Raw genomic sequence first — 144179 nt, forward strand, 5'->3', positions numbered from 1 at the left:
TAACTTTCCTTGGAGGGAGGGCGGGGGGTTAGAATTCTTTCCCAAAGATTTTTTTGCGGATTTAAAGTTTCTAGAATCTGCTGGAGGCTCCAGTAATTTTCAAAAAAGTCCCTGAAGGCCCTAAAATACTCGAACCCACCTGAAGTCGTCTTCAGAGGGTGTTGAAATTGGAGTGTAGAGTAAATTTCAGCTTTCCATCTCCATTTGATGAAATTTCGTGAAAATTTAAAGTTTCAAAAATCTGCTGGAAGCTTCAGGATTTTTCAAAAAGTCACTGGAGGCTCCAAAACGACTTGAAATTTACCTGCAGTACTTTGTAGCGTGTTGAAATTAGTTTTTAGAATAAATTGTAGCTTTACAACTCCAATTTGATGGAATTTTGTGAGAATTTCGAGTTTCAAAAATCTGCTGGAGGCTCCAGAACTGCTCAAAACGGGTTGAAAGCGTTTCCAATCGATTTGGCTTGTCGAAAATAGGTTACATTCTAAATTTCAGCTTTCTTGGTCAATTTGGTAAAATTTTGATTTATTCCCTCATTTTTGGCCTAAATTCGATTTTCAAAAATTCACCAAAAATCGAAAAACGCACTTTAGCACTTGAAATTTTGACAGGTGATAAATGTTTGCATGATCTTTCGATCTACCTTTGTAAGGTTTGATAAATTTCGTGAAAGTCCTATGTTGAAACGCAAAATCTGCGATTTCGGCTGATCTGTTAATCAAAATAGCCGCCATTTTGTAAGTAAGGCCAACTTTTTTTTGGGAAAGTTTGCTTTAAAATGTTCCATAGGATGTCCCCTTTAAGAAAAAAGTTGTCCCGGAGGATCGGCGGGGGGATGCAATTACTCCTATTGTCATATGCCGGACTATTTAGGAAATTGAAGGTGCAACAGTGCATGAAGTTTGGAAAAACCAATTTTAAGTTGTGCACACACATTGCGCATAGGCGCCAGAGTACCAGTGTGACTGTAGGTACCTATGTAATTTAAAAAAGTCGCTTTCTCTTAGATGATCACCGCATTGGCGAATAGTTGAAAAACTGACATTTACTTTGTTCATGCATGAGAAATGCGGCTGATTTTATAGAACTACCTGACCGAACCCGACGACGTTTTAGCGGCGAATGTACTATTATTTATACACGCCTATTAAGCGACAGATTTATACAAAAAAAGGCGCATTTCGTCAAATCTATTGTCAAAAGGGGTGCTTTAGTTTATACAAGGCTATAGTGGTTGCGGTACACAATGGTCCGAAGATGACTTTTTTATGGGCAGAGGGTACTTCCGTTCAACGTCGATCTAGATGTTAATTGCTGGTGCAGGTATTACCTAATACATAAAAAGAATCGATTCGGTGGTAGATAAACTGAATGGGAAACCGGCAGCTCGTTCTTTTAACAGGTAGCTGCATGCATAAAAGATACCGCTCCAGCCACTGGTACCGGTACCATACATTTTTATTAACCGATGCATGTAGGTATACTTCTCGATAATTTTTTTTTCAAGAACAACCTTCCCTCCGTCACCCTCTCCCCATCAATGTTGGCCACCAATATACAGACCTGCAAGGTTCAATTACTTTGCTGACGAAACAGACTATTCAGCAATTTTTGACATTAGAGCAGAAAATTTTGAAAACTTCTGACAATAAGAGCAAGATTTTGACAGTTTTTGGCAAAAAAAGCTAGCAATTTTCGAACAAATTGAAACTGTTTGGCTTTATTCCAAAAAAAAAACGACAATTTTTAGTAATTTTTGGCAAAAAAAGAAAAAAAGTAACACCATTTGGCAATTTTGGACATTTTCGTGGACAAAACCGAGATTTTTTCATGGTAAAAATTCAAAATTTTTGTCAAATGTAAAAACTTTTACAGAAATTGCTGGCATAAGTACGATATCTACCTACTAGTTCGGTATTATGACAATAGGAGTAATTGCATCCCCCCGCCGATCCTCCGGAACAACTTTTTTATTAATGGGGACGTCCTAAGGAACATTTTAAAGCAAGCTTTCCCCAAAAAAGTTAGCCTTACTTATGAAATGGCGGCCATTATGATTGACAGGTCAGCAGAAATCGCAGATTTTGCGTTTCAACATAGGACTTGCATGAAATTTTTCATACATTACAAAAGTAGATCGAAAGATCATGCAAACATTTATCACCTGTCAAAATTTCAAGTGCTAAAGTGCGTTTTTCAATTTTTGGTGAATTTTTGAAAATCAAAGGGTATTCCCGGATAAGATAGGTGAAATGCCCCTGTCCTCGGATTTTTGAAATTTTGATGAAACATTGTTGGGTGCCTATAAAAAAAATGTTGGAGCTAAAAAAATTTCCTCCACCCCACCCCCCTTGCCCCCTAGGGCCAAAAAACGCTTTTTTCGGGAAAAAATCATACTTCAACGAGTTTTGAATAAAAAATTTTGAATTCACCCAAAATGTGTACAGGAAACATGGGCCTATCCACATGAATTTTTTCGAAATTTTTCGGCCCCCCGGGGGGAAGATATTGACAAAAGAAAATTTGAAATCGCCGTATCTCCGAACCTAATTCTTGCACACAAAAATTTTTTTTTTCAAAAATATATCTGCATGAGTACTATAATTGGTATTTTTTTCAAATTTTTTCTCCAGGTGGGTCATCTTCAAAAATTCAAAAAACACTCAAAAATGCATTTCTTGTGTCACGGAACCACCAAAAAAAGCGATATTGCCAGTGATATAATTCTGAAATTTTGCATGCGGACCTCCAAAAACAATATAAAACCAACCAACTTCTTGAAAACTTAATCTTGGGGCCATAGGCACCCCCTCCCCCAATTTTGGGGCGAAAGAAGATCGACAATGTGGGTATCATTTTCATATGAATCGAACTTGCTGAACACGAATATGAAGTTAGATTTGCAGTTGGACCCTTTTTTTGAAAATTTCTGAAGCCTCCAGAAGATTTTTGAAACTTCAAACTTTCAAAAAATTTCATCAAATGGAGATGGATAGCTGAAATTTACTCTACACTCCAGTTTTAACACCCTCTGAAGAAGACTTCAGGTGGGTTCAAGTCATCTTAGGGCCTCCAGCGACTTTTTTGAAAATTACTGGAGCCTCCAGTAGATTTTTGAAACTTGAAATTTCCCCAACATTAATTTATCAAATGGAGATGGCAAGCTGAAATTTACTTCGCAGACTACATGGTGGTTTTAAATGGTTTTGAAGCTTCCAGCTACTTTTAGGAAATTTCAATTTTCCAAAAAAACGTCATACAACCTTTCAAAAAGTTGCTGGAGGCTCCAAAACGACTTGAAATTCACCAGAAGTCAACTTCGTAGCTGATTGAAATTCTAGTATGCAGAATGAATTTCGACTCTCCATCTTGGTTTGATAAAATTTCGAGGAAATTTCAAGTTTCAAAAATTTACTGGAGGCTCCAGTAATTTTCAAAAAAAAACGCTGGAGGCTCTAAAATGACTTGAACCCACCTGAAGTCTTCTTCAGAGGGTGTTAAAATTGGAGTGTAGATTAAATTTCAGCTTTCCATCTCCATTTGATAAAATTTTGTGAAAATTTGAAGTTTCAAAAATTTTCTGGAGGCTCCAAAACGACATGAAATTCACCTGCAGTACTTCGTAGCGTATTGAATTTATTTTTTAGAATAAATTTCAGCTTTACAACTCCAATTTGATGGAATTTTGTAGGAATTTCGAGTTTCAAAAATCTGCTGGGGGCTCCAGAACTGCTCAAAATGAGTTTAAACCGTTTCCAATCGATTTGGAATGTCGAAAATAAAGTATATCCCAAATTTCAGCTTTCTTGGTCAATTTGGTAAAATTTTGATTTTTTCCCTCATTTTTGGCCTAAATTGGATTATCAAATATTCACCAAAAATTGAATAACGCACTTTAGCACTTGAAATTTTGACAGGTGATGAATTTTTGCATGATCTTTCGATCTACCTTTGTAAGGTTTGAAAAATTTCGTGCAAGTCCTATGTTGAAACGCAAAATCTGCGATTTCTGCTGACCTGTCAATCATAATGGCCGCCATTTTGTAAGTAAGCCCAACTTTTTTTTGGGCAAGTTTGCTTTAAAATGTTCCTTAGGATGTTCCCTTTAAGAAAAAAGTTGTTCCGGAGGATCGGCGGGGGGATGCAATTACTCCTATTGTCATATGCCGGATTATACCCTTTTGCAATATTTTACGGAAAAGGAGACTTTGGTGCAATAAAACTTGAAAAATCGAAATAAACTATAAACTATAAACATTTAATTCTCAACGGATTAACACATGAGAAGGATTAAGTTCCACTTTTTCGTCGTGGTGATGGGAGGGGGGGGGGGGGTGGGATCAAATCGAAAACATTAAATAATGTTTTTAAAGTGTCATTATTCCGTAGGTAAAGGGCCCATTTGGTCGTTTCTATTTATCGAGATAATTGTGTTTTTAGTGAAACAGTTGAAAAAATCGAAAATCGAGGTTTTGATGGATTTCGATGTAGAACATATCCGACTATCTCGTGTCGAAGTATCAAGGCCGCAGGTGCTCCCCAAGCAGAGAAAAACGGAACTAAAGTTTTTCTATAAAGGGCCCATTTGGTCGTTTTTGCTTTTTAGCAGTAAATTCGCTTCCAAAAAAATACCCTACAAATTATACTGCACCTAGTTGCCAGTGGCAACATGTATACCATTCAAAAACACATTCTACGCTGGTGCAGGTTAGCCGTGTGGCACTGATAACGGATCGCGGAGCAGGAGGTCTGCGTTCGAATCGCGCCCCGGAAGAAATTTTTTGAACATTTTTTTTCATGATTTTTATTTTTACAAGTTGAATTTTGACAGAAAATGTAATTTAATCATTTTTTTTCTGCCTTTGAACAGAGTAATGAATTTTTATGCAAAATTTAAATTTATTAATCATTGTTTTTCAGGCTTAAAATACTCATAAACATGAAAATATTGAGTAAAAAAAATCGCTATTGCGGGTGGGTAGTAATATGTATTTGACATCAGAAACAATAATCTTCAATTTTAGGTATGAAGGTTTTCGGATTACGTGAAATTTCAGCTTTTTTCAGAAAAAAAAACTTTGAAGGCAATTTTCTCAAAAGTTGAGTTTTTCAAATTTTTAGTTCTGGATTTTTTTTGGAGGTTTTTTTTGCACTTTTTGGGCTTCTATCCAGCTCATATGATTGCTCCGGAGGTCTACTTTACCCTCCCACCCCTAACTCAATATCGACCAAATGGGCCCTTTACCTGCGGAATGACACAAATGAAGATGGAAAAAATCCATGGATTAAATGAAAATAAATTAGGTTTCTTCATTTTTTGAGGAAGAGGACAAGTTTTAAGTACTTATTTTTTCATCATGTAGAGGGATCAAAAATATTTGTCAATATTTCTAATGAAGATAGACCGAAAATTTTAGGATTACAAGGCAAAAAACGCGATTAAGATTTCAATTTTTCAGATTCCTCATATGTTTTGAAAACTGGGGGGGAGGGGGAAGGGCTTCCTCGCATGACTCATCTTTACTAACATGGTTAGAAGAAATTTCCCCATGAAACCCGACAACTTTAGGGTGCTGACAATTTCTTTCACAAGTAGTTATGAATAAGAGCTCTTCCCTCTAATCCATAAGTCGTCGGTGGAGGATCGAGATAGGGGGCTAATGTTGGTATATAAGTTGATTTTACCTAAGTATGGACTTGACTGAAGTGTTGGCACTAGAAAGTTTATAACTTTAGAAATTTTATTCGATATCTCAATTTTTTCAAATTTTGTAAAATTGGGGAGGGGCTCACTGGCACAACTCATTTTTCACCCGTGGGACTGAAAATTTCATGGCGTGATTTTTTCACTCGAGGTAACAACTTACGGGGGGGGGGGGACGAAAAAACCGAAAAAAATTTCCACCATGCATAAATGAGGTGGTAGATACTATAGGTACCTATGTATACATTTCAGTAGGTAGGTAAGCAAAAAATTATGCATTGCCTTACGTGTATAGAGATAGACCATTAAATTCTATGCACCTTGAATTTCAACGAATAAACCACACCGACTTTAGATACGAAACAAACTCAAAAATACGAAGTCGAGGGATCGAAAAAGGCCAGCAGCGTCGAAATTACATGAAGCAGGAAAAACCTTAACGACATCGTGGAAATCATTGTGTGTGTTCGATAAAGGGAAAATTATGACTAAATTTTTACGCTAATAAATCACACACTAACGAAAATACTATCGCCGGGCCAGGGTGTAAATAAGATAACGTCGGTCGGTGGCAAAGCCGTCCGAAAAATACTCCGTATAGCGCTATGCTATAGCACTGCAATGAAGAGTAGGTAGCTAGTATGTAGCTACTATAATACCATCGAAATAGATGGCATAGAGTTGAGGATGAAACGAGCTCGCAGGGGTGAAAAGATCGACAGTATAGCACACTGTCCGATAGTATTGTTGGCAGGGCGACGATGATGCGACGACGATGGGGTAGGACAAACAGACATTTTCCACTGATAACAGCCCATAAAGATGGAAAAACCTAAACGAAGAAGAAGACTTAAAACTAGACCCTTGAGGTGATTTCGTAGAATAAAAGAGAAACGTGCCTTACATAACAATGGCGTCGGCCGGAGCGCGTTGTACGTACAGAAAAAAGTATACTACTACGAGTACGAGTACAAGAGTACGCCAAAACGAATCAGACGCGAAGGCGAAGAGGCAGTAGAGTGAGAGAGAGAGGTGGAGGTGGGTACTCTGTTGCTATGCTGTTCGCATCCGACATAGTATGTATACATCTTTAGTACTCGATATATAATATCAGCTTCATTCTGACAATATACCGATACCAGCCACTTTAAACAGCGTTTCCTCGTCTTCATTTATCGGTCTCCGGAGTATAGCCCCCGAAATTGGTTGTTTCCGATTGCGCGTCAAATTTCACTGCGAATTAACGCCAACAAAACGGGATGAGAATAATAAAAATGACGCCCGGTATTTGACGCGATTGCCCTTTCTGTATTCCCCTCCCCCTCCCCCTATCCCACCATTGTCGACGAACGATGCTGTTTTTCAGAGTACCAAGTATGTATTGCTGATGCTGATGATGCTGAAGCTGATGATGATGATGATGATGATGCTTCCACTGCCATACAACGATGAACGAACGCACTTATGCTCTTTGAATTTTACACGTACCATGCTACAATAATACAAAAAGTATTCTCTCTATACTCCTTTTCTGCTTCAATCGCTTCCTCATCTTTTCCTCTACAATTCTTCCTCTTCCTCTTCTTTTCTCGGTCTATCGATGGTGTATTTTTACGTGTCTATCGAATTCGTATAGCGTCACAGTTCGAAGTTAAACGTATATTTGTAGTATTTGTACAACCACGCAGCTCGCGTCATAAGTACAATATCCTATCATCGAATCGTGTCTTGGCACTTTTAAAGCCTTTGTTCTCCGAGGTAATTAAAGAAATTACGAGTTCGGCGTTTTAATTTCCAAGCAGGGTATACGAAATTGTGTTTGTTTGGTGGATTTTTGAAATTAAAATGTCTGAAAATGAGCGAACAAATTCGAATAGTTTCACGTTATTATCATTTTTTTCTGTTTCAGGCCAAGTAACATTTTAGTTGTTCTGAAAAGTGGAACGAATTCAAGTCAATGTTGCTTGTCTGTAACGTGACTGATAAAAAGGGATTTCTTCGCTAATAGATTCGATACCTACAATTTGTTCCAAACACCAACAAATGTTTGACGAAAACTTCCTACAACAGGGTTATTTTTGTCAGAATTTTGAGAGAGGAATTACTTAGATAGGATGATAGAGAGTGGAAGTCTAAAGGGGGGGGGGAGTGAACAACTTTCAAAGTTTATTTTTGGCCTGTTCAAACGGATTTGAAATTTCTGGAAAAAATGGAAAAATCGCTGGAGGCTGTAGAATTACCCAAAGCTATCAGTTGTTCATGTGTGGGAGTTTAATTGTCGGAATTGTTAACATAATGGTTCACTTTATTCTAGGAAATTTGTACTTCTCATGAAAAAATTCAAAAATTACCTTACAAACAGCTTTATTGAATTTTTTCAACGCCCAAAAATTCGCCAATAACTAATCCAAAAATAAATTTCAGAACCTCCAATTTTGGTTTCCGGGGATTGGACTTGTTTGAAATTCTGGGTCTTCCAATGCCATTGCTATCAAAGTCCAAGACTATTTTTGAAGTTCTAGTGAGACGTTAATGACCTACTTGCAAATGCAAATCGCTTATTTTTGGACGACTTTCCCCTTACCTAAATTTGTGTTTTAAAAGTTTTTTCTCGTCAAATAGGTACATAATTTGCATCAATTAAGTATAGGGGAAAGTCTCCCAATAGTGCGCACTTAGTACCAAAATCGCTGTCATTCCGCCGCAAAGTTACCTGGGATCGTGAATTTTTGATATGTTGTAGCTGTATCATTCAGCTACATAATTCCAGAGTTTCAAAATTTTTCATTGATAACTGACTGAGAAATCCTACCTTGAGTAAAAAATGTCAAATGCGCACTATTAGGAGCCATGGGCTCCTTCAAAGTGCGCAGTAGGGTTCCTAATAGTGCGCGATGTGTAAATTAACTTCAAAAAAATTAATTCTTGACAAAAATCGCAATAATACGTTTCATTATCACGAGAACACTGAGAACAGATATAAAAAACATGAGTACTTGACGAAAATTGCGAAAATATGTTTTACTATGAGTAGGGGTTATGTGTGAGCTTATTTCTGCATAGAAAGTCCATTGTTCAAATATTCTTTCACTCTTAGGAATGTTTCTTCACTGAAAACTAACACCCTTTAGCCTTTTACAGGTATTTAACACTCCATTCTATCAAAACAAAAGTCAGGTAGTGAAAAACACAAGCGTGTTTACAGATTTTCTAGGATGCGCACTATTGGGAATCCATGGTTCAAAAATATCCTCTATTTCTTTAAAAATTATTTTCAAGAAAACGAAAGGATAAATTTTCAAACTTTTACAACAATATTAAAGAGAATAAAATTCCCTACAAAATGATATAATATAAGTTATCTCATAAATTTTTGCAATTCAATGAGAGCAATACAAATTGTTAACTTTTCACAAAAAAAAATTACATCAGAAATTGAAAATTCACATTTTTTGACTTTGCACACGTAAAATTTAGCCAAATGGCTCGTATGATACATCAAAATAATCGTCACGACACGCTCTTTCAAATGAGCTACCACACGAATTTTTCAGTGGTGCCAATCGCGAGATATGGCGCTGCGCACTATTAGGAGACTGCGCACTTTTAGGGGACTTTCCCCTACCTACTAAAAACAGCGCATATAATTCTGGAAATTGAAGCAATATTATTTTGTAACATAGTAGTGCCAAATTTTTGGCCATTATGTCAAATTTCAAAAATCTAAAAAAAAATGATGGCAATAGCCTAGGTAAATGAATAATCTGAAAAACCTAAGTAGGTACATTTTGAAACATGGGCCATTTACTTATCCCTAAACAGGTTGTGTCTGGAGCTAGAGAGAAAAACCACGTTTTTTCTGTTGGAAAATTCCTCGTCTTTAGGGACTCATGTCTCACTTCCAGAAGCACCTCTGCAACTAAAAAATTTTCAGACAATGAGTACCTACCTAACTTTCGAGTAAAACTGAAAGTTTCCACTGAATTTGAATAAAATATTCTGACTATTTTTATTAGTGATCCTTTGCATGAGTCTATCAGTCGTTCAAAAATGTGAAATATTCCTGGTCACATACTTAGAAAGTAGATAATTTTTAATAATGGTCATCACTTTATCAGAGAAGCCTAACCTAATCAGTATTCCAATCACTAGATATTGTATAAACATCGGAAATTATTTTTTTTTTAAATTCCCACATTATCTATGTACATTACATTTAGCACGGATTTCCTATTATAAGTATGTAGGTACGTAAATGCTGACTCACGCTCATTTTTTCATTTTCACTGTCATTTTTGCGCAGATAGGTACTTTCATCGTTTATAATAATTCATTCATTGCGACGAATTATTTCGGTTTGAATTGAGACACAATTTTGCACATTTTCGCCAATTGTGTTTTAAGAACGATTCCTATTGGCACTGAAACATCGCAATTTTTTTAAAGATCTTCAGAGCGATTTTTTTCTTACATACAGTCATAATTTTTGCAACTTTTTCGTTCCGAGAAGAAATTAAATGGGAAAACTCGCAATTAATCAGACATCCGGTAAACTCGTACATGGTGACCCGTCATGTATGGAGTTTATTGACCAGTATCAGATGATCATATCCGCTTAGTTTCATTTTATCAAGCATCCACCGACAATACCTATCATGGAATGATGATATTCACATTACACTTGACAGTAAAAATCACAATTTGTTAATTATTAGGTACGAGTAGAAAAGTATTCGCGACGTGGAAAGTTTGTCTTGTGAGTCTGTAATTTGATGGAATCACATTTTCTGTGTACCACATGAAACGCGATGGCGTCATCAAGATTATTTCATTCCAAATGTAAGTAATATATGCATAATTTTATCACATAATAGGCATTATTATTTCACCATCAACTCGCAAGTTCAGAGTTACAAGCTGAAAAAAAAAGTCTCCTTACATATTTTTGGTCGTAAATTAAATATGTTATATTGAATGGAGAATTTAAAATGGACATAGGTATACCTACTCGTAAAGAAATGACAAAAAAATTTGCTAAATTTGAATTCTGCTTTAAAAAGACCTTTATTACCTACTCGCAAGCTTTTCCCTCATTTCTGTTCAGATTTTAAATTCCACATTTAACGTGATGTTAATTCAAGTATCTACATAATTTATTAAAAATATAATCAGCGAATTTTAAATTGCAGGAGTGACGTCACTATGACGTTTCATTGAACACTTCTGTAGAAAATTATCAATGACCTGAAATCTTTTTTAAGTTTCAATGCATACAAGAATATATTTTCCTCAAATGGTGGCGGTAGCCTATTGAAGCTGAGGAGAGGTGATTTTTTTTGTAATTGTGAGATGTGTGACCTCACAAGAGTAGTGAATAATCATTTTTGTTTTGAAAATCTAAAGAGTTTTACCTACGTGCCTATATTTTTTTATTATGTAAGCGGAGAGGGAAAAGGTATAGATACTAAGAACTCGAATGATTAGCCAGAGGAAGTAAAGTGGCGTTTCTTTCCCTTAATCAAGGAAAAAGTATTTTACAACCACATTTGTATCAAATCTATAGTTCTTAAAATATAGATTAAGTACCTACTTACGTTAGGTAGATTACATACTTATTATTTTATCCTTACATAAATTTTCTGCAGGGATCGTATTTGGTTTGAAAATCATTATCATATCTTGCTCATTAGTCATCTGCCAAGATACATTAGGTGAGATTTACAATTTCTGTTCTATACCTACCTACTTTTCAAGAACATAAAACTTATATTTTCAAAAACCAAAAAATAAATTTCAGTGAGCATTGAAGAAGTGACGAAGAATTGCGGAGATTATAATATTGATTTATCATGCAATATCACACGACAAGGAAATAAGTCGTATTGGTATCGTTTATCAGTGGAACAATTGGAAAAAATACCCCATAATTCATTAGATGATTTCTTTAAATACCGAGTAAAGGTAGGTAGGGGTTCTTCATATGTACTTAGTGCCTAAGTATCAAAGTTATATCTGCATTACCTAATGTTTTAAAAAATCTAAAATACTTATTCTACGACTCACAGAACACTTTATATGCGGATCAGAAAAATAAACTTCTACTGTACCGTCTAACAGTGAATGATACCGGAATGTATTCGTGCTTGGATTGGTCAAAAGAAACTGGGATACGAGTGATTCGCCGCATTCGATTACAAGTCAAATGCAAAGGTATTACTCGCCAAAGTTCTCAAACTTACAATAAATTAGATGAAGCGTGTACCTACAGAAGTATCGGAGCACCAAGCACCACTGAAAAAGTTCGATATGAAACAATATTTCAGTTGGTCCTATAAGCGAATAGCAGCTATGTTAATGCACGATGTAATGTATTATTCGATTGGTGCCATCACATTCCATCAACACGTGCATATTGTTACACCGGTCACACGTTCCTAACCTATATTTTCAACAAAAAACTTTCTTGGGCGCTTATTATTCCTGAACCGTGTGAATTACCTACGTGTAAAGTTGAAAGCTTTTGAATTCACCGACAAGGTATCTTCACGAGATTGCAGCAATCGATTTGATTTGATTTTTTTTCAAAAGTAGAAGGACCCTTGGGGCAATCCTCCATAAAATTTATAGCTGTCCGAGAGTGCTTAATCGCAGAACTACAGGTCTCACAACGGTTCCAAAAGTCTCCAAACTTCGATTTTTGGTCAATTATTTGTACATTCATAGAATTTGATAAGAGACATGTGTTCAAAACTGTAAACTGCTTCTTGATTATTAAGCAGTGCATTATAAGAGGAACTACTCTCATTTTTTCGTATATAGTCGTATACCTTGCTTTAAAAAGTCACGGGGCCAAATGGCCAATATGAGGTATTTTATGGATTACAAAATTTTGAAAAATTTACTGCCAAAAAAGTTTGAAAAATGCAATGAAACAGCCAAGTTACAACTTAAAGAATCGTTTATTCGTTTTTACGAGCTCCGATGTTGTAGCAGCCAGATCGCATTTTAAACCCATTTTTGGACAATTTTCCGAATACCTAGATTTAGGACCCAAATTTACTCTAGAGGCCTATGAATTCTTTATGATTAATATATCCTGGCAATTACGTACGTAGGTAGCGCAGGCATTTTTCTAGGATTAAGGGTGCGAGCGGCGGAAAGTTTGATAAAAATCTCAACTATCTATGCTACATAGATAGTAGATAGGTACGTATTATGTACCATATGTGCTTAGATTTTTGTTACCTCCCCACCACTGCCCTTCTACACTACTTACTCGCATATGCATGTATCTCGGATTTCACCGATCACAAATTTACGTTTATGAACTGATCTGACAATGAGTAAAAAAAACTTACCTACTTATTACGTTTATCGGTGCATTTTAGGTGATGAAAACAAAAATGATGTAAAACAGTACGTGGAAAAAATCCAAGATGCCTTGGCACCACCTTATGTATTGTTGAAGCAGGTTCAAATGGTGGCATTTACATACGGTCTATACTTATTGACTTTCACCAGAGGTTAAGTACCTATGCTTACCTACATAAGTACGAAATAAAAAAACAAAAAACAAAGGTTATACTGTTTTATTTGACTGCTACGTTTTTTATGGCTGCTATTAGAATTTACATCAAAATCGTTGTACTTACTTATTCGATCATTATTCATGTTTTTAGAGTGGCTGTGTGTGAAATTTTCCGGGACCTGATAGCTAGTCAGATTCGCGTATCAAACACACTCGACAACCTGAAAATTCACACCGAAAACAATGGTAGGTACCTAATGGGTACACTGATTTCGGCTGCGTAAGGCCAAACGGAAATGAGGCTGTTCTAACGTCGAGACCGGAGGATGCTCTAACTTGCTCCAACGATGCTCTATCCTCTTTGGGAGGTCCTCCTGTTCCTCTGAAAACGGTTGGGCTTGCGAAATCTATATAGGTACCTACCTAAATTAAAATCATTTTTATTACCTTAATCACTTCCTGCTTTCTACAAAACTTGCAAAAGTTTTCAATCAGTTCTCTCTCTCATTTCCCATTGCTAATTTAATGGCGGACGGTTCTTTTGAAATTTCAACTCCGCCACTCTAAAAACACACAATAATGATCAAATACGACAATTTTAGTGTAAATTCCACAGGCAGTGAAAAAAAAGAAAGAAAAAAAACACCGTAGTCAAGTAAGATAGATAACCAAAACGAAAAGTCTGCCAACTAACATTTACATGAATGAAACTTCACCACACAGGATATCCACATCCACATCCACATCCGCAACCAAATGATATTCGATGTATTAAAAATAATGAATATCGGTATTGTCGTCTCGACCCGGATGAAAATTCATACATGTGGGTTTCAGAAACTGATGTAAAAGAGCAATCAAATTATACTTTCAACATATGCAATACGAATGGTTGTATTAATGATACCTTCTACGCCGTACATATGACAAGTGAGCCGAGTTATGATTTACAGAGTACTGAAATTTTGAACATTTAATAATATGTCTGTGGAAGCAATAATGTACTTATCTACTTGTGCATAGAAAATGACACCACTGAGCTGGAAGTAACTCCCCATCAAAATTATACAGAAATTTGCTGTAGTCAATCAAAATCAGTTTGGGATGCACGATGGGTGTTCTGTGAGAATGAAACAGAAATGATCCTTCAAGTAAGACAATTTCTTAACACACAAAATACATAATGAATTAAATGTAGGTATGCTACCTCAAGCGGTAATACGACTCGATGATGAGAGTATAGTGATAGTTTGAGTTGCATAGGTATAGTATGATGTTATATCTCGAGCCCAAATCAGGCATCGTAGTACAGGTGTTTTTGTACCATTTGCGAAATGTCCGAAGAAATTTTTCAATTTGTATTTCTTACACGAAAATCGTACATTTCTCAATAAGTACATAGGTATGTAGGTAGGTACCTAGGTACCTACATACCTACATTAAATGTCGTGTGTACCATAATCCAAACCGTTCGGACCACGCTTTCAATCGTGCATAACCAGGATTGTACAAAGTACGAAACAACAGAAAAGAAGTGCTATACTTAATACTTGGATTAATTTTATTCAAAGTTCTGTTGTCGATTCTTAAAGTAATCAGTTGAATGAATTCTCTTATTCGAATAATATTAAAATAATTTGTGACGATAACACAGATTGAAAGTCTCATTCTCTAGTCATTGTCATTCATAATTTACCACAATATTTAGGAATACCTACCAATTCATTCAAATCACATGGGACGTATAGGATAAAATGGGTTAAGTGGATCGATTTTCACTCTTTTTGCGATTACTCAAGTTTTTTGTATTCGCTAAGATTGGTATTTTTTTCTCATATCAGTCCGAAAATTTACAGTTGCACACCCCCCCCCCTCCTCCCAACAAAACCTATACTTTGGTACCTGTGTATCAAAAATCAAATTTCACAATTTCCGAGAAAATTTCAATGGGTGTAAGTAGTCTATGTAGGTAATACATACGAGGACCTAACTAATGTATGACAAAAGTAGTATGATAGGATACCAGTGGGGCAGTCAGGATTTTCTCAAGGAGGGGACAAAACCAGATTTTTAAGCATGAAAAATCGAAATTAGAGGTAATTTTCTGAAACCATTTCGTGATGGGTGATGATTTTATGAAATGAAGGTAAAATTACCGCTCGCGAGCAAAGCAAAAGCGATTTTTTTTTTGAAAAAATGGGACAAACAAACATTTATTTTCGAATGTTTTATTTACAATTAACGTATCACTCGCAAGGGGGAAAGGGGAAATGGCCAGCTTCGCTCCCTCCTTGCCTACACTACTACAGGTTACACAAATGTAGTTGAGAAATATAGAAGATGCACTCATTTTAGAAAACAGTCCTGAATAATGTTCATAACATGAGAAAAAGTGAAAAGTAACAACTTATTCTTAATTAAGGAAGAACAACGATATTTTTAGCACTCGAATAGTCAGAAAAGGAGTGAAATAGCGTTTTTCTACCAATTTTTTCTCGATCGATTCGTTTGGGTTTTTGAAAGTGGCAACACTAATCTTGACATCATCCGTTGATTGCCCTAGGGTAATCGACGAATGATATCAAATTGTAGTACATTGAGAGCTCTCAATGTACTACAATTTGAAAGAAAGTACAAAATTCAATACCACGTACAACCGGAGCAATTTGCAACTGAAAATTTCCATTTTCGGCCATTTTGGAGTACTTTCCACATCTTCGTCAAAAAAAAAAAAAAAAATCGAAAAAATGTTCAGTTCGCGTCATTCGTCATCGTTTGATGACCTCTACACATGATCTGATTTTGAAAAAAATCAAATACCCCTCATCGTGCAAAAATCCGCCGATTTGGCATGGAATGACCCACCTGAATATTAAAAAAATGAGATAAGTAAGTATTATTATTTTATTGAAATCGCCAGGAATTAAAAAATCACCCATATTCTGTTGCTTGTTGGACTATGTCTGTGGCACGTGCAGGCAGTGGCACATATAAAACAAAAACGCTGGTGGACAAAGAATGGCAGACGATTTGTACATTTCATGTGAAAATCAGCAATGTCACAACGATCATACCATCGACAATCACCCTTAATAATTTTTCAACAAATCAAGCTAAACCCACAACTGAAAATATTCTGGGTACGTTTACTTTCGAAAGGCGACGGTACAATTAATTCCGTTTTCAATTTAGTACCTACTTGGTGATAAAAAGATAGGTATCTATGCGAATTTCAGAAACACGGAATGTGAAGTTTAACTCATCCTCAATCATCAGCAATTCAACTAACCTGGCTACAACCATACCAGAAAATACTCTTAGTGCAATTCCTTTCAATACTGGTAATTGATATTTTCAATATCAGGCGACGCGGTAGCGTTGCCACCCCGCCCTCCCACGGTTTCAAGCGCGTAATGAAACGCGTTCAACCGTAGGCGGCGCAACGCCAGACGGAGTTATATTCTGTAACTATTTCGTAATGCAATTTCCCCGAGTTTCAAACGCAATTTTCTCAAAAACTATGCGTTTATTCAAAAAACGCATAGATAATTTTATTCTTATTTTTCAAATACCTTTCAGAATATATAAGAATAATTTTTGTACGATAAAAATTCGCGAAGTTTCAATTAGCCATTTTTTTGTCATTTTGGCGAAATTCTTGTTCAACACTTATAGTACAGTCATTTTAAATTTTTTATTCGGACTAAATCCTACAAAAGGTTTTTTTGCGGGATACTGTAGTGGAAGGGGTCCTATTTAACATACTAAAAGTCCCACCCCGTACCCCGCGTGCGTCGCGTGCTAGAGCGTGAAAAGTGTCCCGCCGCGGCGTTTTTTGCGATTTTCTCGCGAGGGTTTGATTTTACGTCAAAAATGGCTTTATTTTTGTGTTCTACGTCAAATTTCCGATCTATTGATATATCAACTGCCCTTCTACCCCCAAGGGGGGTGGGGCCAGAACCATTCAAATGAGAGGGGTTTTCTAAAAAAAACAAAAAAGCTATCGGCGCATATGGGGGATGAAATGGTCCCGGAGAGTGTTCGAGTTGATACCAGCATGGAAGGTGGGTACCATCGAGAAACTTCCGCGTGAAAAATTTCAGATCCACGCCCCCTCCCCTTCTTGGGGAGCCCCCCTTTTCTGAAATTTCAATAACACTTTTCTCAGCCCCATTTCAACCGATTTTGAAAATTTTTCAGTATGTTATGTATATCCTTGGTAAGTATCCCCACAAAAATTTTCAACCCCCTCCCCTCATATTTACCCCTCAAAATGGCGTTTTTTAATATTTTTTATGCCTATTAACAATCAATATTGCGAGGTAAAATTTTGGAAACACGTTTTTTGGATGTATTTTCGGCCCCCAAACATCATATACTGTTTTAGAAATTTTTGCTTTGGTGCGCCGTGGTGAAAAATTGGATGAATGTGTTTTAGGGGGGTAGGGGGTGAAATGGGAATTTTGAAAAAAATAACTATTAACGAGTAAGGTGTCGTTTTCATATGATTCGATACCGCTGAGAACGAATATGACTTCAGATTTTCTGCTACACTCACCTAGCCCCCTCCAGAGCCCCTCAGCCCCCCTCAATTTTCACTATTTTGGAAATAAAGTTATTTTGGTGTCGTTTTCATATGATTCGATGTATCTGAGCACGAATATGGCTTCACATTTTTTGCTGCACTCACCTAGCTCTCTCCACAGCCCTCAGCTCGACCTCAATTTTCACTATCTTTAAAATAGTTACATCAGAGTGAAGTTTTTCAAGGTCACACTCACTAGAAGGATGTTACAATTAAATGAAACCTGTAGAATAAGTGTGTATAATAATGAAATCAAAAAAATTCCAAGTTACATTAATCTCAATATTTAAAATTTTAGGCATCGGCGACGAGTTTTAGTTTTCTGAACACCACCTGCACTCCGTTATACAAGTTAGAACGTGATGTTTATCCCCTCCATTGAGTGTGACCTTGAAAAACGTCATCCAGACATGGAAATGACGAAATAAAAACGCAAATATGCATCATGTTGAGTGCAGCTATGTACCATGGAATAAGAAAATGAATGTGCACCGCGATAGAAACTGTCATATAAAAATTACGATTTTAGGGAGATTAAATTGCGTTTTTTTCAAAAACATGATAAGAACCATTCTTATAGGAAATTATATGAGAACATTTTTTGTATAACAACTTTGTCGAAAAACGCGATATTTCGCGAGATAATCAAAATATGAAAATGACTTTATTTCCAAAATAATGAAAATTGAGGGGGGCTGAGGGGCTCTGGAGGGGGCTAGGTGAGTGTAGCAAAAAATCTGAAGTCATATTCGTTCTCAGCGGTATCGAATCATATGAAAACGACACCCTACTCGTTAATAGTTATTTTTTTCAAAATTCCCATTTCACCCCCTACCCCCCTAAAACACATTCATCCAATTTTTCACCACGACGCACCAAAGCAAAAATTTCTAAAACAGTATATGATGTTTGGGGGCCGAAAATACATCCAAAAAACGTGTTTCCAAAATTTTACCTCGCAATATTGATTGTTAATAGGCATAAAAAATATTAAAAAACGCCATTTTGAGGGGTAAATATGAGGGGAGGGGGTTGAAAATTTTTGTGGGGATACTTACCAAGGATATACATAACATACTGAAAAATTTTCAAAATCGGTTGAAATGGGGCTGAGAAAAGTGTTATTGAAATTTCAGAAAAGGGGGGCTCCCCAAGAAGGGGAGGGGGCGTGGATCTGAAATTTTTCACGCGGAAGTTTCTCGATGGTACCCACCTTCCATGCTGGTATCAACTCGAACACTCTCCGGGACCATTTCATCCCCCATATGCGCCGATAGCTTTTTTGTTTTTTTTAGAAAACCCCTCTCATTTGAATGGTTCTGGCCCCACCCCCCTTGGGGGTAGAAGGGCAGTTGATATATCAATAGATCGGAAATTTGACGTAGAACACAAAAATAAAGCCATTTTCGACGTAAAATCAAACCCTCGCGAGAAAATCGCAAAAAACGCCTCGGCGGGACACTTTTCACGCTCTAGCACGCGACGCACGCGGGGTACGGGGTGGGACTTTTAGTATGTTAAATAGGACGCCTTCCACTACAGTATCCCGCAAAAAAACCTTTTGTAGGAATTAGTCCGAATAAATCCTCTCATTTCATCTAAAATGACTGTACTATTACTCAAAGTTTGAAGGATTGGCCGAACCAATTTTGATGAAATTTGGAATGTAGCTTTGATTTGTCAACCATTACTGACTAAGGTAAAAAAATTGTAAATTTTTTCAAAATTGACCCTGCACCCCCCCTTTTTGGGCCCCAAAAATTCTCAAAATTAACCCAAAATATCAAAAGGCACTTCTCCACCACAAACTTGATGTTCATGCAAAAATTGAGCTTTGTAGCCCAATTACATCAAGCTTGAGTGGAGTCTAAAGATGCTGAAAAATGACAAATTTTGAAAAAACGAGCAGTATATTTATCCAAAGTACAATCAAACCAAAGCTGGGATAGATGTACGTACATCAAAAGGCACATCTACCATGTTCAAAGTACATTTGAACAAAATTTCAGCGTGATTTGTGCTCTATTCGAGGCTGTAGCTTTGTCTAAAGAAACAGTTAATTTGTAATACTAATTTTCGCCATTATTGATTCTTTAGACAAAGCTACAGCTTCGAATACGGCACGAATTACGTTGAAATTTTGTTCAAATATACTTTGAACATCGTAGAAGTGCCTTTTAATATTTTCAAATTAATGTGAGCTTTAATTTATGTGCAATAATTATTATTATTGCACATACACGTTCAATATCAAAATGTCCGTTAAATTTAAAGCACAACACGTGTTGGCGGCGTTGTATGCAGTTGAAATGCGCTATAACGTTGAGCAGCCTAGTGGCTGAATGATTTAAGCTTCCGCTCGCCACGCAGTAGACTCCGGTTCGAACCCCATCAGAATCAAAAATTTTTTTTTAATTTTTAATTTTGTAAGCTGATTTTTTCAATATGATTTTTATTTAACATGTTCAATTTTTAAAAATACATTGTAAAAAAACGTTTTTCACTTCCTAAAGTACAAATTTTCTTTTGCCCTTGTTTTTTTTAAAAAAGTAAACATGGAAAAAATTTCATTATGCAAATTTATTTAAAACAAACAAGATACAATTTTTCACCTGAAAAAACATGTTTTTCTTTACTTCTTGAAATGACGTTTTGCTTTACTTTGTTCAGGTTTGTTTGGTTCTCATTTTCAAAATTTAAATTTTTAAAAAGTTGACATTTAAATTCCAAAATTTTGAAGCCAAAAAAATGGAACCTGAAAAACACATTGTTTTTCACCTCTTGAATTTTTGAACGTTTTTTCACTCGCATCACTCAGTTATTTTTTCTATCCTTTTCCTAAACTAAAAAATTCCATTTTGAAACTTCAAAAAATTCAAAAAGGAAAATAATAATTTTTTAATACCGTAAGCGGGTGATATTTGGCAGTCCGGGGGTAATTTGGCAGTCTCTCATATGGAGCAATATTATTGCATACTGTGGGACTGATTAACACCCAGCAGAGTGCTATCACACAGTCTAGGCTTCCCAAGTCCACAAATAATAATTTAGAACGAATACCGCTTTTCGAGATGCATTTTAAGGAAATTGAGAGTAAAATTACGAAATGATGTTAATTGTTATTCAAAAAGTCACCTTGGAAAGTTACCTCTACCAACCGAGCTGGTAAAAAGTTACATTGGCGAGCGTTACATTTTCATACGTAGAATTTTATCCTCTTTCCAATGGTATACATGAAGTTGGAGTTATATTGGTACCAACACTCGCTGTAGTTGGTTTTTTAGTTGAAAACGTGTGATTTTCGTGTTGAAAATGCCAAATTACCCACTGTGACTCACCAGATTATCATGTAGTGCCAAATATCCCCATCACCGGCTAATTTGGCAGTTTTTGCGCGAGGTCTCTGCACGCTAATACCGTCAACTCTGGGGGTAAGTTGGCATCCCCATTCTACTCTACTAACATAGACGATCATTTTAAGCATATATTTGCCTATGTTAGCTTCAATTATAGAACCTACACAGCGCGTCGAAGTTGAAAACCCCCAGAAAAACCTGCCAAATATCACCCGCTTACGGTAGGTATTTTTATCAATTATTGGTAAACTTGTCATTTCATCTCTCATTTCATTTTAGAAATTTATATTCGCTATTTGTCATTTTATTTGACAAAATTGAAAGTCTTTTTTTACTGATCGGCGAATTTTTGGTCAACCCCTTCCCCCATCACCCTTGAAAACCCACTGTTCTTATTCCAGTCAGTTTAATGACAAATGTCCAGTAATCTGTCCACTCTCTGCATGCTCCTGCCACCAATGCTATTTTCATTTATTAGATTGAACACTTCATCACAATAATATAGAAAAAAAAGTACTGATATCCTCCAAAAAAACTCTTCAAAAAAGAATTACACCCCGCCCTCTCCACGATTCCTAATGAACCTACTCCATGAACAAAAATTAAAAATTTCAGTAAGAAAATGTTATGATATCATGGTGGAATCCGCCCCTAAGAAAAACAACCTACCACTTCACCATTTATTGTAATAAGACAATCTATGAAACAGCTAATGAGCCAAAAATTTGGGCGGACAGATCCCTCAAATAAGTTTAGTAATCTAACTTGACTCTGGAGTGTGGAAGATTTGTCAGCCCCCAAATTTTTGGCTCATTAGCTGTTTCATAGATTGTCTTATTACAATAAATGGTGAAGTGGTAGGTTGTTTTTCTTAGGGGCGGATTCCACCATGATATCATAACATTTTCTTACTGAAATTTTTAATTTTTGTTCATGGAGTAGGTTCATTAGGAATCGTGGAGAGGGCGGGGTGTAATTCTTTTTTGAAGAGTTTTTTTGGAGGATTATGTATTTCATGATGAAAGATATACGTATCTATTTACAAGGGAACTACCTCAACTGGCGGCAGGACCCCAAATCCAAAACTTCAAGTGCTGAAGTTGATTTCTCGATTTTTGATGTTTTTCTGAAAATTGGAAAATCCGAGAAATTATCAATTAGGTAATACCGAAAATAGAAAATATTGATGAAAAATGGGATTTTCTCGCAGGAAGTGGTTCAGATGGCGTCCCTAACTCATTTACGACTATCGAAATTCGCAAAACCTCAATTCCAGTCATTCTGGAGCCTCCAGCGATTTTTTATCATTTCTCCAGAAACTTGAAATTGCTGTAGAACGGCTAAAAATCAACGTTTAGCACAAATCACCTCATTTGGGGCCTATGTGGGGTCGCGTCGCCGTCGCCTTTAACCTTTTTTTGCGGTTGTCGCGAAAATCGGCGTTTGCCGGTTCAGATGTGCACGATTTTTGCCCATTGACTTGTGCAATGAAAAATCGGCAAAATTTGAAAATGTTTAATATTCCATCTTTTTTGATGCTACCTGAACCTATCCTGATTCAAGCTCCAACATGTGATTTTTTTCAAAGAAAGTACATATGTGCCTACTTGGTACTGCACAAAAGCATGTAATAATATATGCACAAGTCAATAGGCAAAAATATACATCTGAACTGCCAGACGCCGATTTTCGCGACAACCGCAAAAAATGGGTAAAGGCAGGCAACACACATACGTCCCAAATAAAGTGATTTGTGCTAAACGTTGATTTTTAGCCGTTCTACAGCAATTTAAAGTTTGGAAAAATGATAAAAAATTGCTGGAGGCTCTAGAATGTTTGGAATTGAGGTTTTACGAATTTCGATAGTCGTAAATGAGTTAGGGACGCCATCTGAACCACTTCCTGCGAGAAAATCCCATTTTTCATCAATATTTTCTATTTTCGGTATTAATTGATAATTTCTCGGATTTTTCAATTTTCAGAAAATCATCAAAAATCGAGAAATCAACTTTAGCACTTGAAATTTTGGATTTAGGGTCCGGAGGTGGTCCTCTTCCCATCTAGCTTTGATTCGTTTATTTTCGTTTCTGCCGGTTCAGGTAGTTCCCTTATATCAGTATAATTTCGTCCAATAATGGCAATTGACATTTTCAATATTACTTGGTGATAGAAGGTATAGGTATCAATGTGAATTTCAGAAACACGGAATATAAAGTTCAACTCATCCACAACCGCCCTTATTCATTTTTCAACCAACCGGACTACAACTACAACTGAAAATATTCTCAGTACGATTCCGTCCAATAATGGTAATTGACATTTTCGATATTACTCAGTGATATAAGGTATAGGTATTAATGTGAATTTCAGAAACACGGGATATAAAGTTCAACTTATCCACAACCACCCTTATTAATTTTTCAACCAACCAGACTACAACCACAACTGAAAAATATATTCTCAGTACGATTCCTTCCGATAATGGTAATTGACATTTTTAAATACCTATTATGATGTACTTGATGATGAAAGGTAACTATACCATTCCTACTGTGTTGTTGCATCATGTTAATGGTGCTAATAAAAGGTTTTCACTCGAAAGTAGACGCTTGTCTTGATCAGGAGAGATGTAGGAATTAGGTAGGTAAAAGGCATTTTTGAATAATGGTTAGAATGAGACAGTAGGGAAATAACTGAGTACGAATTATAGGAAGTTTTAATGGGAAAACCTAGCAAAAAGAACATGATTAGGTAGGATACTATTTTGCTCAATTTTTTAAACAAATTTTCATTATCTAGAATAATTCACCATTTACATGATATTAGAAGAATAGGTACTTTTGAAAAATGAGCCAAAAGAAAATGAGATAAAATCTCATTTTATAAATTCAATTCAAATTATTAAGAAAAACAAATGAACTGAAAAATGTTCTAACCTTGAGAATCAATCAATTTATCTCTAATTACGTTAATATGTTTCTAACAAAATAATATCTCCAAATATCAAGAATTTTGATTGATTTATAATCAAATTAAGTATTTCTCAAAACTTATATTCTAAAAGGATTAATGAACCTATATCTTATAATTAGAGAAACCTCGATTTTTGGACAATTTCAGAAAGTAAGCAGTAAGTAAGTACAGTAGGCACTTAGATACAGCATTTTTGTATCTGCTTGACGATTTTAGAAAATAATTCTAATACTGAAGCTTAAAATAAGAAAAATTTCTTTATCAAAGTCTTTCAAAGTAAGAGTTGTATGGCCTTTTAGAAATTAAAAAGAAATATAAAAATAATAATTCTTAGTGTAGGTACCATAGGTAATGCCTAGTTCGCGATTCTTCAAAAAATTTACCCACTCTTCGGTATAGTTATTGAACTATACTGACTTGTTAGTAAATTGAAAATCATATTTTCCAACGCATCATACGTTAGAGATTTTTTCAGCCATATTGAAATTACTGAGACTCAAAACACATAATTTGATGTATCCCACACCAACATGACTCGAACTTCAAGCTTATCCTCTCCCCTGTCACCCACAACCACAATTATTGTTTGACAAACTTGAAATTAACCGCCCTCGAAATATACAAATCAATGCTCCACTCGTTTATGTATATTTTAAGCATGGTTCAAATTTCAAATTCATCCTCACCTATATATCCGCATATATATATAGCGATACTTACTCAAAAAAAATGTTGTCAAATTTGAAATCTACCACTCCCAATCATTATAATGTACTTACATATCTGTATAAGTTCAGCAAAGTTCAGAAAAACAAGATCAAGATTTTGAATTTCAGCCAGTTTTTTTAAAAATGTATTCACACATTCCATTAAAAAAAAACCTGATTTAGTCATTTTGATTTTTTTTTTTCAAATGATTCATTCCATCATTGAAAATCACGCTTTGCCACCTTTGAAAAAGATGGTTCTAGCCTCAAAATACTGGTCACAATATTGATGATAATATTATTATTAACAATAATAATTGGTGCTTGTTTTTTCTGCAAATACAAGAGGTAAGTGACGATGTCCCTTCTATTCCATATTGGGCATTTCATTTTTGAAACGCTAACGCGAGAAATTTACAGGGAAATACAAAAGCGAGAAACAGAAATTGCGAACATGACACGAATGGTGAAAAAGATCATCGTTCAAAAACAAATCGACTTTGACAAAAATTTTCAAGATATTGTGGTAGCTATATTACATCTATTTGCAATTTGCATAAATATATTCATTATTACTTTTTTTTAAGGATACATGCTGTTATGTGCATAAAATTGGATACATATATGATTCAAATGCACTAATGGGATCATTTCGTATTTTCCAACCCAATAGAATATGCCAGTCGTTTCAATTCAACATTCACAAAGTAGTCAAGTCAGAAATGGTATGGTATCTGTTGGCGAGTATGAAATGTCATTAGATGAACGTTGGGAATATCCCCGGAAAAATTTGCGCATTATGAACACTTTGGGTGAAGGCGAATTTGGAAAAGTTGTTCAAGCTGAAGCGATAAACATTTCAGTACATGGAAGTGGAATAACAATTGTAGCAGTGAAAATGCTGAAAGGTTAGTCATATTTCAAGCTAAATCAACAAATACCTACCAGCACAACACAATTATAGGTATAATTGATAAATGAAGAATTGAAAATATACTGAACAGTTGTTTGAATAATGATAAATTTTCTTAAATATTTTAGACAACCATTCTGACTCTGATATGATCGATTTAGTATCTGAAATGGAAGTACTAAAGTTACTGGGAAATCATCCAAACATCCTGCGACTCCTTGGCTGCTGTAGCCAAGGGGGACCACTGCTTGTGATCACAGAATTGGCTCACAATGGAAACCTGAAAAATTTTCTACAAAAACACCGTCATCAATCCATCAAACCAACAGAAATCACTCTTCTGACGTATGCTCGTCAAATTGCTCAGGGCATGACTCATCTGACTGCTATGAAGGTATGTTAACCTTACTAATTCATCAAGAAGCACTGAATTGTAGAATTTTCAGAAGGATGTAGGTACTCATTCATACTTCTTACTTAGTGCATTCATCGAGATTTAGCAGCTAGAAACATTCTTGTAACAACTGACCATACGATGAAAATAGCAGATTTTGGCCTCGCGAGAAATGTGATAAATTCAGAGTACTACAAAAAAACAACAGCGGGTAGACTTCCCATCAAATGGATGGCACCTGAAGCTTTACTTCATAACAAATACTCCATAAGATCGGACGTGTAAGAATAGAAAAGAAATTTGATAAAAAGATCCCATATAGAAAATGAGATGCTACTCTGTTGATATTCATTTCTATCTATACCTAGGTGGTCATATGGTGTACTATTATGGGAAATTGTAACCTTTGGTGAGAATCCATACCCTTCGATCAAAAGCTTTGCCGGGGTAATTCAGGTTATAATCCAGAATCGTAGGCTGGAGAAGCCCCTGAACACATCCGCAGATGTGTAAGTACCTACCTACATTGCCAAAAAATTTCCTGAATTATTGCTTGGAGGAAATTAACTGCATGGTTACTTATGTACCAGATACTATTTCTTGCAGGTACAATTTGATGCTGGATTGTTGGAAATATGAACCCAAACAGCGTCCAAATTTCTCAACTATTGTTGAACGTATAACAGAGTTATTAGGTAATGTAGATGTAAGTATGCATAATGTTCCAAGTATGATAATAAATGTTGATCCACTGTCAATAATTTACAATTTGTTCTTTTTCATTTTTTAAATATATAGGTGGACAACGAGTCTGATTATTCAGAATATTCTGATCAATCTTACGAATTAAGAAGCCTTATTTCAATCAAAGACTCCACTAAAGAAGAAAATGCAAGCAAAGTGCATGAATCAGAATCAAGAAGCCTAGTTTCTATGACAGATTCTACTGAAAAAGAAAGTGAAAGCGAAAGGACAGATGAGAAGGCAAAGACAACACCAGGGGTATGCTGTTCGAAGGACTCGGAATCGGAATCGGAATCAATAAAAATGGAAAGAGAAGCATTCGCCAGATCGTGGAACGACGAGTGGTAGGAGTGGCAAGTCGAAGGCCAAGCCTCTACATAAATACGGATTACAAACAAGAATGCGCAAGAGCCACCAACAACTCACTCATTCCAGCCCCAGGGAAGCGCAAGAGCTTCAGAGTGAGTAGGCAAATACCAGTGCCTAAAAACTGGCCAATTTGGCTAAGGGAGTAAACCCCAACAGAAAATCATGGTGGAAGGCAACGGGAAACCAGCACCATTATATTTCCCTAGAATTATATGGACATCAATTGAGCAACGGCCCAAAGTCTCCGTCAGGCTGATCCTCATCCACCAAGGCAGCCGGATGTATTTTCATTTAACCTTATTATATTATTCTGTCTCTTTTTTTAAAATTCGTGAATACAGCTAACAATTATTGAATCTTTCAAACTCACACTCTCACACTCTTTGATTTGAACAAACTAAGCTAAATTGAAAAATCATATTCTAAAATTCTGCAACCAAAATTTCAGGTTGTAAAGTTCATTTTATAATTTTCTGTGATTTTTCAAAAAATTTAAAAACATGAAAAAGCACTTTTGAGTACGATTTTTAAACTTTCGCGCATTAATGTAGACTGAAAATTAAATTTCTACCATATGTACGTTGGATACTTGAAATCGACTGAGGTGAGGGCGAGTGAATCGCAAGTTGGAAGTGATGGGTCACTTTTTTACATGTTGAAAAATCTCAAATTTTTAAAAAAGGTTCAAAATCGTCACCTAATTTTTGCCTAAAATTAATATCTACCTACAAACTTCATTTAATCCCTAGCTATAGAGTTGACCCTTCGAATCATTTTCCAGTCAAACTGGAGCCTCCGGCATGATTGGACTTTCCTCCAGCAGCTTCAAATTGCTCCAAAAGGAGTTTTACCTAATCAACATTGGCAACTGAAAATTTGATCCTATAATGAATAAGTCGGAGATAACCTGTTCAAAAGACGTGTTTGTAATTTTAGTTAATAGCTATTGAATATTCTAATGAAAATATTTCATTTTTTTTTTTTTTTTGATATCTCGATTAAATGTAATTAGACCATATTATGTAAGTACGATTTATTTTTATTTATTTTTCTATTTATTTATTTATTTATTTATTTATTTATTTATTTTGTTTTTAAATTATGAAATAATAATGATTTTATTTTAGGTGTGATTACCTAGTTAATTTATTTAGTTAAGTATATCAATTTGAACGTTTGAATTCTAGTTTAAGTTAATTTTAAAAATTAATTTTGAATAAATCAATAAACTATAGAACTATACCTACATAAATACCTACCTACATAATATACCTAATAGATAATTTATTTTAAGCAATCTGTTACATAAGTACATACGTACATAAAATTAATTTATCACTTAAATCATTGATTTTTGGCAGTAATACCTTAACTTTTGAATGAAAATTTATTAATTTATTTGATTTAGCACAATTTTATTCATCAATAATTCTTATATATCATTATAATGAATTTAAAAAAATAGAAAATGGTTTTCTCAAAATTTAAAAAATTAAATTATCAATTTTTACACAAATTTACTCAAAACATTGCGTATTTAACATCCCAAAATCGGCCCCTCGGATTGATTGCAACTTTTTTCGGGCCGACCTGAGGCCTCCAGCAAAAGTTGACTTTTTTCAAGCAATCCCAAATTTCTCGCAATACCGCCTGGTTAACCACAGCAGTTTGGGTTGATATGACCATCTGAAATGGTAAAGAGAATGCCTATAATAAGCGTCGACCAACGTTATAGGTTCCTAAGTTCATTTTAGGCCTTTCCAGAGTAATTTGAAATTTCTGAAAAAATTCAAAAACTCATTAAAGGCCCCAAAAAGATCAAATTGCATTTTTTTTCAAAATCAGGTGATTGTACAAACACACCAGACGAAATACTGCCGAAGAAATTTCTCGTTACGTGCCTTTTCTATAAAAATTCGATTTTTTTCACGTCTTCTGGAATTTACAATGTGCTGAAAAACTCGCTTTTAAACTGCTACTCCTGAAATTTTGCGATAACGACCAGCACAAAGTACATCATTGACCTCCCAAATTGACACGTTTTCGAATTTTTAGGCAGTTCCGCACCATTTTTGAGGAATTTTGGGCATTTTTTTACAAAAAAAAAAATTGTGGCGTTATTACCCTCCAAGGTCGGGTAATTCCGCCAATTGAGGTTCCTCACCAAAAACATTACTGGTGCTTTTGTCAAATTCTTGGAAGCTCTAGAATTACCCAAAGCTATGAAGTAGTTGTTCTTGTGTGGGAGTTTAATTGACAAAATTATTAACAATGGTTCACTTTACTCCAGGAAATTTGTAGGTAGGTACTTACTTCTCATGAAAAAATTCAAAAGTACCCTACAAATAGCTTTATTGAATTTTTTCAACGCCCAAAAATTCGTCAATAACTAATCCAACAATAAACTTCAGAACCTCAAAATTTGGTTACCAGGGGTTGCACTTACATATTTGAAATTCTGCATCTTCCAATGCTATTGCTATCAAAATCCAAGACTATTTTTTTGAGGTTCTAGTGAGACTTTGAATATTTGCAAATCAATTATTTTTGAGCGACCTACAAGTAAACTGCCATATTATGAGACCTTGCCTAATATGAGACCCTTCAACATCTCAGCTGCTTATTAGTGCACTGTACCATTGATTACATGTACTTGATGTACTGGTAGGTATTTGTCAATAACTAGGCTGTACCTTGCAACTGGCGAGTTTCTGTGAAGTGTTTTCATTACATTGCCGATGACATGTTTTTTAATTTGTGAAATATTTTTAAGAGGTGTATTTGGAGACGCATTATTTCGGAAGTAGGCAAGGTAATATTAATATCTTTACATAAATGTGCAGCCAAGATGTTATATTTTATTATTCTGGCATGTTTGGTGATTTATTTTATGATTTCATGGATTTAAAGGAAATCAAAAAAAAAAAACACTGATTTCTTAATATGAGACCCCACGAGTTGCCTAATATGAGACCCCGTCTCATAGTACAAATTACATTCAGCTTTTTTGCAACAGGTTGAAAATGGCCATAAAACACTTCAAAACGCAATAAAATCATTTCAAAATATTAAAATTGCATGAAATTTGAATAATGGGCTTGTGAACTATGTACATGCTGAAGATTTAGACTTTATGTGCTCAATGCGCACCAAAACTGATAAAAATGGAATATATACCCGATAAAAGCGATTTGTATTGTTTAATAACCAAAATATAATGTTTTCCTGTCCTATTTCCATTTTTTCCTATATTAAAAAAAAAACATAAGAGTCTCATATTAGGACCACTTTCTTTTTTGGTCAAAATTTCAATTTTTTTTTATTGAAAAAAATCATATAAAATTTTTTTTGTTTTTTAAATTAACGCAAGGGGGTTGTACATACTTTTGAGTACGTTTTAGTGCAATCAGTAGTTAAAAATATGCAATAAGTCCGGAGAAATTCTGGTTTTAGAAAAACGTTCCCGTATTAGGGCAGTTTACCTTATTGCAAATTTCAAAAAATCTAAAAAAAATTGATGGCAATAGCCCAGGTAAACGAAGAATCTGAAAAACCTAAGTACCTACATATATTTTGAAACATGAGCCATTTATCCCCAAACAAGTTGTGTAGGAGCTAGAGAGAGAAATCGCGTTTTTCTTTTCTTTGAAAAATTCCTCGTCTTCAGGGACCCATGTCTCACCTCTGCAACTAAAGATTTTTCAGACAATGAGTACCAAACTTTCGAGTAAAATTGAAAGTTTCCACCGAATTTGAATAAAATCCTCTGATTATTTTTATTCGTGATCTTTTAGAGTCTATCCATCCTCCAAAAATGTGGAAAATTTCTGGTCACATACAGAGTAGGTAAGTATTGATTAATAATGTTCATCACTTTATCAGAGAATCCAAACCTAATCAGTATTCCAATCAGTAGATATTGTATAAACAGCGGAAATGTTTTTTTTTTTATTTTTATTATTTTTATTTTTTCAAATCCGCACATTATCTACATTAGGTATGTACATTTAGCACGGATTTCCTATTATATGTAGGTAGAGGTACGTAAATGCTGACTCACCCTCATTTTTTCATTTTCACTGTCATTTTTGCGCAGATACCATAGGTACTTTCATCGTTTATAATTCATTTATTGCGACGAATTATTTCGGTTTGGATTGAGACACAATTTTGTACATTTTCGCCAATTGTGATTTTAGAACGATTCCTATTGGCGCTGAAACATCGCAATTTTTTTAAAGATCTTCAGAGCGATTTTTTCTTACATACATACAGTCATAATTTTTGCAATTTTTTCGTTCCGAGAAGAAATTTAATGGGAAAACTCGCAATTAATCAAACATCCGGTAAACTCGTACATGGCGACCCGTCATGTAGGTATGGAGTTTGACCAGTATCAGATGATCAAATCCGCTTAGTTTCGTTTTATCAAGCATCCACCGACAATACCTATCATGGAATGATGATATTCACATTGCACTTGATAGCAAAAATCACAATTTGTTAATTACGAGTAGAAAAGTATTCGCGACGTGGAAAGTTTGTCTTGTGGGTCTGTAATTTGATGGAATCACATTTTCTGTGTACCACACATGAAACGCGATGGCGTCATCAAGATTATATTATTCCAAATGTAAGTACTTAATACATGCGTAATTTTATCACATAGGTATTATTATTTTACCATGAACTCGCAAGTTCAGAGTTACAAGCTGAAAAAATAAGTCTCCTTACATAAATTAGAAATCAATAAATATTTTTGGTCGCAAATTGTATATTGAATGGTGAATTTAAAATGGACATAGGTATACCTGCTAAATTCGAATTCTGCATTAAAAACACCCTTATTACCTACTCGCAAGCTTTTCCCTCATTTCTATTGAGATTTTAAACTCCACATTTAACGTGATGTTAATTTACCTAAGTACTCTCTAAATTTAAAGCAGTCAAATTTCACTGCTTAGCAGTCACGACATTTTGCCTTTTTAAAGCAGTAGTTTTTTTTACTGCAAAACAGTGAAAAATTACTGAATTGGTCAGTCAAAATGATTTTTTACTGACCAATTCAGTAATTTTTCACTGTTTTGCAGTAAAAAAAAATAAGGTGCACCGGGGCAAGTCAGAATGATTTTTTGCAATTTCAACTTTGACCAGATGTTACTCCCCTTCTAATGAACCAATATGGATCAAATTTATTATGTAGGTTCCCATAAGGGTTCTTAACCTATGGTAAAAATTTGAGCGCGATTGACGCAGTAGCTTTTGCTCAGTGGAATAAAATATAAACTGTCCTGACTTACCCCAATTGGGGGAAGTCAGAACAGGCTAAACTTTGCAGAGGCGTAGATCACAAACCGAGCATCCTAGAAAAATTGCACAGAAACAAAATTGTAGAGAATTTAATTCTCTTTGAGATCACTCTCATCAGATTTTCACTAGGACGCACGGTTCGTCCGCTATATGCGAAAAACTAAGAAATAGAAAGTCTGTATTTTAGACCAAATTCAAAATAAGTTCAAAACAACAACAAAATACAATTGAACCAAAGACATCTAAAATGAAACTGAATCGCGAAAATTTTTATGCCATGATGAAGTAGGGGTAGTACCCTCAAGTCACCTTTAGTGGCACTTCGCCAGATATAAACCTCTAGGCGCTAGAGCAAGTTTTCTAACTTACCCCGAATTCCAACTTCCCCCGGTGCACCTTACTGCTTTAAAAAGGCAAAATGTCGTGATTGCTAAGCAGTGAAATTGACTGTTTCAAATTTAGAGAGTAGGTACATAATTTATTAAAAATAGAATCAGCGAATTTTAAAGTGCACGAGTGACGTCACTATGACGTTTCATTGAACACTTCTGTAGAAAATTATCAATGACCTGAAATCTTTTTTAAATTTCAATGCTTACAATAATATATTTTCCACAGAAGGTGGCGGTAGCCTATTGGAGCTGAGGAGAGGTGATTTTTTTTGTAATTGTGAAATGTATGACCTCACAAGAGTAGTGAATAATCATTTTTGTTTTGAGAATCTAAAGAGTTTTACCTACCTACCTATATTTTTTCTTATGTAAGTGGAGAGGTAAAAGGTATATGTAACCGAGTATTTTGCATCAAATAAAAATAAGCAAAATTTGCGTCGCGTGTAGATCGCGTCATTACGGCGTAATTACGCCTCTGTTTGTGTACATTTTCGGATGTACGCGGCTATGTAATTTTAAACAGTTTGTTGTTATTTTCCTCAACGAATTCGTAGCTTTTGAATTTATTATTCGTTATTCTGTCGTTATGAAAACATTCTCCGTTATTATTACGCGAAATTCAATGGAATAAATGTCAAAATGTACGTTGCTTTTATTCATCCTTCATTATGGTGTCCCTAGGACGTGATAGAAATTCAGCAATATCTCAAGTGAGGTAATTCTTTCGTTTTGAGTACCTCGGTAATATCCACATCTTGGGTAAGCTTTTTCATTCGTTTTGAATTCGTAATTCGTTGCTTCCGTAATATCCATGTTGGATAATCACTAGTTCGTTTCGCATTCGTTTACCTCGCAATCATAATCGTTTCATTGTTCTTCATACGTTGGAACTCGAAAATCGCATCCGTTCGTAATATCCACAAACCGTGGGTACTCCAGAAATCGTAAATCGCATCCGTTCGTAATATCCACTCCGTGGGTACTCCAGTAAATCACATCCGTTCGTAATATCCACAATCCGTGGGTACTCTTCAGTAACGCTATTTTCCAATATCATGGCAAATAGACGCACCATCGAGCAGCTCAGTAAGCTACGCGACAACGTTATTATCGTATTTGACAACACCCATACCTGGGCAGACAATCCTCAGACGAGTAAATCTGCACCCGAGCTCCGACGACGTATCCGACACCTGGAAGAACAATTTGGTTTGTTTGCTTCTTATAATAACAATATTCTTACCACCAAAGGTAATGACACCGAGTCGGATTGCGCAGTTACAGCTGTAACTGCCGAATCCAAGTATTTCGAAATCGTATCAAAGTTAGAAACGCTTCTCGAGCAGGCTACACCCGAACCAACCAACGAAGGCTCCGAATACCGTAGCTGCGCCGCAGCCGATAATTCAGTTCGTTTACCTAAGCTAAATCTGCTAAAATTCTCGAACAAGTCCGAGGATTGGGCCAGTTTCTTTCAACGGTTCCAGAGTGGCGTTCGTAGCCCTCGTTTAGACAACCTGCACCGTCACGAACATCTGCTGTCCTGTCTAACTGGCGAGTCAGCTGATCTCGTTCAGAACATCCACGTCGAAGCTGGCAGTTATGCCGTTGTAACCGAAATCCTAAAACGTCGATACAAAAACAAGCGCTTGAATCTTCGCCTTCACCTCCAGAAACTCTTTGAACTGGGTGAGGTGAAAGAAAACGATCCTGAATCACTCCGTAAACTCGCCAATACTGCGTTAATCAGTATTCGAGCCGTTGAAAACATGGGCTTCAAACATGATGCCCTGTCAAACGAACTTATCGTCCAGCTCATTGTTACGAAACTCGATTCGCGCAGTCGTGAGCTCTGGGAGATGTCCCTCAACAACGAGCAAGCTGTTGAGAATGCCGAACCGGACGTAGACTCGTACAGTGAGCTGATCAAGTTCCTAGAAAACCGTATTCGAGTCATTTCTTCAGTATTCGTAACCGCATCGAAGCAGAACGCCGCAGCCAATACTAGACAACCTCCTCAACACACGCGTGGCGCCGCCACTGCATTAGTTACGCAATCCGCATCGTTGAACTCGTTGTCGGCGCAATCTAAGGTTGGCAGCGGTGATTCAGTCGTGAGAATCTGTCTGTGTTGTAACCAGGCTCATCCACTCTATCAGTGCGACGCCTTCAAACGTCTACCGATTCAAGAACGCTACCAGCGCGTTCGCGACGCGAAGCTATGCGTTAATTGCTTCTGTGGTGGTCATTGGGCGAAGGTGTGTCGCTCAATCAAATGCAAGCAGTGAGGCAAAGCGCATCACACGTTGTTACATCCACTCGAGTCCAATAACGCGCATCAACCGCCTCCGTCTTCGGCGGCGGCACCTACACCACCTTCCGGTACTCCTAGCACTACAAATCAGACATCCGAACCTCCGAAACCGACTCAGTCAGTGTCCGCAAATGCGACATTTCTATCAGCAGTGATGCAGCGACAGCTCCGCGAAGTATTATTGAGTACCGCAGGTGTCCGCCTCGCCTCTGCGACCCATCATATCAACGCAACTGCTTTGCTTGATGGCGCATCGCACGTTACGTTACTCACGAAAGATATCGCGCAGAAATTGAACTTGAAGCTCAATAAATCGTCGGTAGTGATCAGTGGCGTTGGTGGAGCGAGGTCTTCAGCCAACTCAACCACCACTATCAAGCTTACGTCGCGCAATGGTGAATTCTCCGTTAATCTTCACGCAATAGTGGTAGATTCAATAACCGATCCGTTACCATCAGTATCGTTTACGCCTCCGCCAGAATGGGACTTTGCCCAACGCTACCATCTCGCTGATCCGCGATATCACGAGTCAAAGGTCATTGACCTACTCATTAGAGTTGATCAATAGTACCAAATCCTACAACCGTCAATGATTACGCAGCCGAATTGACCAACGCTCATCTCGTCTCAGCTTGGATGGCTCCTCACCGGTCCATACTCAACGTCATCAATTGAACCCAGTGTGCGCTGCCTTCATGCGAAGCTGACGCAACCAGAAGTGGACTCAATCACAGAGTTCTTAGGTCTCAACCAGCCACCGCGCGTCAAAGACACCAGGTCAGTTGACGAACTTGAGTGTGAACAAATATTCGTTGAGACACACAAGCGTGATCCAGTCTCAGGCCGTTTTATCGTCAAGCTACCACGACGATCTGACAAGATTCTTGGTGAATCGTGGCAGCTAGCTATCAACCGTCTGAAACGCACTTGCGTTTCAGCAGAGTACCGTGAATTCTTACGCGAATACGAAGCGCTTGGTCATTTGAAGCGCTGCGCACCTCCAATACCAAACCAGATTACCTACTACATCCCACATCACGCTGTTTACCACAATGGGAAGATTCGAGTTGTATTTGATGCTTCAATGAAGACGACAAATGGCGTCTCATTGAACAACATACTGTTAGTGGGCCCAACGTTGCAGGCACCACTATTCATCATCTTTCTCCGCTTCTGAATGTTCTTATACGCATTCACCGCCGATATAATCAAAATGTACCGCCAGATGTGGGTACCAGACGAAGACCTTGACCTTCAGCGCATCGTTATCTACGAAAATGGCGAGATAATCGATTGCCAAATGAACACCATTACCTATGGTACGAGCTCCGCGCCGCATTCTGCGATTCGAACGATTTTTCAACTTGCTGATGATGGCGAGTCAGAATTTCCAGCGGCGGCGGCAGTTCTGTGTAAAAATACATACGTCGACGATACACTGAGTGGTGCCGACTCGTTGGAAGCTGTAAAAAAGCTCATCGACGAGTTAGTCGCTTTATTATGTACTGCTGGCATGGAGCTAGGCAAATGGCGCTTCTCCGGTGAGCTGGCAGACCACGCACCTCTCTGTGGCTTGTCAGTAGGCCGCACTCTTGGAGTCGAATGGGACTCAGCTGGTGACTTCTTCAGTTTTCCATCTCTGGCCAACGTCACAGTTCCAGAGAAAACCGTAACAAAACGTATTGCACTCTCGAAAGTATCCAGCATCTTTGATCCGTTGGGATTTCTCGCACCTCTCCCAATCACTGGCAAGCTTCTCATCCAAGAGCTGTGGACAGATAATCTGGACTGGGACGAAAACGTCTCTGCCAATTTCCAACAGCGTTTCAATCGTTTTCTTAACAATATCACCTCATCCCCTAGCCTACAGTTTCCTCGTTACATTGGTAACGCTGAATCTGTTCATCTTGAGCTGCATGGGTTTTCAGACGCGAGTAAGGAAGCATATGCTGCCTGTATCTACGCTCGCATTCTCAAGGAGAATGCGCCACCAGTTGTGCGGCTGATTGCGTCGAAAACACGCGTCGCTCCGCAACGCCAACCACGTACAGTTCCCGAGTTGGAGCTCTGTGCTGCTGCACTCCTGACCAAACTTTTCGAACCAGGTTGTAACCGAGATCGCTGCTACGCTTACACCGATTCGACAATAGTGTTGGCGTACCTCGCCAAAGAACTAGGTCATTGGACCCAATTCATCGCAAACCGAGTGAAGAACATCATTCGCACATTTCCAGCTGAAAAATGGTGACATGTTGCAGGCAAAATCAATCCAGCCGACTTGGCCACACGCCAAAAATCGTTTAGCGAACTTGAATCTCGCTTTGATCTCTGGCTCCATGGTCCAGAGTTCCTTCACGAGTTGAAGATACCACCGAATCATCTCTCACGCGAATTTGGAGAAGAGATTTTCCAGGCAACGCTAGTATATGTTCATGTGAACACAGTACCGGACGAAATACCTCCCCAATACGCAGATTTCGCCAGATACGTCATCAACCAGTACTCGGACCTCAGTAAAGTCCTGAGTATCATCACCGCTTGGCTCCGCATCAAGGACTTCTTTCTCTCACTAGTCAGAAAAACGCCGTCTCCGAGCGGAAGTTTCTCTGCTGCTGAATATCGACGCGCCGAACTTGAATTGGCCCTGAAGGCTCAGCACGAGACCTACCCAAAGGAATTCGACAAGCTGAACGCCAAGCGACCGCTTCCAAGTCGCAGTCGACTCACGTCACTGTCTCCCTTTCTCAAGAAGGGACTTATACGCGTCGGTGGCCGCATCGAACGTGCGGACCTACCATACCATCAACGTCATCCAGTAATCATTCCGGCAAACCATCGATTCACGCATTTGCTGATTCGAGATTGCCATCGCCGATTTGCACATGCTGGACCTCAGTTCATCACCGCTTATCTACACCGCAGATACTGGCTCATTGGTAACCTGAATGCTCAAATTCAGCAGGTTATACGTACCTGCGCCAAATGCGCTCAATTTCGTCGGAACGCTCACAGAAATCTGCCGATGGCCGATTTGCCAGCTGACAGAGTTCGCCCATCACCGCCATTTTCCATCGTTGGTGTCGACTACGCCGGCCCATTTAATCGCAAATCAGAGATTCGCTCACGAAGCACCACCAAATTGAAGTCATATGTCGCTGTGTTCGTATGCTTCAGTACGCGAGCTGTTCACCTCGAGGTGGTACTAGACCTCACAACAGCGGCGTTCCTCGCCGCATTGAAACGTTTTGCAGCACGCCGTGGCTGCCCTCTAACTATCTACTCGGATAACGGCACCAATTTCACCGGCGCCGCCAACGAATTAAATGAGAAGTTCAACGAACTTGCCAAATCCACCAAGATACAAAGATTCTCATCACCATCACCGATCGAATGGCGCTTCAACCCCCCCGCTGCACCGCACATGGGTGGATTATGGGAAGCTGCCGTACGTATTATGAAGAATCACCTGTACAAAACGATTGGTGACACAGCGCTCACCACAGACGAATTTGGTACTCTTCTGTGTTACATCGAATCGATTATGAATTTGCGCCAGATTGTACCGCTGCGCGATCCAGCCTCCAGTTTCGATGCCCTGACACCTGGGCACTTTTTAATCGGACGTCCGCTCGTGGCTATCTCAGATGACACATCCAACAGCGACGTCACCCACTACCGAATGCGCTGGTACCTTGTAACCCAGCTGCGCAATGCTATTTGGCGATGTTGGAAGCCAGAAGTCCTAACCTCCCTGCAAAAACGGGTCAAATGGACCGCTTCAACTCGTCAGTTCGAGATTAACGATATTGTAATCCTCAGCAAAGAGGAGCCCGCACCTTTGCAGTGGCCATTAGGCCGAATCGTTCGTACGTATCCAGATCGCCAAGGTACAGTGCGCTCAGTCGACGTCATTTGCCGTAATGGCACCATCTTGAAGCGCCCTGTCCATAATCTGATACCACTCATCGACGTAGATGAAGTTTCGACGCCGGATGGCACCAACGTCGACGGCGGCGGGATGTAAACGAGTATTTTGCATCAAATAAAAATAAGCAAAATTTGCGTCGCGTGTAGATCGCGTCATTACGGCGTAATTACGCCTCTGTTTGTGTACATTTTCGGATGTATGCGGCTATGTAATTTTAAACAGTTTGTTGATATTTTCCTCAACGAATTCGTAGCTTTTGAATTTATTATTCGTTATTCTGTCGTTATGAAAACATTCTCCGTTATTATTACGCGAAATTCAATGGAATAAATGTCAAAATGTACGTTGCTTTTATTCATCCTTCAGTATAGATACTTAGAAATCGAATGATTAGCCAGAGGAAGTACATAAAGTGGTGCTTCTTTCCCTTAATCAAGGAAAAAGTATTTTACAACCACATTTTTATCAAATCTATAGTTCTGAAAATATCAATTATAAGTACCTACTTACGTTAGGTAGATTACATAATTATTATTTTATCCTTGCATACATTTTCTGCAGGGATCGTATTTGGTTTGAAAATCATTATCATAACTTGCTCATTAGTCATCTGTCAGGATACATTAGGTGAGATTTACAATTTCTGTTCCATACTTTTCAAGAACAATAACCAAAAAATAAATTTCAGTGAGCATTGAAGAAGTGACGAAGAATTGCGGAGATAATAGTATTGATTTATCATGCAATATCACACGACAAGGAAATCAATTGTATTGGTATCGTTTATCAGTGGAACAAATGGAAAAAATACCCCATAATTCATTAGATGATTTCATTAAATACCGAGTAAAGGTAGGTAGGCATTCTTCATAATATGTACTTAGTGCCTATAAGTATCAAAGTTATACCTGCATTACCTAATGTTTTACGTAACAATGTAAAATATTTACTTATTCTACGACTCACAGAACACTTTCTATTCGGATCAGAAAAATAAACTGCTACTGTACTATCTAACAGTGAATGATACCGGAATGTATTCGTGCTTGGATTGGTCAAAAGAAACTGGGATACGGGTGATTCGCCGCATTCGATTACAAGTCAAATGCAAAGGTATTACTCGCCAAGTTCTCAAACTTACAATAAATTAGATGAAACGTGTACCTACAGAAGTATCGGTGCACCAAGCACCACTGAAAAAGTTTGGTATGAAACAATAGGTATTTCAGTTGGTCCTAGCGAATAGCAGCTACCTATGATAATGCACGATTGATTATTCGATTGTGCCATCACCATCCATCAACACGTGCATTTGTTACACCGGTTACACGTTCCCAACCTATACCTAGGTATTTTTAACAAGAACCAAACTTTCTTGGGCGCTTATCATTTCTGAACGTGTGTTACCTTTTAAAATTACCTAATTAGGTTAAAAGCTTTTGAATTCACCGACAAGGGATCTTCAGGAGAGTGCAGCAATCGATTTGATTCGATTTTTTTCAAAAGTAGAATGACCCTTAGGGCAGTCCTCCATAAAACTTATAGCTGCCCAAGAGTGCTCAATCGCACAAATACTTACAGGTCTCACAACCGGTCCAAAGGTCTCCAAATCCCGATTTTTGGTCAATTATTTGTACATTCACAGAAACTGATAAGAGACATGTGTTCAAAACTGTAAACTGCTTCGTGATTATTAAGCAGTGCATTATAAGAGGAACTGCTCTAATTTTCTCGTATTTACACATATAGTCGGATACCTTGCTTTAAAAAGTCACGGGGCCGAATGGTCAATGAAGTATTTTATGGATTATAAAATTTTGAAAAATTTACTGCCAAAAAAGGTTGAAAAATGCAATGAAGCAGCCACGTTACAACTTAAAGAACCGTTTATTTGTTTTTACGAGATCCGATGTTGTAGCAGCCAGATCGCATTTTAAAACCATTTTTGGACAATTTTCCGAATACCTAGATTTAGGACACAATTTACTCTAGAGGCCTATGAATTCTTTATGATTAATAACTATGTCCTGGCAATTAAGTAGCGAAGGCATTTTTCGAGGAAGGGTGCGAGCGGCGGAAAGTTGATAAAAATCTCAACTATCATGTATCCCGGGTTTCATCGATCACAAATTTACGTTTATGAACTGATCTGAGTAAAAAAAACTTACATTCTGATTACGTTTATCGGTGCATTTTAGGTGATGAAAACAAAAATCATGTAAAACAGTACGTGGAAAAAATCCAGGTTGCCTTGGCACCACCTTATGTATCGCAGAAGCGTGTTGCAATGACGGCATTTGAAGACGATGTAGACTTATTCATTTTCACCAGAGGTCAAGTACCTATACTTACCTACATAAGTACGAAAAAAAAACAAAAAACAGAGGTGTTATACTGTTTTATATCACTATTACGTTTTTATGGCTGCTATTAGAATTTACATCAAAATCGTTGTACTTATTCGATCATTATTAATGTTTTTAGAGCGGATGAGTGTGAAATTTCCGGTTTCGGTACCTAGTCAGATTCGCCTTTCAAACACACTCGACTACCTGAAAAATCACAAAGGCTACTGTTTTGCCAGTCCACCAAATTTTTTTTTCCAAACGGAAAGGAGGCTATTCTAACGTCGAGACCGGAGGATGCTCCAACTTGCTCCAACAATGCTCTATCCTCTTTAGGAGGTCCTCCTCTTCCTCTGAAAACGGTTGGGCTAGTGAAATCAGTATACCTAACCTAAATTTAAAATCATTTTTATTACCTTAATCACTTCCTGCTTTCTACAAAACTTGCAAAAGTTTTCAATCAGTTCTCTTTCTCTCATTTCCTATTGCTAATTTAATTTTTTCATGTATTATAGTACTTAACTATTTATTTATCTCCATTGCTCTTAGTGGGTAATTCTCAAAAAAAGGTAAAATTCGTGTCCACAGCAAATTTCTCAATGGTTTTAGCATATTTTTTTTTCTATTTTTTTTGGTCCATACAAGCATCACCTCCCTCACATTTTACACTTGATATTGCGCTGTTCAGCCCCCCTTTCATTGGTGTAGGCCTACATTCGATTTTATAACCCAAATGTCCTTCGACTTGCCTATCTCACACCATGTTTTTGAAAATAAAATGTTGTAAAGTGTACACTGTACTTAATGAAATCCCTTCTTTTTTTTTGGAAAAATTGACACATTCTCATTATCATAGAACACGAAGGTATATTATTGTGCAAATTGCAACAAGAATAAGTCCATAGGAAGGTCACATTTCACATTTGAAAACTATCTCACAGTTTTTGCGCCAATTTTAGGACAATTTTTAATTATTTTTGCTGACTTCCCAATCCAACCTTTTTTTCTGGGGAGTGGCTGCACTGGTTCACTGTCGTCAAAGAAATGTTACTCCGCACCGTTTTTTTGAAAACCTACGTAACAGCTCGTTCTGATCGTATTCATCTGTCAAGTTTTGAAGTGTGGAAAAAAATGTGTCCTTCGGCTTGTCTTTTTATTTACCCTAATGAACCCACCAAAAACGATAATTGAGAAAGGGAAGTTATTCTACATGATAAGTACACATCCTTCATTGCATGTTAAAAATCAAATAATGTCCTGTAAGATAAGGCTAGAAACGAAAAAACGTTGAGATTGTCCTTCGGCTTGTCCAGCGCTCATTTGTCCTTCGACTTGGCCAAATTTCAGACAGCTGTGCTTTTATCGCGCTAGTCGAGATATTACACGATAATAAAAGCAAAATTTGACATTTTCTCCCTCCCCATGCCTCACCTCCACCCCTACCAAAAAATAAATCCAGATTCGAACTGTGTGGCCTCGAAAACATAGTTATATCCACATATTACACGATAATATAAGCAAAATTTGACATTTCCCCCCTCTCTACGCCTCACCCTCAACCTCTACAAATAAAATAACTCCAGATTCGAATTCTGCGACCTCAAAAACATATCAATCGATGTATTACCCATCGATGAGGGTCGAATTCTAATTATCACCGTTTTAGGGGGGCCAGGGCCACAGTGGGGGGATTGAATTGAGGCCAACACTACAAGAGGGATCTGGGACACCTATACAAATGATTCCCACTTGAAATTTTCCAAAAAAATGATTTTTGTTTTTCAAAATTATGCACATCAAAATTTACCCTTTTTTTGAGAATTACCCAAGTGTAAAATTTTAGGAACCGTGTAAATGTTTGCTGGTGGACGGATTTATTGAAATTTCAACTCAGCCACTCGGCACTCTAAAAACACGAATAATGAGCAAATACAACGATTTTAGTGTAAATTCTACAGGCATCGAGAAAAAAAGAAAGAAAAAAAAACACTGTAGTAAAGTAAGATAATATGTAGGTGGATAAACAAAACGAGAAATCTGCCAACTAACATTTATCTGAATGAAATTTCACCACACAGGATATCCATATCAACAACCAAAGGATATTCGTTGTTTTAAAAATAATGAATATCGTTCCTGTGATCTCGATAACGATGGAAATTCATACATGAAGATTTCAGAAACTGATTTAAAAGAACAATCAAATTACACTTTCAACATATGCAATACGAATGGTTGTATTAATGATACCTTCAACGCCGTACATATGACTGGTGAGCTGAGTTATGATTTACAAAGTACTGAAATTTTGAACATTTCATATAATTATCTGTGGAAGCAATAATGTACTTACTTGTGCATAGAAAATGACACCGCTGAGCTGGAAGTAACTTCGCTTCAAAGTTATACACAAATTTGCTGTTATGATCCGTCAACATCAGTTTGGGATGCACGATGGGTGTTCTGTGAGAATGAAACAGAAATGATCCTCAAAGTAAGACAATTTCTCAACACACAAAATACATAATGAATTAAACGTAGGCATACTACCTCAAGCGGTCTGCGGTAAAACGACACGATGATGAGAGTATAGTGATAGGTACTTTGAGTGGCATAGGTAGTATGATGTATGTCTCGGGTGAAAATCAGGCATCGTAGCACAGGTCGTGTTTTTGTATTATTTGCGAAATGACCGAAGCAATTTTTAATTTTGTATTTCTTACACGAAAATCGTACATTTTTCAATAAGTATGTAAGTAGGTATACCTACATTGAATGTCGTGTGTACCATAATCCAAACTGGCCGGACCACGCTTTCAACTGTGCACAACCAGGATTGTACAAAATACGAAACAACAGAAAAGAAGTGTATAATTTTGGATATTCATGGTCCTTGATTTTGTATTGTGCGAATTGGATTTTTAAGAACGAATTCAGAAAGAAGATAACTTAGCTGTGTGTGGTTATTGTAGCCTCATCAAGAACTACATCGCCAGATCGCACCGCTAATGGAGCTGCGCGATTCGCTACTCAGGTTCACATCTTCCACTTATGGTGGAAGCTGCGGGCGCACAACCTACTGGTACAAATTTCTTTCAAATTGTAGTAATTTGAACGGGTAATCGACGAAAAAATCTCCTCATTGCTTCTGCCCCTTTTGTCAATGAATTGATGAGATGAGAAAGCCCATTTTGACAATGTTATCTTGTAGTACAATCAATGTGTTTGGCAGTTATATCTGGGGAGGTCAAGAAATGTTTGCATGTACAAGTACAACAATATTCGCAAGATTATTCGTCAACTATTCATTGTATTTTGTATTTACCACTTTTTTTTGTCATAATTGAGCTTTTTGAACATTAGGTATCTTTTCCTTATTACCATTGTGGAAATCGTTATGATATGATCCTACGTTTCAGCAGTCTAACCGATGGTACAGTATTTACAATGTTGTACCTAATTAAGCATAGATATAACAAATAGTGAAAAGTTTTACAAAAATGGTGTTTTTTTCATCTGTTTAAAATTATGGCAACATTTTTTCAATATAATTATATGTTTCATTGCAAAATCATAGCCAGAAAAACTGCATTAATCGTAAATTCGTTGGCAATGGAGGGAGGTGGGAGAGGAGATTTTTTGACATGATTGTCTACATATCGGTGAAATATTTTTAAAATGCAAAAATATTCATTTTCTAGGTTCCTGTTTTTGTTTAAACTTGTAATTTTTTTCTCTATCGATTTTTTTAGGTTTTTGAAAGTGGCAACACTAATTTTGACATCATCCGTCGATTACCCTTTCAAAGAAATACAATTTGAAAACAGTTTAAAATTCTACCTATACCACGTACAACCAGAGCAATTTGCAACTGAAAATTTCCATTTTCGGTCATTTTGGAGAACTTTCCTGAGTTCCACATCTCCGTCAAAAAAAATCGAAAAAATGTCCAGTTTGCGTCATTCGTCATCGTTTGATGACCTCTACATGTGATCTGATTTTGAAAAAAATCGAAGACCCCTGGTGCAAAAATCCGCCGATTTCGCATGGAATAACCTACCTGAACATTAAAAAATGAAAGTATTATTGTTTTATTAAAATCGCCAGGAATTAAAAGTTCAGCCATATTATACTGCTTGTTGGACTCTGTCTGAGGCACGTACAGGTACATATAAAACAAAAAAGCTGGTGGACACAGAATGGCAGACGATTTGTACATTTCATTTGAAAATCAGCAATGTCACAACGATTATACCATCCACAATCACCCTTAATAATTTTTCAACAAATCAAGCTAAATCCACAACTGAAAATATTCTGGGTACGTTAACTTTCAATAGGCGACGGTACGAATAATTGCATTTTCAATTTGGTACCTACTTGGTGATAAAAGGAAAGGTATCTATGCGAATTTCAGAAACACGGAATGTGAAGTTCAACTCATCCACAATCATCCGCAATTCAACTAACCAGGCTACAACCATATCAGAAAATACTCTCGGTGCGATTCCTTTCAATACTTGTTTAGATAATAATTACGCTCTCTATCGGTATTAGTTACCATTTACCTCGTCTGTATATTTTCCCTTATCTCTCTATCAGTCCACTATCATCCGAATGTGTATCATAACGTGTAAATATAGCAAGTATGCTTTAATGAGTATTTCTTTCTTTTTTACTCGAATATACGCCAAACAAATGGTCCTTCTGGCCGGATATCAGTTAACTCGATTATTAATCACTCGTTTCTCTCGTTTAAATCAATTAAAGTGCAATCGCGTATGTGTTTTAATTGATCTCGAACATCTCTCGGAAAACGAAAGTTTTCACCTCGTCACCTCGTTTACTCGCTCCTGTGTTCCTGTCAAGGGAAATCTACCCGAAACCAACTCGAATTCGACTCGTTCCAGCTTCATTCGAATCAACCTGTAAGTCTTTCATCGTAATTTACTTCGTTGTGCTGAAAAAAGCTGGCAATTTCTGCTGTAAAAAACCAAAAAGCAGCAAGCTTCGACAACCCGGTGCTGTTACATTGTTTCACAACGCCGATACGTTCGAACCCCGCTCGCCGCACCCGCCAGCTCGCCGAAAATCACCGTACCTCGTCTTACCTCGCCTATCAACGTTCCTGCTACACACACGCTCGTCGCTCCGCACCCCGGACCTTGTATCAGCAGCAGCAACGCTCGTTTCTCGTCGTATCAACTCGGAAATCGCCGTACGAAGCCAGTACTTGTTGTTATCACGTACTGAAACGTACCCCTCGCCGCGCCTACTCTGTAAAAGGCTCACGCAACTCGTTCCTCGCAGTTTCTGCTGTTATCAACGCAGAAAACACGTAAATATTCTCGCTACCTCGCATTCTCGACTCGCCTTGATCAATAGAAATTATTCATCATGCCATCTGATGATGAAGATTTTGGAGATCTGACGTATGATCAGTGTACACGTAACAAACGACTGCTGACCAAAAATCTGAACTATGATCAAGCTGATGCACTAGCTAAATTGAATGAACAACCATCGCAAGATTTAGTTCATCAAATTGGTGCTATACTCGATTCGTGGTTGAAACAGCTTAGAAAATTAGAAGCTCTAGACCAGCAAATTCTCGACCTACTCGATCCTAAGGCCTACAAAGATGCCAAAGAGCTGGAAAAGGCTGAAGATGAAGTTGTGAAACCCTACAACGATTCTCGAAAGAAATTCAACGAAGCCAAAGGTTTGTTGAGTGCAATGGCAGCTCGCATCAACAAAGCTGATCAAGCTGCTCAGCAAATGGCTAAAGCTCGTAAATCCATGGATTCGTCATTCATTGGTGAAAATATGCTCGGAAACCCGCTCGCTAAACTACCAGACATCAAAGTGCCTAAATTCGATGGTGATATTACAAACTTCACAGAATGGCATTCGATGTACGTAGCATTGGTTCATTCGAACGATATGCTGCAACCAGTGCATAAACTCTTCTTCCTCAAAGGTGCTCTCATCAAGGATGCCGAATACCTCCTCAAAGAGACACCAGTAAAAGAGGGTATGTACGAACTCGCATACCAAGCAGTATTGACCGAATATTTCAACGTTCGAGCCATTATTGCTGCTCATTTTGGTAAATTACTCGATATGCCGTCAATTACGTCATCCACGTTACGCGATTTGATCAGTAAAATTCGAGCACTTATCAGAGGTTTACAAACATGCGATATCGATGTTGCGAAGATGTCTCCTCTCATAACGTTCATCACTGTTCGAAAACTGCCCGAAAAACTTCGAATAGACTGGGAAAACAGCAACCTAGACTATTCCGCATATCCCTCGTTCGACTCACTCGATAAATTTCTCAGCGCTCGTTGTTTTGCTTACGAAACAGCCAATCTGATGTCTTCTACCTCGAAAGCGACACCAGAAAAAACAAACGGCTCTTCAAAGAAGACAAAATCTACGTTGGCAGTCTCGAGTCCTTCCAGTACTTCGCCGCAGACTACTCAACGAACTCCCTCGACTGTGCTGAAATGCTTCGACTGCGGAGAAGCGCATTACCTCTTGCAGTGTCCGAAATTTCAAGCAAAGAACGTTACAGATCGCGAACTGTACGTTACCTCGAAAAAACTGTGCAAAAATTGCTTGCGTCCTGGACACACTAGCAACGTTTGTCGCTCCTCAAAATGTCGCACGTGTGAAAAGAATCATCACACTATGCTTCATCCCGAATCAAAACCAGACCCGAAATCCGATGACCAGACAAAAGCAGTAGTAGCAATTCGTTCTGGTAAGGATGTTCTTCTGCCTTCTGCTGTCATCAATGTGCAAATTGGCAAGAAATTTGTACTCGCTCGTGCCTTAATCGACTCGTGTTCACAAGTCAATCTCGTTACTGAAGCATTTGTGAACAAACACCATCTCGTTAAACGCCCATCTACCTATAGTCTCGAAGGTATTTCATCTCAAACGGTACATACAAGCTATGTTGTGTCGTTTACGGTGAAATCGCGTTTCAATAAAGCTCAGCTGAAAATCGATGCTGAACTTATTGGCTCACTACCTTACACGATCGACTCGAAAATGCAACGACACGTTGCCACGCTCGAACCAGACCTCGCTCTTGCCGATTCGGAACTCGAAACCAGCCACGTTGACATTCTCATCGGTGCTGAATACATCAGTCGTATCATGACTGGCAACAAGAAGTTCGTCGGTGATCTCGCATTCGAAGAATCGCTCTTCGGTTGGCTCACGATCGGAGCTGTCAAAGTTCCACCTCTCGAACGAAAATGCTGTTTGCTTAGTACAACAACGCACGACGTACTAGCTAAATTTTGGGAAATCGAAGAAGTCAATCCTCCCAAGATTACTCTCAGCGAACATGAGCTTTGGGAAACCCACTTCCAAAGCACACGAATTCGATTACCTGATGGCAGATTCCAAGTTCGATTACCTTTCAAGGATTCAACTGAGAAACTCGCTAACACGTATCCTCAAGCTCTCAGTGCTTTGTTAAAGTACGAGAAATCGCCACTTCGACCTCGATATACCGAATTCATGCGCGAATATCTCAATCTCGGTCACATGCGTCTCGTTAAAGATCCAGATGCAGTTCAGCGATACTACATTCCGCACTTACCCGTGTTACGCGAAGACAGCTCGACTACAAAACTGCGCGTAGTGTTTAACGCTTCTGCCAAAAACAAATCTGGTCTTTCTCTGAACGATATCTTGCTGAACGGTCCGATTCGTCAATCGTTTCTATTCAATATTCTCATTCGATGGAGAATTTTCCTAATCGCCTTTTCTGCTGACATCAAGATGATGTATCGTTGTATCGGTATGAACGAAGATGATTGTCGATTTCAATCAATCTTATGGCGTTTCGATCTTGATCAACCTGTCGAAGTATTCGAGCTCACAACTGTGACATACGGAACAGGTCCAGCCGCTGCCGATTCTACTGCCTGTGTCAACGAAGTAGCTGACACAGAAGTACACGAAGATGAACCTGAAGTGAAAGAAGCGATAAAGGAAATGACCTATATGGATGATATTCTATCTGGTGCGGAAAACGTTCAAGCAGCTATCGTTAAAGCGCAAAAAATTCACAACGCGCTTATGAAAGCTCAATTTCCTTTGCGTAAATATGTCTCAAACTCGACTGAATTTCTCACCTCGCTCGCTCCTGAACTCGTTGAAGAATTGAAACCAGTATCGTTTTGCTCTGATGGAGTTGCAAAAATACTTGGTCTTCAATGGTACCCGAACGAAGATGTGCTGCGTGTTCACCATCAAACGGTGGATATTTCGAAAGTCACTCTCACCAAACGAGTGGTATCCTCGTTAATTGCCAGCATCTTCGATCCGCTCGGTCTCGTAAACCCCATATTGATTCGAGGTAAAATCTTGCTTCAAGAAATATGGCGGCAAGATTTGGCGTGGGATGACCAAATTCCTCACAAAATTGAAAAAAGTTTTCGAGAATACTACCAAGACCTTGAAAAGCTGTTTTCTATTCAAATACCTCGCGCTTACTCGACATTTGCTCCTGATCGATTCGAATTAATTGGATTCAGTGATGCAAGTGAAAAAGCTTATGGTGCTGTCGTCTACATCAAATCGTATTCTTCATCATCAATCGCTGTCTCGCTCGTTGCCTCAAAGTCGAAAGTCACACCGATGAAGGAGCTCAAAGTTCATCGACTCGAATTACTCGGTGCTGTACTGCTCGTTAATCTACTCTCGAATATCTCCAAAATGCTGAAATACGACGTCTCGAAGTCACGAGTCTTCTCAGATTCTCAAGTCGCACTCGCTTGGCTGAAAGGTCCAGCATCTCGATTCAATACCTTCGTACGCAATCGTATCGAACACGTCAACTCGATCATACCGTACGCTCAATGGAGTTACGTCAACACGAAAGAAAATCCTGCTGATTTGGTCACTCGAGGTGTATCTATCGAATCGCTCATCGACAATCAACTTTGGCTCCAAGGACCTAGTTGGTTACAAACCAAAGATACTCCGAAAGTCGAAATTAGTTTACCCGAGCCACCTGAAAAACGTCGAACTGTATTGCTGTTATGTCAAGCAACTACAGAAGCATTCATCAGCGAATATTCATCGTACGAAAAGCTGATTCGAATGGTTCGATTGTTTGTAACGTTCTACGCTCGATTATCTCGTTACGAATTGCGAATTTCGAAGATCATGTTCGAAGATCCACGATTACCGATTTACGTCATCGCTCGAATTTCTCAGCTTACTTGGTTCAAGAACGAAATCGAATCAATCCAGAATCAAGTACCTTTGAAATCTCGTAACACGCTCGCTTCGATAAGTCCTTTTCTCGATCAGTTTGGAGTACTCCGGGTAGGAGGAAGGCTTCGAAATAGTCGCTTCTCTTACGATGTAAAGCACCCGATCATCTTACACGGACAGTCCGAGTACGCCAAACTACTCGCTCGACATATTCACGAAAAATATTACCACGCATCACAATCGTTTACTCGATCATTCATACTCAGTCGCTACTGGATAGTTACTGGAGTTCGGCGACTAGTGAAAAACACCATCGATAATTGCGTCTGGTGTACTCGAATGAAAGCTCAGACAGTTAGCCAAATCATGGGTGATTTGCCTACTGAACGCTTAACCATCGCTCGTCCGTTTACCAATGCCAGTGTCGATTACGGCGGTCCTTTCACGATCAGATGTACTAATCATCGAACACCAAAGTACATCAAATGTTATGCCGCTTTCTTCGTTTGCTTGGTGACTCGCGCTGTATTCATCGAACCTGTGTCCGATCTCTCGACGACTGCGTTTTTAGCCGCTTTTCAACGCTTCCGGAATCGCCGAGGTACTCCTGCGATAATGTACTCCGATAACGGAACGAATTTCGTTGGTGCTAAGAACGATCTCGAGAAAAATAATCCCGAACTCGCACTCGAATGGAAATTTATTTCTCCTAGAACTCCACACCAAGGTGGAGTCTGGGAAGCTGCGGTCAAAGCTGGGAAAAAGCATCTACTAGCTGCGACGAAAGGAGCTGTTCAAACCGAAGAAGAATTCCGAACAGTTCTCACAGCTGTCGAGGCAATCCTCAACTCTCGACCATTATATGCCTCTCGTAATTCGACCGATGTTGAGGAGATCGATGTCCTCACTCCATCTCATTTCCTGATTGGTTCAAGTTTGCTCGAAAAGGACGATCCTAGCCCATTCGATATTACATTGGGCGAAAGATTGACGCTTCAACGTCAGATTATCGAGTCATTCTGGCATAATCTGAAATCGAGCTATCTTGCCAAACTTCAGACTCGCTCGAAATGGAAAAAAGCCGAACCGAATCTTTCAATCGGTGATATCGTCATATTGAAAGAAAATTCGTCGCCATGTTCATGGCCCCTCGGAAGAATCATCGATGGCAAACCTGATGCCAAAGGCCACCTACGAAAGGTCTCCGTTAAGGCCAAAGGATCGATTTTCCAACGAGGTGTCCAGGAATTGGTCAAACTTCCAGTCGAAACGAAAATCGCTGGAGAATAACGTTCGAATAATTTTAAACTCGTTTTGGATGTTCGAATAATGTAAATAATTGTTCCTTTTCATGTAAATTATTGCATTTTATTCACTCGTTAATTTTTAAATTGTTTTTTGTTTTTTTTCTACTCGCTCGAATGTAAATATCATACGTAATCGTAATTTCTCGTTGTATAGTTTAAGTACTACTCGAATGTATATAATTTATTTATATTTATTTCTTAAGACCCTTGGTCTTCCTGGGGGAGCTTTGTTTAGATAATAATTACGCTCTCTATCGGTATTAGTTACCATTTACCTCGTCTGTATATTTTCCCTTATCTCTCTATCAGTCCACTATCATCCGAATGTGTATCATAACGTGTAAATATAGCAAGTATGCTTTAATGAGTATTTCTTTCTTTTTTACTCGAATATACGCCAAACAATACTGGTAATTGATGTTTTCAATATTATGTACTTGATGATAAAAGATATACGTATCTACTAACAAGGGAACTACCTGAATCGGCTGCAGGACCCCAAATCCAAAAGTTCACATGCTGAAGTTGATTTCTGGATTGTTGGTGAATTTTTGAAAATTGAAAAATCCGAAAAATTATCAATTAATATCAAAAATAGAAAATATTGATGAAAAATGGGATTTTTTCGGGAAGTGGTTCAGATGGCGTCCCCAACTCATTTACCACTATCGAAATTCGTATAACCTCAATTTCAGTCATTTCGGAGTCTCCAGCGATTTTTTATTGTTTCTTCAGAAACTTGGAATTGCTGTAGAACGGCTAAAAATCAACTTTAGCACAAATAACTTCATTTGAGGCCTATGTGGGCTGCCTTTAGCCATTTTTTGCGATTGTCGCGAAAATCGGCGTCTGCCGGTTCAGATTTGTATTTTTGCCCATTGACTTGTGCAATGAAAAACTGCAATTCGATCTTTTGTGATGCTATTTATCCTGATTCAAGCTCCAACATAATTAGAGTTTTTTCCAAAGTAAGTACATACATATGTGCCTACTTGGTACTGCACAAGGTATGCCTGGTTCGCGATTCTTCAAAAAATTTACCCACTCTTCAGTGTAGTAGTTATTGAACTATCCTGACTTGATAAGTAAATTGAAAATCATTTTGTCCGATACATCATACGTTAGAGTTTTTTTTAGCCATATTGAAATGACTGACACTCATAACACATAATTTGATGTATCTATCCCACACCAACATTACTCGGATTTCAAGCTTATCCTCTCCCCTGCCATCCACCACCACAACTGTTTGACCAACTTGAAATCAACCGCCCTCGAAATATACAAATCAATGTTCCACTCGTTTATATTAGGTACCTAGTATACCTACCTATGGTTCTAATTTCAAATTCATCCTCACCTATATCCTCATATACCTATACTTACTCAAGAAATTTCTCTGTTTAATTTGAAATCTACTACTCCCAACCATAATACATAATTATGGGAATAAGTTCAGCAAAGTTCAGAAAAACAAAATCACAATTTTGAATTTCAGCCAGTTTGTTTAAAAATGTTTTTCAACTGTAAGTAGGTACAACCGCTATTCACACATTCCATTAAAAAAAACTGATTTAGGCATTTTGATTTTTTATTTTTCAAATGGTTCCATCATTGAAAACCACGCCTTGCCATCTTTGAAAAAGATGGTTCTGACCTCAAAATACTGGTCACCATATTGATGATAATATTATTATTCACAATAATAATTGGTGCTTGTTTTTTCTGCAAATACAAGAGGTAAGTGACGATGTCCCTTCTATTCCATATTGGACATTTCATTTTTGAAACGCTAACGCGATAAATTTATACAGGGAAATGAAAAAGCGAGAAACAGAAATTGCGAACATGACACGAATTGTGAAAAAGATCATTGTTCAAAAACAAATCGACATTGACCAAAATTTTCAAGATATTGTGGTAGCTATATTACATCTATTTGCATAAATATATAAATACACGTACCTAGTACCTTGTGGTGCCCGGGTCCTTTATGGTAATTGTGGTGCCCGCGTACATAGAGGATCACATATATATGTATGATAAAGGTGTTTTGGAGCAGTTTATTTTTTTGGGGTTTTTTAGTCATAGTGGTGCCCGTTATATAAACTTGGTACTTGTGGTGCCTGCCTCAAAAATTTTTTTTTCACATTAGAGTGTATTTCATCAAATTCTACATCGTTTTATATAAAAAGACCTTGTGGTGCCCAATTTGGGCGCCGCAAGCCCAAAACCGGGCACCACAATGACTACATATACTTAAAACGGGCACCACAATGACTAAGTTTAAATCTGCACATTTATACTTCTTTTTAAGGATACCTGCTGTATCAGCATAAATTAATTAGGTATGATTCAAATGCACTAATGAGATAATTTTATATTTTCCAACCAATAGAATATGCCTGTCGTTTCAATTCAAAATTCGAGATGTGGTCAAGTCAGAAATGGTATGGTATCTGCTGGCGAATATGAAATGCCATTAGATGAACGTTGGGAATATCCTCGGAAAAACTTGCGCATTATGCATACTTTGGGTGAAGGCGAATTCGGACAGGTAGCTCAAGCTGAAGCAAGTAACATTTTAGGAGAAGGAAGCGGAACTACAATTGTAGCAGTGAAAATGCTCAAAGGTTGGTAATTTTGAAGCTAAATCAACATGAATCGATCTATGGTCAGATACTTACCTACTAGCACAATTATCTGACAATAGATGAACTGATATAGTGAATACCTAGCTGTTTGAATGAATAATGATAAATTTTCTCAAATATTTCAGACAACAGTACCGACTCAGATATGATCGATTTAGTATCCGAAATGGAGATACTAAAATTACTCGGTAATCATCCAAACGTTCTCCGACTCCTTGGCTGCTGTAGCCAAGGAGGAACCCTGTTTGTAATTACAGAATTTGCTCGCAACGGAAACCTGAAAAATTTTCTACAGAAACACCGTAATCAATCCACCAAACTGACTGAAAGCACTCTGTTGGCTTATGCTCGTCAAATTGCACAGGGGATGAGTTATCTGACTGTTATGAAGGTAACTTATGTAACCTTTCCATAATTCATCAAGAACCTCCAAACAGTTCGATTTTCATCAGGGTGTACTTTTTGTTCATATTTCATAGTGCGTTCACCGAGACTTAGCAGCTAGAAACATTCTTGTAACAGCTGAACAAACGATGAAAATCGCTGATTTCGGCCTCGCTAGAAATGTGGCAAATTCCGAGTACTACAGAAAAACAACAGAAGGTAGACTTCCTATAAAATGGATGGCACCTGAAGCTTTATTCGACAACAAATACTCCACAAAATCGGACATGTAAGTTGGAATCTGGTAGGTATGTACCTACTTGATGAAGTGGACATTTACTGTTGATGTTTTACAGATGGTCATATGGTGTACTATTGTGGGAAATTGTAACCCTTGGGGATAATCCATACCCTTCAATTAAGAGCATGGCTGCGATGATTCGGTTCTTAAATGAAAATCGTCGTCTGGAAAAACCCTTAAACACGAGTACAGATGTGTAAGTACACTAACAAAAAATTTCCAGGATTACTTGGTAAAAATAAACGGAACGAAGTTACTTATGAACCTGATGATATTTCTCGTAGGTACAATTTAATGCAAGATTGTTGGAAATATGAACCCAGACAGCGCCCGAATTTCTTAACTATCGTTGAACATATAACAGATTTATTGGAGAATAGAGAGGTATGTGCTACATGCCAGGTAACTATACCTATATGACAAAAGACCTTTAATTGGTCAATCATCAATTCATGGTTGTATTTTTATTTCTTTAAATTCTGATATTCAGGTAGTCAGCGAATTTAATTCAGAAAGTTCTGACGAATCTGAATTAAAAAGTGTAATTTCCACAACAGAACCTACTGAATTGGATGAATTGATCACAAACCACTCAACTAAAGAGAACGAATATCTTATAAGTTGAGTAGTGAATTCAAAGTCATTGTTGCAATTTGGACTTATACCTATGTACTTATAACTTCTAATGGGAAGCAAATCTAATACATTACTATAGGTATATTATCTTTAGAATACAAATTAATACTTATAATGTTTTATTTATATTGTCTCTGTAATATGTATGAGTAATAATTATATTATTTGTGTAAGCTGAATTTCAACAAAGGGAACCTTTTGTTAATAAGAAAATGTAGAATGTTGAGGAAAGGAGAGCTTTCCAAAGCAGGATTATGTCATAGTAGCCCAGATAGAATAAATTTTTGTTGATAAGGTCTACCTACTGAATTTTTTAATTTCAAGATGCTGTTTTGTAATACCCACCGGCAAACGATATCACATTTTTTTGTATGTACATATAACCTGAAGTACCCAAATATGTGCCCAATTAAAAACATCAAAAACTGATTACCAAAAAAAAAGGAAGATATGAAGTAGCGAAAATTATCGACTCTGGAAATGACACTGGTCACATTCTAAAAAGTGATGGAAAGAAATGAACTACCTAATTTGTAAGTTCTTATCTAGGCAAGTGACTCTGATTCAGAGCATCTGCATAAAAGATGAAATATGTACCTACTGTAATCACTCTGCTCCATTTCGAAATTTTGCTGAAAGTGCGTCTCTGAAATGAATTCTAGAGAAGAAAGCATACCTACTTGTGATATTCCAAAATTAGGCCACTTTTCATTATATTTCGGTGAATTTTATACCACCTCGTATCGAACAAATTTTGCTTACCTATTTTAAATTAGCTCTAGGTATACCTATAGATAGCGTCTGTGATTGTACAAATAGCGGAAAATGAACCTGATGACGTATTTTATAAAACATTCAATACTCTCGTAATTGCTCACATTTCGAATAAATATTTTAAATTGTACCTAAAGGTGCCACAGCATTTTCAAAAATTTCAATCGATCATAGCCTCTAAAATTTTGAAGTGGGGCCAAAAATTGAAAATGACGACCTTCCGATTCGTGTTAAAGTTCTGCAACTTTGTCTTATCCTCTAGCTATGGAGGGTCTCTATGTCAATATTAGCCCATTTTCAAATATGCTCGGTTTTGGGTTAGGATTCTTTGGTTCTGCTCAGCTTTTTTTGCGGGTTCCCAATATTTGGATTAAATGATAATTACGCTCGATCCCATTGAGTCTGGCGAGGAGGGGGTATTCTCTTCAACGGTCGGAGTTTTTGGGATCCAGTTATCTAGGAATAATGAAACTTTCAGATTTGTTTGCGGAGTATGAAAAGTAATCGAGAGCGTTTTCAAAAAATCTAAAATTAAGCCTAACTTGAATGCTCAATTTTCAAGAGTTTACAAAATTTAAGATCTATAATTTTAAAAAAATGAAAGAAATCCAAGAATACATTCCCAATTTTGGTCAAAACATAAAAAAAATGTCAAATATCATGTGACATAAGTACCTAGGTACCTACTTATCGTTTCATATACGTTTTTGAGAGCGCTGAATACTAATGTCGAATGTCGAATAATCAACTCATGTTTTAATTTCGACTCCTTTAACAACCCCTATGAACCCATCCCTCCCCACCCATTCAATGTTTCACATAAAAAGTTATTACGTTCATATTTCGACAATATTCAGAATTAAAGGCGTCAGAGCATTTCTATAATTTCAATTGATCATCGTATCGTGGCACTATATTTTGGTTAGAATTGAGACAAAATTTTGCACAATTTCGCCAATTGTGATTTTAGAAAGATTTCCATTGGCATTGAAATACCGCAATTTTTTTAAAGATCTTCAGAGAGATTTTTTTGCATACGGGGATTCTGGGAACCAAAAAATTTAAACGATAAAAGAAATGAAGCAACTTATCATAATTTCTGCAACTCGTCTCTTTCCAAGGAAAAATTAAATTGGAAAACTCGCGATTAATCAAGCATCCGGTAAACACGTACATGGTGACCGTCATCTATAGAGTTGGACCAGTATTCGACAAAACTAATCACTTATAATCAGTATAATCTGATGATCATATCCGCTTAGTTTCGTTTTATCAACGTCCACCGACAATACCTATCATGGAATGATGATATTCACATTGCTCTTGATAATGCAGCAAAAATCACAATTTGTTAATTCCGAATAGAAATTTAGGTATTTGCGACGTGGAAAGTTTGTCTTGTGGCTCTGTATAATTTGATGGAATCGCTTTTTTTGTGTACCACATGAAACGCGATGGAGTCATCAAGATTATTTTATTTCAAATGTAAGTAATACATGCAAAATTTTATCACATAGCTGTATGATTATTTCTAATGCAAGTATTGTTTAACAATCGTCAGAATACCTTTGGAGTTTTTATTTTATTTTATTTTATTTTACTTAGTTCAACTTAAAAATGGCGACCTGTTTTAATGCGCAGCCTCCCTTTTGTAAAATTTGAGCACGCATTCTCAATGTTCAGAGTTACCTACAAGCTGAAAAAAAAAATGTCTCCTTACATAAAATAGGTAGAAATCAATTTAGTTTGTCGTAAATTAATGTTATATGTAGGTAGTAGATACCTATATTGAATGGAGAATTTGTAGGTAGTTAGGTACATGTACCCAAAGGAAATGACGAAAAAGTTTGTCAAATTTGAATTCTGCTGTAAAAGGACATTATTACCTATTCGCAAGCTTTTCCCTCATTTCTGTTGAGATTTTGAAGATTACCTACGTATTATTTGTTCCTTACACCATGAATTTACAGCAGGGATCGTATTTGGTTTGAAATTCATTATCATAACTTGCTCATTAGTCATCTGTCAGGATACATCAGGTGAGATTTACAATTTTTCCTCCAATACTTCTCAAAAACATGAAACTTATATTTTCAATAACCAAAAAATAAATTTCAGTTAGCATTGAAGAAGTGACGAGGAAGTGCGGAGATTATGATATTGATTTATCATGCAATATCACACAACAAGAAAATCAAACGTATTGGTATCGTTTATCAGTGGAGCAATTGGAAAAAATACCCCATAATTCATTAGAGGATTTATTTAAATACCGAGTAAAGGTAGGTAGGCGTTCTTCAAAATACTTATGTACGAGTACTTAGTATGGTACCTAAGTAATAGGTATCAAAGTTATACCTGCATCACGGTAATGTTTTAAAAATCTAAAATACTTATTCTACGACTGATTTACACAGAACACTTTCGCTGTGAATGAGAAGACAAAACTTATACTGCGCTTTATAACAATAGAAGATACCGGAATGTATTCATGCTTGGATTGGTCACAAAAAACAGGGATACGGGTGATTCGCCGCATTTTATTACAAGTCAAATGCAAAGGTATTACTCGCCAAGTTCTCAAACTTACAATAAATTAGATGAAGCGTGTACAAAAATATCGGAGCACCAAAGCACCACTGAGAAGTTTGGTATGAACAATATTTCAGTTGGTCCTAGCGAATAGCAGTTATGATAATGCACGATTGGTTATTCGATTGGTGCCATTACATTCCATCAACACGTGCATTTGTTACACCGGTTACACGTTCCCAGGGACGTAGCGAAGTGGTTTTGCTGGGGGGGGGGGGGGCAAAGATCCTGAGATTCCCAACTAATTTGACTGAAAATTCCCAACTTATTATACTGAAAATTCCCAAGTTGGATGAAAAAACAGGGTATTTAAGTTACAAGTAGTGAGAGGATTGCATCACGACATTTTGTAGCCAAAAAATTGTACCTAACTTTGACGGCTATAATCAAAATTTTAATGTGCTGAACACTCTTGTATTAAAAAAATTTGAAAAGCTAGTGGTTCTGTTCCGAAAGAAATGAAAAATTTGCATTTTTTATAAGCTTTGAATATTGTGAGTATTTCTGGAATTTTTCTGTTTAATTTTCATATTCTTAAAATTTCTGAAAGTAGCATTTTGAATGGCCCGAGCGAAGCGAGGGCAAAAGTTTTGGAAAATTTATGGTTTGAAAAGTAGGATAACATCAATTTTAATGAAAGAATTCGGTTTTTCTAATCTCACCATTTTTCAAATTCAATCATAGATTTGTTAAAGTATTGTAACCTTGCAGATGAAAATCAATTTGGGCCGAGCGAAGCGAGGCCGAAAGCTTCGAAAAGTTTGTAGTTTGCAAAGTAGAACAACATCAATTTTAATGTAAGAATTCAGTTTTACTGATCTCAACTTTCTTTCAATTTTATCAGTAGAGTGAAAAAAAGAACTAAATTGGCCTGAGTGGAGCAATGGCAAAAGTTTTGGAAAATATGTTACTTGAAATGGAAAAGTAGAACATCAATTTTAATAAAAGAATCCAGTTTTTCTGGTCTCAATGTTTTTCAAATTCAATCATACGTTTCTTGAAATTGTAACTTAGTACATAGAAGAAAATCAAATTGGGCCGAGCGAATCAAGGCTAAAAACTTTGGAAAAATTGTAATTCAAAAAGTACCTAGAACAATATCAAATTTAATGAAAAAATTTGGTTTTTCTGATCTTAACTTTTTAAGAAATTTATCAATAGTTTCTTGAAGTTTTCAAGGGCGAAAAAAAACAATTAAATAGCCCGAGCAAAGCGAGGGTAAAATATTTTCAAAATTTGTAATTTCAAGAATCAAAATAGTTGAATTGTTGTGCTAAATCATTTTTCCTGAAGATCTGACAGAGTTTGTTGGTTATGACTGGGTAGTGGGTCAACTTGATTCTTCTATTATCTGGTTTATCTCTTTGGAATGTGGAGATCTCTTTCAATCTTTGTTTGCTTATATGGTTTTTGATGAGGGTGTCTATGGTTCTGGTCTTGTAACCCAGATTGTTGGCTACTCTTTTAATGTGGTCAAATTCTCTCTTCCTATTTCCTGGGCTCAAGGGTAGTGCACAACGTCTATGGACCATGCTGTTAAAAGCAGCCAGTTTTTGGCTCCAGAGCTGGTAAGAGTCAGCATGAATGTAGTTGTTGGTGTGAGTAGGCTTTCTATAGATATCATATTCCAATTTGTTGTATTTTCTGGTGATTAGGATGTCCAAAAATGGCAGTTGTTGGTTGTTTTCATATTTATCGGTGAACTTGATGGTGGCATATTGTTTGTTTATGGTCTCAAGGAAACCATTTATGTTGAAGTCCTCTGGTACAATGCTGAAGATGTCATCAACATATCTGAACCAAATCTTAGGGAAGTCTTTTTCTATTTCCTTCAGTTTGGTTTCCAAGTGGCCCATGAAAATGTCTGCCATGAATGGTGACAAAGGGTTCCCCATTGCTGTTCCTCCTGTTTGTTGGTAGAACTTTTCACCATATTGGAAGATGGTTTGTTTCATGCATAGTTATATGAGGTTCATGAGTTCAGCAATCCTTTCTTGGGAAACTTTCTCTTTTTGGAGCCAGTCTTTCATTATGGCCAAGGTTTCTGGTATGGGTACACTAGGGAATAAGTTGGTGACATCAAAGGAGATGAGTCTATCTGTTGGTGTTATCTGGATGTTTTTCAGTTTCTCCACTAGTTCTTCATTGTTCCTTATTCGGTATGTGACAGGCTTATTAATGGCTTGTAATTCTGTGACAAGTTGTTTGGCAATCTGGTAAGTATGTGGGTGCATCTATGTTGGATACTATTGGTCTCATTGGATTGTTAGGCTTGTGGATCTTTGGCAGACAGTATAACTTTGGTATTTTTGGGTTGGAGGGTATTTTGTAATTCTTGTTCTTGATTGCTGTCTTGGCGGTTTTTATCATATTGTTCAGTGGGTTTTTGGTAAGTTCTTTGTAGGGTCCATTCTTCAACAAATCATTGACTTTGTTGTTGTAGTCCTCTTTTTCCATAATTGAGGAGCTGGATATCAAAACGTCGTAAGTCCATTTTGCAAAATTTTCAGAAATGAAGAAAAAGTGTGGGGTGGTCGGGGGGAGTCAAAGGGGATCAAATGTGGTATCAGAGGAAAGGGGAAGTCACCATGACCTCAAAACATGAAAGTGCCCAAATTTTTGAGAACCGGGGGGAATGTGGGAAGGGGGAGAAAAAAAGTTACTGCGTTTTGAACTGAAAAAAGACAGTTACTGCGTTTTGATCTGAAACTTGCAACAAAAATCACGCACATTTTATATCAAAACGCAGTAAATACACCGGCACTCCCTTACTGAAATAAAAACACATGGGTAGAGAACCATTTTAATGATTGTTATCTATTAAATAGTAAAAAAAATATTCAAAATTAAAGCGCCGTTTGCCATAGTGACTGAGTCATGACACAAGATTTTGTTTTTTATGTTCAGGCCAAGTGTGATTATGATTGAACAATATGTTGGAAATTTTTTAAAAGTCTGTAGTTTCATTACCAACAGTAACCACCTTCTGAAATCAATGTTTACCAACCTTAAAACACAAAAAACGCTAAAAATAGTGTAGTTACTGCGTTTTGAAGAAAAATTGCTGGTTTTTACTGCGTTTTGAAGTAAATCTCAACTTTGAGTGGGATTTTCGAGGTGAAGCATGGCAGATGGATTTACAACGATGGCTGCAATCGATTCCCCGTTGAATTTTACATAGGAAAACACTCTTATCTCAATTTTCATAAAAATGGACTTACGGCGTTTTGATATCCAGCTCCTCAATTACTATGGCATTTCCTTTGTCTGCTTTCATATATAGCACATATTTTTCTTTGAGGGTTTTTATAGTTCTGTGGTATGTTATTGGTTGGTTGGTAGTTCTAGTCTTTGTTATGACATCTAAGTATGCATTGCCCGTGTAGAAAAAACGAGGTATTTACCACAAGTTTACCACAAAGTAGGTGGTATATCACTGATTTACTCTTGATATACCATCAAATTGTGGTATACCACTAGTAAATGTAAAAAGTAAAATTTACTACTGTTATACAATTTCCTGAAAATGTAAATGCAAAAGTTTACCACTGGTTTACCATTTAGTAAATTTAACAACATGGTAAACCAATGGTAAATGAAAGATGTAAAATTTACCACTGGTTTACTATATTTTGATAATGTTTTACTGTCTAAAAAGTGAAACCATGTTTGTAATACCATTGGTAAATGTGAGGAGGTAAATTTTACCATTGGTTATACCAAGCAAATCGTTTTTTGATTTGCTGAAGGATAAAGTTATCAAAAGTCCAAACTTTGTAGGTTATTCACAATTTTTGTGCAATTTTTTCATCAACTTTGAAGTTTTTAAAGCACATCACGTTTTAAATTTCAGTTCTAGATAATTTATGGTATTTTATTGAAAAAAAATATAAAAAGCACTCAAAAAACGCGACATTACTTTGTAGAAATCTACAAAAAACATTATAATTACAAAATAATGTCATCCATTCAGAAAAATACATATTTCTTGGGGACTGGTTAGGTATAGAATCAAATCTTTTTCATGAACAAATTTTTAATCAAGGTTTCCAGGTGTTTTTCAGATTTTCAGATGGTATTTTTTCAAGACTTCAAATAGGATTTACTAGATTCATGTCTTCCTACCCCATAAACTACCCACTTTCAGTGAAAACTGAAAAAATGTGCACCTCATCACCTATATCCTCATAAAAAAAGTCAGTAAACAAAGTGCATGATCTGGTATCATCTGCAAAATATCGCCCCATGAAATATTATTACAAAAAATGAAAGAAAATAAATAAGAATAAAATCATCACATCTCCAAAATTCGACTAAGTCCAAATTTCCTAAACAAATAAACCCATATAACACCACATCCTCCATCGAACGCAGTAGCCTAGTTGTCAGAGCAGAGCGGAAGTAAGTGGTGATATAGAGGTCGTGGGTTCGATCCCCACCCAGGGCACGAATTTTTTTATTTTGAAAAATTTTTTAGGTAGCATTTTAACATCAACTCTTGCTATTCTGTACACACAATGTGCATTTCAAGCCTTTTAAAACAATACAAAGGGCTTGACTTGCATTTCCAAACCAGTTGTAATTTGCATGGTATACTAGTGGTTTACGTGTTTCAATCTATGACTTGTATACAACATGGTATTCAACATAGTATATCCACCCAGTTAACTATGTGGTATACATCTGGTTTTTTCTACACGGGTGTTGTCCGATTTTTGTTTTGGTGTTGTAATCAAGCCTTTTGGTTGCTACATCAATGTCAGTTATTATGTCCTCAATAGGTGCTTGTTTGGGTGGCAGGGCAAATTTCAATCCTTTCTTGAGTAGCTCTTGTTCAGCTTCAGTGAAGGTTTTGTTGGTCAGGTTTTTTATTGTTTCAGGCTGTGTATCATTTTCAATATGGTCTGTTGTTGTTCCTTTCTGTTTGATTATGCGGTTTCTCAGTTTGTTGTTCAGTTCTTCTGTTTTGCTTTTTCTCATTTTGTAAATGGTGTTGTACAGTCTGGTTTCAAACACATCCCATTCAACAGGGTGATATTCTTTGGTCAGTTGTTTGTGAGCTTTATAACAATCCATTTCCAGGTTAGCTCTTGTTCTATACTTTTGATTGATATCAGCTTTTAGCCATTCTCTTTTAGCTTTGAGGATGGCTATATGTCCAGTTCTGGTAGTGGTTTTAGTCCTTAACTGTATGAAGTTGGGAAACACATCACACTTTTGACACTTCTTAAGGAAATTTATATCACATACAATCAAATTCACTTCAATCTGTAGGATTGACCACACCTAACCTTTACTTTAAGATGTACACTTTGTATTAGTTCATTAAGTGCTCTTACCTGATGATGAAAAGTTGTACTTTTTGAAAAGATCTTTGCAATATAAAGCTTAAAAATAAGGAGAGAGTTTTTTCTTTTCCAATTATTGGACTCCTTAGTTTTGGTTCATCCTTTACCAACTGATCTGAGTAAAAAAAAAACTTACCTACTTATTACGTTTATCGATGCTTTTTAGGTGATGAAAACAAAAATCATGTAAAGCAGTACGTGGAAAAAATCCAGGATGCCTTGGCAGTACCTTATGTATTGCAGAAGCGGGTTTCAATGCCAGCATTTGAACACGTTCTATTCTTGTTCACTTTCATCAGAGGTTAAGTATCTATATTTACCTACATAAGTACGAAATAAAAAAACAAAGGTTATATACTTACTGTTTTATTTGACTACTATGTTTTTTATGGCTGCTATTAGAATTTACATCAAAATCGTTGTACTTATTCGATCATTATTCATGTTTTTAGAGTGGCTGAGTGTGAAATTTCCGGTACCTATAGTCAGATTCGCCTATCAAACACACTTGACTACCTGAAAATTTACACAGAAAACAATGGTAGGTACCTATTGGATACACTGATTTTGGCTGCGTAAGGCTACTGTTTTGCCACCCCACCAATTTTTTTTTTCCGAACGGAAAGGAAACTGTTCTAACGTCGAGACCGGAGGTTGCTCTAACTTGCTTCAACAATGCTCTATCCTCTTCAGGTGGTCTTCCTCTTCCTCTGAAAACGGTTTGGCTGGCGAAATCAACATAGGTACCTACCTAAATTAAAATCATTTTCATTACCTTAATCACTTCCTGCTTTTTACAAAACTTGCAAAAGTTTTCAATCAGTTTTCTCTCTCATTTCCCATTGCCAATTTAATTTTTCCACTTATTACTCGTATATTACCTATTTATTCATCTCCATTGCTCTTGGTGTAAAATTTCAGGTACCGTACTTAGTCAAATTCGTCTTGAAATGTTAATGTTTGGTAGGCGGATATTTTGAAATTTTAACTCAGCCAGTCTAAAAACACGAATAATGAGAAAATACAACGAGTTTAGTGTAAATTCTACAGGCAGCGAGAAAAAATAAAGGAAAAAAACACTGTAGTCAAGTAAAATAGATAACCAAAACGAAAAATCTGCCAACTAACATTTACTTGAATGAAACTTCACCACACAGGATATCCACATCCGCAACCAAATGATATTCGTTGTATTAAAAATAATGAATATCGCTCCTGTGGTTTCGATAATTATGGAAATTCACTCATGGGGGTTTCAGAAACTGATTTAAAAGAGCAATCAAATTACACTTTCAACATATGCAATACGAATGGTTGTATTAATGATACCTTCAACGCCCTACATATGACTGGTGAGCCGAGTTATGTTTTACAAAGTACTGAAATTTTGAACGTTAAATATGTCTGTGGAAGGAATAATGTACTTATCTATGTACTTGTGCATAGAAAATGACACCACTGAGCTGGAAGTAACTCCGCATCAAAATTATACACAAATTTGCTGTTATGATCGATCAAAATCAGCTTGGGATGCACGATGGGTAATCTGCGAGGATGAAACAGAAAAGATCCGTAAAGTAAGACAATAATTTCTTAAAACACAATATACATAGGTAATGAATTAACCAGAATGCATTACAATACTCATTTTTCCCTTTAAAATTTATGAAATATGAAAAAAGAAATGTTTAAAGTTGTGTGAACAAAAAAATGACCAAGGCGGTTTTCACCATTAGCCCTTCAATTATAAGTATTTAAATTGATTTTTTTAGGTTTTTGAAAGTGGCAACACTGATTTTGACATCATTCGTCGATTACCCTCTCAAAGAACTACAATTTTTTTAAAAAGTTCAAAATTCTATACCACGTACAACCAAAGCAATTTGCAACTGAAAATTTCCATTTTCGGCCATTTTGGAGAACTTTGAAGTGAATCGGTGAGAACAGAAAGGGGCTAAGTCCATTTTCGCACTTTTCAGGAATAACAAAAAACTGATTTATTTGGAAATCAAAAATTTTTGGTAAACATGCTTAAGGTCATTGAAAGAGGACCCCGAGACACAATTTTTAGCACTGTTTAGAAAAAAAATATTCACGTGCGCCGGCGCTGTTGCTGTCTAAACAAATGGGACTTGGACCCTTTCTGCACTCAATCGCCAAAATTTCTTTTGAAATTGCTCGGGCACGAATGGGGCTTGATTCTACATCTAAGTGCATCATTTAGACTGCTATCTCATTCAAATTGACCACAAACCCCTTGAGGTATAAGACTTTTTGCCAAAGTTGTTAATTTTTTCATCTTTATTCAGTTCAGAGATGAACTTGTACCGGTAGGTCGTGCGCCCGCAGCTACCACCATAAGTGGAAGTTGTGAGCCCATATACGTAGCATCGCGCAGCTCCATTAGCGGCGCGATCTAGCGGTGTAGTTCGAAGAAGCTTCACCGATCGGATGCTGTGAAAGCAGCATCAGTATGTTTTCGTTAGCTTTCGCTACATTACGTTGAGACTGAATGCCAGCTATGCAGATGAGTAAGCTCAACTTAGGGATTCGTTTATTTACTGTAGTAATTGTGTCTTTACTCATTCGCTTGTATATTTCATGTAGTTGTGTATTTATTGTGAAAGAGCAGCGTAACCTTGTGAAGCTGTCTCTGACTTCCGAAATAAAGCGTCTTAAAGTACCTTTGGTATCAACTTTATTGTGTCAGCGTTCGTTCCACGATCAGAGAAGCTGTACCTCAGCCTTGGCCTATTATAAGAGCTGTTTCCCGACACTCTTCCCCATTGGAGTTTGCTACCCTTTATTCGTCACCCCAAGTAGCATCTTCGATACATGTAGCAGGTCTCCACCCAGGTGGCAAGAGCGGTAACCCACCTCACCTCTACAAACTTAAATTTCAAAAAATGGTCTTCTCAAAAATGTTAGTTATTTTTCAAAGAATTCAAAAAATTTTACAAAAAAGTCATATATGCGGATCCGCCCTTTTTCTGTGCCCAAATACCCACTTTCCCGGCAGTTTTGCGGAAATCTGACATCACCAGTCGATCCGCCGTACTTTGAAACCACTATATCCGTGAGAAAAAAACATTTCCAAAAATGTGACTTGGTACCTTTCTGTTCTCACTGATTCAAGTGTCTCCGTCAAAAAAAAATCAAAAAAATGTCCAGTTCGCGTCATTCGTCATCGTTTGATGACCTCTACCTCTACACACGATCTAATTCTAAAAAAAAATTGAAGACCCCTCGTGCAAAAATCCGCCGATTTGGCATGGAATGACCCACCTGAATATAAAAAAAATGAAAGTATTATTATTTTATTAAAATCTCCAGGAAGAAAAAATTGAGCCACCTTTCCACATTACTTGTTGGACTATGTCTGTGGCACGTACAGGCACATATAAAACAAAAACGCTGGTGGACACACAATGGCAGACGATTTGTACATTTAATTTGAAAAGCAGCAATGTCACAACGATTATACCATCCACAATCACCCTGAATAATTTTTCAACAAATCAAGCTAAAACCACAACTGAAAATATTCTGGGTACGTTTACTTTCAATAGACGACGGTACGAGTAATTGCGTTTTCAATTTAGTACCTACTTGGTGATAAAAGGATAGGTATCTATGCGAATTTCAGAAACACGGAATGTGAAGTTCAACTCATCCACAACCATCCGCAATTCAACTAACCAGGCTACAACTATAACAGAAAATACTCTTGGTGCGATTCCTTTCAATACTGGTAATTAAAAAAATGTTTTTCAACCGCAGGACAACCGCTATTCACACATTCAATTTAAAAAAAACTAATTTAAACATTTTGATTTTTTTTTCAAATATTCCATTATTGAAAATCGCGCCTTGCCTCTTTCGGAAAAGATGGTTCTAGCTTCAAAATACTGGTCACCATATTGATAATAATATTACTATTCTCAATAATAATTGGTATTTGTTTTTTCTGCAATTACAAGAGGTAAGTGACGATGTCCCTTTCATATTGGGCATTTGGTTTTGAGACGCTAACACGAGAAATTTACAGGGAACTGAAAAAACGAGAAAGAGAAATTGTAAACATAACACAAATGGTGAAACAGATCATTGTTCGAAAACAAATCGACATTGGCGAAAATTTTCAAGATATTGCGGTACCTATATTACATCTATTCGCATAAATATGCACATTTATACTTTTTTTTTAAGGATACCTGCTGTTATCTGCATAAAATTAAGTACCTCTACCTATATGATTCAAATGCACTAATGGGGATCATTTCATATTTTCCAACCAATAGAATATGCCAGTCGTTTCAATTCAACATTCAAGAAGTGGTCAAGTCAGAAATGGTATGGTATCTGTTGGCGAGTATGAAATGCCATTAGATGAACGTTGGGAATATCCCCGGAAAAATTTGCGCATTATGAACACTTTGGGTGAAGGCGAATTTGGAAAAGTTGTTCAAGCTGAAGCGATAAACATTTCAGTACATGGAAGCGGAATAACAATTGTAGCAGTGAAAATGCTCAAAGGTTAGTCATCTTTAAAGCTAAATTCAACATAAATTGATATATGTATAGTCAAATACCTACCAGCAAAAGCACAATTATCTAATTGATAAAAATGAAGAATTGAAAAAATAGTGAATATTTGTTTGAACAATGATAAATTTTCTTTAATATTTCAGACAACCATTCTGACTCTGATATGATCGATTTAGTATCTGAAATGGAAGTACTAAAGTTACTCGGGAATCATCCGAACATCCTCCGACTCCTTGGCTGCTGTAGCCAAGGGGGACCCCTGCTTGTAATCACAGAATTGGCTCACAATGGAAACCTGAAAAATTTTCTACAAAAACACCGTCATCAATCCATCAAACCAACAGAAATCACTCTTCTGACTTATGCTCGTCAAATTGCTCAGGGCATGATTCATCTAACTGCTATGAAGGTATGTTAACCTAAGTAATTCATCAAGAAGCTCTGAATTGTACAATTTTCAAAAGGATGTAGGTACTCATTCATACTTCTTACTTAGTGCATTCATCGAGATTTAGCAGCTCGAAACGTTCTTGTAACAGCTGACCACACGATGAAAATAGCAGATTTTGGCCTCGCTAGAAATGTGGAAAATTCGGAGTACTACAAAAAAACAACGGAAGGTAGGCTTCCCGTGAAATGGATGGCACCTGAAGCTTTACTTCACAACAAATACTCTATAAAATCCGACGTGTAAGTAGAAAAGAAACTGAAAAAAAGATCCTAAGGTATATTATAAAAAAGGGAGATGCTTCACTGTTGATATTCGTTTTTATCTATACCTATAGGTGGTCATATGGTGTACTATTATGGGAAATTGTGACCTTTGGTGAGAATCCATACCCTTCGATCAAAAGCTTTGCTGGGGTAATTCAGGTTATAATCCAGAATCGTCGGCTGGAGAAGCCCCTTAACACATCCGCAGATGTGTGAGTACCTACCTACATTAACAAAAAATTTCCAGAATTGCTTGGAGGAAATAAACTGCATGGTTACTTATGAACCAGATATACTATTTTTTGCAGGTACAATTTGATGCTAGATTGTTGGAAATATGAACCCAAACAGCGTCCAAATTTCTCAACTATTGTTGAACGTATAACAGAATTATTGGGTAATGTAGATGTAAGTATGCGTAATGTGCCAAGTACGATGATAAGTTATATATTTAATAAATTGTTGATCAACTTTCAATAATTTACAATTTGTTGTTTTTCATTTGAAAATGTAGGTGGACAACGAGTCTGACTATTCAGAGAATTCTGATCAATCTGAATTAAGAAGTTTAATCTCCCCCACAGACTCCACTGAAGATGAAAATGCAAGCGAGTTGCATTATTCTTTAAAGGGTTGATTACAAAGTGCTCTCATAGATGAGGGAATTATCATGTTTAAAGTTGAGCAGAAAATCGTAGTTACACCATTGCAAGGACTGTAGTAAAAGGATTGTAGACCTCCACAACTTCCAATGAGAAGCAAAGCGAATGCTACATTATGCTTTCTTTACTTCAGAACATTATACTTATTATTCAATTTTATTTTTTATTCAGTTTTCAATGAATTAATTGGTATTTTTATTTTACCTTGTATGAGTTGTATGTTATTCTGTCTCTTTGTTTTTTTGGTTTTGTTTTGTAAAAAAATAAAATAAAATAAATTTATGAATACAGTTAGGCAATTGAATTTTTCAAACTCGCACACTCTCTGATTTGAGTAAAACTCAGCTAGATTGAAAAATCATATTCTGAAACGTTTAGAAATTTTAGCCTAATCATAAATGCGATAAACAAGGATACCATGTTCGTTTACTCTCGTTTTATCAAGCATCCACATTCCACTATGACACATTATTGCGCTATAAAAATCACAATTTCACGAACTTACCTACAAAATTATTCGCAACAAGGAAGTCAGTCTCATGATTTGTTAATTTGATAGAATTAATTGCATAGATTCATTTTCCACTCAGTTCATGAAATGTGCATAATGACCTTATCAATATTGTTACATCCTGAATGCAAGTACATATAAAATACAATAGGCCTTATACCTGCATAATTTAATCAATAATCACATGAAATCGCACCTCGGGAGTAATAAGGTCACATCTCAAAAAAAATTGATTTTGATGTTTTTGCATTTTTGGGGTTTGTATGACCCCCCTCGACCAAAAATTACACTTTGAGTTGGGTACATTATCTAGATCTTGTAAAAAACGCAAATGGCCTAACTCAAAATCTCAACAACATTGCAAGTTGTTTGGAGTTATAAGGGTACATCTCAAAAAACTCCACCTTTTTTGAGCAAATTTTGTATATACAAAGTGTTAACAAATAGTTTTGATTGTTTTGAATGTTTGTCAGTTAGAAATAGTCACAAGGAGTGCAGTTTTTATTGGTTTGTACCAAATGGAAAATTTTACCGACTTTTCTTAAGAAAAGTGGAGTACTGTATTTGTTGCGATGGTGGAAGTTGGGTCGGGGAGTGACTTTTCTTTACGTTTTGAGGGTCTGGGATCACGATACGACCATTCCCGAAAATTCAGGTTTCCTTATATAAGGTTTATATATATATAGGTATTAGTATCCAGACTTGTCAACTGTTGAATGGGTTAATTTTACTATACAAGTGGACTGACCAACTTGTCAACTATAGTTGACAAGTCATGGGTTAATTTTACTATACAAGTCAACTATGAGTTTTCAGAAACTTCCACCAGAGGTCGCATGGCTTAGAAATCAAGGCGCGAGGACGAACGCAGGGTCTACATTTGATTTGTAGTGAGTAGAATGTGATGTGCTGGTGGAGATGTATGCAAATACATCGATCCTGAGTGTACACGACAACAAATTTGACTCGAAATATTTCAGTATTTTATTGGCCAATTGAAAAATTAGAAACATCAAAAATTTTCATTTTGTTTAAGCTTTCTTGTGGTGTCTTAACTTTCTCAAAATTCAAATTACTTTGACTCCATTTTCAAAAATTTTCTTCAAAATTTAGCCTAAAAATCTGATTACTTTTTTCAACACATAGATTTTTTAAATATTAGATTGAATCTGTAAAGAAAATTTTATTAAGTGATATAGAACAGAAATTATGCCAATTTTAAAATTTTGTTCACTTTTCAGTATATATGCCAAGCATAGTTGACATGTCTGGTCGCAAGCAAATATATATATATATATATATATAAGTTTTTTTTGGTTTTTTCGATATAACTCAAAAGCTGTAAACTTTTGGATCGTGGTGATAATTTTGGTTTGTAGGGACGGTAAAGGCCTAGTTGTATGCAAAGTTTCATCAAAATTGGTTCAGCCGTTTTCTAGATATTGAATTTTGAAAAATTGTGAAAAAAAAGTTTAAAGTTCAATAACCTCGAAAACTTTGAACTTTTGGAGCATGATGGTTATGTCAAAAAATCGGGCTTGTAACCTAGTTATAAGATATTAAATTTGATCAAAATCGGTTCAGCCGTTCCTGAGAAATTTCATTTTTAATGAATTTTGTGCAAAGTCACCCCGCAAATTTTGTCGCTCGATAAACGCTGAAGCTGCGAACTTTTGAAACATGCTGATGATGACAAAATGTTAGGCAAGTATCCAACGGGTGAAAATTTAAATTTCATCAAAATCGGTTAAGCTGTTCTTGAGTAATTAATTTTTAAAGTTGATGATTTTTTCAATGTGCCATTTTATCAAATAAAATTATCGATTTTCGTATTATTTCGAAATTCGAATATTCGCGGATGAATTTTTGGAAATTCGAGTTCGACAAAAAATCGAGGATATTTTTATTGATACAATGTACGTTTAAACGATACGTTTATCGATCAATTTCACGAAAATAGAAATGAAAATTTATCGAATTTCTTATTTCAAATAGGTAGTCAACATGTATACCTTTTAAAATTGCATTTTGGAAAAGTACAACGGTGGACCTGTGGCGAAGGAGTTGGCTTGGTGAGCGAGTGGTACACGGTTCAAATCTTACCCCAGGAGCAAATTTTTTTAAAAATTTTTTTAACGATTTTTGACAGAAAATGTTGGAATTTATCGATTTTTTTATTTCGAATGTACGCGGATCAATTTTGGACTCGATAATTACTCGATATATTCGCGAATAATTAACCAAAAATTAATTAAATGGATTTTTGACAGAAAATGTTGAAATTTATCGATTTTCTTATTTCGAATTCGTTCCTGTATAATTTACCAAAAATCAATCGAATAATTCGATTCGTTCGCGAATGATTCATGAAAAATTAATACATGAATGATTCATTGGCAATTGATTAACAGACCCGTCAATTCGTTCGTGAACAATTCAACGAAAATAAATTGAATAAATCGAGTCGTTCGCGAATGATTCACGAAAAATAATTCAATGAATCGAGTCATTCGCGACTAATTTATCAACTATATTCGTTCGCGAATGATTTACTAACAATTGATAAATTCGTTCGTGAATGATTTACCAAAAATTAATCATATGAATTGATTCGTTCGCGAATAATTCACAAAAAATAATTCAATTCGTTCGTGAATGATTCACCAAAAATGGAGTGAATGAATCGATTCGTTCGCGAACGAGTCACTTATACGAATCTATTCGTTCGCGAATGATATATTAAAAATTGAGTGAATGAATCGATTCGTTCGTGAACGAGTCACTCATACGAATCAATTCGTTCGCGAATGATTCATCAAAAATTGAGTAAATGAATCGATTCGTTCGCGAACGAGTCACTTATACGAATCAATTCGTTCGCGAATGATTCAGTAACTATTGATTAACTCGTTCGCGAGTGATTCACCTAGAAATTAATCAATTTGTTCAATCCCCGATCGTTTGTAAATGATTCTATTCGATTGTAAACAAATCAATTGCTGTACAATTGTTTAAAAAAAAAACGAATCAATTCGTTTGTAAAATATTTTTATTTACAGAAAAGTCGGTATTCTCACGCTTAATGCGTGAGTGTTTTTTTAAATTGATCACTTTTCAGAAAAATGAATTTGCACATATCATGAAATTTTAGTTTTTTGAGAAAAACTCAAAAACTAAGCACTCTAGAAAAAAACTAACGACATTATGTCGATTGGAAATTTAATTCTCTACAACTTTATTGTTATGAAATTCTTTTTGGACGCTTCCTTTCGCCTCCACATCAATTTTAATGAAAGGTTCTAACTCAAAATGTTTTCCAAACATTGAAATATTTCCTCTTTAAGATTTTATTTTTCAAAGTGTTCTTATGCGAAATGAAGGTAGGATACCAGATCTTTAAAATGAGGTGCTATTCATTCCTCACAATTAATTATAAGTTGATAAAAATAATGAATCAAGTTTTAAAAAAAAAGAAAATCACTCTCCTGTAAAATTTCACTTTTATGAGATGTGACCTTATTACTCCCGAGGTGCGAAATTATAATAATGTGCACATACGTTTTAGCTCAAAAATTGCTTTTTTGCAGCTAATCCCTTGTAACTAATTGTAAGTATTTTATCAGAATTAAAGATCCAGTGTTATAGACAGCAAAAATTAAGAACTTCAAATAAGAAAGAAGTATATTTTCAAAATACTTGACAGATTTACAAGGTACTTGTGAGTATTAAGTTCATTGATACCAAGATCTATTAATGTTCCATGTAGATAAGTAGATGTTAGGTGATTATAAGAAGTACCAACCAAAAAAAAATCATCCGGAGTAAAAACTAATGACTGTTGAAGATGGTTCTATGGAGTGTTTGTTGAACACTAAGCGTTGAAACTTCATCTGAAACAAAATTATCAAGTACTGATTAAGTATAAAAAGTATACCAACAAAAAAATCATCTCGAGTAAAAATTAATGATTGTTGATTGTTCTATGTATTTCTTCTTGAAGACTCAACGTTGAATCTTCATCTGAAACAAAATTATCAAGTACCTACTGATTATAAAAAGTACATGTAAGTAAACCAACACAAAAATCATCTCGAGTAAAAGTTAAAAATTGTTGAGGGTTCTATGGATTGTTTCTTGAAAACTCAGCGTTGAATCTTCATCTGAAACAAAATTATCAAGTAGATACTAGGTAACTGTTTCACAAAATACACAACAAACATACACGCCACAGAGTTTACCATCATTTTGTAAGGCAATGATTAAAATGAGTGAAGTTTATTTTGAATGAAAGAAAATTTTCGCATTAAAATTTCCACTCAGAAACCTATCATTTGTGTTATTGATGAATTTATGAACTAAGCTGACATTAAACAACAAAATTTCTATAAGGTAGATACTCACTATCCACCGTTTTTACCGACTTTGCCGTGAAACGGAAAAGTAAGGTATTGTATTTGTCATGATGGTTGAAGATTTGGGTGGGGGTGGGTTTTCTTGACGAATTGAAGTGTGCTGATCACGATAAGACGTATGACGCAAAACGAGATAAGTTTATATATATATTTATATAGATATAGATTTAAACTTAGTCATTGTGATGCCCGTTTTAAGTATACGTAGTCATTGTGGTGCCCGGTTTTGGGCTTGTGGCGCCCAAATCGGGCACCACAAGGTCTTTTTATATAAAACGATGCAGAATCGAGTGAAATGCACTTTAAGGTGATAAAAAAATTTTTGAGGTAGGCACCACAAGTACCAAGTTTATGTATCGGGCACCTCTATGACTAACTATGATGAAAAATCCAAACTGCACCAGAACACCTTTATCATACATACCTATATATGTGATCCTCTATGTACGCGGGCACCACAATTACCATAAAAGACCCGGGCACCACAAGGTACTAGGTACGTGTATTCATATATCAATTTATGTATAAATTTGTGTCACGCTGAACTCAAAAGCTCCGAACTTTAAGTCGAAACTGATGATGGCAAAATATTGCTTTGATACTGAACTAGAGAAATTTTTAATTTGGTCGAAATCGATTCAGCCGCTTATGAGATATGAACGTTTAAGTGTGTTTCAACGTTATGGATAAGCTGAAATTTGTGTAAACCCTTATATCTCGCAAACGGCCCACCCCCAACAAACAGACGGGGTGGTTAGGGTGTGTAGGTTGAGGATTGGTGCGCCGGAGGTCGGGTGTTCGAATCCCGCGCGAGTCAATATGCGAAATTTTTTGTCGATTTTTTGTTAATTTTTTTGTTAATTTTATTCGTCCAAAATTTTTTTGTCATAAAAAATCAAAATTTTTCAAAAATTTCTAGTGTAATTTTTGTTTTAACAAAAAACATTAATTTTTTGGTAAATAGCCAGTAACTTTTGATAATTTTTTTTTTGTGTGAATTAAGTAATATTCATTTTTAGTAAATAAAATGATTGTTATTTTTGGAGAATTACTCGTAATTGAAGTGGGTCGAAAATTTTGGTAAATTGCTTGGGTAATTTTTGTTTTGGTAAATTAATGGCGTAATTTTTGGTAAATTGGTATTCCAATTGGTAAATTTTCGTAAATTACTGGGGTAATTTTCAGTTTTTCGCCAAAGTTGGTTGAAAATTTTGGTAAATTACTGGGGTAATTTTTGGTAAATTGGTAAATTTTAGTAAATTGCTGTGGTAATTTTTGGTATTGTTAAATTAGTGGGGTAATTTATTTTGTTGAATTATTGTGTCAACCTTTGGAAGTAAATTACTGGGGTAATAAAAAATTGGTAAATTAGTGGGGTAATGTCTGGTAAATTACTGAGGTAAATGTTGGTAAATTGCTGGGGTAATTTTTGGAAAGTTGGAAAATTGGTAAATTAATGGGTAATGTCTGGTAAATTACTGAGGTAAATGTTTGTAATTCGCTGGGGTTATTTTCGGTAAATTGGTAAATTTTGGTAAATCTGTAAATTTTGGTAAATTGGTAAATTTTTGTAAATTGGTAAATTTTGGTAGTTCCGTAAATTTTGGTAAATTGGTAAATTTTGAGGTAATGTCTGGTAAATTACTGAGGTAAATGTTGGTAAATTGCTGGGGGTTATTTAGAGCAAAGTCGGTTGATCTTGCGAACTGCGCAAGATGTTTTAAATATACCTACATTGATTTCATAAACGAGAACTGCCAAATATGGCTAACTCAAATTGAAAAATATGACAAATTTTTGCAAACAACAATTGTCCAAAAATGTCAAACTGTTTTTGGATACATAATCTACCTCTATGATTGCTCAAACTAGGTATTATAAATTAATGTATTCAACGCATTCACATTAGCACGTGAAGAGCACTGTAGATTCAAACAGGTGTCTACACATAATGCTGTCATAGTGCTACACAACCATCCTATTTGAAAACAATCATCATGTGTTTTATACAGACGATATGTAGTTATGTGCTAGGTACAGTTATTTATTTATTTATTTTTTTTGCAGATTTGGCGATTATAAGAAATTGTTTCATAGGTCTAGTGATTTGGTTTACTCACAGCTGTCAAACACAACGTAAATTTCTGCACGGACAGGTTCAGTGGTTATTTCGTTGATAGCCTTACACACAAATTTTCCTGAATCGAGGTAACTGAAATCTCTACAAAAATACATAAAATGCAACATTATAGGTATCACCGTATCATATTTCATTTTTTTTTTTTTTTTTTTTTTTTCATTAGGCGCTAATTTAATGCTATAGAGTTTGTAAATGATTAGGTTCGAAAGATTCCAATGTGTACACCTACTATTATACCTACTCACCTAATCTCCAATACTTTTCCACCGTCTGAAATGCTATAATGACCATTATTTATTATTTCTTCATATCCTTTCGTGAATGTAACTGTAGGAGAAGGAACGCCATCCACAGGGCATGCCCATTGGAAAGGCTCATGAAGGTTAACAACAGCAGTTTGGGTTGATTTGCTTTCATCCGTGATTCTAACCCGCTCAGCTGAAGAATAGGAAACAGAAACGCAGATATTCGTAATGAACCTAATCAATAATTTAAATGTGTAGGTATATACAGTCTATTTTACCAGGTTTTATAAAAAGGTATGCTTCTTTGTACACATATCCGTGAATATTTGAGGCGTTACAGCCGTAATTTCCAATATGAATATCTTTCACTACATCAATTCGAAGAGTGTATTTTCCATACTGATAGTCTATTTTGTAGTCTACATTGAAAGGCCATTCAGCTATGGGCTTGCCGTTGAAAATCCAAGTATAGCTTAAACGAAAACTGAAATCTCCATCTGCGGCAATGCAATAAAATTCTGCAGATCCATTTAAGGTAGTATTCTTTTCTTGTGGTGTTTCGATGAAATATGGCTTGCCTGGAAAACAACGTGTTCCACAGGTATTCAAACCCAGTGTACAGAAATTTCCATAAAGTAAGTAATCGTAAAATATGTGGTCATTGTGCTCACCAATGTTTACAGTAAATTCATTCTTCTCATATATTGTGTGATTTTTGTGCACTTTGCAAGTGTATGTTCCAACGTCTTTCTGCCTGAATACGTTTATTATAACAATGCTTCTAGATTCGACTATATGAATGTTATCCTTGGATTCTAATTTTACGCCATCTTTCTCCCACGTGATGATAGGAAATGGGCTATAAATAAGCATGAATTATAAATCAATCACCATAGCATTGTTAAGTCGAATTTGCCCAATTCTTCCAATATTTAGCAATGATTAATAAGTAAGTATAGGAGATATTGGAGTAGGAAATGTGTTTAAAGACAAATTTTCCCTGAAATATGCAATTTGCGAAGTATATTTCCCAGATAAAGTAGGCGAAATGACCCTGTTCGCAGATGAATTATTGTTGAGAACTTCTGAAAAAAGCACTGTTTTTGGCTATATGTCAAAAAATACATTTTCTTCTGACGTTATCAAAAAAGCCCTAATATTTTTTGTAAAAATGAACAAAAACCCCTGTAGATGGCCAAATGGCCAAGAGACAAGCTCTCTAATCCGTCACTTGTCGACACGACATTTGTTGACACCAATGTCAATAAATGACGAGTGAGAAGTTGATATCAAAATCATCTGTCATCTCCCTTCATTTTTTGTCTCACCAAGGTCTCAACATTGGTGTCATTTTTTTGAGTCCAAAAGAAGCAAATTTTGATTGAAAATGTGATAAATATGCCCAAAACTCCTTTTATGATTCAAGTAAAATTATTCTCAAAAATATTTCACCCTAAAAAATTTTTTTGAAAGAAAAAAAGTTGCCCTGGGTAGGGATTGAAGGTAGGTTGCCACTCACTTCTGTCACATTCTCTTACCACCAGTCCATTGCCGCTGTTGAGTGGAGAGGCCTTAAATGAATATTCAGTCCATCTTATTCTGGACTTAGAAAATTTTTCTTATTGTATTGTCGACTCAGACATTGACAAATGAGTCGGCAACACTTCAAAATTTCTAAAAATATTTTATAGATCTTGTAATCGAGATTATCTTCCTCATCAATATTAACCAGATGGTTGATATCGATTACAAGATCTACAGAAGTATCTACTTGATTACAACATCTTGTAGATACTTTTGTAGACCCTATAATTGATATTGAAATCCAGGTTGTCTTGTCGATGTCAAAGTTGATGATGATTATTAGATCAACAAGAGTAACTATACAAGATCAAAATTTTGTAGATGCTTTTGTCGATCTTATAGTCGACATCAACTTCGGATCAACAAGACAACCTGAAATTCAATATTGATCATGAGTCTACAAAGGTATCTACAATATATTGAAATCTTGCACATGACTGTAGATACAAGTGTAGACAGCAATGACAACCATCAGCATTTTCATCATAGTTTTTGAAAATAGTGTCAAATTTTAATCAGTTACCTTAAACATAGTCAGATTAACCCCATTATGGATAATGTTCCGACTTTTTTCAATCAACAATCATGTAAAATCATGCTAATACTTTTGTCAAGGGCTATGCGGGAGAATACCCAATTGTTGAAAAATTCCAATTTCTGTCAAAATTGTAAAGAAGTTGTAAGAGTAGGAATTATATGCCTTAAAGCCACTACCAATATATGCCAATATATCGCACCTCGGGAGTAATAAGGTCACATCTCAAAAAAAATCGATTTTGATGTTTTTGCATTTTTGGGGTTTGCATGACCCCCCTCGACCAAAAATAACACTTTGAGTCGGGTATGCTGCTTAGATCATGTAAAAAATGCAAAGGGCCTAACTCAAAATTTCTACAACATTGCAAGTTGTTTGGAGTTATAAGGTCACATCTCAAAAAACTCCTCTTTCTTTGAGTAAAATTCGCACATACAAAGTGTCAGAAAACAGTTTTGATAGTTTTGAACGTTTTTAAGATGTAAAATAATTACAAGGAGTGTATTTTTGGTAGGTTTGTTCCAAAACAAAAAATTTTTAAAATAGAACATTTTTCAGAAAAATTAATTTGCATATATATTGAAATTTTAGTTTTTTGAGAAAAACTCAAAAACTAAGCGCTATAGAAAAAAACTAATGACATTATGTCGATTGGAAATTTAATTCTCTACAATTTTGTTATCATGAAATTTTTTTTGGACGCTTTTTTCCGCCTCCAGATCACTTTTTATGAAAGGTTATAACTCAAAATGTTTTCCAAACATTGAAATATTTCCTCTTTAAGAGTTTATTTTTCGAAATATTCTTATGCTAAATGAAGGTAGGATACCCAATCTTCAAATTGGCATGCTTTTCATTCCTCACAATTGATTATAAGTTGATGAAAATAATGAATCAAGTTTTTATAAAAAAGAAAATCACTCTCCTGTAAAATTTCACTTTTTTGAGATGTGACCTTATTACTCCCGAGGTGCGATATGTGTTCACTAATGTCAACCCTTCACCAATTAGGTAACAATAGGCGTGGTCAAGGTATTCTTTTGGCCAAGTAGCCAAATCAACTACCTAGACTTGTCGCAGTTGTACAACAACAAGAGTCGCGAGCTGACAAGTTAATAGTACCAGTAAATTCTTGGGAGCTCAGGCCCTGGGTTAAAATGGTTTTTCAATAGATTTAGTTGTTTATTTTGACTAAGTTTTAGTTGTGTTAAGTCATACCTATCCTTGTAATTCGCCAGATTACATTGTATTTATTTTGTGTAATACGAGTTTGAAGTGCAACCGCATATTTTGTTCTTTAGACTTCTTTCATGATAATTAATCGTGTTATGGTACTCTAAGCACGCGCCTAGCTGGGGTAAGTGTTGTTTGGTAGCTTTGCTCATCTTTCAATTACATGTTAGGGAACTCACTAGGTAAACTGCTCTCTGTGATAACCCCAATCGCAGTGTACTTATTGTTAGTGTTGCTACGTATCATTCACTCCCTATCTGGATCTTCACTTACGGTACAGATAGGGCTAACAATTATTATTTATCAAAGTTTCTTTTTTACAGAAATTATTTAAAAAAATTCCAACTTTTGTCAAAATTGCCAAAAAGTCCTGTTTTTTGCAAAAATGTTCAAAAAATTGTATCCCGAGAATACCAAATTGTTGAAAAATACCGATTTTTGTCAAAATTGTAAAGAAGTTTCTTTTTTTACAAAAATTATCAAAAAAAATTCCAACTTTTGTCAAAATTGCCAAAAAGTCCTGTTTTTTGCAAAAATGTAAGGTACAAGCGTGGCCCGACTGCTTAGCAGTTATTCGCGTATTTCTTGCCTTAGGGTATATTAAGATCATCAACCCTTTAAGTAGAAATACGCGATGTTCTTATAAATTCACCGTAAGAGGGGAAATGATGATAATCATCCATATGATGAGAAATGCGCGATCTGTCCGCGATTGATTCTCCCTCTTCTAAAGAACCACCCTTATACCGTTAGCGGGTGATATTTGGCAGTCCGGGGGTAATTTGGCAGTCTCTCATACGGAGCAATATTATTGCATACTGTGGGACTGATTAACACCCAGCAGAGTGCTATCACACAGTCTAGGCTTCCCAAGTCCACAAATGATAATTTAGAACGAATACCGCTTTTCGAGATGCATTTTAAGGAAATTGAGAGTAAAATTTTGAAATGATGTTAATTGTTATTCAAAAAGTCACCTTGGAAAGTTACCTCTACTGACCAAACTGGTGAAAAGTTACATTGGCGAGCGTTACATTTTCATACGCAGAATTTTATCCTCTTTCTAATGGTATACATGAAGTTGAAGTTATATTGGTACCAACACTCGCTGTAGTTGGTTTTTTAGTTGAAAACGTGTGATTTTCGTGTTGAAAATGCCAAATTACCCACCGTGACCCACCAGATTACACCAGATTATCATGTAGTGCCAAATATCCCCATCGCCGTCTAATTTGGCAGTTTTTGCGCGAGGTCTCCGCACGCTAATACCGTCAACTCTGGGGGTAAGTTGGCACCCCCATTCTACTCTACTAACATAGACGATCATTTTAAGCATATATTTGCCTATGTTATCTTCAATTATACAACCTACACAGCGCGTCAAAGTTGAAAACCTCCAGAAAAACCTGCCAAATATCACCCGCTTACGGTACTGGAAGTATGGTAAAGTAGGTGGTCCTATAGGAGCGATGTATCTCAGGTAGCTAACAGGTACATTGCGAAAAATCTATCTCTGTACTTAGCATTGGAATCCCAGGCTCTCTGGAGCTAAGTCACCCAGTTAATGTGTCGATCTTTTTCTACATATTAAGATGATAAACGCACAGGCATCTCGCCTGTGTCTTTCCTTTACCGTTTGTACCACTTCTAGCGTGGAAACTTCAACCTTTTAACGTAAATAATCTAAATTAATTACTTTTGGTTTCTAACATTGAATTGTTCCTGGTACTCGCGATGCTGGGAATAATTCATCTAAATTACTCGAATTCCGTGAATACTGCGAATACTGCGAAGAACTCTTTATAAATAACTCTAAAAATGTTGCTTAAATAATATTTGCGAATAACGTTTTCTAACTCGATTCAGTCATGTTGATATGAGTGACTGAAATAACTGCAGTGTCAGTAAGTAGTAAATTTGCATAGCCCATTAGCAAGGTGTAATGCGTTACATCTTGCGATCCCCATAAATTTGCATGATTATTAAATGTGTTTATCCATTTTTTCATAATTGTGTTAATTTCATGTGTATCTTCCTTGGAATTACGTATTTGCGTAATTGCCAAACCCATGATTACTTGTGCTGTAGATTACTTAGAATAAACATATTCAGTACACCTTACAAGTATGGTTTATTTCTAGTTTTATACACCTCTTTGATGATGTCTAGTTGGAGGATTGGAGTTACCCCAGTGTCCGAATTGAGCTAGTCTGGACATAGCAAATATTCCCCTCTTAGGGAATATTTCTTAACTTAACCACCTATAGAGGGATGTCGACCCTATTCCTCAATATCACTAATTCTAATCCCCCCTATATCAAAAATGTTCAAAAAATCTTATCCCTAGAATATGTAACAAATTGTTGAAAAATTCCCATTTTTGTCAAAATTGTGAAGAAGTTCCTTTTTTGCAGAAATTATAAAAAGAAATCCAACTTTTGCCAAAATTGTCAAAAAATATGTATGTTTTTCTGAAGTGAAGTCAAAATCCTAAAATTTTTTGCAGAAGTCACCAAATTAGTGGCCAAAATTTCGAAAATTCCTGCTTCTGCCAAAATTATCTTAAGAAGTCCTTGTTATGTTTTTGTCAGAATTTTTTTTTTGGGGTCTTTATAATTACAAGATTACACCCGCCCGTAGACTGAGGGAGGAGAGTTAGATTTGGTTTGTGAGGTTGGTGTTTTTTATAGGGAGATGAATTTTTGTATTTCAGAGGGATCGTGAAGGATAATAGTGGGGTTTTCTTTTATTTGTAGTGAAAGTCTGTTTTGTGTCAGTTGAAGACAGTTGAAGAGTATGTGTTGGATGGACATGGGTTCGTTTCTACAACATTGACATAGGGGTTTTGTTTCTTTTAAACCTAACTTTTGTAAAAATTGCCAAAAAAGAACTCCTGCTTTTTTCCAACACCGTTAAAAAATCCCGTTGCCAAAATTGGCAAAAATTCTTGCTTTTGCCAAAATTATCCTAAAAAGTCCTGTTTCTTGCCAAATCATCGTCAAATTTTTTTTTTGCAATAAGTAACCAAAAAAACGTGTGTTTTTTTGTCAAAATACTTGTAAATGAATTATTGTAAAAAAAACTTCTGCTTTTAGCCAAAATTCTTGAAACTCCTGCTTTTTGTGAAAGTTGTCAGCAAGTTCTACTTTTTTGACAAAATATTATAGGCAAAGACCTTTTTTCAACAATGTTATCCAAAAAAAATTTTTTTATCCTGAAATGGTCGATAAAATCTTGTGTTAGCCGAAATAGTCTGAATGTACAGCTCTTGCAGAAATTATCAAAAAGTCCTAACATTTGTCAGAATTTGTCTAAAAAGTGCCGATTTTTCCATTTTTAAAATCAATCATTGTAATTTTACATTTTTCCTCTCGATTTCCTTTTCTGTTCATTTTTTTCTAAACCTCTTCAAAAATAGAAAAATTTTGACCCAAAAAAAATGTGTAATTATACCTACCCACTTGTAAATAAAATTATGTCTACGTTTATCACATCTATAGATAAAATACACAAGCAACGTGTAATATATTTTTATCAGAATACTTAAAGGACCTTCAAAAATGCCAAAAAAAATGTTTTTCAAACGATTTGTCCCTCTTAATGGGTCAATTTTAGCCGAAAATATTTTTCCTCTCACTGTCTAGCCAAGTTCGGATTAAGTTGGTCAATTTTTTATAGTTTGTAATTTCTATTGAACAATATAAATAATTGTATAATTTATCATTCGGCTATTTTTGGAATCACTTTTTTTTCATTCGCTTTCATCTAATTTTTAACCAATTTCATGATCTAGAACGAATCTTAGATGACTTTTTAGTACAATTTTGGGATTTTTTTCAACATTTTTGAATTTTAGTAAGGTTTGTTGAACACGTGTGTATGGTACTTTTTGGATTTGAAGAAAATTTTGTTATAATTTTTGAAAATTGAAATTGAAATGTGTATTTTTTACAATTACTGATTTTGAGTTAGACTTCTGAACAATTGTTGGGTAATTTGCCCATTCTTGGTGATTTTTTGTAAGTTTTTACTTGCGATATTTTCATTTTGAAGGATTTTTTTTTGCACCAAGCATTGTGGAAACGTGTTCAAATGAAAAGAATGTGAGAATTGTAAGTGAATATTGCTCTGACTTCAATTTTAATTTTATGGTATTTTTTTATTCGCAAGAGTTCATAAACTTACTTTCCTCCATAAACGCAGAACAACTTCACCCTGGCACCTTTTTCAGTAATTATATTTCTTTGGCTCACGAATCGCCTTATAGGATCGCTAGGAGCAACTTCGTTAGATGATGTCTGTACTTTCAACACCGTTTCACAAATTCCTTTCCTGACAAAGGTAACAAAATATAAGTTTTTTCGTCACAGTCAAGCATCCATTTGCATTCGTAACAACGAATCCAGAACTTACTGTCGTCCAAAAACGAAATAATAGTAATTTCCAAGCGATTCAGCATTATTCACGGAATCATCTCTGCGTAAAATGCTCGAAAACCACAAACTACCATCTGGCAATGGGATTATCTGAGGTTCTTTGTAGATTTCTTGAGGTTGATTCTTAATTGAGTATTTGGACTATTTGGTGAGAAAGATTCGCAATGTTACTTAGGTAATGTCGATAAATCTAAGTTAGTAATGATGCCCAATTCGAATTTCAAACATATCGTGATGAATCATTCGTAACACTGCACAAAACCATCACCACAAATCAAATCCGAATTAAGAGCTCACAAAACGATCGTCATAATGTCAGACCATTTGATGAAAGGTATCTAGGTAAGTACCTTTTTTTGTTCGTTTTAAAAAATAATGCCAAATTTTTTTAATATATGAAATTGTACCTATGCAGATAATCAATTTGCAGATTAGATATGCACGTTCAGCTTGAACGAAATCATTAAGTGGGCAAAGTGTACTGTACAAGAATTAAGCAGGTACATGAATTTTCTAGTGCTTACTTTTCGAATCCAGTAACTGTTTTCATCGTTCACCAACTCCTGTGGAAGTTCACAGCTCAGAATAAATGGCTGTCCTTCGATGGCACCTACTCTCCGTTTTTCAGTACTCTTTTGAGGTATTTCAATATATCTGACCTCAACAAAATTGGACATCGTAACACCGACTCCATTCGAGACAAAACATTGATAACGACCTATGAAATGTAAATTATCTGTAAGTTTCCAATTATAGGTTGGTATGTACAAGCTTATGGTATATGCGATGATATGAAAATAATTATGAATAAAATGTTGCAATTCTTCATCATGAGAACAACCAGAAGAATTTTGTTTTTATAGTAAGTATGTACTTATTTTTGTTTCAGTTAAATCATTGAATTTTCGTATATTTGAAATTTTTATTTAGATTGTATTGTTTTCAAAATTAGATAGGTGAGTACTGTACTAGTGAGTACGTAAGTATATGAAGCTTACCAGCATCATATCGCTGAGCGCTTGGTATTTTTAAGCCGTATTTATGGTCAGTTTTGGAGTATTGACCAATCAAAACGTTCTTTGAAGTAATATTTTCACCATTTTTAGTCCACCAAGAAACCCAAGGCGTTTTTCTGAAAACAAAAGTTGATAATTACACGTGTAATAGCAAAGAATTCAATTCGTAGTGTACACCTGCTTCTTATCCATGTTTTGTATGGGTGTTCCAAGTGCAGAATTTTCTGCCCAGTTCTCGCAAAAAAAAAAAAAAAGAAATATAAATGAGCATATTTTTTTATCTACTTAGGTATACATAGAATCACTTACTCCTGTGATCTTTCTTGCCCTTTGGCAAGACAGGGGAGGAATATGGTTGAATCAACATAATAGGTGTAAACTTCATTATCTGGTTCGTATTCTAAAACTGGGGGCATAAGCTGGTGTTTCTCTCGGTTTGTTGTATCGTTTTGCCACAAATTCGAATTCACCATTACCAACAGGTAGAAAAGTAAAGAAAACTCTTTCGTCATTTTATGATTGAACCTGGTCACTTTCTATGAAAAGCGAAAGGCTTCGTCGCGATGAGAATGGATTCCTGAAACGAACAAATCATCAACACATTGACTAGGTAATTATTTGGGCATATTTCACCACAAATAATCGTATATTGAGCTATGAACTTACCTTTTAAATATTCAACAAAAACGATTGAAAACGCGAATCGAATAAAAAATCATTAGGCACAAAACAAACTATGTAAAATAAATTATTTTTATCGGACTTTAACCATGCAGACACTAGATTGTGGTAACGGTCTTATCTAATTACACTCCGGAGCAAGATGACTACACTCCACCTTGCATCATGGAGTAAGACTGTAGCCGTAAAATAAAACAAATAATGTATGGGTTTACACGAGTGTATTCGGCTACAGCAAATAATTCGTAAATGTGTGGGTTAGGTTTGGGCTTACTTTATAGTTTGAACCATACCTACCTATTATTTAAAATCATGCGAGACCTCGAACAAACATATCGTTGCTTTATTAGGAAAAGGTCGTAACTACAATTTTTATAAAAAATGAGATAGTGGTATCATTGGAAAGAGAATTTTGTCCTCTACATGATGCAACACTTGAAATTGAATTTCGATGTTTTTTGTTCTCGTAATAGCCGAAAACAAATGGTTTTAAATACATGTTTTCAAAACCATTACAATGAAAAGGTTCTAAATGATATTGTTTCTCAGATTGAACCTATTTCTTTTGATTTTTGTAATTTGTTGGTAAGAAAAGTCATTATAAACAAATAATTTCACGTCATTTCACTGACAAATTGCAGAAAATCAACCTCATCACCTTAAGGATATCGTTCCTGTGTATTTCTTATGGGCTTTTGATGAAAAAAGCTTGACTTAAGGGGAAAGTTCCTTTGTTGAATTTTACTTTTTTCAGTTCAGAGTTCCTCAAATAAAAAAATGAAAAATCAGTGCTACCAGGATGTTTATTTTGAAAATTAGCAGGAAAATGATTGCAATAACCAAATGTTCTCTTACCTCATCTAAAACTATCAAGTGTACTTGATAGAATGCTCTTTAAAAATTAAAATGCGTTTTCTGAGAAATCAACTTTCATGTAGTTACGACCTTTTCCTAATAGAGCAACGATATAAATATTAAAAAACCGGTTTAGTGCAAAAATTAAATAAAATGTAATATGAAAGCGAGATGTGTATTTGTAATGTAATAGTGATCTGTCGCGAAACTCAGTTATTTTCAATCGTGCACAACTGCATTAGCGGGAACCAACGAGGAACCTGTGTTGACTTTTTTTGGAGGGTCCCAAGGTCATTATTTTTGTATAATATGCTCGGTTTTGGGTTTGGATTCTTCGATTCTGCTTCGATTTTTTTTTTTTTTTTTTGCAGGTTTCCAATATTAGGATAGTTTTTCATTTTCGTCATTATTTTGACTTGGAATGAATACGCAATTCGTGCGTCATTTAATTTGTTTATTTCGTCGAATTATTTCTTAAACGATAAAAGAAATGTAGGCAGCTACCTATCACAATTTTTTCATCTTCATCAAACTCTTTAGTCTACAGTCCAAGTGCAAAAAAGTGTCATTTGAGTGGGCAGTTTTTGGGGACAAAAAAAAGAGTAGGCTTTTTGTTAGTATCTCATTAGCATTCAAGAAAGTGGACATTTCGGATTTTTTGGTCGGCACAATAGGAAGCTGGAGCCTCAAAACCCCCATTTTTCGAAGTTGGGGAGGGACAAAATTTTTTTTTAATTTGGTAGAGAACACTCTCCCGAGTATAGATATATTTTTTTTTGAGTGGGCTCCGGCAGAGTTGCCTTCCAGAGTTGTTTAAAGGCAATTTTTTGCCAATTTTGACACTTTTTCACACAAAAACGCCATTGTGGAAGTAATAAGGCCTTCGGGACAATAAATACGCACCAACATGATTGCATCCATTCATCCCACGCTGATAGAGACCACCATTGTCCAAAACGGCCGGCACAATGACCCGCGGTGAATTTTCAAAGTTACGCATCCGCGGGCCATTTCATGAAAAAAGTCGACTGTATGACTTTTCGACAACGTGACCGTGCGACCTATCAAAGTGGGTTAAAATTTTTCAAGAAAAACGAAAATCTCAATAAAAAATTTTTTTGAGCATTTCGTGAAATTTTTGAGCTGCAAAAATTGTATGAGAGTATGACATTTTGACGAAGTGACCGTGCGACCTATCAAACTGTGTTGAAATTTCGCGATAAAAACGAAAATCTCAATGAAAATTTTTTTTGAGCATTTCATGAAAATTTTGAGCGGAAAAATTTGTATGAATGTGTATGACATTTCAACAATGTGACCATATATGCGACCCACAGTGGGCTGTGAGCACCCTCAAAACGCCTGTAATTCAAAAACTTACAATGAATCCTAAAACAATGGTACAGTGATATCCTCCCTTATGTTTTTGGGGTCGCAGAATACGAATTTGACATTATTTTTTTGTAGGGGGGGTGAGGGGGGTGGAAACTTCAAAATTTGACAATATTGATGTGTGCTATGTCGAAATGTATGTTTTTTGAGGGTGTAGATCACGAATCTGGCAATGTTTTTTTCGTAGGGTTGAATGGTGGGGGTGAAGGGGGTAAAAACGGTGAAAAAATCAAAATTTGACTATAATGATGTGTGATACGTCGAAATGTAGGTATGTTTTCGAGGTTGTAGATCACGAATTTGGCAATATTTTTTTCGTATGGGTGAATAGTGGGGGATGAAGGGGTGAAAAATTCAAAATTTGATAATAATGAAGTGTGATATGTCTAAATGTATGTTTTTGAGGGTATAGATCACGAATCTGACAATATTTTTTTCGTATGGGCGAATGGTGGGGGGTGAAGGGGGTAAAAACGGTGAAAAATTCAAAATTTGACTGCTGGAATTCCTAAATAGGATGTACCAAGAAGAAAAGGTACCTGAAGAATTCAAAACAGCAATAATTGTAATACCACTGTTCAAGAAAGGTGATATGTCAAACCTGAAAAACTACCGAGGAATAAGTCTACTCAACACCTGCTACAAGATATATGCAAAAATACTGGCAAAACGATTTGCAGACCATGCGGAAGAAAAGATGTCAGAAAGTCAAAACGGATTCAGAAAAGGAAGATCATGCATTGATGCAAGTTTTACAGTAAAACTACTGATGGAAAAAAGGATCGAATACTGTGCTTTATAGACCTGGAAAAAGCATATATGATAGGGTCAATAGAAAAAAACTGTTTGAAGTGCTAAAAGATGAAGAGATAACATATAAAATGCGAAAGGTAATAAACAGCATTTATAAGAACACCAGAATAAGAGTATGAATTGGAAATAAACTCTCAGAACAAGCAGAAATAAACAAGGGAGTTCACCAGGGATGCTCACTGTCTTGTGTTTTATTCAACATATTGTACATGGATCACATGGTGAAAGAATGGCAGAAAATGAAGCCAAAAGGAATCAAGACAGACAGAAGACAGGAAATATCAACAGTACTTTTCGCAGATGATCAAGCAGTACTAGCCAAAACGGAAGATGACCTACAGAGATCAATGTACAATCTAACAAAGCCATCAGGAAAGTATGATATGAGAATATCAGCAGAGAAAACAAAAACAATGGCCTTCAAAGGAAAGGAACCAGTAAGAAGCAATATTGTAATAAACGGAAAAATCATTAAACAGGTCAATAATTTCAAATACCTGGGAAACACGATATCATACCAGGGAGAAGTAGATGTTGGTGGAAAGATTGCAAAGTTCCTGAGAGTCACAGGACTGATAAATAGGATCCTGAGAAGCAGTAAGGTGCGAAAAGAAACAAGACTGAAGGTGTACAATACCCTAGCAATACCAATGATGACTTATGGAAGCGAGGTTTGCGCACTGAAGAAATCTGATAAAAGAAGAATAACTGCAGCTGAGATCGCACCTCGGGAGTAATAAGGTCACATCTCAAAAAAGTGAAATTTTAAAGGAGAGTGATTTTCTTTTTTTTAAAAAACTTGATTCATTATTTTCATCAACTTATAATCAATTGTGAGGAATGAATAGCATGTCATTTTGAAGATTGGGTATCCTACCTTCATTTAGCATAAGAATATTTTGAAAAATAAACTTTTAGAGAGGAAATATTTCAATGTTTGGAAAACATTTTGAGTTATAACCTTTCATAAAAAGTGATCTGGAGGCGGAAAAAAGCGTCCAAAAAAAATTTCATGATTTCAAATTTGTAGAGAATTAAATTTCCAATCGACATAATGTCGTTAGTTTTTTTCTAGAGTGCTTAGTTTTTGAGTTTTTCTCAAAAAACTAAAATTTCAATATATGTATATTATGCAAATTAATTTTCCTGAAAAATGTTCTAGTTTGAAAATTTTTTGTTTTGGAACAAACCTACCAAAAATACACTCCTTGTGATCATTTTACATCTTAAAAACGTTCAAAACTATCGAAACTGTTTTCTGACACTTTGTATGTGCGAATTTTACTCAAAGAAAGAGGAGTTTTTTGAGATGTGACCTTATAACTCCAAACAACTTGCAATGTTGTAGAAATTTTGAGTTAGGCCCTTTGCATTTTTTACATGATCTAAGCAGCATACCCGACTCAAAGTGTTATTTTTGGTTGCAGGGGGTCATGCAAACCCCAAAAATGCAAAAACATCAAAATCTTTTTTTTTGAGATGTGACCTTATTACTCCCGAGCTGCGAGATGAAGTTCATGAGGAGAACGGCAGGGGTGACTCTCAGAGACAAGAGTCCCATCTGAGAAAATAACAGCAGATCTCGGAGTGATGCCAGTCATGAAAAAGATAAAAAAGTAGGTATAGGAAAGATTGGAGAAATCATGTCAAAAGGATGGAGGAAACAAGATCACCAAAACAGGTCCTCCAATATACACCAACGGGGAAAAGAAGCAGAGGGAGACCAAGGAGGAAACTCACTGATACCTCAGGCTCATCCTCAACAGGTTCCACACCACAGCAGACAGGCCAATAGGCCTACCGCTTATAAGGAAACGACAACGACGACTATAATGATGTGTGATATGTCAAAATGTACGTTTTCTAAGGTGTAGAAGGGGTGAAGGGTGGGGGATGAAGAATTTTCTGTTGGGAAGCTGTTAAAGTCCCAGTAAGAAAAAATTTGTAACATTTCAACGAAATTCAATAAGATTTTTCACTATAATCGATTGTGGAGGTCGCCAGGGCACTTTGGGGCAAAAATGGCAATTAACATCTTGAAATACACTATCTTAAGTATTACCAGCCACTATTCCAATTTATGCAACAGAGCAGGCAAAAAACGGGATTTTAACATAAATTATACCTCTATAATTACTTTATAAAAACTAAAATTGAGTAAATTGATGAAAAATACTTACTTACAGTTGAATTATTCATACTTGGTACATTTTGACATTCATTATAGTCAAATTTTGAATTTTTCGCCGTTTTCACCTCATTCACCCCCCCCCCACTATTCAACCCTACGAAAAAAATATTGTCAGATTCGTGATCTATACCCTCAAAAACATACATTTCGACATATCACACATCAATATTGTCAAATTTTGAAGTTTCTACCCCCTCACCCCTCACCCCTCACCCCACAAAAAATATTGTCAAATTCGTATTCTGCGACCCCAAAAACATAAGAGAGGATAGGTATCACTGTACCATTGTTTTAGGATTCATTGTAAGTTTTTGAATTTCAGGCGTTTTGAGGGTGCTCACACGACCTATCAAAAAGGGTTAAAATTTCACGAGAAAAACTGAAATCTCAATGAAAATTTTTTTGAGAATTTCAATTTTTTTGAATGACTCATTTCAATGTGTAGATCGCATGACACTTTTTCAAAAATTTCAAAAATTGGGAACCAATTTTGAGGTTTGAATTTCTTTAGAAATTCTCAAAAACCATTTTCACCGAAATATTTATTTGAATTTTTCGCGAAATTTCAACCGATTTCGATAGGTCGCGTGACTTATTCCCCTCAAAAAGTCTCCATAGTCATGATTATGAACCATTTTTCAGCTGAGTATAATGGTCAAAAATATTTTTATTACAATTTTTGAAATTCCAGCGGAACCCACTTTCATGCGCGGAAAAATTTTTTAGTAAAAATTAGGTACTATATCAGCATAGCAACCGGGTCCCATTCAAAAATATAGTGATTTTTACTCAGCCAAAAAATACATTCTATCTAGAATTAGGTAACATTTTTTACATATTACTCTCATAGTAAAATTTATCTACTAATCTCATAGTAAAAATCCCTATAATTATTTTTGAATGGGATCCGGTTACTATGCTGAAATAGTAAAAATTACCCATATTTTTTTTTTTCGTGTGGGTCGCGCGACACTTTCACAAAAATTTCTAAAACGGTGACCTAATTTTATGGCACAACATTCTTCAAAAATTGCCAACAACATTTTAGTCAAAACATTTTGAGTTTCTTGCAAAATTTTAACCCCATACACCGTCATCAATAGTTTCAGGAACTGAAATCGATTTTTTGGCAGTGATGTTTGAAAATTCCATGCCCCATTTCTCACAAAAAAAAAAAAAAAATTGTCGATCAAATTGGTAAAAAAGGCCAACATTTAGTTTGTATCCCGTTTTCGACCTCTTCGAGTCGATTGGTGATATTTTCGAACCGCTGTGGAGCCTCCAGCGAATTTGTAGATTTTCCAGTTTTTTGAAAAAATATTGTCAGTAGGGTGAAAATGAAATTTATCATTGTGTAGGTTAATAACTTATGTTTACGTTTCGACTTCTTCAACAACCCCTTTTGATCACTGCCCCACCCATTCAATGTTTCACATAAAAGGATTATTTTAAAGAGAGAACCAAAATGTACATAGTGTATATCTGGTACATTATATTTACAAAGTAGATACACACATGACAGATTTACAAGATACTCAATATTCATAAGTATTTTTCAACTTTATTGACACAAAGATCTACATAGGTCTATCAATGTTCCATATACAAATACCTAGGTGTTAGGTGATCAATGGTTATGAGAGTAAAAAGTACCAAAAAAAAAAAAAAAAAAAAAAAAAAAACAGAATACCTCGAGTAAAAATTAGGAATTGTTAAATTTTTCTCTATAACTTGTCTGGTTTTGCTTATACGAGTACTTACTTGCATTAATGGTTATATCGAGTGCTTGTTCAAGTGTCAACGTTGAATCTTCATCTAAAACAAACGGATATTGTTATGCTCAATTTTTTCAGAATTTTTTATACAGATGGAAGACCCTCAAAAATATTAGAAAAACTGATTTATCTGCTCACAGAGAGCAACAATTTTGATCGAAATGTTTTTTCTCACCATAATTCGTCATAGAAGACGCCCAATGAGCCCAATGACACGTTCAACCTGAACTACCATCTGGTGCGGATTGGGCCAAAAAAAAAACAACAATATGGACGAAAGCAGGACTTTAACATAGACATTCTACGCTTTTAAATAATTTCCTGTACCACAGATACTGGATTGTCCACGTGCATTAGAAAAAAAAACAGCTGATATCAGCAAAAAAATTCTGGTAAAAAATAACCCGCCTCCCTCCGTCCTGTCCGGAAACATTTACTTAACAATTATGAAAATGGAAGTTGGATTAAATTTTTTTCAAGTTACTGTTTTTCACTCCGGCCGCAGTGTGGTGCATAGAAAACAATGTAAAAGAAATGTGATTCTGAGAAATTATTGTTTCACTGGTTATACTCACAGCTCTCAAAGATAACGTCAAATTCTACATGGACAGGTCTAGGGGTTATTTCGTTGATAGCCTCACAGTCATATCTTCCTGAATCTAAGTAACTGAAATTTCTGCAAAAATGCATAAAACTAAATATTAAATACCTACGTGTACCTAACAGCAAAATCTTGCATTCTTTTTTTCATTTATATGCGCTAATTTTAAAAATCCTGATAATGTTATAGAGTTTTTGTAAATTATTAGCTTCGAAACATTCTAAATGTGTGTACCTTTTACCTACTCACCTAATCTCTAATACTTTTCCACCATTTGAAATGATATAATGATCATCATTTGTTATTACTTTATGTCCTTTCGCGAATGTGACCTTAGGAGAAGGAACACCATCCACAGGGCATGTCCAGTAGAAAGGCTCATTAGGTTTAATTACAACTGTTTGGATTGATTTGCTTTCATCCGTGATTCTAACCTGCTCAGCTGAAGAATGGCAAACAGAAATGTATTGATATTTCAAAAAACTAAATAAGATATTCGTAATGGATCTATAATCGTAACAATTTTAATACATATAATATGTGTATAGTTACAGTAATTCGTCAATTTTACCAGGTTTTATAAAAAGGTATGCCTCTTTGTACACGTATCCGTAAATATTTGAGGCGTTACAGCCGTAATTTCCAATATGAATGTCTTTCACTTCATCAATTCGAAGAATAGATTTTCCATACAGAGAGTCTATTTTATAATGTGTGTTATTGAAGAGCCATTCAGCTATGGGCTTGCCGTTGAAAATCCAGTTTAACTTTAAACCGAAACTTGAATCTCCATCTGCGGCACCGCAGTAAAATTCTGCAGATCCATTTACGGTGGTATTCATTTCTAGTGGTGTTTTGAAGAAATAGGGCTTGCCTGGAAAACAACGTGTTCCACAAGTATTCAAACTCAGCGTACAAAACTTTCCATACAGTAAGTAGGTACTTGATAGTAAAATATGTGGTCACTGTGCTCACCAATGTTTACAGTAAATTCATTCTTCTCATATATTTTGTCATTTTTGTGCACTATGCAAGTGTAATTTCCAAGGTCTTTCGGTCTGAATGAGTTTATTATAACAACGCTTCTAGATTCGACTATATGAATGTTATCCTTGGATTCTAATTTTACGCCATCTTTCTCCCACGTGATGATAGGAAATGGGCTATAAACAAGCGTGAATTATAAATCAATCCCTGTGACATTGTCAAGTCGAATTTGTCTTCTCGCCCAATTCTTCCAATATTTAGCAATAATTAATGAATAAGTATGAGATATTTGAGGAGGAAATGTGTTTAAAATACAAATTTTCACTGAAATCTGCAATTTTCAAAGTGTATTTCCAGATAGGATAGGCGAAATGGCCCTGTTCGCTGATTTGAAAAATTATGACGGATTATTATCTATTATTGGGTAGGTACTTCCAAAAAATTGCACTGTTTTCGGTTATAATTGTCAAAACATAGATTTTCTTCATGAACTTATCAAAAACGCCCTAACCCAGTTGACCACATGCTAGCAAAAAGCTAGCGTTTTATTCGCGTTTTGATAAGTTGCTAGCAATTTACTCGCTTTTTGTGGCCAGCAATAATTGTCTCGCTAAAAGTAAGCGATTTTCTTGCAGTTTTTCGCTAGCAAATTCAATTCTAGCAATTTTCGAGCTGTTTTCCAGCGACTCTCAGCTAGCTTTTACTTCAATTTAACTTGCTCGCCTTATGCTAGCGTATTACTGGCGGATACTTGCTCGCAATTCTATGCTAGGACAGTTCAAGCAATATTCTCGCATATCTCAGCTAGCTTTTACTTCACTTCATACATGCTCGCCTGATGCTAGCGTATCAGTGATGGATACTTGCTTGCAATTCTATGCCAAGAAAGTTCAAGCAATATTCTCGCATATCTCAGCTAGCTTTTGCCTCACTCTATACCTGCTCGCTTAATGCCAGCGTATCACTGACTAATATGTACCTGCTCACAGTTTTATGATAGGAAACTTCAGGTAATATTCTTGCATCTCTGAGCTAGCATTTACTTAGCCATCTGGCTCTAGAAAAATGTAAGCATATCTCTAGTTTCTGCATCTGGTGACTTGGCGTTTTCTTTGTAGTCAAATGATAGGAACGTGCTACCAGATCTTACGCATTTCTCACCAATAAACCTTTTTCTGCGTTATTTATTGTAGCAAAATGCGAGCAAGTATCTTTTCCATCCCTCAGGCGCATACAAAAATCATTAAAAATATTCCTGCATATGACAATAGGAGTAATTGCACCCCCCCCCCCCCCCCCGCCGATCTTCCGGGGCAACTTTTTTCTTTAAGGGGACAGCAAAATTTCATCAAATGGACATGGAAAGCTGTAATTTACTCTACACTCCAATTTTAACACCTTCTGAAGACGACTTCAGGTGGGTTCAAGTCATTTTAGAGCCTCCAGTAGGCTTTTGAAACTTGAAATTCCCACAACATTAATTTATCAATTGGAGTTGGCAAGCTGAAATTTACTTCGCAGGTTTCAAATGGTTTTGAAGCTTCCAGCTACTTTTAGGAAATTCCAATTTTCCAAAAAACGCCATACAACCTTCGAAAAGTCGCTGGAGGCTCCAAAACGACTTGAAATCCACAAGCAGTCGACTTCGTAGCGTATTAAAATTAGTTTGCAGAATAAATTTCGACTCTCCATCTCATTGTCAGTTTAATGAAATTTTGTGAAAATTTAAAGTTTCAAAAATCTGCTGGAGGCTCCAGTAATTTTCAAAAAGGTCGTTGGATGCTCTTAAAATGACATTAAATCCACCAGAAGTCGTTTTCAGAGGGTGTTAAAATTGGAGTGTAGAGTAAATTTCAGCTTTCCATCTCCATTTGGCATTTGATGAGATTCTGTGAAAATTTAAAGTTTCAAAAATCTGCTGGAGGCTTCAGGAATTTTCAAAAAGTCGCTGGAGGATCCAAAACGACTTGAAATTCACCAATAGTCAACTTCGTAGCGTATTGAAATTAGTTTTCAGAATAAATTTGAGCTTTACAACTTCAATTTGAGTTTCAAAAATCTGCTGGAGGCTCCAGAACTGCTCAAAACAAGTTAAAACCGTTTCCCATCGATTTGGCATGTCGAAAATAGGGTATATCCCAAATTTCAGGTTTCTTGGTCAATTTGGTAAAATTTTGATTTTTTCTCACATTTTGGCCAAAATTTGTTTTTTGAAAATTCACCAAAAATCGAAAAAGGTACTTTACCATTTGAAATTTTGACAGGTGATGAATTTTTGCATGATCTTTCGATCTACGTTTGTAAGGTTTGAAAAATTTCGTGCACGTCCTATGTTGAAACGCAAAATCTGCGATTTCGGCTGACCTTTCAATCAAAATGGCCGCCATTTTGTAAGTAAGGCCAATTTTTTTCAGCAAGTTTGCTTTAAAATGTTCCTTAGGATGTCCCCTTTAAGGAAAAAGTTGTCCCGGAGGATCGGCAGGGGGTGCAATTACTCCCATTGCCGTGGACTAAAATGTTGTTCAAATGTTTTTGAAATTTTTCATTTTCATGGTTTGTTTGATATACTTCATTTTCAAATTTTAAATTTTGACAATTTTTCTATTTAAAAAAAAACTTCATTTTTTATTTAATAAAGAGATTTTTCAACCTAAGCGCTAGCATAATGCTAGCGAATTGCTAGCGTCGATCTCTCTCATGGTATAGTTTGCTACTCTTAGATAAAGTGTGTCATCAAGTTGAATATAAGCTCAAGGTGGTATCTTGTTGAAAAGTAAGAAGAGTGACATCACTCTTCTTATACTATCCCAAGATGCTAGCGTTATGCTAGCTCTGAGCTGGGACAGTCGCCTAATTTTTGGAATTTCCTGGAAAACTACCACCTGCTTAAGGTAAACACCCAGAATTTTTAAAAATTAACTAATAGTAATTACTTTACTGATCAAAGTTTTTCTATGCTAGCAAAATGCTAGCTTCTTGCTAGCATAATTTGCGCTAGCAAATGGTGCCGGAATATGAGACACTTTTTGCAAAAATTGCTAGCAAATCAGTCGCGATTTAGTCGTATGTACGTAGCAGAATGCAGAGCAAAGTGCCAACAAAATGCTAGCTTTTTGCTAGCTTTGTGCCGGCTACGTGCTAGCTATTTGTGCGCAATTCTGCTACTCTAATGCGACCTAATCGCAACTGATTTGCTAGCATTTTTTTAAAAAAGTGTCTCAAATTCCGGCACCATTTACGCTAGCACAAAATTTGCTAGCATTTGGTCAACTGGGAATACGTATTTTTTTGTAAAAATGAACAAAAACCCAGGTAGCTAGCCAAAATTTCAAAAATTTCTGGGTATTCTGCCAAAATAATCAAAAAATCTTAATTTTTGTAAAAATTGCCAAAAATGCACCTAGGTGCATTTTTGGCAATTTGAACATTTTGTCAAGAAACAGCTGTTTCTTGACAAAATGTTCAAAAAACTTACCGCTAGAATAGTTGTCAAAAACTTCCCATTTTTGTCAAAATTGTACAAAAATTTATTTTTCAAAAAAATTATTGAAAAATTCCAAATTTTGTCAAAATTGCCAAAAAAGACGTGTTTTTTTGCCGAAATTGTCAAAAAATACATTTTTTTTGACGTTATCAAAAAAATCCCAATATTTTCTGCTGAAACGACCAAAAAACTTTGGTAGTAGCCAAAATTTTGAAAATTCCTGCTTTTGCCAAAATTATCCTAAGAACTCCTTGTTATGTTCTTGGTTAGAATTGTCTGCAAAGTGCGGTTTTTGCCTAAATTAGCAAAAAATCTCGTTTTTGTCTACTTGATTTTGATTTTGATTTGCCTATTTATGGAATCACATTTCTTCATTCGCTTTCATCTGATTTTGAACAAATTTCATGATCTAGAACAAATTTTAGATTACCTACTTTTTAGTACAATTTTGGGATTTTTTTTTCAAAGTTTTCGAATAAGTATTGGTAAGATTTGCTGAACACGTGAGTATGGTACTTTTTGGATTTGAAAAAGATTTGTTAAAATTTTTGAAAATTGAAATTGAAATTTGTATTTTTTGCAATTACTGATTCTGAGTCAAGACTTTTGAACAATTGTTGGATAATTTCCTCATTCTTGGTAACTTTTTGTAAGTTTGACTGGGATATTTTCATTTTGAGGGATTTTTTTCACCAAGTTGAAAAGAATGTGAGAATTGTAACTGAACTGCTCCGACTTCAATTCGAATTTTTTGGTATTTTTTTATTCACAGAGTTCATGAACTTACTTTCCTCCATAAATGCAGAACAACTTCACCCTGGCTCCTTTTTCAGTAATTATATTTCTTTGGCTCACGAATCGCCTTATAGGATCGCTAGGAGCAACTTTGGCAGATGATTTCTGTACATTCAACACCGTTTCACAAATTCCCTTCCTAACACAGTAACAAAATATAGGTAAATTTTTCGTCAGTCAGCATTCCAGTACATTCGTAACAACGAATCCAGAACTCACTGTCGTCCAGAAACGAAATAATAGTAATTTCCAAGCGATTCGGTATTATTCTCGGAATCATCTCTTTGTGAAATGCTCGAAAACCACAAACTACCATTTGACAATGGGATTATCTGAGGTTCCTTGTAGATTTCTTGAGGTTGATTCTTACTTGAGTATATAGACTGTTTGGTGAGAAAGATTCACAGTGTTATTTAATTGAATGTCATTGTACAAGAATTAAGTAGGTACCTACCAACATGAATTTTCTGGGGCTTACTTTTCGAATCCAGCAATTGTTTTCATCGTCCACCAAGTCCTGTGGAAGTTCGCAGCTCAGAATAAATGGCTGTCCTGCGATGGCACCCACTCTTTGTTTTTGAGTATTCTTTTGAGGTATTTCAATATACTTGACCTCAATAGAATTGGACATCGCAACACCGACTCCATTCCAGACAAAACATTGATAGCGACCTATGAAATGAAAATTATCTGTAAGTTCCCAATAGGTAGGTAGGTAGTAGGTACAAGCTCATGGTATGTGCAATGATACGAAAATAATTATGAATATTTAAAATGTTGCAATTCTTCGGCATGAGAACATCCAGAAGAATTTTTTTTAATGGTAAGTACATAGTTATTTTTGTTTCAGTTAAATCATTGAATTTTCAAATATTTGAAATTTTTATTTAGATTGTACTACTCGTATGTATATTCAAGACTAGATTGTTACTAGTGAGTACGTATTATACTTACCAGCATCATATCGCTGAGCGTTTGCTATCTTTAAGCCGTATTTATGGTCAGTTTTGGAGTATTGACCAATCAAAACGTTCTTTGAAGTAATATTTTCACTATTTTTAGTCCACCAAGAAACCCAAGGCGTTTTTCTGAAAACAAAACGTTGATAATGAGGCCTACACGTGTAATAGCAAAGAAGTTACTTCGTAGAGTACACCTGCTTTTTTCCCATTTGTTTGGGTGTTCCAAGTGCAGAATTTTTTGCCTGGTTCTCGCAAAAAAGAAAAAAAAAGTTCAATCGGCATATTTTTTTATTTACAAATAGAATCGCTTACTCCTGTGACATTTCTTGCCCTTGGGCAAGACAGGGGAGGAATATGGTTGAATCAACATAATAGGTGTAAACTTCATTATCTGGTCCGTATTCTAAAACTGGGGGCAGAAGCTGGTGTTTCTCTCGGTTTGTTGTATCGTTTTGCCCCGAGTTCGAATTAACCATTACACACAGGTAGAAAAGTAAAGAAAACTCTTTAGTCATTTTATGATTCAACGTAGTCAATTTCTATGAAAAGCGAAAGGCTTTGTCGTGACGAGAACGGGTTCCTGAAACGAACAAAACATTAACACATTCACTAATTATTTGGGCAATATTTCACCACAATGATATAATAATGTAGATGTGCTTATTCGTTTACAAAATTATGTAGGTACTTACTTTTTAAATATTCAAAAACAATGAGTGAAAACGCGAATCAAAATACATATAAAAAATCATTTCAAAACAAACTGAAATAAATTATTTTTATCAAACTTATAACCATGCAGGCACTAGATTGTGGTAGCAGTCCGTCCTATTAATCACACTCTGAAGCGAGTTGACTCCACTGCACCCTGCATCACGGAGTAAGACTGTAGCAGTAAAATAATAAAACGAAAAGTGTATAAGTTTACACGAGTGTATTCGGCTCCAGCATATAATTCGTTAGTGTGTAGATTTGGGCTTACATTATAGTTTAAACCATAGGTCTGTAGATATTCAAGATCATGCGAGACCTTGAACAAACATTTATACATACCCTCTAAATTTGAAACAGTCAATTTCACTGCTTAGCAGTCACGACATTTTGCCTTTTTAAAGCAGTAGTTTTTTTTCACTGCAAAACAATGAAACATTACTGAATTGGTCAGTCAAAATGATTTTTTACTGACCAATTCAGTAATTTTTCACTGTTTTGCAGTAAAAAAAAACTACTGCTTTAAAAAGGCAAAATGTCGTGACTGCTAAGCAGTGAAATTGACTGTTTCAAATTTAGAGAGTAAGACATATAAGAAACCTGTTTAGTGCTAAAATGAGATAAAATGTAATATGACAGTGAGTTGTGATTTGTAATGGAATTGTGGTATATCGCGAGAGCCAGTTATTTTCAAGCGTGCACAACCGTATAAGCGGGAACCAACGAGGTACCATGAAATTTTGAGAACAATATACCTACTGAATGACTCTAGAATTTTAAGAAAGACGTATTATAAATGCACTTATTGTATTCATAACAGCCTACAATGATATCGACATTGACAGTACTGTAGGTCTAGGTAATTAAGTATGGCTATATACGTAACTGAAAAAGTCTCAGCAAAAAATAAATCCAATACTAGAATTCTTCAATGGAAGGTAACGAATGTGGTTGCAATTCGACCTACATTCAAGCCCCCACCCAGTTGACCACATGCTAGCAAAAAGCTAGCGTTTTATTCGCGTTTTGATAAGTTGCTAGCAATTTACTCGCTTTTTGTGGCCAGCAATAATTATCTCGCTAAAAGTAAGCGATTTTCTTGCAGTTTTTCGCTAGCAAATTCAATTCTAGCAATTTTCGAGCTGTTTTCCAGCGACTCTCAGCTAGCTTTTACTTCACTTTAACTTGCTCGCCTTATGCTAGCGTATTACTGGCGGATACTTGCTCGCAATTCTATGCTAGGACAGTTCAAGCAATATTCTCGCATATCTCAGCTAGCTTTTACTTCACTTCATACATGCTCGCCTGATGCTAGCGTATCACTGATGGATACTTGCTTGCAATTCTATGCCAAGAAAGTTCAAGCAATATTCTCGCATATCTCAGCTAGCTTTTTCCTCACTCTATACCTGCTCGCTTAATGCCAGCGTATCACTGACTAATATGTACCTGCTCACAGTTTTATGATAGGAAACTTCAGGTAATATTCTTGCATCTCTGAGCTAGCATTTACTTAGCCATCTGGCTCTAGAAAAATGTAAGCATATCTCTAGTTTCTGCATCTGGTGACTTGGCGTTTTCTTTGTAGTCAAATGATAGGAACGTGCTACCAGATCTTACGCATTTCTCACCAATAAACCTTTTTCTGCGTTATTTATTGTAGCAAAATGCGAGCAAGTATCTTTTCCATCCCTCAGCGCGCATACAAAAATCATTAAAAATATTCCTGCATATGACAATAGGAGTAATTGCACCCCCCCCCCCGCCGATCTTCCGGGGTAACTTTTTTCTTAAAGGGGACAACAAAATTTCATCAAATGGACATAGATATAGAAAGCTGTAGTTTACTCTACACTCCAATTTTAACACCCTCTGAAGACGACTTCAGGTGGGTTCAAGTCATTTTAGAGCCTCCAGTAGGCTTTTGAAACTTGAAATTCCCACAACATTAATTAATCAATTGGAGTTGACAAGCTGAAATTTACTTCGCAGGTTTCAAATGGTTTTGAAGCTTCCAGCTACTTTTAGGAAATTCCAATTTTCCAAAAAACGCCATACAACCTTCGAAAATTCGCTGGAGGCTCCAAAACGACTTGAAATCCACAAGCAGTTGACTTCGTAGCGTATTAAAATTAGTTTGCAGAATGAATTTCGACTCTCCATCTCAGTTTGATGAAATTTTGTGAAAATTTAAAGTTTTAAAAATCTGCTGGAGGCTTCAGGAATTTCCAAAGAGTCGCTGGAGGCTCCAAAACGACTTGAAATTCACCTGCAGTACTTCGTAGCGTATTGAAATTAGTTTTCAGAATAAATTTGAGCTTTACAACTTCAATTTGAGTTTCAAAAATCTGCTGGAGGCTCCAGAACTGCTCAAAACAAGTTGAAACCGTTTCCCATCGATTTGGCATGTCGAAAATAGGGTATATCCCAAATGTCAGGTTTCTTGGTCAATTTGGTAAAATTTTGATTTTTTCTCACATTTTGGCCAAAATTTGATTTTTGAAAATTCACCAAATATCGAAAAAGGTACTTACTTTAGCACTTGAATACATCAAAGAAATCAATCTTTCAAACCAAATCTAGACAAACCCCTCAAAACTGGGCGTAAAAATCCTGGCAATTATACACGCCCAGTATAAAAAAATGTCAAAAAAAAAAAAAAAAAAAAAATTTTGACAGGTGATGAATTTTTGCATGATCTTTCGATCTACGTTTGTAAGGTTTGAAAAATTTTGTGCACGTCCTATGTTGAAACGCAAAATCTGCGATTTCGGCTGACCTTTCAATCAAAATTGCCGCCATTTTGTAAGTAATGCCAATTTTTTCAGCAAGTTTGCTTTAAAATGTTCCTTAGGATGTCCCCTTTAAGGAAAACGTTGTCCCGGAGGATCGGCAGGGGGTGCAATTACCCCCATTTCCGTGGACTAAAATGTTGTTCAAATGTTTTTGAAATTTTTCATTTTCATGGTTTGTTTGATACTTCATTTTCAAATTTTAAATTTTGACAAATTTTCTATTTAAAAAAAAAAACTTCATTTTTTATTTAATAAAGTGATTTTTCAACCTAAGCGCTAGCATAATGCTAGCGAATTGCTAGCGTCGATCTCTCTCATGGTATAGTTTGCTACTCTTAGATAAAGTGTGTCATCAAGTTGAATATAAGCTCAAGGTGGTATCTTGTTGAAAAGTAAGAAGAGTGACATCACTCTTCTTATACTATCCCAAGATGCTAGCGTTATGCTACCTCTAAGCTGGGACAGTCGCCTAATTTTTGGAATTTCCTGGAGAACTACCACCTGTTAAAGGTAAACACCCAGAATTTTTAAAAATTAATTAATAGTAATTACTTTACTGATCAAAGTTTTTCTACGCTAGCAAAATGCTAGCTTCTTGCTAGCATAATTTGCGCTAGCGTAAATGGTGCCGGAATATGAGACACTTTTTGTAAAAATTGCTAGCAAATCAGTCGCGATTTAGTCGCATGTACGTAGCAGAATGCAGAGCAAAGTGCCAACAAAATGCTAGCTTTTTGCTAGCTTTGTGCCAGCTACGTGCTAGCTATTTGTGCGCAATTCTGCTACTCTAATGCGACCTAATCGCAACTGATTTGCTAGCATTTTTTAAAAAAAGTGTCTCAAATTCCGGCACCATTTACGCTAGCACAAAATTTGCTAGCATTTGGTCAACTGGGCAGCAAGTTTTCAAATTTCTCATAGATTTCAAATCACTCTCTGGACCCTATTGACAATTTCAAGTGGCAGAATGCTAGCAACAGTGCTAGCATGACCATGCTAGCACTGGTTGCACCATTTTGAACACCTTTCCTAGCATATCTGCTAGCAATCTGTTGCCAGCACAATGCTAGGAAAATGGTACTAGCATCACGCTAGCAGCATTTTTCTAGCATTATGCTAGCGATGGTTTGCTAGCAGATATGCTAGTATAGGTGTTCAAAATGGTGCCATTGGTGCTAGCATAGTCATGCTAGCATATTTCTAGCATATGCTGGCATACAATTGGCATAATTTTAGCAGGGGGACTAGCATTATGCTAGCGTCAGTTTGCTAGCAGATATGCTAGTGCAGGTGTTCAAAATGGTGCTACTGGTGCTAGCATGATCTTGCTAGCTTTTTGCTAGCATATGCTAGCATGTGTATAATATGTATAATGCTACTAGAAGTGCATTAATTTCTTTATAAAAGAATAGGGTATTTTTTTAATTATGGTACGTTTCCCAAAAGTATCCAAAAATGGGCAATTGCCCTACAATGCTAGTTTGGAACTAGCATTGCACTAGCATCTTGTGCTAGTATAAACTGAGTGATTAGTTTGCCAACTTCACTCTTCTTAATTTAAACAGGAAACTGGATTGAGCTTATATTCGACTTGACTACATACTTCATCTAAGAGAAGTAAAGTGTATCATGATAAAGAACAACACTAGCAATTTGCTAGCATTATGCTAGCACTTGACTGCTAGCACCTGGATAAGAAGTCATTAAACAAAAATCCAGCACCATGCTAATACTTTGACTGCTAGCTTCACCAAGGTTAGAATAGCACTAGCAGTAGACTAGTGCAAGTTTACCCGTGATTGTATTTCTAGCATGTAACTAGCAGATTGCTAGCATGCCTTTTGCTAGTTCACCTCATGCTAGCATCATTACAGGGTGCTAGCAATGCACTGGCAATATGCTAGTAGTGACTGCTAGCTTTACTTGGTGGTTATGCTGCTAGCATGTAACCAGAAAATTGCTGGCCTGTCTTTTGCTAGTTCACCGCATGCTAGCATCATACCAGTTCTATGCTAGGATGAATTTTCCAATAAAATGTCTGCTGGCAAAGTGCTAAGTGCTAACACCATTCTAACTGGTAATCTGCTAGTTGATTCCATGCTAGCACCGTGCTAGTATTCTGCTACTAATGCTAGCATTCTGCTAGTAAAATTGTTGATAAGATAATTATTCTGCTAGGATTAACTAGTGTATGGCTAGTGTACTTTTTACTAGCTCATATCATGCTAGCAACATGGTAGCTTTATGCTAGGAGAAACTGCCAGCATCGCTCGGTAATTATGATGCTAGGATATAACTAGCATGTTGCTAGCATACATTGTGCTAGCTCATGTCAGGCTAGTTTTATGGTAGAATTTTGCTAGCAGGAGCTGCTGGGATCACTCGATAATTATGGTGCTAGGTTTTAACTAGCATATCCCTAGCATACATTTTGCTAGATAATCTCACATTAGCAATATGATAGCATCATGCTAGTAGGGACAACTGGCATTACTAGGTAATTATGAGGCAAGGGTTTGACTAGCACATTGCTCGCATACATTTTGCTAGCTCACCCCATGCTAGCGATATGATAGCATCATGCTAGTATGAATTGCTAGCATCACTTGGTAATTAAGGGGCAAGAGTTTAACTAGCATATTGCTAGCATGCATTGTGGTAGCTCATCTCATACTAGATATATGATAGCATTTTGCTGGCGGGAAATGCTAGCTTCATTCGGTAGTTATGTTGCTGGCATGTAGCTAGCTCATTGCTAACATACTTCTTGCTAGTTTGTATCATGCTAGTAATAAGCTGGTATTTTGCTAGCATGTTATGTTAGTTCATTTCATGCTAGCATAACGCTAGTATCATGCTAGTTTCCTGCTACTCATGCTAGGTGGGTGCTACTAATGCTAGCATTCTGCTAGTAAAATTGTCAATAGGGGAGGGGTCAAAAATGAACTCCTAAAACAGACGATTTTTTTGTTGAAAATTCTTTCAATTCGAGAACCCATACCCCCCCCTTCCCCCCTCCTCCCTGTAGCGCCTCAGTAGCTAAATATTTTTCAGATAATGAGTAACTTTCAACAAAAAATCAAATTCCTCACTGAATTTACATAAAATCCTCTGATTATTTTTTTTTGCGAGAAAATATCGATAATGGTCATCACTTTATCAGAAAATTCCAACTCACATTCCTATTAGTCGATACTTATTCTATGAATAGCGGAGTGAAACGTTTTTCATTTTTATTTTTTTAAATCCGCATTCTGCATAATATTATTATCTACAAATTAGGTACCTACGAGTTTCCGTTTAATCGATGACCTGTCCTCATTTTTTTATTTTCATCATCATTTTTACGCAGAATAAGCAAGTCATATACGTTAGGTATTCAATTTGTTTATTTCGACGAACTATTTCACATACGATAAAAAAAATGTAGATAGTAACGTATCAAAATTTTCTATTGAATTTTTGCAACTCTTTCTTTCCACGGAAAAATGAAATTGGAAATCTAGAGAGATAGCTCGCAATCAATCAGACATCCATCCGGTAAAGACCGATATGGCGACTGTCAGAGAGACCAGAATTCGACGAAACTAATCAGCAATTAGCTGATCACATACGCATGCCTTCATTTTATCAAGCGTCCATAGTACCTATCATGGAATGATGATAATACATATTGTGCTTGATTATAAAAATCACAATTTAAGTTACTACAAGTTGAAAATTATTCGCGATGCGAAAAGTCAGTCTCGTGGCTGTGTAATTTGATGGAATCACGTAGAATTAATTTTCTTTGTACCTATGTGAATTGTAAGAACTACATAAAACGAGATGACGACATCAAGATTATTCTGTTCCAAATGTAAGTAATACATACATACATGAATAATTTGATCACATTATGATTACCTATTTTTTCTAGTTTACAAGTATTGTGTACCAATCTCAACCTATTTTATTTCCCAGCTACCCTTCCCTAAAGTTTGTACAGTTTGAAAAATTTGAGCAGGGATTATCAATTTCAGGGTTACCATTAGGTATTTTTTATTTTGTTTTATATGTAGGTAAATAAATCCTACTACATATCTAAGGATTGGATACCTACATTTGATAGTACGTCTTATGAACACGCAAGTTCGGTCTTACAAGATGAAAAAAGTTGTCTCCCTATAAGTATTAAATTGAAATAAATAAATTTTTGGGCGTAAATTATTAATACATTGAATGTAGAATTTAATTTGGATTCTGCTTCAAAAAGACCCTTCTGAAATCTTTTTTAAATTTCATTACTCACAAGAATATTCCCAGAATTAATTGCGTATGAAGGGGAGGGGGTCTTTGCGTTTTAAAAAATTGTGGTGCACGTGTTACCCCACAAGAGTTGTAAAATAATTTATTTTTCGGGAGTCTAAAACAAATGTTTTATCTACTTATATTTTTTATACGTTATAGTCGAGAAAGAAAACATGTAGGTGTAGGTAAAGGTATCTACGTACTAGAGAACTGCATATGGTTAGCCAAGGGAAGTAGAGTGACGTTTTTCTACCTTAATTGAGAAAAAAGTATTCTACAACCATGTTTGTATCACAGCTACATATTATGTAGTTCTCAAAAGAAAAATTAAGCACTTCGTTATATTACCTACTTGATCCTCACAACATGAATTTACAGCAGGGATGGTCTTTGCCTTGGAAATTATTATCATAACTTGCTCATCAGTAATCTGTCAAGATACATTAGGTGAGATTTTTATTTTTTTCTCTATATACTTTTCCAAGAACGTGAAAATAATTTTTTTCAATAACCATAAAAGGAATTTCAGTGAGCATTGAAGAAAAGACGATGGATTGCTATGATGAATTTGTTGAATTTTGCCCGTTCACACAAGAAAGAAGTTCAACAAAATGGTATCGTTTATCAGTGGAACAACTGAAAAAAATACCCCATAATTCATTAGAGCAATTACATAAATACCAAGTTACGGAACCATTCTTTGTAACAGTAAGTACCTGAAAATCAAAGTTACCAAATACTTACATTAATGTTTTCAAAATCTGAAATTACTGATTTACGCAGGGCATTATTCTTGATCGTGATATGGGTAGTACACATATAAGCCTTAGAATGCGCTTTCTAACAATGGACGATATCGGAATGTATTCATGCTTGCATTGGTCAGAAAAAACAGGTATAGAGGTGATTCGCCGCATTCAATTACGAGTAAAATGCGAAGGTATGTAACTAAGTCTTATTCACCAAGGTTTAAAATTCACAATTAGATAAAGCGTGTACAGAAGTACCGGAGCACTAAGCACCACTGAAAAAGTTTGGTGTGAATAGTATCTATTTTAGCTAGTTATAGCGAATAACAGCTATAATATCTAATGCACAAGTTAGGTATATTGCAAAACTGCACGTTTGACGTTTCACAAGGGTCCAAAGGTTTCAAAATTTCGATTTTTGGTCAGTTCCTTCCATTTATAGAAAATAAAAAACGCTGGTAAAGTATTTCTTAGGTAGCAAAATTTCGGAAGATTTGTCAAAAATGGGGCAGAAAATGCAATGAAGCCTTCCTTCTCATGAAATTCAAATGTTATGAATCGTTTTTGTTGGCATGTTTGCTCAGTTAAGAACTTGAACTACGTTTATCTGTGAATTCTAGGTAGGTACCTAATGAAAATTAACTAGGGTTACCTGTGCATTTTAGGTGATGAGAACAAAAATCATATAAAACGGAATGAGGAAGAAATCCAGAATGCCCGGGCACGGCCTTATATATTGCTGATGGTAGCTCACATGTTAACAGATCCAGACCGACACAATCTACTGTTATGCAGTATGATCAGAGGTTAAGTAGCTACAAAAACCAAACACGAAGGTTACGCCGTCTTATTTGACCATGCCACTTTTTTTTATTGCTGACACTAGAATATACACCGTAAAAATTATCGAATACGACGATCTTGGTGTGACTTCTAGTGACAGTGAAAAAATAATAAAATAAAAATAATTAATAACGCGGCAATCTAGTAAGACAGTGTAACCAATAAACAAAAAATCTGCCAACTAACATCTTTCTGAACAAAATTTCACCACACAGGATATCCGGAACCAAATAATATTAGTTATATTGAAAATAATAAAAATCATCCTAACTATTTTACGGATGATTGGGGAAATCCATGTATGAACATTTCAAAACCCGATTCAAAAAAGCTATCAAATTATACTAACATCATATGCAATACAAATGGGTGTATTAATGATACTTTCAACAACGTAAACTTTACTGGTGAGTAAGTTTATGATTACAATGTACTGAAATTTTGAACATTTAATACGTCTGTGGATGCAATATCTACCTAATATATGTATATTCATTATTGTACATAGAAAAAGACACAGCTGAGCTGGAAATACTTTCGCATCAAAATATATACATATGCTGTTATTCTTCATCAATAAGTGGGAATAATTCACGATGGGTACTCTATGAGAATGGAAAAGAAACGATTGTCTCAGTAAGATCATTTTTTTAATATAGATACAATACACAATAATAAATTGAACATACTTACAAGGGAGGTGCCCCAGGTGACATGCACCGATTCAAATGATTCTTGCACCATTGGATAGAGGATATCGAACATAGTCTACCACAAAATTTTCAGCTGCTGAAGTTGATATTTCGATTTTTCAGAGCAATTTTTCGATTTTCACATAGCAATTTTGAAAAATTGGCCAGAAGTAGTCGGCGGAGGTCGCATACCGAAACCTCCCATTTTATTTGGGCATTTCAATACTTATGATAAGACTAGCCCATGGTGAAATTTTCAGCTGCTGAAGTTGATATTTGACCCTTCCAGGGCGATTTTTCCATTTTCACAATTGCTATGTGAAAATCGAAAAATTGCTCTGAAAAATCGAAATATCAACTTCAGCAGCTGAAAATTTTGTGGTAGACTATGTTCGATGTCCTCTATCCCATGGTGCAAGAATCATTAAAATCGGTGCATGTCACCTGGGGCACCTCCCTTATTAGTATGTAGAATAGATACCATGAGTAGGTATATCTCGTAGTTTAATGGTATGTCACGAGTCCAAAATTGCACAATTCGGACAATTTCCTTAAGCACAACTTTGTCAAAAATCTTTTCAAATGCAATAGAAGCTAGGGTAACAAATATACTAAACCAAGGGCAAACTTGGGAGCAGGCAGGTTTTAGGAGAAATTTCTCAACCGTTGGTCATCTCCACACCATCAACCAGCTCATCCAAAAATGCAGTGAACACCAGGTTGAGGTCCACTTCGCCTTCATAGACTTTGCAAAGGCTTTCGATTTACTACGTCACAATTTTATGCTAAAGGCTCTAGTTAATCAGGGTGTACCAATAGTGTTAGTAAAATTGATCCAGAGTATGTACAAAAATCTAAAAGCAAAGATAGTTACAGATAGAACAGGTGACTACTTCAGTGTGGAAAGAGGAGTTAAGCAAGGGGACCCTCTCTCATCTGTATTGTTCAATGCGGTAATACTGGAAATTTTCAAAAATATGGCGTGGGATGATAGGGGACTTCTGATTAATGGAGAGCAACTAAATCACCTTCTTTTTGCAGACGATGTAGTTTTAGTAGCCAACAGTATCGAGGAACTAGAACAGATGATGTGGGAACTGAACGAGTCAGCAAAAATAGCAAGGCTTCAAATAAACTTTGATAAGACAAAAATTCTAACAAAAAATTTTGATAAAAAGATAAAAATAGAGAATACAGAAATCGAAAAAGTACCTGAAACGATTTACCTTGGGCAGCTAATAGCTTTTGATGACAGTACTGAAAAAGAAGTAAATAGGCGTATTACACTAGCATGGAAAAAATATTGGACTTTAAAAAATATTTTTAAAGGACCTTTTCAAAACTGCCACAAAAGCCAACTCTTCAATGCATGCGTCCTGCCCACTTTGACATATGGTTCTCAAACTTGGACATTAGCTAAAAAAATTATGAAGAAAATAGAAACTACTCAGAACTCTATAGAAAGATCAATGCTGCACATCAAAAAAAGGATTAAAACAATAAAATTAAAATTAAAGAACAACATGATCTGTAAGCACTGGGTTAGAAGAAACAAGTGGAAGTGGGCAGGGCATGTGAGTAGGTTGAAAGACAATAGATGGACATATCGGATCACCTTCTGGTTTTTAGGGCACAAGCTTAGAAAGCAAGGTGGGCAGAAGGCGAGGTGGACTGATGACCTTGATGAATTTCTTAAGCACAAGCTGTATCACAGGGTAGCTCAAGATAGGAACGAATGGGGTAGGCTACAAGAATCCTTTGCCCAGTTTTGGGCCTAGCGTGAGTTTGGCAAAGTAGCAGATTTTATGTTCTCTTTTTTCTGCTCAAATGATTGTAAATAATTCTACTACAAAACACGTTAATAATAAAGGATTATGTTATGTTATGTTATGTTAAATAATGTTCATAACAGAGAAGAACAGTGAAAAGTAACAAGTCACACTCGTCAAGAATTCTCTTTCTTCTTTGCTTTCAAAACAAACATTTTTCTTAATCAACAAAGAAAAACAAATGTATTTTGAGCTCTCGAATTATTAGCGAAGGAGTGAAGTATGTAAGGTAGCATTTTACTCTTAATGTTAAGACCAAAAAGAAGTAGGTGTTCTAGCACTTCAATTCATAGTATAGGTACATAATATAATTTCTATTAAAATCGCCAGGAATCAAGAGTTGATCGAAAAAGGCCAGTTTGTCAGAGTGTGAGACTTGCAGGCACATATAAAAAAGAAAGGCTGATGGACACCGAATGGCAGACGATTTGTACATACCATGTGAAAATCATCGGTAATGTCACAACGATTATACCATCCACAACCACCCTTAATCATTTTTCAACCAACCAGACTTCAACCACAACTGAAAACATTCTGGGTACGGTTCCTTTCAATAATGGTACCTAATTCATATTTTCAATATTACCTACTTGGCGATAAAAGGTATATAGGTATCTATGCGAATTTCAGAAACACGGAATGTGAAGTTCAACTCATCCGCAATCATCCGCAATAATTTCTCAACCAACCAGGCTATAACCACAACTGCAAATATTATCTCTAATGATGGTAATTGACGTTTTCAATAGATAGTACATACTTGTTGATAAAAGGTACAGGTAGGTACCTATATTTTTGAATTTCAGAAACACGAAATGTGAAATTCAACTTATCCACAATCATCTTCAATAACTTTTCAACCAACCAGGCTACAACCACAACTGAAAATATTCTCGGCGCTGTTCCCTCCAATTATGGTAATTGACGTTTTCAAGTATTATGTACGTACTTGTCGTACCTATGTACATGATGATGAAAGGTATACTTACTTACGCGAATTATAATAATTTGATGTAGGTATCCCACGTCAACATGACTCGATTTGCAAATTGACCCCCTCTCATCCTGCCATTCACTACTACAAAAATTTATGACAAATTTGAAATCTACCGCCCTCGAAACATACAAATCAATGTGACACTCGTTTACTTATATATGATGTATGGCTCAAATTTCAAATTTACCCTCACTTATACCCCCATCCACATCCCTAGAAAATCTTTTTGTCAAGATCGAAAACAACTCTAGTTTAGAAAAATAGGTTCTAGACATCTAATTTTGGCTTTTTTAAAGGTTGGGATGGAGGAAGGGAGTCTCAGATCACTGCTCAGAACCAATTTTCTTTCTGCTACGAACCATTACCCCTTTTGCAAAGAATACTTACCTACTGGTTTGTAGGAAATGTGCAGAAGTTTTGAGAAAATAGTTGGAAAACTATTTTCATGTTTTTTCACTGTAAGTAGGTACATAAGTAGGTACATTCTGTATTCACACATTTTACATATGCTCACATTTTTCACAACAAGAAAAGAATACCTACTTTATCTTGACAAATATGATTTGTTTTCTATGCCTTTTCATCTTTGGAGAAGGTGTTTCTACCGTCAAAATACTGGTCACCATATTCATAATAATATCACTATTCACAATGATAATTGGTGCTGGTTTTTTCTGCAAATACAAGAGGTCAGTGAATTACAATATCCCTTCCATATTAGATAGACATTTCATTTTTAAAACGCTAACGCGTAGAATTTACAGGGAAATGAAAAAACGAGAAACAGAAATTGCAAACATGACACGACTGGTGAAAAAGATCATTGTTCAAAAACAAATCGACATTGATGAAAATTCTGAAGATATTTTGGTATTTATATGCTGTATTCACATGAATATACACGTTACACTTTACCTAATGATGCCTAATAGGTATATCTCCATAAAGTTATATGATTCAAAATGACTAATGAGATCATCTTATTTCTAATCATTAGAATATGCCAGTTGTTTCAATTCAACATTTGAAAAGCGATCTAATAACAAGTGGGATGGTAACCAATGCAGAGTATGAAATGGCAGTCGATGAACGCTGGGAATATCCCCGACAAAACCTGCACATTATGCATACTTTGGGTGAAGGCGAATTTGGAAAGGTTGTTCAAGCTGAAGCAAGTAACATTTTAGAACAAGTAAGCGGAATTACAATTGTGGCAGTGAAAATGCTCAAAGGTTAGTCATTTGAAAGCTATAAATCAACATAAATCAATCTATAGTCAAATATATACATATAATACCTACCACAATTATGTAGAGGTTTGAATAATATGTAATTAATTTTCTTAAATATTTCAGACAACCATACTGACTCAGATATGATCGATTTAGTATCCGAAATGGAGGTACTGAAACTACTCGGAAATCACCCAAACATCCTCCGACTCCTTGGCTGCTGTAGCCAAGGAGGACCCTTGCTTGTAATCACAGAATTCGCTCACAATGGAAACCTGAAAAATTTCCTACAAAAATACCGTCATCAATCCACTAAACCTACAGAAATCACTCTTTTGACTTATGCTCGTCAAATTGCTGAGGGCATGACTTATATGGCTGCTATGAAGGTATGTTAACCTTAATAATTCATCAAAAAGCAACAAATTGTGCGATTTCCAGAAGAGTATACTCGTTGTTCATAATTCATAGTGCATTCACCGAGATTTAGCGGCTCGAAACATTCTTGTAACAGCCGACCACATGATGAAAATAGGTGATTTTGGCCTCGCCAGAAATATCAGAAGTGCAGAATACTACAGAAAAACCACACAAGGTAGACTTCCTATAAAATGGATGGCACCTGAAACTTTATTTGATGACAAATACTCATTGAAATCTGACGTGTAAGTAAAGCCAACAAAGAACCCTGTTTAAATAAGATGCTTTACTATTGATGTTTTATCTAACTACAGGTGGTCGTATGGAGTACTATTATGGGAAATTGTAAGCTTTGGGCAGAATCCATACCCTTCCATTAAAACCTTCGCCGGGGTGATTCAAGTTTTAAACCAGAATTGTCGGCTGGAGAAGCCCCAAAACACATCAACAGATGTGTAAGTACTCACATCAAAAAACACTTTCCTAAAATTGCTTAGTGGAAATAAACTGCATGAAGTTACTTATGAAAGCAAGATGCAATTTATTCCAGGTACAATTTGATGCTGGATTGTTGGGAATATGAAGCCAAACGGCGTCCAAATTTCTCAACAATTGTTGAACGCATAACCGAGTTATTGGATAATATAGAGGTATGTGTAATGTGCCAAGTACATTCCTACACAGCATAATATCGTTGATCAACTTTCAATAATTTATAATTTGTTGTGTTTTATTTGGAAATGCTGGTGGTCAACCAGTCCGATTATTTAGAAAATTCTGATCAATTTGAATTAAGAAGCTTAATTAATACGACAGACTCCATTGAATAATTTTTGTATGAAATTACCACAAACTTCATTCACCCGTTAGAGTCTCACGAAATTGGACTTTTCTCCAGCTATTTCCAATTGCTCCTGAAGGCTTTATAATCAACCTTGGCAACAGAAAATTTGATTTTATGATAAGTTCGAATTTCCAAATCGATTGGTGTTGGTGAATCACAAATCCGAGGTGACAAGTTCAGATTTTCAGAAACTGTATCTTTTTGTGTATAAATTTTTTTTCGTTTATATAGGTACCTACCTATTTATATTTGTTTAAATAAAGTTATATGTATTACCTTATTTATTTTTAGAAATTTATTCATTTTGTTATTAATTTACGAAATACTAATGATATTTTCATTTATTTATGTGTACTTATATATGTAGTAAGTAATCAATTTCAACGTTGGAACTCTAGTTTAATTTTAAAAATTATTTTTACATAAATTGATTTAATTTATAGGCAAGTACATACCTACTTAAAATAGAATCATCAGAGATTTTCTATCATATTAAATTGAATTAAAAATCGAGTAAATTTATAAAATTTATTGAATTTAGGAGTCTGTATCTACCTTATAATTTCTTACGGAAGATTTTAGCACTTTTTATAGGTATTCTAATGATTGAATCTTTCATAGGCACCTATGCATTATTAGATATGGGTAATCAATTTGAATAAAATAAAATTTCTCAAATTTCAAAAAATTCCAAAATCATCAATTTTTACATAAAATTACTCAAAACGTTGCGTACCATCTTGAAGTCGACCCTCCAACCTCTCCTATTAATTGCAACTATTTTCGGACCAATCTGATGCCTCCAGCAAATTTTGGCATTTCTCTAGCAATTTCAAATCACTCACAATATTGCCTCAAAAACGACAGGGTAATTTTATCTCAATACTGCGAAGAATGAAGATGTACCCTTGAGTCTGTCATGACTGGAAGTATTGCTCCATAAATTAACGGCTTCGGAGCTATTTTGAAATTACTGGAGAAAAAACAACGTCAGCTTGAGGCTTCAGATAGGTTGAAAGTGGCGGCAATTGATTCGAGAAGTCAATTTTGGTATACAAATCAAGTTTCCAATTTTTATCTCCATGTTTGCTCTTTTTGAAGAAAATAAATATCCTCATGAGCTAAATTCCACCAAAAATAGTTTTCGACAGCTGAAAATTTGATTCATGGATAGGTTTGGGTGACATAATATTATGCTCTTTCAATGAACAAAATTTCAATCATGCACCGTGACCCTGTTTCAAAATTATTTCAAGGTGACAATTTTGAACAAAACTCAACAGTGCAAGGTTCTACACAACGATACGATTTACTCAACAGACTGTTGTTTTCGAATACAACGCCTGATTGCTTTTCATTGCGAACCTATATAATCGAAACATCGGCGGCAAACAAGCACAGGAGGGCCGAGGAGGAGACCAATTTATAAAAAGAAATCCATTAATGTAAAATCCGGTCACCACGCCTACGTCGGCAATAATATTCATTAAACAGGACGAATATCGAATTGAAAATCGGCTTAAGTGTTTAGTTGAGGAGGTTTTGACGACGTCGTCGTCGTCCTCGTCGTCGTCGCTGTCGCTACCGCAGCAGTCGTCGTGCAATTAACCACGCGCAAAATTTCATAACATCAATGGGGACGATTTCTTCGCTCTTTATTCCTCCTCCCTCACCCCTCCTCCCCACAACACTTGCAGCAACAGTACGTAAGTAGCAGCGGGAAAAGAATGAACAGAAGAAAAAAAAAATAACAATCGAAATAATGGCGCGTTTGTGTCTTATTATTGGCAAATGTGTCCAATAAGGTCATACCATTCGTCTTGGAAGATACACAAAAACAAACTAGACAAGTTCGAGCTTGGTCAGGACCCTTTTTTCTCTATGCTTCTTTCTCTCTTTCTGTGTTTACTCTGTTCACCACACACAACTGCGTTTTTTTTCTATCGTTCTTTCCTTCTCTCTCTCTCTGTTTCGCCGCAGCATGAATTTAAGAAGAAAAACTCTCATATACCATCGAATCGAATAGAATACGATATCTCTCGCGCGTATACCAATAAAAATAAATGACAATAAATCAACGATAAGCAAATGTAATATATTTCCAACCAAGACCGAACACCGAGACACAACTCTTGCCACGTCCACGTCGTCGTCGTACTCGTCCCTTTGGTGAAGCTCAGATCGTGAGTTCTCTGCATGGCTCCTGCATACTATTCGCATATACAACCACATAAAGTACAATGCACAATACTTTGCAAAGCAACGAGAATATAAGGAGAACATGGCACTAGTATATGGTACACAGTGAAGGGAACAGCAACGTACGTATTTTGCGCTACGATGGTTTTCGCTGCCGGGCCCAGCAGCACCACCATCCTCCATCGAGACGTTAATACGTACCATTTGGCAGGTCTGTAGGAAATAACATTAATTTTCGAAATAATAACGTTAAAGTCAAATATATTACGCGATAGCTGTCAAGTTCATTTAAATGTAATGCGAAGCTGTATTTCTTTTGAACCTCGGCGCTGACCGTAAGTAATTCCTACATTTAATCCCGCGCCGCGGCACCTTTATCAATGCCACGCTGCCGCACACGCGAGCCAATCCATTTGCGAAATGAGCAAAAACTAGATTAATCTTGTTTGCCGAGTAAAAATCAATACGCAATCGAGTTTTCCGAGTAATGCACCTCGTACCCACCCCCCTCCCCTCTCGTAGCCCAGCCCAGCACCCTCCGAGATTTGATGGAAGTGGCGGTAGTGACGAGTTTTTTCCACCACATCATTTTTCCCTGGCATATTTATATGTACTATAGTATAATCAAACCAGACCTTTCTGTTGGTTTTTTTTTTGGCCCTAGTCGTCTTTCTATCTTTATTTTACTATTTGGCAGCGATATGGTGAAATTTCTCTTTCTCTCTTTCGGTTTTTACAACTGCAGAGCCATTGTCCGTCCATATACGTCTGTCTATATTCGTTCATCTTTCAGTGTTGCTATGTATTTCTATACACATGCGAACTGCATTAGACACACAGTGTTTGTATAATACTGCATAGAACTGCTAAAAGACTGCATATTATACTACCTAAATCCGTTTCTCCCACTATATATGCACTATACGATATAGCGGGCATTACTCCAAATTCATAGCTTTGTTAGTACGATTGCGATGTATCGTGTACGTTTATCCAGCTCGGAAATGGAAAAAAATGAAATAAATTTGGAGTGCATGCAGCCGCAACGTCTTTGAGAAAAATGAATGAAGAAAAGGAGAGTAGCATTGTAAAGGATTACCTACTAAAGAGAAGAGATGAGTTTACCAATGCCTTTTATTGTATGAACAACTCGCTGGGATTTTCGATATCAATCAGATTTCTCACCATGATTTTGCAATTCCGTGGTGAGGTCTCGTCTGTGAACTAGTGGTCTGACAGCCAAAAGTCGCCAAATTTTTCAATATTGAGAACATAATATTACATTGTACCTACCTACAAAAAAAAAAAATCAGCTGTTCAAATTTTTATTAGTAAACAAGCGAAGTGATCTACTTGAAACTCAAGGTAATTTACCAAAAAATTACGGCCACCAAAAAAAATTTGCAGTAACTACATTAAGCATAGTTTGTAACTTACCCCCCCCCCTTTATCAACGGTTCATAGACAAATCAAAAGTAGATACTTTATCGCGAAAATTATCTGTGATATACCGTTAATACTTACCAACTATTAGTGGTGATTAATTATTCTGAAAATTATCAGTCATTGGCCAACAATTACCAGTCATCATATGTACACAAAACATATCGGTAATTTACCTGGAAATTACTTGTAATTTACCAGGAAGTTACCAGTAATTTACCTGGAAATTACCAGTAATTCACCAGGAAATTACCAGTTTTTTACCTGGAAATTATCAGTAATTTACCTGGAAATTACCAGTAATTTACCTGGAAATTACCAGTAATTTACCTGGAAATTACCAGTACTTTACCTGGAAATTACCAGTAATTTACCTGGAAATTACCAGTAATTTACCTGGAAATTACCAGTAATTTACCTGGAAATTACCAGTAATTTACCTGGAAATTACCAGGAATTTACCATGAAATTACCAGGAATTTACCAGGAAACTACTGGTAATTTACCAGAAATTACAAAAAAATACCTGTAATTTACCAGAAGTTACCCGTAATTTATGAGAAGTTACCCATAATCTACCATAAATTACCTTTAATTTACCAAAAATTACCCGTAATTGACCAGAAATCACCCGTAATTTACCAGACTAAGTTACTCATAATTAGAGCTGTGGGATCACAATGGCCTTGAAACTAAAAATTTTTTTTTCTTGATCAGGAAACCTAAAAAAAAGTCCGGAACGAACCAAAAACAATCCCAGAATGAAACAAAATTGTTTCGGTTTCAGAACTTCAAATTTTCCCTTTTACCAGCGATTTAAATTTGATAAATATTGTCATTTTACATAATTTGATTCATTCAGTTTATAATGAAAGTTACTCGACGAATTAAGCAAAATAATTATGCATTAATATGTTAAATCAATTACACCACCAGATTCCCCAGTTCAAAATACCCCATTGTTTAGACCCCTTGTAGGGTCCATTGCTCAATTTGGGCTTAAAATTGGATGAAATGGAATTCCCAAAACCTGAACCAATTGATCCCAGGACCGGGACAAAGTTTATTCAATCTTGAAAAGAAACCTATAACTGAAATGAACATTTGGAAGAACGAATCCTGAAACATGTCCACTCCCAAAATGGATAAATTTAGATCCAAAAACCGAAATAAAATCCAATCTCAAAATTGTTTTGGGCTCACACCTCCGCCCATAATTGACCTGAAATTACCTTAAGTTACCAGAAATTACCAGTGATTCATCTGGAAATTACCAGTTATTTGCCAGGAATTTACCAGTAATTTACCAGTAATTTACCAGGAATTTACCAGGAAATTACCAGTAATTTACCAGGAAATTACCAAGCATTTACCTGAAAATTACCAGTAATTTACCTGAACATTACCAGTAATTTACCTGGAAATTACCAGTAATTTACCGGGAAATTACCAGTTATTTACCGGGAAATTACCAGTTATTTACCAGGAAATTACCAGTCATTTACCAGGGAATTACCAGTAATTGACCAGGAAATAACCAGTAGTTTACCAGGGAATTACCAGTAATTTGCCATGAAATTACCAATAATTTACCATGAAATTACCAATAATTTACCATGAAATTACCAGTTATTTACCAAGGAATTACCAGGAAGTTACCAGTAATTGACCAGGAAATAACCAGTCATTTACCAGGAAATAACCAGTCATTTACCAGGAAATTACCAGTAATTTACCAGGAAATAACCAGTAATTGACCAAAAATAACCAGTACTTTACTAGGAAATTACCAGTCATTTACCAGGAAATTACCAGTCATTTACCAGGAAATTACCAATAATTCACCAGAAATGATTAGTAATTCACTAGAAATTACAAGTAGTGCACCAGAAATTACCAGTGCACCAGAAATTACCAGTGCACTAGAAATTACCAGGACTAGTAAAATGATCAGTAATTTGTCAAAAATGTTCAGTAATCAGGCACTCATAAATCGTTGAAAAATGCGACTGGGCTGCTACAGCTTGGGGAATTGCGTTTTTTTAGACACTTGTTGAGTTTCTGGGAGTATGGCCGCAATGAGGAGTCAGTGTAGGCTATAAGAAAGGATTTTTTTTTGTTTACCAAAACCTTCAGCGATTGGGCAGCTATATTAACTTTAGTAATCTTTTTTTGTAATCGGAATTCCAGTTTTCTGCAGTTCGCGCAAGATTTCGAGTCTGAGCATTTGAAAGAGTATTTTTTGAGCCTAAAAATTTTGAAAAATTCTCCAAAAATGGCTGAAAAATGCGATCGGGCAGCTACATTTTTGGGAATCCTCTCTTAAAATCGAAAACTGAGTTTCCTGTGGTTTGGACACGATTTCGAGTCTGCGCATCGAAAAGATTATTTTTCGGGCCCAAAATTGTCAAAAAATGATTTAAAAATCTTCAAAAAAAGTGATTGGGGAGTTACAACTTTGTAAATCGTCTTTTCTAGTCCCCAGTCGAGTTTCCTGGAGTTTGAGCATGATTACGAGTCTGTGAATCTGAAAAGGTACTTTTAGCGCCCCAAATTTTTCAAAAAATTGCCCAAAAATAATCGAAAAACGCGATTTGGCTGCTACAGCTTTTTGAATCATCTTGAAGCTTGACTTTCGACTAGAAAAGATGATTTCAAAAGATGTAGCCACCCGGTCGCCATCTCCGAACATTTTTGGACAATTTTTCGAACATTCGAGCCCCATAAAATACCTCATGGGCTCAATGGCCTTTTGATGATATTCCTTTTTTCTTCTTCAAAAAAATATTGCAGTTCACTTCTCCTCTACGATATCAATTTCCTTGATTTAAGTATCAATGCTCTGTATACAAACAGGAAAATTCATCTAAGACATTTCGTAAAACGTCAATGACGCTTTCAAGGCTGACAGAGGGGTTTGAAACAACAGGAAAAAGGTATCGAAAACGTAGTAGGTATGTTTTTTCTTCATGCTGCTTGCGTAGTCTTCACCACCCCTACTTTATCTGATGACGTTTTTGTGTCTCTATTGTGTCTTTATTCACGCCGTACTACACCATGCTAAACACCTGCTCTTCCTCATAGCTCCGAGGGACAGGGTCGCGGGTCGTCCCGAAGTGATTTTTTTCAACCGATACTCAGATAAAACCCCACCGCATCATATCGTATCGTCTCACACGTACACTCGCACCACATACAGAAATCATGACGATGAAAGGGCCAGAGAAGGAAGGCTGACTCGCGTCAAGAAAATAATTAAAATAGAAGTGAAAAGCAATACGACGTGGCGACGATGCTGCCGGTGTCGTGTACTATAGGTAGTAGGCAGCCAGCGATACAGTAGGTAGTCAGACGAGGGCCTAGGTGCAGGGGAAAATGTCGTTTAATCACGAAGCACTTGTCAGCATGAAAAGCGTAGATATATTACCAGAGAGGGCAAGGGAGAAAGGCGGACGCTCAGGCGAGGAGGACAGTGGTTACAGAAAATGGATCCGGATAGGTAATGATTGATGGATTGGGCAAGTTTTAATTAAATGCACGGCTAAATAGGAGCAGTTTTCCGGGTACCCGGAGTTAGGCGTTTTGTACGACAGACCGAACAACTGGAGGATGACGCGGCGCACGATCGGCCGGAGCGGGGGTTTTCCTGCTGATGAATGTTTTGCGGTCTTTTGACAAATAACTGACGGCGGGCCCGCCATCCACCTCATCGTCGACTACCTGCGTCAGTGCGCCTTTCCCAAAGCCTTCTACCTTATAGCTATCGTTGCCTAAGCTTATATAGTGCCCCTTCTAGCTCGTACGACGGCGAGGACGACGACAACGACGATGCGAGTTTTTAGTAATTTTTTTTACACTTTTTTGTACCCTACTTCGATCTCAACCCATTCGTGTATATTCTCGACATGTTTAATACTTCCACCACCTCGCCTCCAGTTTTAACGACGTGTAACGATACTCACTCTAGATGAGCAGACGAGCAAGGTGTCGATTAAGAGAGGCGAAAACCATCCCCGAATCGTTCCTCTGCCTCTTTCGATCTCATTGGCTCGTAGGGTGATGCTGTTCTTATACATATATTGCCAATTCACCTGATGACAAATCTCTCCGATATCTTTTACTATCATACGTACGTGTACTTGTTCGAAATCTTTATAAATGGGTCGAACCGTTCGGTTTCAATCTCTTTTTCTCGGGCATTTATCTCGTTTTTATCTATATCTACTTCGTTGCGCCATCCTCACTTCTGGTTCTTTCCATTTACAGGCATATTTTCAAAGTACAATGTTTCTATAGTTCGCCAGGTTTACTTGACAGGTACTTAATTACTTAGGATTCTTCGTATAATTGCAAACATAGTGCTTTTCCTATCCCACTATCTTTGGAAAGGAAAAAGAGGGGGGTTGGAGTCAGCTGCTAATTTTGGTCCAGCAAAACTTATGAAAACATTCATCGAAATATAAGTACTTAATCCCTATATTTGAAAACAATTTCAAACCTAAGATGTAAACAACGACTCACTTGGCAAAAATTACCCAAAAATCGTCAAAACTAATGAAAAAATACTCAATTGAAAACAACCTGAATTATAAAAATAACGAAAAAAAAATACAGGAAAAATTTGTTGAAACGTAAAAAATTAACATTGCAATTTGAGTCAAATTTTTCAAAAAACAGAAAATTTGTGAAAATTTGTAAAAAAAAAAAAAAAAAAAAAGAAAATAATAATATAAGTAGGTACTGGAAAGAACACAATAAATCGTGAGAAATCATTAAAATGTTATAAACTCATGGCGTATAAGTTACAAAAAGTTGCTGAAATTTACGTTAAAAATTTTCAAAACCCAGAAAACTACATGATCGTGAAAAAAATAGTTTCGGAAGTTGCCAAAATTGTTAAAAAATTGCCATGACTGAAAATTTTTGGCAAATGACTGGTAAATTCTGGTGAATTACTGGTGATTCCTGGTGAGTCCCCGACAATTTTTGGTAAATGATTGGTAATTTCTTGTGAAATACTGATGATTTCTGGTAAATTGATGGTATTAATCCATGGTTTTCTTGTGATTTTTTAAAAAATAGATTTGTGGTCATTAATGGTAAATTACAGGTAATTTTTGGTAAATGATGATGGTACTTTTTAATGTTGGTAATATTTTTTGGTGAATTATTGGTATTTTAGTTGAATCATGGGTAGTTTTCGGCACAATTACTGGTAATTTTTGGTAGGTAAATTAACAGAAATTTTAGGTAGATTATCAGTAATTTTCAATGAATTACCAGTAATTTCTGGTAAATTTCTAGAAATATCTAATAACATAGTAGTCATGACTCACTTTTGATGAATTATTACTAGTAACTTTCGTAAATGACTAATTTCTGGTCAATTACCGTAATCTTTTGGAAAATTACCGTGATTTCTGGTATAAACTGTCGTAATTTCCGGTAAATTACCGTAATTGTTGGTAAATTACCGTGATTGTTGGTAAATTACCGTAATTTTTGGTAAATTACCGTAATTTTTGGTAAATTACCGTAATTTTTGGTAAATTACCGTAATTTTTGGTAAATTACCGTAATTTTTGGTAAGTTACCGTAATTTTTGGTAAATTACCATAATTCCTGGTAAATTACCGTAATTTTTGGTAAATTACCGTAATTTCTGGTAAATTACCATAATTCCTGGTAAATTACTAGTGATGTTTGGGAATATTATTGTAATTTTTTTTTGATGAAATGTGTGAATGACTAATTTCAGGTCAATTAAAGTAATTTTCTGGTAAATTACCGTAATTTCTGGTAAATTACCGTAATTTCTGGTAAATTACCGTAATTTCTGGTAAATTACCGTAATTTCTGGTAAATTACCGTAATTTCTGGTAAACTACCGTAATTTCTGGTAAATTACCGTAATTTCTGGTAAATTAACGTAATTTCTGGTAAATTACCGTAATTTCTGGTAAATTACCGTAATTTCTGGTAAATTACCGTAATTTTTGGTAAATTAACGTAATTTTTGGTAAATTAACGTAATTTTTGGTAAATTAACGTAATTTTTGGTAAATTAACGTAATTTTTGGTAAATTAACGTAATTTTTGGTAAATTTCCGTAATTTCTGGCAAATTACCGTAATTTCTGGCAAATTACCGTAATTTCTGGTAAATTACCGTAGTTTTTGGTAAATTACCGTAGTTTCTGGTGAATTACCATAACTTTTGGTAAATTTCCCTGATTCGTAGTAAATTACTGTAATTTCCGGTAAATTACCGTAATTCCTGGTAAATTACTAGTAATGTTTGGGAAAATAACTGTAATTTTTTTTTGATAAAATGTGTGAATGCCTAATTTTTGGTCAATTAACGTAATTTTTGGTTATTAACTGTAATTTCTGGTGAATTGTTGTAATTTTTTTGGTGAATCACCATGATTTCTGGTAAGTTGTCGTAAATTTTGGTAAGCTACCATAATTTCTGGCAAATTGTCGTTTTGGTAAATTACTGTTATTTCTGGTAAATTACCATAATTTCTGGTGAATTACCGTAATTTCAGGTAAATTACTGTAAATTCTGGTAGATTACCGCAATTTCTGGTAAATTACAGTAATTTCTGGTAAATTACTAGTAATGTTTAGGAACATCGCTGTAATTTTTTTTGATGAAATGTGTAAATGACTAATTTCTGGTCAAATAACGTAATTTTCTGGTAAATTACCATAATTTCTGGTAAATTACCGTAGTTTCTGATGAATTGCCATAATTTGTGGTAAATTACCATAATTTGTGGTAAATTACCATAATTTGTGGTAAATTACCGTAATTTCCGGTAAATTACCGTAATTCCTGGTAAATTACTAGTAATGTTTGGGAAAATTACTGTAATTTTTTTTTGATAAAATGTGTGAATGTCTAATTTTTGGTCAATTAACGTAATTTTTTGGTTATTAACCGTAATTTCTGGTGAATTGTTGTAATTTTTTTGGTGAATCACCATGATTTCTGGTAAATTGTCGTAAATTTTGGTAAGCTACCATAATTTCTGGCAAATTGTCGTTTTGGTAAATTACTGTTATTTCTGGTAAATTACCATAATTTTGGTAAATTATCATAATTTTAGCTGGGTTATCTGTAATTTTTAAAACGTGACCGGTAATATATGGTAAATTACCAGAAATTTTTGGTAACATAGAACATAGTAGTCATTTTTGATGAGCTGAGTTGAGAGTTATTACTACTTTCTTTGGTAAATGACCATCAATCATGGTAAATTGTCGTAATTTTGCATTTTCGGTCAATTACCATAATTTCTGGTCAATTACGGTAATTTTTGGTAAATTACCATAATTTTTGGTAAATTACCGTAATTTTTAATAAATAACCGTAATTTTTTTGGTAAATTACCGTAATATGCAGTATATACCGCAATTGACGGTAAATTACCGTAATTTCCGGTAAATTATTGTAATTTAAGGTAAATTATGGTAATTTAAGGTATATTTTTGTAATTTAAGGTATATCATTGTAATATTGGATAAATTATCATATTTTCTGATAAATTACCGTAATTTTTGGTAAATTGCTTCAATTTTTGGTATAATGAGGGTAATTTGTAATGTTGGTAATGTTTGGTAAATTACTGGTATTCTTCAGCAGGTAAATCGCTGGTAAATGTGCAGTAGTTTCGGTGGGGAAGAGGTGGCTCCATCCAAAGTTGTCATGCCTCGGATTCTGTGTTTCTAAAATCATGCCATACTTTTGAAAACTTTGAAAAACGTCCTTTAATCAGTTTCCATCATGTTGACAGAATATATGAAGCTGAGCAATTATCTCGTCAGTATTTTCAAGATTTTTGAAAAAAATTGCTACATTTTTTTTTTACCATTAAAAACTTAGACAAATCTTGTTGAGCTTCTGAAATTATCTCAAACATTCTGTCAGACTTTCGGAAGCTTGGTAAAAACTTCTGTAGAACTCCCATCAATGGCATCTCGAAATCTATGAATTCTATTTACCTAAAACTTTCCTAGGAAAAAAAACTTCATCTCCATTAAAAAAAAAAAAAAAAAAAATGGTAGGGTAAATAGATAAACTTTTATTTTTCTCAAGAATGATTCACCTCATTACTTGTAACATACATCCATCTCAACCAGACTCCCTCCTCCTCCACTCAATATACCTATCAAAATATTAACAAAAATCTCAAATACAAGTAAATTTTTGACAACTACTTATAATATTTTCCACGAAAATTGTATTCTTATTCGCATTCATACGAATTCATCCTCATCGCCTCAGAAACATCAATAAATAAAATTTCCAATTCGTACAAAAATACCTCGTCTCGTTTATGTTTAAAGTACTAAACAGCAAATATCAGCCCAGCAGCAACAGCGACGATCGCAATAGTAGGTACATGGTACATATAAAATAAGGCAGTGTCGCAGGACGTAGGAGTAGGCAAGAAACCATAGGCAGAGGCACAATATCGTCGTATAATACGGTCTTATGGCATCCAACGTATATATGGCTTTTAATCAGAGACTGTATCGTATATACTCGTACAACGTATAGACAGACTATACAGAGACCATACACAGTATAAGTAGGTATATAAAGCGCTCGCGTTTTTCATACTTGATTCATGAGTTTATTTTTCAAAAATTACCTTCAATTTTTATTTATGACGTTTGTAGGACGCGAATACGAAGGCGAGCGAGCGGTCGCAGCAACGAACGAAAGAATTATTATAACGCAAAAAAAAAAAAAAGGATACGAGACTGTTTTACCTTCTCTACAGCAGCAGCAACAACAACAACAACAACAACGTATATGTAGTACTACGTACGTACGTGACTCGTACTCGTAGAAATAATTTTACATTGTTATTTTTTCGTGTACTCGTCTTGTCCTCTATTCTCTCTCACTCTTGTAAATGGAAATATGACAAAAGTCGAGATGGCATAAGGCCTCTTTGCCATTCTTATACTGCATCGTCCTGTCGCGCGATTTCTCATACGCTGGTCTCAATTTTCTATGCACTTGTACAAATAATTTCAGTATACTAAATTACCTGCCACACTACAAACGTATCTACTGTACTAACTTATTACTCGTAGATATATTTTTTCACAATTTTCATCCCCCTTTTTTCCAACCATTTGTTCGGTGTAGAGATTTTATAATGTAATACACGAGTACCTACCTACACTGTACATATTATTAAATTATATCGCTACTTACTCGACACAATTCCGTCTAATCAACGACATCTTCGCCATTATTCTCTATATTCCGAGTACATTTGTACGTTGTCGTGACATCGAGCTTTATGGCTGGTGTCTGATCGTATTGCTTTTTGGCAGACTAATTTTAATTTTACTCCGGAATGCATCTCGGGTTTTTCTTCCGTGATTTTTCATTCTGCAAATAAAAATTGATGACGTTTTTGTAGCATCGAATAGGCTACAATGAGTAATTCATATTATTCTTTTAAAGCAAATAAATCAGTAGAATGAAAAAGTTGATTCATTTTTTCAGTCTTTCAGAGAAATTCGTTTCCTTGATGGAGAGCCAGGTCTGGCGAGACAAATTTTCACATGATTCTTTTAATATAGATAGATTATAGAGTAATTTAATTATTCACATTGCCTAAATCATTAATTCCTAAAGCCCAATATCGACTAATGCTCCTTTCTAGAACACCAAATCATCTTCAAATTGAGCAATTTTCAAATATTTCCCACTATTTTACCATAATTACCATAATTTCTGTTAAAATCTGGTAAACTACGGTAACTATACGGTAATTTTCGTTTATGATCGAGGTAATTCTGCAACTTATGGGTCCCATTCATTTACTGTAGTTCGTTGTATATCGTCGATTGCCACCGATTCGTAATATTTAATGTGGCGTTACCTAGACCTAGCATATATGCCTTGAATTGCATCGTTACAAGGCTGCTGATTGCGAGGTTTAGGGCAAGTACTTGGAAGAGATTATCGTATTCGTGTATAGCAGGTAGGTACCTATACGTTTAATAGCAACTCATTCCAGAGGCTTTGAAAATATCATCTCTTCGCAACGTTAGTATTAAGAATTTTCGAGACAATTACTGCTTAATTATCAATGAATTGCCTTATAGTGACTATAATAGGTACCTATCTATTCATAATTTCATTAATCGTCACAGCAAGTGATACTCCACTATACGATGTTTTGTATCCAAAAAACGTTATCAGCATTACTCCGAATCTATTCCTTTGGCTCATGCTAAACTGAAACCACCTACATCCACATTATTCGTCGCATATAGTGCGGCGTATGACAACAGGAGTAATTGCAACCCCCCCCCCGCCGATCCACCAGGACAACTTTTTTCTTAAAGGGGACATCCTAAGTAACATTTTAAAGCAAACTTGCCAAAAAAAGTTGGCCTTACTTACAAAATGGCGGCCGTTTTGATTGACAGGTCAGCCGAAATCGCAGATTTTGCGTTTTAACATAAGTAGGACTTGCACGAACTTTTTCAAACTTTAAAAAGGTAGATCGAAAGATCATGCAAAAATTTATCACCTGTCAAAATTTCAAGTGCTAAAGTGGGTTCTTCGATTTTTGGTGAATTTTTGAAAATCGAATTTAGGCCAAAAATGAGGGAAAAAATCAAAATTTTACCAAATTGACCGAGAAAACTGAAATTTGGGATATACCCTATTTTCGACATGCCAAATCAATTGGAAACGGTTTCGACCCGTTTTGAGCAGTTCTGGAGCCTACAGCAGATTTTTGAAACTCGAAATTACTACAAAATCCCATCAAATTGGAGTTGTGAAGCTAACATTTATTCTAAAAACAATTTCAATACGCTACGAAGTACTGCAGGTGAATTTCAAGTCGTTTTGGATCTTCCAGCGACTTTTTGAGAATTCTTGAAGCCTCCAGCAGATTTTTGAAACTGTAAATTTTCACAAAATTTCATCAAAAGGGAGATGGAAAGCTGAAATTTACTCTTCACTCCAATGTTATCACCCTCTGAAGACGACTTCTGGGGTGGATTTCAAGTCATTTTAGAGCCTCCAACGACTTTTTTGAAAATTACTGGAGCCTCCAGTAGATTTTTGAAACTTGAAGTTTCCCCAAAATTTCATCAAACTAAGATGAAGAGTCGAAATTCATTCCGCAAACTAATTTCAATACACTACGAAGTTGACTGCTAGTGAATTTCATGTCGTTTTGGCACCTCCAGCAACTTTTTGAAAGGTTGTATGACGTTTTTTTGGAAAATTGAAACTTCCTAAAAGTAGCTGGAAGCTTCAAAATCATTTGAAACCACCATGTATTTTGCGAAGTAAATTTCAGCTTGCCAACTCCATTTGATAAATTAATGTTGGGGAAATTTAAAGTTTCAAAAATCTACTGGAGGCTGCAGTAATTTTCAAAAAAGTCGTTGGAGGCCCTAAAATGACTTGAACCCACCTGAAGTCGTCTTCAGAGAGTGTTAAAATTGGAGTGTTGAATAAATTTCAGTTTTCCATCTCCATTTGATGAAATTTTGTGAAAATTTAAATTTTCAAAAATCTGCTGGAGGCTCCAGTAATTTTCAAAAAAAGTCGCTGGAGGCCCTAAAATTACTTGAACCCACCTGTATAGTCGTCTTCAGAAAGTGTTAAAACTGGAGTGCAGAGTAAATTTCGGGTTTCCATCTCCGTTTGATGAAAATTTGAGAAATTTCAAGTTTAAAAAATTTACTGGAGGCTCCAATAGTTTTCAAAAAGTGGCTGGAGACTCCAAAATAACATTAACCTGCCTGCAGTCGACTTTTCAACTCGGTTTGATGAAGTTTTGTGGGAATTTAAATTTTCAAACATCTAATGAAGGCTCCAGTAATTTTCAAAAAGTCGCTGGAGGCTCCAAAACAACTTGAAATCTACCTGCAGTTGACTTCATAGAGTATTGAAATCAATTTGCAGAGGGAATTTCAGCTTTCCAACTCCATTTGATGAAATTTTGTGGTAATTTCAAGTTTCAAAACTTTACTGGAGGCTCCATGAATTTTCAAAAAATCGCTGGAGGCTCCAAAATGACTTGAACCCGCCGTCTGTCAGCTTCTTAACTCGATTTGATGAAGTTTTGTGGACATTTCAATTTTCAAACATCTACTGAAGGCTCCAGTTATTTTCAAAAAGTCGCTGGAGGCTCCAAAACATTAATTTGCAGTGAGAATTTCGGCTTTCCATCTCCATTTGATGAAATTTTGTGAAAATTTAAAGTTTCTAAAATCTGCTGGAGGCTTCAGGAATTTTCAAAAAGTTGCTGGAGGATCCAAAACGACTTGAAATTCACCTGCAGTACTTCGTAGCGTATTGAAATTTAGTTTTTAGAATGAATTTTTATCTTTACAACTCCAATTTGATGGGAATTTTGTGAAAATTTCGAGTTTCAAAAATCTGCTGGAGTCTCCAGAACTGCTAAAAACTGGTTGAAACCGTTTCCAATTGTTTTGGCATGTCGAAAATAGGGTATACCCCAAATTTCAGCTTTCTTGGTCAATTTGGTAACATTTTGATTTTTCCCTCATTTTTGGCCTAAATTCGATTTTCAAAAATTCACCAAAAATCGAAAAACGCACTTTAGCACTTAAAATTTTGACAGGTGATAAATTTTTGCATGATCTTTCGATCTACCTTTGTAAAGTTTGAAAAAGTTCGTGCAAGTCCTATGTTGAAACACGAAATCTGCGATTTCGGCTGACCTGTCAATCAAAATGACCGCCATTTTGCAAGTATGGTCAACCTTTTTTTCTGGCAAGTTTGCTTTAAAATGTTCCTTAGGATGTCCCCTTTAAGAAAAAAGTTGTCCCGGAGGATCGGCGGGGGGGCGGGGTTCAATTACTCCTATTGTCATATGCCGGACTAATATTATAACGAGTTGACTACACGATAGAGACCTTCAGTTTCGAGGGGCAAGAAGACGCAGAAACGGTGTGAAAAACATTTGCACGCGTAATACTTGTACGGATTGTTGCTGCGCTGGTTACACAACTACACCTACTACGATGCTGCTGAAAGCTTTTTCTTTTTTCCTTTTTTTTTCTCTCCTAATATGAAATATGTATACACGATGACGAAACGAGGTGTTCGGAGATACGAGGGGGAAGAGAGGGGTTCAGCTCTATTCTTTTACCGCATGCTTGAAAGATAGCTTTTCGAACACTCGTCAATGTAAATATTTTTAAAACGTCTAAAATATGATGGATGATTTTTTCTCCTAATATAACCTTTAACTACTATTTCGAACGTTTCTCCCCTCCGCTCTGCAGCTCCTGTTGCCTGATATATCCCGTTGTTCCACGTTCACCGCGTGCTTTTCCTCTTTTCGCTATAGGTACCTTTAAAAAAATACCATGTTTACTTACTAGCGCCTTTTATAGCGAGATAATCCGTTAAACGTTGCCACGAATCGTTGACATTTATTGAACTAAATCAGTGACATGTACGATACGTTTACGTATTACACCACCGGGGATGGGTGTAAGAGGCCCCTGAACTGGAACGTTGGATGAAGGATGGAAGGTGGAAGATAGTAATTTCGCGAGTAATTCGATCTACACGTACAGTGACGATAAGCATAGCAGCATTTTTATCAGCCATATCCTCGCTCGCTGGGTTACAGTATACTTTAAGCTACTACAACGCATATAAGAGAAGAAAAAAGCTCGACGATAACGTCACCCAACCAACACCTACTCTTGGAACGTGGCCTGGTGCAGCACGTGCTGTTGTGGCCGGATTTTAAGCATTTCCTGCCCTCCACCTCACCTCTCCTTTTCTCAGGGTTTAGTTCAGTATCATCCTTCGCATCACCCTGTACCACAGCGATCTGCGAACTGCACTTGCATGGGCGAGACGCTGGTGGAAAAAACTTTCCATACCGCGACCATTAAAAAGATCACAGCATGGTGAAGGTAGAGAGGGATGCTATTGTACTATATTCGGCATATCTATGATCGCGCTTTCACAATGAGACATACATCTACCTACCCTGTGGCCTCACCAACAGCTATCTTCCGCCGTTAGCTCGGCAACAGCCGCCCTATACACCGCAGTGCACAGCTCCTCGTCGTGGCGTAATTACCGCGATACATTACGTCACGCCATTTTGTTTTGCAAAAAGATACCGTCGAGCCGATAATTTAAATTAAAACTGCCTCCGCGGCCCCCCCTCCTGCCACCATAAATCACGTTAAATGACCGCGAAAAATGCAAAATTCGTTTTACGCGTATCTCTCTTGGGAACTGCTTGGCGATGGCGCGTCGTTCGTCCGGATATGGACGTTGTTAAAATCTGTGTATTACCCGAATCACCTCCAACATCCACCTCCAGTGTGGGATGCCTGTGCCAGTAGCCGGAAAACTCGTATTTAATAATGCTTTTAAATTGTAATGACCATACAGATATAGTACTCCGCACCCCGGCTGCTGCCCGCCAGTGTAACCGCATTGTTCGCATTGTATCATCGGACGAAGCTAATAAAATCCACCCCTTTGCCCTCCTCCCTCCTTTCTTCGCGCTGTTTTCAATGTAATTTTTTTTTTCATTTCATTTTTGGCTCTTGCATTTTGATTTGGTCAAATGTCGATGAATCGGCCATACCACGAACCGACGTATAAATTTGTCACACGCTCGTGTAATTTCTTTATGCTCTTTTGCACTATCTGGGTTTCTCTCTACCTCCTTCTCTGGTTCGATTAGGGCTATATTTCATTATCTCTTTTATCATTTCCCTTTCATGATTTTTCTTTCGACGATTGGATCATAAGTATGTAGTTCGTGGTCAAATTCCATGTTTTAGGTGAGAAAAATGTGATGTGATAGTGAGTAAATGGATATAAACAATTATTTGAGGGGTTGAGATGTAGATCAGACTGATCTTTGGTCATTTTACTGCTCCGCTTATTAGGGTGTTCCTTATTTGTATGATGAAAATTTTTTTCGATTTTTTTCGCTCCTACCCTAACCAATGGTGATAATTCAAGTCTAAGAAATTAAATCACGGATTGGAATGGCAAAGACCGCTTTCAACAACCTTGCCAATGTGCTGGGAAATCGAACGATGAGTATTGATCTGAGGAAGAGAATTATGCGATGCTACGTATGGACCGTTCTGAAGTATTCCTGCGAAACATGGACTATGAGTGCAGAATGCGAGAAGAAAGTATCCGCTTTTGAGATGTGGTGCTATCGAAGGCTACTACGGATCTCATGGAAGGACTTCATTACCAACAAGGAAGTACTAGCAAGAATAGGAGAGGAGCGGAAAGTCGTAGTTGAAGACATCAAAAACAGAAAGCTAAAGTATTTAGCTCATAAAATACGAGAAAACGGTATTTTCATGCTAGCGGTACAAGGGAAAATCCAAGGAAGATCGACGAGAGGGAGGAAACGATCGGAACTGTTAACAACAAACTCACCGGCCAACTCCCCCTGCAAGACCCTGAAAGAAACAATTAGATACGCTAGATACCGGCTAATATAGATGGACATATACGCTATCTCCTGTAAAGGAGCGCGACTACGACGACGACGACCCTCTCCCAAAAAAACATGACCTCGGGTGAGAAAATAATACCCTGAAAATTTCAGCTCCCTAGGTGAGAAAAAGTCGTGCCGGTGGGCCCCCAATTTTCCCATATATGAAAAAATTGAAGTATCAGGCAACATTTTTAAAATTTGGAACTTTGTAGTTCTAACACCTCAGTCAAGTCCCTACTTACGTTAAATAAACCTATACACCAATTTTAGCCCCCTATCTCCACCCAAGATTAACCAGTGGATTAGAGGGGAGAGCTCATATTTATGCCTACCTACCACTGAAAAAATATTTAATGACGCCCCAAATTGTTATCGGGTTTCACGAGAAAAACTTCTACAATCACGTTAGTAAAAATGAGTCGTGCTAGGGAGCACGCCTCTCCCCCCTCCGCATCTCAAAATATAAAAGAAATCAGAAAAATTAAAATTTTTACTTTTTTTCACATCGTAATCTTTGGATTTGGTCCATTTTCATTAGAAATACCTACTGTTAAATATTTTATGACCTGTCTACACGATGAAAAGGTGGAACTTGTCTATGTCTCCTCCGCCAGAAAATGAAAAAAGATGAATAGTGTATTATTATATTTTTTTCTTCCATATTCTAATCCTTGGATTTGATCGATCTTCATCAGAAAAGCACTACCTATGTCAGACTTTTAAAAACTTGTATAAAAAGGACAAATTTCTGAATTTTGACTTTAAGAAACGTTGAAGTGGAGGTCTTGTAATGAAATTAACTTATGTCAAATTTTCACAGAACACTTATTGACGTTCTGATATTTTGTAATGTAAGACTTGAAAACTTGGAAAAAATCGGGAAGAATTCCTATCAATGAGATTTAATTTTCAAGTTTGAAGCAAAAAAAAAAAAATATATATAGAGATTTAAACTTAGTCATTGTGGTGCCTGTTTTAAGTATACGTAGTCATTGTGGTGCCCGGTTTTGGGCTTGAGGCGCCCAAATCGGGCACCACAAGGTCTTTCTATATAAAACGATGTAGAATTTGATGAAATGCACTCTAAGGTGAAAAAAAAATTTTTGAGGCGGGCACCACAACTACCAAGTTTATATAACGGGCACCTCTATAACTAAAAACCCCCCAAAAATTAAACTGCTCCAAAACACCTTTATCATACATATATATATGATCCTCTATGTACGCGGGCACCACAATTACCATAAAAGACCCGGGCACCACAAGGTACTAGGTACGTGTATATATATATCCATGACTTGAAACTATCTTTGCAGAGGAGACTTCACCTCCATTCCAAAAAAAATCAACTTTGTGGATCTCTATCATCTATGTAGGTGGTGAGCATTGTAGAGGAGACTGAGAAAAGGTTTTTCTGGAAAAAAGACTTATCTAGAAGCATTCTGCACAGAGATGAAAAATTTTCACCTAATTACAAGTACCTATAGACATCAATTTTCATCTTTCTCAATATTCTTCAATTTTGGGGGTCTCATTTAAATGGACCACCATCATTTGGAGGACCAAAGGGTGCTTTTCTTTAAAAAGTGGTTATCTAAAAGTATTCAGCTCAGAAATGAAACATTATCAAACAATTTATACAGATACGAATTTTTCATTTTTTTGTTGATTTTTTTCAACTTTGAGGGGCTTTGACAAACATGATTTTGGAGACCCGGGGGGGGGGAAGGTTTTTCTTGAAAAAGTGCTTATTCAGAAAGATTCTGCTCATAAATAAAAAATTTTCAACAAATTTCTACAGACATCAATTTATAATATATTTTTTTAAATCTTTCCCAAATTTGAGGGGCTCCATGCAAGAATGCTAAAATCATTTGGGGGTCCAACAATGGTTTTTTCTTGAAAAGGGGGTTATGTAGAACAATTCTAATGTGGAAATGAGATATTTTCATAAAATTTTCCATAACTTTGATTTATTATCATTTTTGGTGATTTTTTCTACTTTGAGGGGCTCCTTACCCGAGGGGAGGGGGTGTCAATATGGTTTGAAGGACCAGGGAAATTTTTTTCTTAAAAAAGGGATTATTTAGAAACATTCTGGCGCAGAAACAAAAATTTTTCATGAATAGAACTTTTTTTTGATTTTTTTGATTTTTTCCCCGCTTAGGGGGCTACCGGTACCACTTTTTTTACAGATAGGGGAAAAATAAAAAATAGGGAATTATTTTTGCACTTGAGGTCATGTTTTTGGGAAGGTGGGAGCTACAAAATTCCAACTTTTCAAAATAAGCAACACCCTACCGCTTATCCTGCCTTCCCATACATCGCGGATGAGGCGTTCAAAGTCTTGTTTCTTCCAAAATTGTGAAAAAATACCACTGTTTGACTCAAATACCAAAAATACACGCGTTCTGCCAAAATAAAATAGTGTAAAAGTCATGCTTTTTTGACTCAATTGCCAGAAAATTTTATTTTTTTCCCCAAAGTTGTGGAAAAGTCCGAATCTTTATTTTCAGAACAGTGAAAAAATCTTACTTTTTTGTCAACGCCATATTTTTCCGAAATCAATAGGTAGTTATTGCTTTTGATAGAAATGTCAAAAAAATCTTTGTTCACCGCCTGAAAATGCATTTTTTCCCCAAAATTGCCAAAAAAGCCCTATTTTTGCCAAAATTGATCAAAAATTTTGTTCTTTTCCGAATTTTCTAAAAAGTGATGTTTTTTGCTAAAATTATCAAAAAGTCCGATCATTTGGCAACATTGCAAAAAGTCCTCATTTTCGCGAAAATTATCCACAAGTTTTCTTCTTTGACGATTGTCAGAAAGTCACGTCTTCTGCAAATACTGTCATTTTTTGTAAAACTTGTCAAAAAAAACTTTCCTTTTGCTAAAATTAACGAACAAATTCATTTTTTTACAAAAGATTGTTATGTGGTCCTAAAGTAGTCCCTCACCAAATCAAAAAAAATAAATAAATAAAAAACTTCCATTCATAAAAATTCTTTGGTTCTGCGTCAGCATTTTTTTAAAATAATCCCTTTTTTTGAGAAAAAACGTTCTCCGTCCTTCTAAACTATATTAGACCCCACGTAAGGAGACCCTTGGAGTTGAAAAAAAAATCACAGAAAAAGAGAATAAATCAAAATCAGGGGAAATTTTTTTGAAAATATCTCATTTTCACATTAGAATTGTTCTACTTAGCCCCCTTTTCGAAGAAAAATCTTCGTTGAACCCCCTATCGATATTAAAAATTTAATTGTCTGTAGAAATTTTTTGAAAATCTTTCAATGGACAGAATCTTTCTAAATAAGCACATCTTTCAATACCCCCCCCCCCCCTAGGTCCTCCAAATGATGTTGGTTAGTTTGTAAAAATCCCCTAAATTTGGAAAGTATCAGAAAAGATGTGAAATTGAAAGTTTTTCATCACTGAGCAGAATATGTCTTCTAAACAGGAGCTTTCTTCACTTTTTTTGAGGGGGGGCAGACTAATTTTCGGAAGTTGTAAGTCCATAATGTTTTATTCCATCTCCTCACCCCAAACCACCAAAAAGAATTAATTTTCGCCTTATCCATTATTTTTTGCTAATAAAGTTTTGTTTTTTGTTTTTTTTTTTCTGCCACAGCCCAAGTCGAAAAAGGTCGAAAAGCGTATATTTTTGACTAAACAGTCAAGAAGTGTCCATTTTTTGTAAAATTATTAAAGGGGCCAATTTTTGCCAAAATAAGTTAAACATTCCTGTTAATGGCAAGATTGCCCAAAAAACCACTGCTTTTACCCAAATCATCAAAAAAGTCCCTTTTTGTCAAAATTGTCAAAAAGTGTACGATAAATCGATCTAAATCGATAAATCAGACTCACGAATATTGAAAATAATCAAACAATTCGACTGACAAAACATGACAATTCATAATAAAAATAATATTTATTTTTAACGGTCGTTGACCCTAAGATCTAACGAACCTAACGAACAAATAACTGAGCAAAAGCTCGATGACTTTACAACTCGACGATTAAATCAATATTAACGCGAACAGAATTTAAAACTAACGAAAATAACAAAAACGCGAACTAAATTTACTAACCAACGATTTTTACGAATTTCAAACTCTTGAAATGGCCAACAGTTTGTTTCACGCTATTTTACGTAAACCGAAATGAAGAGGATAAAATCCACATAAACTTAACCAACTTAAAATAACTCGTAAACGGAATTTCATTCTCTTGAAACTGAAATACATTTTTTTTATTTATTTAAATAAAAAGTTATCGAACTATTTCGTTATCGTTAACGTTACGAGACCAATTTTGCCAACACCCCACCATAAAAATATTTTACCTAACACGCGTACCACTAAAATAAACGTAAAACTTGTTGCTTCTTATCAATACCGGTGTTTGTAAACACTTTGAAACAAAATATTTTTACAGCAAAATTTCAGTTTAATTATACTTAAATTACATAAAAATCGACTCGAAAACTTAATTTAAGCGTTAAATAATGACTCACAGAGTCTATCGAATACGGTACGTGTAGTGGCTTTGGTCAAAATATCGGCAAGTTGATCTGCCGAAGATATCTTTTGCAAGTATATTATCTGTTTCGTGACTAAATCGCGTATATGATGATAACAGACATCTATATGTCTGGTACGTTTCGATTCGACCGTATTCGCAACGGCAATCGCTGCATTAGAATCACAATACACCGGTACGGTGTCAATACGAACTTCTAATTCGACAAACAGATTTCGCCAAGCCAAGACTTCCTTTCCAGACGTACTTAACGCAACATACTCCGCTTCACACGACGAAAGACTAACACAATTTTGTTTCTTGACTACCCAGTCAATAACGTTGCCATAATGTAACACGAAAATTCCAGACGTTGATTTTCTGTCTAAACAATCACCAGCGAAGTCCGAATCTACGTATACTCTTACAGAGTATATATCAACGACTTCAGGTATTACGTAGGTAAGTTTCACGTTCAACGTACTACGCAAATACCTGAGAATACGCTTACTATATTCGAATAGCTCCTTGTTTGCCAAGTGCTGGTATCTGCTTAGAAAGTTTACAGCAAAAGCGATATCGGGACGTGTTCCCCTTGCTATGTAACTTAAACTTCCTAAGAGACCACGCACTTTGGTTTCATAACTTTTATCGAGCTTGAGATTAGTAATCTTCAAGCCCGGTTCGATTGGAGTTGAGATACTATTCGAATTAGATAGCCCGTAATCATTAACTAACTGCTCGATATATGAATTTTGATGTATTTCTAACTTTTCTTTACTACGATTAATTTCCATTCCAATGAACTTCTTGCATTGTTCCAGGTCTCTGATTCCAAAACGCTCATTCAATCGCTTGACCAACCACTCAATTAGACGATCATCGCAACCTGTAATTAGAAAATCGTCCACGTAAACGACAAAAACGCAACGAAGAGGATTTTCAGCGTCGAAATACACACAAGGATCGACTTTACTCCTTACGAAACCGAGCGAAAGTAAGTACTCGTTCAATTTTACGTTCCACGATTTGGGACTTGTTTTTAACCCGTATAACGAACGTTTGAGAATATATACGATACCTTTCTCTTCATTAGTCCCTTTCGGTGGGTTGAACATAATACCTCGATTTATATCTCCATTGAGAAATGCAGTACTCACATCTAGCTGTCTCAACTGCCACTTGTTGACCATAGCTAGATTGAGCATCGAGCGTATTATCGGTTGATTAGGTGTTGGAGCGTATATTTCATCCAACTCATAAAAATGGTTGTCTTTGAAACCACGCAACACCAATCTAGCCTTAAATTTCACCCCACCATTCGAGTTGATTTTTTTCTTTAGAACCCACTTACTGTCTACTTTCGAGTAATTCTCTTTATTTACACTTTTTTCAGATGCTGAATACCAAACGTCCTTGATCTCCATCGCCTTTAACTCTTCATCTATCGCTACACGCCAAAATTTCGATTCAGGACCGTTTAACGTTTCTTCATACGTAAGGTCATCGACCCCAGCGAGTGCAAAGCAAGCAAAATCGTCGCTACGTTCATCTGAAGAAGATGTATCGATCAAACTACGATCTACCAAGTTATCACCGCTACGTTCGGCTTCAGTCAGCTCATCTGGGTTTATCCAATTGGAGCAACCAGGAGCTGAATCAGCGTTACTTACCGGTGTAACCGTAGGTACGATATTCACATCGCTTACACTCACTGATACCGATGTTTTTAACAGATGATCGTTAATAACGTCGTGTATTTTACGCGTTTCGTCTACTTCTACGCAACTCGAATTCGTAAATTTATTTCGTAAAACATCGTACAATACATAACCTGTCTCTGTAAAACCGAGTAAAACCATATCGATCGACTTCTCATCAGTTTTCTTTCTCTTTTCAGGCGGTACTAGAACTCGTGCAACGCTTCCAAACAATCTCACTCTCGATAAATCCGGCTTTCGGCGATTCCACAGCTCGTACGGTGACAGATCGTTCAAGGCGGAATGCGGTAAACGATTGTACACGTAGTTTGCCGTGTATGCAGCGTAAAGCCAGAATTTATTCGTTAAACCTCCTTCGTACAGCAGAGCTCGCATTTTTTCTTGGATGGTTCGGAAGAAACGCTCGACGGTACCGTTATGCTGTTTTTCATACGGCTCACTGTTCTGCATAGATATGCCCTTTTCGTCGACAACCTCTTTAAAGGTTCCTCCAATAAACTCGCTAGCGTTATCGCACCTGATACGCTTCACTTTTGTACTCCATAACGTTTCACTTATATTTACAAATTTTTTAGGTAGGTACCTACTTCGGCTTTACTTCTCATTCCGAACGTTACTCCCCATCTCGTACAGTCATCTACGAAGCCAATCAAATATCGCTCGCCCTCTAGTCCTTCAGTAATAGGACCCATTACGTCAATATGAACAAGATCGAGCGGGTTCGGATACCTATACCTACTTGAATCGTAGGTATGTTTCTTTTGTTTTGCTTTACAGCAAATTTGACACTGATTGAAGGGTGGGCAATCACATCCACGTAACTCAGGAATCTTATCTAGTACCGTCTTGCTCGTATGAGCCAACCTACGATGCCAGATGTCACCTTCACCTTTCAACCTAATTACTTTCGAGACATTAAAATTCTGATTTTTATTTTTCAGATTTACATCACTGTCACTGCTCGTACTGGTATTTCCTATACCTACACTTGAAACGTTCGAAACTACAACACCAGAGTCATTACCTATCGTCGTCAAAGTATTACCTACATTTGTCGAGTCACTATTATCGTTTGTAATCAACGCAGATGAATAATTGGAACAGGAGTACAACATAGGAGGTATATTTATCATAAATTGAATCGTATACAATCCATTATCATTAAGTACTAATTTTGACACTAAATTTCCCGCAGGATCGACCAAACGAGGATCTTCATCGAAGAAGAAACGATAACCATTCGCTACGATTTTCGATACGGACAGAAGACTAAAAGAAAGACTAGGTACGTAATATACCTCGTTCAACCAATAGACGTTTCCGTCATTGGCTAGAACTCTCAATCGACCTACTCCTTCTTTGATCAAAGAGACTTCACAATGAGCGGATTGTAAACTTTCGTTTATTTTCCTCTCATCGTGCAAGACTCCACGATGTTTCAGAAAATGCGACGTCGCACCGCTATCGACGACGAACGTGATAAAATCAACGCCGTCGTCGTCGTTCGTTTCGACGTACGCGTTTTCTTCACCGAGATTCAAAGCAGTTGAGTCACCTAAAAAATAGTTCGACCCGATATTTACGTTACGCGAATTTCCGAAATTAGATATCGCAACACTGTCACCGAAATTACTACGACCGAACCTATCTTTCACGAATTCATCTACGATATTACACCTACAACCTTCATCTAACGAAAAATTTTCTTTTTTTCCAGGAGACGACGAATACAGACCTAACGCGATCGACGGATGAGGACCTGACGAACCGGACGAACCTGCAGTACCAGACGTACCCGACGTACCACTCGACGAACCGTTACCACCGTTATTACGTGACAAATCACCGTTTTGAGGGCAGTTTCGACCTATATGCCCGGTTTGATTGCATCGATAGCAAACGATACTTCCCCGAGGGTTGGTATCGTTCCTATAGTTCCCTCTGGCGGATCGACAAGACTTGGCCATATGGCCCCGTTTATGACACTTATAGCA

At 36.1% G+C, this 144179-nt stretch overlaps 8 protein-coding genes and 1 long non-coding RNA gene across 11 annotated transcripts; 7 read left to right on the forward strand and 2 right to left on the reverse strand.

Annotated features, from left to right (window-relative positions):
* Positions 1-10373: 10373 nt before the first annotated feature.
* Positions 10374-13265, forward strand: LOC135844529 (uncharacterized). The gene is made up of 5 exons (XM_065362753.1): positions 10374-10543; positions 11350-11415; positions 11502-11665; positions 11770-11914; positions 13093-13265. The coding sequence occupies exons 1-5, from the start codon at positions 10513-10515 to the stop codon at positions 13230-13232; spliced, it is 546 nt and encodes a 181-aa protein (XP_065218825.1). The 5' UTR covers positions 10374-10512; the 3' UTR covers positions 13233-13265.
* A 12266-nt stretch (positions 13266-25531) lies between these two features.
* Positions 25532-28436, forward strand: LOC135845299 (fibroblast growth factor receptor homolog 1-like). Its single transcript, XM_065363778.1, has 6 exons — positions 25532-25761; positions 25895-26160; positions 26248-26441; positions 26529-26669; positions 26767-26866; positions 26959-28436. The coding sequence occupies exons 1-6, from the start codon at positions 25581-25583 to the stop codon at positions 27250-27252; spliced, it is 1176 nt and encodes a 391-aa protein (XP_065219850.1). The 5' UTR covers positions 25532-25580; the 3' UTR covers positions 27253-28436.
* Positions 28437-31661: 3225 nt separating this feature from the next.
* Positions 31662-42428, forward strand: LOC135843193 (uncharacterized). Of its 2 annotated transcripts, XM_065360982.1 has the most exons (5): positions 31662-31906; positions 39779-39844; positions 39906-40069; positions 40186-40330; positions 41416-42428. In XM_065360982.1, exons 1-5 carry the CDS (start codon positions 31876-31878, stop codon positions 41649-41651), a joined length of 642 nt encoding a protein of 213 aa, XP_065217054.1. In that variant the 5' UTR covers positions 31662-31875; the 3' UTR covers positions 41652-42428. The 2 variants fall into 2 exon arrangements, 1 of the variants encoding a protein (XP_065217054.1); XR_010558254.1 differs by lacking the exon at positions 39779-39844 and having other exon boundaries at positions 31669-31906.
* Positions 42429-42458: 30 nt separating this feature from the next.
* On the forward strand, positions 42459-52479 carry LOC135843190 (uncharacterized). 2 transcript variants are annotated; one of them, XM_065360980.1, is made up of 3 exons: positions 42459-43835; positions 43926-45883; positions 45980-52479. In XM_065360980.1, the coding sequence occupies exon 3, from the start codon at positions 46960-46962 to the stop codon at positions 52096-52098; it is 5139 nt and encodes a 1712-aa protein (XP_065217052.1). In that variant the 5' UTR covers positions 42459-43835; positions 43926-45883; positions 45980-46959; the 3' UTR covers positions 52099-52479. The 2 variants fall into 2 exon arrangements, with proteins under 2 accessions (XP_065217052.1, XP_065217050.1); XM_065360978.1 differs by having other exon boundaries at positions 43926-52479.
* LOC135843192 (fibroblast growth factor receptor homolog 1-like) lies at positions 52136-56390 on the forward strand. The gene is made up of 8 exons (XM_065360981.1): positions 52136-53855; positions 53930-54035; positions 54514-54748; positions 54895-55160; positions 55249-55442; positions 55510-55650; positions 55739-55838; positions 55945-56390. The coding sequence occupies exons 1-8, from the start codon at positions 53797-53799 to the stop codon at positions 56077-56079; spliced, it is 1236 nt and encodes a 411-aa protein (XP_065217053.1). The 5' UTR covers positions 52136-53796; the 3' UTR covers positions 56080-56390.
* A 2309-nt stretch (positions 56391-58699) lies between these two features.
* Positions 58700-70896, forward strand: LOC135844834 (fibroblast growth factor receptor homolog 1-like). The gene is made up of 16 exons (XM_065363201.1): positions 58700-58903; positions 58983-59146; positions 59282-59426; positions 64971-65105; positions 65962-66156; positions 66251-66381; positions 68138-68354; positions 68451-68555; positions 68693-68786; positions 68853-68958; positions 69106-69340; positions 69496-69761; positions 69849-70042; positions 70138-70278; positions 70375-70474; positions 70581-70896. The coding sequence occupies exons 3-16, from the start codon at positions 59348-59350 to the stop codon at positions 70701-70703; spliced, it is 2121 nt and encodes a 706-aa protein (XP_065219273.1). The 5' UTR covers positions 58700-58903; positions 58983-59146; positions 59282-59347; the 3' UTR covers positions 70704-70896.
* A 7128-nt stretch (positions 70897-78024) lies between these two features.
* On the reverse strand, positions 78025-86135 carry LOC135843561 (neuroglian-like). Its single transcript, XM_065361496.1, has 5 exons — positions 86122-86135; positions 85574-85720; positions 78708-78895; positions 78315-78614; positions 78025-78229 (listed from the first exon to the last, which is right to left on the reverse strand). Exons 1-5 carry the CDS (start codon positions 86133-86135, stop codon positions 78033-78035), a joined length of 846 nt encoding a protein of 281 aa, XP_065217568.1. The 3' UTR covers positions 78025-78032.
* Positions 86136-86173: 38 nt separating this feature from the next.
* Positions 86174-87854, reverse strand: LOC135843519 (uncharacterized). Its single transcript, XR_010558335.1, has 4 exons — positions 87507-87854; positions 87150-87417; positions 86823-86956; positions 86174-86542 (listed from the first exon to the last, which is right to left on the reverse strand). It is a non-coding gene; the product is annotated as an uncharacterized LOC135843519 (long non-coding RNA).
* A 20705-nt stretch (positions 87855-108559) lies between these two features.
* On the forward strand, positions 108560-117386 carry LOC135844905 (fibroblast growth factor receptor 1-like). The gene is made up of 18 exons (XM_065363291.1): positions 108560-108741; positions 109551-109619; positions 109693-109880; positions 109956-110112; positions 110587-110727; positions 110980-111171; positions 111273-111400; positions 113616-113826; positions 113919-114017; positions 114095-114205; positions 114881-114974; positions 115050-115155; positions 115283-115517; positions 115641-115906; positions 115989-116182; positions 116252-116392; positions 116488-116587; positions 116696-117386. Exons 1-18 carry the CDS (start codon positions 108711-108713, stop codon positions 116765-116767), a joined length of 2535 nt encoding a protein of 844 aa, XP_065219363.1. The 5' UTR covers positions 108560-108710; the 3' UTR covers positions 116768-117386.
* Positions 117387-144179: the final 26793 nt, after the last annotated feature.

Source organism: Planococcus citri, chromosome 4 (genome assembly GCF_950023065.1).
Source record: "Planococcus citri chromosome 4, ihPlaCitr1.1, whole genome shotgun sequence".
Classification (NCBI taxonomy): domain Eukaryota; kingdom Metazoa; phylum Arthropoda; class Insecta; order Hemiptera; family Pseudococcidae; genus Planococcus; species Planococcus citri.

What these genes read in the sequence shown, in the direction of transcription:
- LOC135844529 (XM_065362753.1), top strand. Translation starts at nt 10,513, where the DNA reads ATGGCGTCATCAAGATTATTTCATTCCAAAT. An exon ending in AAGATTATTTCATTCCAAAT is followed by an intron (nt 10,544 to 11,349) that starts GTAAGTAATATA and finishes AATTTTCTGCAG; the next exon opens with GGATCGTATTTGGTTTGAAA. An exon ending in ATTACAAGTCAAATGCAAAG is followed by an intron (nt 11,915 to 13,092) that starts GTATTACTCGCC and finishes GGTGCATTTTAG; the next exon opens with GTGATGAAAACAAAAATGAT.
- LOC135843193 (XM_065360982.1), top strand. Translation starts at nt 31,876, where the DNA reads ATGGCGTCATCAAGATTATATTATTCCAAAT. An exon ending in TCATTAAATACCGAGTAAAG is followed by an intron (nt 40,070 to 40,185) that starts GTAGGTAGGCAT and finishes TACGACTCACAG; the next exon opens with AACACTTTCTATTCGGATCA. An exon ending in ATTACAAGTCAAATGCAAAG is followed by an intron (nt 40,331 to 41,415) that starts GTATTACTCGCC and finishes GGTGCATTTTAG; the next exon opens with GTGATGAAAACAAAAATCAT.
- LOC135843190 (XM_065360978.1), top strand. Translation starts at nt 46,960, where the DNA reads ATGCCATCTGATGATGAAGATTTTGGAGATCTGACGTATGATCAGTGT.
- LOC135843561 (XM_065361496.1), bottom strand. An exon ending in TTCTGCGTTTATGGAGGAAA is followed by an intron (nt 78,896 to 85,573) that starts GTAAGTTTATGA and finishes GCTTATTTATAG; the next exon opens with CCCATTTCCTATCATCACGT. An exon ending in TGAATTTACTGTAAACATTG is followed by an intron (nt 78,615 to 78,707) that starts GTGAGCACAATG and finishes GTTGTTTTCCAG; the next exon opens with GCAAGCCATATTTCATCGAA.
- LOC135845299 (XM_065363778.1), top strand. Translation starts at nt 25,581, where the DNA reads ATGGTATCTGTTGGCGAGTATGAAATGTCATTAGATGAACGTTGGGAA. An exon ending in CTCATCTGACTGCTATGAAG is followed by an intron (nt 26,161 to 26,247) that starts GTATGTTAACCT and finishes CTTCTTACTTAG; the next exon opens with TGCATTCATCGAGATTTAGC. An exon ending in TACTCCATAAGATCGGACGT is followed by an intron (nt 26,442 to 26,528) that starts GTAAGAATAGAA and finishes ATCTATACCTAG; the next exon opens with GTGGTCATATGGTGTACTAT.
- LOC135844905 (XM_065363291.1), top strand. Translation starts at nt 108,711, where the DNA reads ATGACGACATCAAGATTATTCTGTTCCAAAT. An exon ending in AATCTGTCAAGATACATTAG is followed by an intron (nt 109,620 to 109,692) that starts GTGAGATTTTTA and finishes TAACCATAAAAG; the next exon opens with GAATTTCAGTGAGCATTGAA. An exon ending in AAATATTATCTCTAATGATG is followed by an intron (nt 114,018 to 114,094) that starts GTAATTGACGTT and finishes TTTGAATTTCAG; the next exon opens with AAACACGAAATGTGAAATTC.
- LOC135844834 (XM_065363201.1), top strand. Translation starts at nt 59,348, where the DNA reads ATGTATTCATGCTTGGATTGGTCACAAAAAACAGGGATACGGGTGATT. An exon ending in TTTTTCTGCAATTACAAGAG is followed by an intron (nt 68,787 to 68,852) that starts GTAAGTGACGAT and finishes AGAAATTTACAG; the next exon opens with GGAACTGAAAAAACGAGAAA. An exon ending in CTTAACACATCCGCAGATGT is followed by an intron (nt 70,279 to 70,374) that starts GTGAGTACCTAC and finishes TATTTTTTGCAG; the next exon opens with GTACAATTTGATGCTAGATT.
- LOC135843192 (XM_065360981.1), top strand. Translation starts at nt 53,797, where the DNA reads ATGATAATATTATTATTCACAATAATAATTGGTGCTTGTTTTTTCTGC. An exon ending in AAAATTTTCAAGATATTGTG is followed by an intron (nt 54,036 to 54,513) that starts GTAGCTATATTA and finishes TCCAACCAATAG; the next exon opens with AATATGCCTGTCGTTTCAAT. An exon ending in GTTATCTGACTGTTATGAAG is followed by an intron (nt 55,161 to 55,248) that starts GTAACTTATGTA and finishes CATATTTCATAG; the next exon opens with TGCGTTCACCGAGACTTAGC.